The 131,946-nt window shown below is 33.3% G+C and overlaps 2 protein-coding genes across 3 annotated transcripts; one reads left to right on the forward strand and one right to left on the reverse strand.

Annotated features, from left to right (window-relative positions):
- Positions 1-9,479: 9,479 nt before the first annotated feature.
- Positions 9,480-69,560, forward strand: LOC145325799 (tubulin monoglutamylase TTLL4-like). Of its 2 annotated transcripts, none has more exons than XM_080168759.1 (22): positions 9,480-9,606; positions 11,092-11,134; positions 11,713-11,802; positions 13,921-14,061; positions 14,599-14,682; positions 19,628-19,698; positions 20,552-20,637; positions 23,674-23,711; positions 24,323-24,353; positions 29,867-29,921; positions 30,873-30,915; positions 31,473-31,575; positions 32,045-32,097; positions 32,354-32,398; positions 32,804-32,851; positions 60,537-60,632; positions 61,590-61,698; positions 63,696-63,798; positions 66,347-66,500; positions 67,112-67,203; positions 67,730-67,801; positions 69,268-69,560. In XM_080168759.1, exons 1-22 carry the CDS (start codon positions 9,527-9,529, stop codon positions 69,317-69,319), a joined length of 1,689 nt encoding a protein of 562 aa, XP_080024885.1. In that variant the 5' UTR covers positions 9,480-9,526; the 3' UTR covers positions 69,320-69,560. The 2 variants fall into 2 exon arrangements, with proteins under 2 accessions (XP_080024885.1, XP_080024886.1); XM_080168760.1 differs by having other exon boundaries at positions 13,954-14,061.
- Positions 69,561-81,854: 12,294 nt separating this feature from the next.
- Positions 81,855-120,912, reverse strand: LOC145325800 (uncharacterized). Its single transcript, XM_080168761.1, has 21 exons — positions 120,846-120,912; positions 119,645-119,720; positions 118,894-118,935; positions 117,880-117,952; positions 112,485-112,543; positions 111,983-112,076; positions 110,841-110,934; positions 110,461-110,515; positions 107,952-108,032; positions 106,836-106,949; positions 106,000-106,117; positions 103,068-103,167; positions 100,560-100,615; positions 93,845-93,939; positions 93,141-93,161; positions 92,292-92,343; positions 91,839-91,964; positions 86,755-86,819; positions 86,315-86,375; positions 82,786-82,848; positions 81,855-82,427 (listed from the first exon to the last, which is right to left on the reverse strand). Exons 3-21 carry the CDS (start codon positions 118,932-118,934, stop codon positions 82,395-82,397), a joined length of 1,401 nt encoding a protein of 466 aa, XP_080024887.1. The 5' UTR covers position 118,935; positions 119,645-119,720; positions 120,846-120,912; the 3' UTR covers positions 81,855-82,394.
- Between the last annotated feature and the right edge of the window lie 11,034 nt (positions 120,913-131,946).

Consider the following 131,946-nt stretch of genomic DNA (forward strand, 5'->3'; position numbering starts at 1 on the left):
CAAAAAATCAATCTTTTTGCTGCTGCTCTACTCACGGACAAACTTACTACGTAAACATGTACACTGGTACAGACACAAATAATTGTAGAGTAGCTACCTTCCATAGGAATGTAAGTGTTGATATATTATTACTTGGATGTTGCACCAGATATTCAGGTATTCTGATAAAGTGATGCTTGCAGCTGGCTAAAATATCGCTACCCCTCCTAATGGGTGACCGTAATGACCAATAAATGAGGTGAATTTTTGCAGTCTAAATTGACGGCAAATTCTTCCCTGTCAAAATATAGTGGGGAAAGAATTAAGGTAAGAAAATAAAGTTTGATAAAAAATCTTGATAAATGCTAAACGTGAAAGTTTCTAGTGCTGAGCTGTTTTTTGCGTTTTTTTAGTTTTATTCTATTTTTGGTTACTTATTCCTCCTCATAGCATCTCATAGCCATTTTTTATCAAAACTCTCCCCATTAAATATTACTTTGTGGTGTATTTATTTTGTGTAAAAGGCCTCTCGGGGGCATTTAAGGATGGAGGGGAGTTGAATTCGACAATACAATCTTTATTTCGATTTAAAAAAGAAAAAATGAATTTTTTTTTTTTTTTGGGGGGGGTTTTTCTCAGGAGGTTGGTGGTACCCTCCCTCAAAATATTGATAAACTTTTCTAGGACTTTTTTATAAGCTACATGTAAAAGAGGACCATTTCGGTTCAGCGGTTAGCAAGATCCTTCGGTAGAGATACTACACAGATATCATGTTACTTTATTATAGGTACTAGTGGCTTTGCCCCTAGCCTATAGAGGATTTGCCCCAAAAGGTAATTTTAAAAAAATTATGTACGTGCCTAAAATAAGGATGCGAGTATAGGAATCATTACATCTTCTATTACCTACACAGCTGAAGAAATTGCGTATGGGCCGCCAATTTTTGCGAATAAATGGCGAATTCGCAAAACATATGAAAAAAAATTCTAAAAAATTGGGGGTTATACTTTGTTTTTTGGGGGGCTGAGGGTGACCCACCCCCCAAGAACATATTCCCTAGCTTAAGAATATAATCCAATCGGTTCAGTGGTTACCGAGATCATAAGGGACGGACAGACATCATTCTACTTTGTAATATAGATAGGCGTATATATTTTTGGGCATACTTGTCCTCGTAAGAAAGAAATTACGTATGCCTAAAAGAGAAAGTAAACATATGAAAGTGGAGTTGCTTTTCTTAAAACAGTAAAATAAAAAAAGTAGTAACAGTTGTCTAAGTTTATGTTTCTTTAAAAGAGTGGTACTGCAATGGATGTAGAATATACGTGGATATCATGACAGTGGGAAAATTATCGTCAAATTTATTGGTCAATTCGTTCATCCAGTAGGAGGAAGGGAATGGGGGAATCGTTATTTTAGAACGCTGCGTGTTTCACTTTGTTAGAGAACATGAAAATCTGTTAAAAGATCCAAGAATTGATAAATTCATTTTTTCAGCTTTTAGCGACTTTTACCATTTTTAGGGAAGCTTTTCAATTGATTAACAATGGGTTTGGTTTATCTTTTTTATAAGCACGACCAGGAAAAAATTATGAACAATTATAAAAAATTACCCTTGTATGCTGAAACCTTAATTTGGTGTCAATTTGACTTAAGAATAGCATTTGACAATGTTTCAAAATATTTATTTAAGTTTTGAATAATTTAAAGAACATCTATAAGAAAGGGGGATACAAATTAGGTTCAAATATGCTGTGGAAATTTTCTCACCTTTATTTTATGAATTACTAACTCTTGATTTCATTAAGGAATACAGCTCTCGACCTAAATCTGTTGAACTTCTTTTGGAATTTATTTTATTTTATTTTAAAGAAAAGATTTATAGAAACCAGTACTTAAACAATTTAAGATACTACTTTTTCTTAACAAATATATTTAACTAACAAACCCCTTACTTATCTAATTTACCTAATATTTATTGCTTAAGTACTGGTTCATTAAAACATAAAAATACAGGGATGGAGGGTGGGGTTGAAAAACTTTTAAATAAAATTTAAAAATCTGAAAATATAATAAGATTAAAATTGATAAAAAGGTGAATTTTAGATAAAAACAAGGTAAAAATATAAAAATTATAAGTTACAAATAATCACGTTCATTGCAAAACATTAGAGAAAATTTCCATTCATTTCAATATACTTGAAATACCAAGGAAATTTTCTCACCTTTATTTTATGAATTACTAACTCTTGATTTCATTAAGGAATACAGCTCTCGACCTAAATCTGTTGAACTTCTTTTGGAATTTATTTTATTTTATTTTAAAGAAAAGATTTATAGAAACCAGTACTTAAACAATTTAAGATACTACTTTTTCTTAACAAATATATTTAACTAACAAACCCCTTACTTATCTAATTTACCTAATATTTATTGCTTAAGTACTGGTTCATTAAAACATAAAAATACCAAAAACAGTAAGAAAAATATCCAAAAGAAGTCAAACCCAAAGAGAAGCACGAAAATCAGCTAAAATTTTTGATCGCAGATCCCAATCTATAACAGGATTTAGTAACCATGATTTCAAAGCAGGTGGCCAATCAGTTTTAACAGGCTTGCCAATATTGTCAATAAGATATTTGCCTTTAGGATCTGTTCTTGATAATGTATCCGCTATTAAAGCTGGCAAAGTTGACACTCTTGGAAGATGTTCCACATATAATTTAAAAGGTGTTGAACCAGCGATATGATTTATTACTGACACTATGAGACTGGTAAAAGGATCCTGACGAGATCTGCCATTGATAAAGGCCCAAACAACAGCAACATTATCCACCATACATACGACATGTTTATTATGTATCAACTTGTAGTTATGATAAATTGAAATAAGGACACCAACTGCTTCTAAAAAAGTTGTCTTGTTTCCAAACTTTTTTCCATCTTCATCGAATAACTGTAAAATAAACTTCTCTGGCCACATACATTGTCCAATGTAGAAAAAATCAGACATTTCACTATGAGGCATAACATAACCAACTGCGCCTATGCCTAATTCATGGTTACTTGTTTGAGAAGCACAACCTGCGGCATCTGTTACAAACACAATGGATTTTGCTGGGGGGCACTTATTCATATCAGATATAGGGAAACCATCTTTCAACTCCTCTAGAATATACAACCATTGATGTAAAAGATCAATTGTATCAGCGTCCAAGAACAGAGGTTCCATTTCATAGGAATTTTTTAAATCATCTATTACAGGAGTTCTAAAAAACTTTAAAACTGGACACATTTGAACAATAAAATTTATCATACCCAAAAGTTTCTGAAGTTCATTTTGTGAAACTTTTCCACCAGTAAGAATATCTGATATATAATTACTATACTTGATTCTTTTCTCTTCAGGAAGTGACCATGACATATTTATAGTATTAAAATAAATGCCTAAAATCACTCCTTCTTGTTGGTATAAAAAAGCTTTGTCTGGTTTGTCTAACGGAGCTAATGGTAACTTGATTTTTTCAGCTAAATCCAAATAAACTTCAACAAACTTTTTATTCTCAGCTAATGTTTTGGTCATGACAATCTGATCATCTAATTGACGTTCTAAATACAATTCTATTGTTTCACTTTTAACTTTAACAATGTCAGAAAAACCTTTATGTAACCTGTCATAATTTGGTACAGCTGATCTTGCACCAAATACTTGTGAAGTTTCAAGAAAATATTTGTTTAACCAAAAAAAACCTTGCAAGAATAAATGATCAAAATGGGTTGGAACAAGTTTGTATGCACTCTGGTGATCAATTTTTGACAAATAAGCTCCTTTTCCAATAGAGTACAACTTTTTTGCCACCAAAGACGGACTAGACATCACTACTTTTGTCATTAAATTGTCTACTATTGCATCATTGAAACTTTTTCCTTCTGGTGCACTTAAATTTAAGATGGGTCTAAATTTGTCTGTTTGTTCAACAACAAACAAACTATTTATTCTAAGATTCACTATTGGTGGCTGATCAAAAGGTCCAGAAACATAACCTTTTTTTATCATGGTTACCAACTGATCAGTGAATTGACAACCAACTTTTTGTAAACCCATATTCTGTGCATTTGAATCAAAAAGAGGCTCTATACGGTCAAAATCAACTAGTGAATTTGCGCCATATCTTAAATCATTAATAGTTTGTAAAACTGATTCACGTTGAGGTAAAGACAATTTTTCTTTAATTTGTAAAAACTCACTTTCATAAGAATTAGCACAAATCGGAGTATTTGGACTATATCTGCCAGGTAACGGTCTAGAAGGAAATTTAACCCAAAAATCAGCATTTGGTTCATCATTATAATTTTCCAACAGAGGAATTTCAGTATTTTTTAAAGGCTTTGGTAATTTGATTAACTCTTTATTTACCGGAAAAAATCTCCTCTTCTTTAACCAAGATTCCAAAACATCTCCAGGTAAACCCAAATGACTGAATTCAACATTTCCTTAAACATTCACATTGTCATTTTAAAACCAGCCCCCCAATAAAATTAATATTCCAAATTTTTTTCTGAAAATAAACATAATTATTATTGACAATTTCAAAATAATGATAAATATTATAAAATAAATCTATGGATTTATAAATATATATATTATATATATATATATATTACTGGGATAAAAAACGACTATTAAAATCAATAAAACTCTTTAACTATAAAATAGTTAAATAAATAAAAACAGATTAAAATGGAATAATAAAATGCTTAATCTATAAAAAGATAAACATGTTTTAAAAATCTATCAAAAATAGATATCATAAAATACAAAAATAAAATCTGTATAAATGTATTAATTCTAAGCTCGATATAACATAAACAAATGAAAACTACCATAGCTAATAATAAAAGAAAAACTTAAACTCTTATTTATAAGTTAAAATAAACAAACAATAAATAAAATCAATTTTTTGGATGACTGCTGTTTTTATGTCCCTGGCCGCAAGGTCTACCATTTGGCATCTTAACATTACAAATGTGAAGGTATTTATTCCCTCCATTTGTGTCGTGGCACTTTCTAGACTTAGAATCAAAAGAGTTTTTGCAGTTTTTGTCAGAATTGAACACACGACAAATAGTTCTTACTGCAATGTAAGAAGCACCAGGTTCTGAAGGTGTCCAAGATTCTTTGATAACCTGTTTCATTTTCCCATCAACATTTTTATTAACCACGGGAACCAGCTGAACAAAAGAACATTTTTGATTGAAAGTACAAAAACTTCGGAAATGAGCATCTAGCTCTGAAAATGACATATGCGGTTGTTTCTGAGAAAATCTGATTGCATTTGTTTGCAGTACGCTATCAGTGAACGAAGTACAAAAACTCCCTTGGTCTTCATTTGTATTGTATCCAAAAGAGTTAGGAATATCTTTTAACCAATCATGTACTAGGAAAAATTTCCACAGAGGTTGAAGAGATTTGTCCCAAGGAACAACTCTGTCCTTCGCAACATATAAACCAAAAAATGCAGCCTTGAAATTTCTAATATTTTCAATGTCTTCTAAGTAAAGAGAAGTTAAAACAGTTTGATTTCCACTCTCATCTCGCACCACATTTAAACTTGATAGTCCACCATTTGTTTTCTTTACATTTTCAGGGGAAAACATTTTTACAGAGAGAATTGTGGAATCCGGTTTATGAAGCTCTTCAAAACCCTTCATTGATATCTTATTTGTCAAATCCAGCCTAGATAGATCATAGGTATTAATGGGAAGTAACTCTTTGTCCTCATAAAAATGAGCCGCTTTAACAAACATTTCTTCAGAGCTTATAGTTGGACAGCGATCAAATCTCAATGGATGAAGTTTATCTTTAAGATTATCCATAGTATTATTATCCCATGACTTGACAGTGTGTATTTTAATAGCATTATCCTTTAACTTGGTTTCTAGTGTAGAAGGTTTCTTAATCACTTTACTCTTCGCCTTACAGTTTTCAATAGCCAATTCACCTATTGTTAAGTAAAAATAGCACTCAGGGATTGGACCTTCACCTGGAGCTAAATCAGGAAAAATGGTTCGGAATTCTGATGCTGACATTGTTGTATCCATAAGAACATCAGATCTTTTATAGTTCATTCTGTTGTTATTAACAAAATTTGAAGTATTTTGAATAACAGAGTTTGACGGCAAATTTAAGAAATGACTATTGTTTGATTGTGATTGAAGATTGCTGCTTGAACAAGCATAACTTTGATAGGTTGGACCGGAAGGTAAATAAACAGGAGCTTTTTCAGTAGACTAGTCGAAAATTTATAATAATGTTATGAAAATGAAAATACTTAGTTACATAAAATATAAACTCCTTTCTTTTTGATTAAAACCTATTTAATTTATGTATGACTTATTTAAAGAAGATAAAAAAAAATAAAATAAAAATTATCTCATTTTTAAAAATTTAAAAATCTGAAAATATAATAAGATTAAAATTGATAAAAAGGTGAATTTTAGATAAAAACAAGGTAAAAATATAAAAATTATAAGTTACAAATAATCACGTTCATTGCAAAACATTAGAGAAAATTTCCATTCATTTCAATATACTTGAAATACCAATTATTTTATGCTTAACTTAAATATGTATACCTATTTTAAATGTTTCATATAAGTAAGCTGGTTAAATGCTTTTTAACTTTACCTCCGTGTAAATGGCTTATAATTATAGGAAATTAAATGATTACAAATTTATTTTTGGCTTGGACTAAAACTGCAATTCATAGTTATCAAATAGATTGATATAACTACAAAATTCTAGTCTTACTAGCCTAGTACATTGTTGTAAATTATTTTAATAGAAAGTCTTACTGACAAGCTCAAAAGAAAATGTTAGGAGGATTGGCTTAGTTACTCGCAGGGGGTAAAAAATACACGAACAAAGGTTCTAAAATATTGGGCAAAAATTGGTCTGAACTTTAAAAATTTACCCATTTTGTAGATTTACTTAATTGGTGGAAAAGTTAAGGCATCGCTTGTTAATATCTACCGAACACAAGACATAATAAACGTACCTAAACCTTTTAAGCCAGCAAACAAAAAAAAACTTAATAGTATAATTTTGCAGTCTAATGTCCCCTCCCTTACTGGTAGACATTAGCTTTAGTTATTTTAATAACTTTTCCTTTTATCCTAGACAGGATAGTGTCCGTTAGATTCGATTGTCTTGAGTAGCAAATCTACTCTTTAATTAACTTTAGTATCGATTAGTATGGTGGTGTGCACAGCGTTTTGTTAAACTTTGTGGGAGTGAAAATAGGCTAAGACAGGGCTTTTAATTTCCAATGGAGTGTTGACAACCCCCTTTCGCACGTCTATGTTTTGGTATATTATATTTAACAGTATCCTTATACTAAAGTAACAGGATGTCTGTGTGTTTGTACCGAAGGATCTCGCTAACCACTGAACCGATCGGGTTCTCCTTAACAGGGTAGCTTCTCATAGGTCCCGGGAAGGTTTATAACTATTTTGGGGGAGGGTACCACCACCCTCCCAAGAGAAATTCCCCCCCCCAAAAAAAAAAAATTTTATAACTAAAATAAAAAATGGCGGAGGGACACCCCCCCCCCCACAAAAAAAATTCCCCCCCAAAATTTTTTTAAAAATTTTTCTTTTAAAATCTAAAATAATAAAATTGGGTTATAAAATTCGACTCTCCTCAAGTGCCCCTATAGGCCTCTAGGGGCGTAGCCACTAGTGTCCAATAAAGACTTAACAAGTACTAAGCTATACAAATAAAAATTTTTTTTATTTAATAAAACTAATTATGGATGTTCTGTTTATTATTGTTTCATTCTTGTTCTAAGATATATTTATATTAGTTAGAAATTTAAATTAATTCCGATTTAATAAAGCTGTTATTCTATTAAACCCTTTTTAAATCTCAGTAGAGAAAAATAACTGTTTTTTTGCCCTTAACGAATGAATTACCATTAAAGGTAATTTCATGATTCTATTTAAATGTTCTAATGTATTCTCAATCTACTGAAACGTTTAGGGGAAAGTAATTTCTTAACTGTCATTTAAGATAGACAAGTTAAATTTTATGTGTAGATACCTTTCGCCACTGAGAAGTATATTTGGGTAGGTAGTCCCTTTCGTGGCAAAGCCCCTTAAGGTGCGATTCGTCGTATTTTGAAAATGGCTTTTTTTATAGGTTATTTTAGGTTAGGTTAGGTTGTATTGGGTTAGGTGATTGCCCGCAGGGTTAGAGCTCCCCCCATCCCCCAAGGGGCTAGAAATGGGAGAAAAGCTACTGTGAAAATTCGAAGAAACGCCCCATAAGGAGCGTTGCCACGAAAGGGACTATACTCGTATATTTAAATGATTTTTCAGTCCATTTGAGAAGATTTAAGCGCTTTCCCTCAAATTTCCTAGCGTGCACAGAAACCTTATTCTTATATTTGTAAAAATTGAAAATGAGAGATTATCTTTTCCTTTATACATAACCCCTGCGGGGTACTTGTCAGCGTTGATACATTGTATCCAATGAAACCTAACCTAACCCCATCTGAAGTAAAACACAAACTCACGAAAAATACCCACTTCCCCAATATTTTCAATTTATTCAAAAATAAATGGGGGTGTGGGGGAAAGCTCGACTAGACTTGTGTTTAAGCAAATTCATGAAACATATATAATTTTACAAAACTATGTTCTAAAAATATAAGAATATACGCGATCTAGCACACAATATACAATTTTAGCTCCTCACTTAATACACAGTAGTAAGAGTTAATTTCTAGTAGTAGTCATAAGCTTTTCAGCCTAGGCGTTAGGCAAAGTTCTTTTCAACAGTCTTATTTTCTAAGTTAGTTACAGTAAGATGTGAGCTTTCCATTGGCTTGAATTGTTGTGTGTTTAGTTATAAATATTGTCAATAGAACAGTCAATGTCATAGAAAGTAAAGTTTTTAAGGGAAATGTTTTCAAATTCCGGTATTTTACTTGTAATGTTAAATTTTCAAGCATATTTTTATAGATATAGTGTCAAAGTTAGGTATACTTACCAAATGAAATATATACAAATAGAACCTTATAGTTATTGATATTAAATAAATAATTGAAGAAAGTTTAAGTTAAATAAAGCATAATTGAATTAATTTTGACTTTTTTGTGATAGTTGAAAAGCTTTTGACACTTATTGAACTTCCTCGCCATAGATAATTAAACCTTCACTGGACTAATATGAAACTTTTATTTGGATTGGTTAGTTACTTGAGATATTTTAAAGAGCATTTATCCAACTGTTTTATGATAAGCTAACAGATAGGTTCCTAGCACTTATTGGCTTATTGGAAAAATAGCTTAAAACCACCCCAAGACTAAAAACTAATTATAGCCTAAAACCATGTTTGTACCTATGTGAAGCATACTTAAAATAAGGAATCCAATCGGTTTTGTATTTATTGAGATCTTAAGCTTCAAACAAAAATCCTTACTACAAAAAAGATTTTTGACGATTGTACTATAGTTTCTTGTATTTTTGTTTAAAAGTTTAGAAAATGGAAAATGATAAAGAAAAGGATAATGAGGCATTTCCGCTTAGATTCTCACTTTTCCATGGAGTACCACCATTTCTAAGGTTAGTTAAATAACAAGGATGACATCATACGCTTGTGGAAGCGATGTAGAAAAAATCATAAATTGACAAAAAAGTGAGGTACGGAGCACATACATAGTGGTAATGAAATAGAAAAGGGTATAATAAATGATAAAAAAAGTATGAAACCTTTAAATGTAAATATATCTGAATTTATTGACCGGCCGACAGATAAACCGACTAATTGTGTTATATACTAGATGTTTATGGACTTTTTGAATACTCATTATCGTTGTTCAACCAGTTAATATATAGAAAAAGACCATATTTTTCAGGGATAAGGGATAGGAAACCTGGCCATAAATTAGGTCTCGGCCTGGTTTTGAAAGGGATCATGCAACTTTTACCATTTGCCTAATTTAATGACCTTACTGGCGGACGGCTCATATTGGCTACCGCTCTAAACCAATAGTGTTCTGTGATTTGGGCTTGTTTTGTATCAACCAATCACCAATTGGCGGAAGTTTTAGAAGCAGACAATTCTAGAAAAAATAATGATTTCGTCTGCTACGAAAAAATAAATATAAATGGTGTTAGATCACATTAGTTTAATTATTAAATCTGCTTAGAGTTAAACATTAAAAAAGGGCCATATAGAAAAAACAAAAATAACGGGATTATTTTTTTGGAAAGAAGGTAGCTACGAATCTTCATTTGGTAGTTTATAAATTAGATGTTGTATTTTGAATTTTAAAAATTTAGTATGGAATTGATACAACACCTTCACCCTAATTTTTGTACAATACAACACAGTACAGATATATCATTACATTATAGTATCCAAAGAACTTGATAGAATGTTACCCAAGTGCATATTTATTTATTTATTTTGAATTTTAATTAGCAATGAAATTTTCAAATAAAATTTTTACTCATTAATAAAAATGCAAATAATACAAACTAAAATCTGTCTGAGGGAAACCCAACGATAGCTTTCTTACAGTTTAAATTACCAAAGTAAAAGATAAAAAAATTTTGGGAGAGAAAAAACTTCATTTTAACATAAGCCATTAATATATTGGTTTATAAAAAGTTATGTTTTTTACTTTAAACTAGCTACCTGAATTTGATTCTATACTTTATCTACACACACACACACAGCTTTTTCATTAGCGTTTAGGACGAACCACTGCGTCATCCCAAAACTGGTTTATTAGGCCTAGGCTTGAAATAGGCCTGAAATAATACTTTCCTACGTTTCCCATCCCTTATCCCTGATATTTTTACAAATGAAGTGCGTTCAAATATAGCGCGTAGCGCCATAAAATTTTGTAATTTTAGTTTCAAAGTTTTTTCAAAAGCAGTAGAAAATATTTTAAAAAGAGGGTTGAGTAAATTAAATACTTTTTAAAGATGAAACTTGTCTGGTTAGGTATCATACCCAATATACATTTTGAAGCCCTTCTGACCTATATTAACTTCTATCTTTTTTTGTTTTAATTAATATTCAAAAATATTTTGTTTTAGAATTATAGAACATGGAAAAGAATACAAACCATCAATGCCAGAGGTATAATGCATGTCTTTATCTACAAATTATTCTAAATCTGTCATCTAAATAGCGGAATTTCTTTCAACTGTAATTTACTATTAAAGATCCTTGAATAGCAGAAATTATTTCAAATAAGTTTGAACTAAAATCAATTAGGAATTTATTTAAATCTTTTTTGTATAATCTGACAATTCATTTCAATAGCCTAAAACCATCCCATTTTTTTCTTTCAACTGCCTCTTTTTGAAGGCAAAGATTATCATCATTACATATAATCTGGTTCGATTATCGAAAATGATTTAAAAAGAACACCAAGAACATTAATTTTTAGGACATATGTAGCACTTAATTTTTAATTTTGTTTTCAAAAATCCTTTTAAAATACTGCTAGAATCCGGAATCCGAATCCGGAATCCGCCAAAAATAAGAATCCGGAATCCGCAATGAATCTGCCATTTTTTACGGATTCTTTTAAGAATCCGGAATCCAAATCCGGTTAAAAAATTTGACGGATTGCCATCACTAATTTAAATATGATTTCTCTTTCAATACTCAGCCAACCTCTAGCGGTATCAATTCAAACCACATTCTCGTAGGAACTGACTTTGTTTACTATGCTGGCACCCAGTGGAATTTCTCCAATTATAGTCAAGACAATAAAAGCTGCTGGATTTAATGTTGTACAGGTAGATAAAAAGACTGAGAAAATAATGCTTAAGTCAATCTGTTCTTCTTTCTACTTAATTTTAGTTTTTCTTTCATTAGTTTATGAGTTTTAAGTTTGAAACTTAAATAGTAAATAGACATATTTGACTTATATATCAATACAAACTGTTGTAATAACTGTATTTAATGCATAAGGTATTAAAAAGATACAAAAAATAGAAAATTGACAAGCCTCTTAATGATAATTTTTAGATTTTCAGAATTTTGTTTTATTCCTTTTAAATTTAAAAAGTACATATTCCTTTTTTTGAATACTGTGTTAAATTCTGGCATTTATGTATCACAAAATGATCATACAAATACATATAAAATAATTAAAATAAAAAAGCTATATACATTTATCCATAAAATTATTGTTTATACAATTACAACTCAGATAACACACAAATAGGAATATTTAAAAAAAAATCACATTAAGAAAACTATATATAGCAAAAACTGTTTTCTATTATTAGTTTTATATTTTTATTGTAAAGAGCTACTTTTTTATACAGGGTGTAAAAAATTAATTATTCAAAAGGAGAGTTTTATTCACTTTACTTTCATCTAAAATGACTAATGGTCTGTAACACTACTCTGTTATCAAACTCTTTTGATGTTTGCTCATATTTTGAGGTAAAGATTAGCCTTTTATTTGTTGAAAATTGAATATAAAAAAGTAAACATTTTTTTAGGCAAACTAAATCAATTTACTTTAATTTAATCTTTTATTTTCTTGATGTATAATTTGAAACTTTATGGGTATAAAAAAAACTTATGAAGATTGGACAGCTGTCTTTTTTCAACAAATAACTTACTAAATTTAATTTTCACCCTGTAAATATTTTTTTATTTTAACCAAATTTAGGAACCATTGCTGTGTATAGTTTTCTATCAATTAAGAATATAAAATATTTTACATTTTTCAGATTAAAGGTAAAATAAGACTTAAAGACAATATTTGTGACTGTTAATACAAATCTTTCATTATATATTAGGCATTAGGCATGTTTTTTTTTATAAGCATCTGGCTTATGTACTGTTTTGGCTTTGGAAATATTCTACAGTCTAAAAATAGCTTTAAAAATTAAACCAATGCTTGAATTTGGAAACACAAATTAAAATCTGTCAATGTTTAAAGGAAGTCTGCAAGAAACACACTGCAATTGCTGAAAGACTGTCACGAGTAGACACAATACCCCCAAATTTGAATCCTTCAGCTTCAATAACAAAAAAGTTATAGGCATTTCAAAATGACACTTTACATATAGGAAAGTCTTCAAATTTGGGATCTAGGGTTCTACTTGTGGGAGTCTTTCAGCAGTTAAAGCGGTGTATTTCCTGCAGGCTTCCTTTAATTCTAAACTCAGCAATAGCATTGATGTTAAGGAAGAGGCAAAGCACTAAAATATTATGATCAAATGAATTAATAATCTATATTTTAAGCTTATTTGTAGCTCAGGTGTGAGTTTACACAGTTTATGAGGACAAAGAAATATTAGTTCTAGCATAAATTGGTATTGTAAACTTTTATTAATTTTTTACTTCTTAAATACCTATAGACATTTGAAAATGATTTACTGACAACAAAAATTTCTAAAAGACAATTAAATTTTAACATACTTGTCAGCAGCTCATTTTCACGTAACCAAATAAAAAAAATATTATTTAAAAACATCTTTCATGGTTCATAGTCATCTATTAATAATATATTGTTAATCTATCAGATTCTTAAAGATAAGGACTGTTTTGAATACTTTTAGATTTAAAAACATCAATATCTACTCATGCTTTTTAATAACTGCTAATTAGGAAAGGTAAAAAAGTCTCAACAAAATTAACCATAATTAAGTAATTAAATTCCTTTTGTATGTACTTTGACCAAATGTAGTTTTTTGATACCTATACCAGTACAATTAGCTAAAAAATTGCATGTTTTTTTGCTGTAGACAATGTAGGTAGTATACAGTTATTTATCTTAAAAGCAAATTATTTTTTAATAAAACAAATCCTTAAAATAATTAGCAGTTTTAATAAAAGCATGTGTAGAAAATTTTCTCATAATCATTGGTTTTCTTTTTTTTTCTCCAAATTTCTAGAAGAGTGCTAACTATGATGTCCGCCTTCTTCAGGGCCCATTAAGGAACAATGAGGAGAGCCAGGTGGGAGCTGTCTGGGACTGTCTTCCTGTCACGGAGAAGACCAAGGATGAAATTAATTTCCACAGGCTTAATTATCAGGTAATCTACAGCAGGGTTGAAGGGATAGCAATAGCAAAGTCAATCTTACTTTTGTTTCTAGTGTTTGAAAATTCTAAAATGAGAAGATAATAATCCTTATATAAAAGTAACAAAATGTCTGTCTGTCTGTACTGAAGGATCTCGCTCACCGCTGGACTGATATGGTTCTCCTATACAATGTAGCTCCTCATTGGTTCTGGAAAGGCTCATGACTATTTTGGGGAAGGGTACCAGCTACCTTCCAAACAATCACCCCTAAAAATGAATTTTAAAAAAATTTAAAAACGGATTAAGAGGCCTTTATAGGAGTAGCCGCCAGTAACTAAGAAAGTATTTAAATCAAATTAGCTCTTCAATTATTAAGAGATTAGGTTCTGTCTTTCCAGTATAGTTTTTTTTAGTTTTAAATTTATATTATGCAGCTGACAACCATTTCAATATTTAAAAAAGTATATGTATATTAAATTGGTGATATATACTCATGAAAATGTTTTTGAATTTTTAAAAAAGATTTAGGTAAGGTTTATTTATTTTTAGTCTAAAATCAACCAGTTTCCCGGGCTCTTTATCATTGGCAGAAAAGATCAACTCTGGATTTCCTACAGCAAAATGGTTCAGCAGGTAAATATTAAATCTGTAACATGTAATTCTGCCCCACATGGCGGGGACCCTGTCCAGATTTTATATTGGGTCAATGAAATAAACTAATATAAACACACCCAAGTCCCTAAAAAATAACAGAAAGCAATTTGCTAGCAGACGAAAAGGGCCTCCACCATCTATACAATATACATCTATACTTTAACCCTTTCCCTTATTATACTAGCGGCTACGCTCCTAGAGGCCCATAGGGACAAGTAAAATTGTTTCTTTTCAATCTTTTTTTAAATCAGCTTTTGTTAGTTTTTAGCTAATTGCAAAAATGTCCGCGGGGAGGCTTTTTTTTATCTTTGTCGATTTATCTGGGGAGTGTGGTGGTACCCTCCCCTCAAATAGTTATAAACCTTCCTAGGACCTATGAGAAGCTACTATGTTAAGGAGATGCAATTGGTTCAGCGGTTAGCGAGATCCTTTGGTAGAAACAGACAAACATCTTGTTGCTTTATTATAAGGATTTTTACATAAAACTTTTTGGCCAAGTGGGAAGCTAGTATACAATAGCCTATAAACGAAATTGATAAATTGGGGGAAACGTGAATTTCTCGGCTCCTAATAAAGATAGACAGCGGAAATCTTTAGGGAATATTCCTATGTCATATGCCCATCTAATCTATACATTGTTTAGTCCATCTGGCTGTTATTTGGGGTGCTAGATCGATTTCTAAATATTAAAGTTTTCGTAATTTTCTCAATTCCTTTTCAAGATAAAGGGCTGAAATTTTCAGGGATTAATTGATTTTACATTCTACATATTTCCATCAAATTTCATTATGATTTGTCCATTAACTACGGTGCTAGATCGATTCCTAGATTTTTTATTTTTCGTGATTTTAAAGGTTTCGATACTTCACTATTTTATCAAGTTTAATGTTTATTGTATGGCACTGCTCTCTAGTAAATTTTTTCCCGATTCATAATTTTTGAGCTTCGCTACTTATGGATGTTGTCATCCTTGTTTTAAATCCCTATTTTTATATCTGTTATGTTGCATGTTCATAGCAACCTGCTTTAATTCTGATTGTGTGTGCAGTCAATTTTCTTTGCCGTTCCTTTTTGACCTCAACTGTCCTTGTAAATTTCTAGACAAGAAAAAAAAACATAAGACTATTTTTGCCATCAGAAAATAAATCCAGAAAAAGCCTGTTTGAATAACTTGGATCAATAGTTAACTAGCCATGCTAAAATTTTCAATTTTGTGTCTACTATCAGGATCCTAAGGGATAAGACAATAAACTATAAATTGATTTACATCGCAAATGATGATAAACAAAAATTCCCCTTCTATAGATCAAATTACTGTTTTAAAAGTTTGGACACTTATAGTTTGAAACCAACCAATCAAAATTAGATAGAAGTACATACTAAAAGTTTTTATCAAAGAATAAGATAATTTAAACAAAAAATTATGTACCAATGTAATTTACAGTACAATGTCTCCTTCCTTCCTTATCTACTATAGGCAACACACAATTTTTTTTTTGTGCAACATAAGTCATAATATTGATTATATATCAGCCATTACCACTTTCAGCGAATGAAAGATATTTAACAATAAAAGGATTGTAATTTGTCACAACTTTTTATATGCTTCACTTTTTAAAAAAATAACTGAAAATGTATGGGAACTTAAGACTAAGACATAAAATCGATCGACTTTTTTGATAAAGTATATTTTAGCTGAAAATGCTGCGATGCTAATGTAAGCAAATGTCCTTGTCCTCTGTTTAAATAAACTATTTAACTCTTGGTCAAAACTAAATGCATTTTACACTGTTTATTTTTCTATTCTATGCTTTAAGTTGCTTTAAATATTACTCTAGCAGCTTCGCCCCTAGAGGCCTTCAGGGGCACGTGAGGTAATTGGCTTAAATTAGAAACCTTCACTTTATGTTAAGTTATTTTCAAAAAGAGAAAGTAAAAAATGATGGGAGAAACTAAATTTTTTTTTTTTTGGGGGGGGGGGTTGGGTTGTACCCCTTCCAAAAATATCTAAAAACCTTAAAATGACCTATGAGAAGCTACACTGTAAAGGAGAACCGTATCGGTTCAGTAAATAGCGAGATCTTTAGCTACAGACAAAACAACTTACTACTCTATATTATAGGATTAAACTTTTACTTAAACCTTGCTCTTTGATTATTGGGTTTAGATTAATTTCACATAATAATCCTTTGTTTATTAAATGGATTAAAATATCCTTTAGCTTTAAAAAAGAAGATGAGAGGAATTTCCATTATGGCTTCGAAATCGATCAATATCCGCTAAATTTAAACCGGTTCTCAACCATACTGAAAAATAATGTATATAAAATATAATATTAAAATAAAATCATACATTAAAACCATTTGTTATGCCCGGCCTTCTGGCCCTTCGGGACTAGCAAAACTGGTTTTAATCTTTTTAATATTTTTTTCATTTTGATATCTGCGGAAAGCTTTAATAATACGTTGCGATAAATAAATATTATTTATTTGAGTGGCTAATATCGAAGTAAGTAAAATTCTATACATTTTTCTGACTTTTTTCTCATGATTCTATATAAATGGACATTATTTGTTTTTACCATTAATATTGTGTCACTTTTCAGTAAGTGTACAAAGGGGGGCAGGATTTCAACAGCGATCTCGTAATTTAAGCATCTAATAAGAAAAATATCATACAAAGAATATGTTTCAAATTCTAGTTAAGAGTTATATCGAAAACATTAAAACTGTAGGGAAGATTTAAAGATTTTTATTTGAAATTTTTCGAGAAGTTTTTTTTTACTAATTTAAGCATTTAAACCGTATTTAAAAGTAACTGAATGTGTGTTTTTTTTTATCAAAATAATCTGCTTATTTTCTTTAGATCTTTGTATCAGTTATGAGTCCCGTAAAGATTTTGAACTATACCCCAACCACCTTAAAAATTAAATTATCCATTTTCCTAATTTTAAAAATCAAAATTGAAAACGGTAGGTCGGTTTACCTTGTCTCCTATCTAAAAGTCTTAAGATCGTATCTGCTATCATATCTTCGGAAGCAAGGACGTTTAAGAGGAGGGGAATAAAAAAAATTTGCACGCCATTTTACCCCCCCCCCCAAAAAAAAAAAAATCCCCCCACTCTTAAAAAAATGTGACCCCCCCCCCTAAAAATAAAAAGCTTGGACTCCCCTGAGCGGAAGAAACCATTTTTAACGTCCTTAGCTATTGCGCAAAACTCGAACCTCTCCGATGAAGAGCGAATGCGCTACGTGTCAATCTACGGTCGCAAATCAAAATGTATTAGGTACTTGGATTACGAAATACCTAAATAATTTCTCCCTATACATATTTATCTAAAGAATTACATAATTTTCTGCATCACGACTTTGTCGTGACCTTTTCTTAAAACAAAAAAACAAGGACAATAATGTTTATAATTGCATAGCTTTTCGGAAAATAAAAATTTAAATTGTCCTATTTGTAACCATGGCAAACTTAAACACTCAAAAAGAAATAAGTTTCGTTATTGAAAAGGTAGCACAAATAATCCTTATATGAATTAGAAATTTGATGTTTGTCTGTGTGTGTGTGTTTAGCTATTCGCTATTTGGAAGAGTATAACTGCCCTTCAAAGAAAAGTAGCTACTTTAAAAATTTCATATTTTCCTTTTACAACTTTGATTATGAGTAGAGGGTCGGCTCCCCCCCCCTCACTCAAGTGCCACTAGATGCTTCGTGTGGCCTAGCTGCTAGTTATATATACTCAATAAATATTAGATGCAAGGGGGGGGGGGGAGTTGAAAATGGTTGACTACTGTAAACATATGAGTGATATAAAAATTTTGGGAACAGCCTAATTATAGAGATGCTTCACTTGTAAAATCACATGACAACAATTTACTCTTGTTTCTACAAAAGTATTTTGACTTCCTACTTTACTATGATAATGGATGTAGAATATACGTGGATATTATGACAAGGGGAAAATTGTAGTCACTTTAGGTTGCTAACTCGTTCAACCAGTAGGGGGGGGGGGGGGGGGTAAAGGATATTGATGGGGGTATTCGTTGTTTTAGCCAGCTGGGAATATCACTTCATAAGAGTACATGAAAATCTGGTGCAACATCCAAGTAATAATATATCCATTTCCATGACGTATGTATCTATCTAGGTGTATGTGTGACAATCCATTTATCTGTTTCACTTTATAGCATACTAGCAGCTTCGCCCCTAGCCTCTAGGGGCTTTGCCCCAAGAGGTTTAATCAAACCAATTAGTCGTATTTTAGATTTAAAAGAAAAGTTGAAATTTTTTTTTGGGGGGGGGGGGATTTTTCATTTTTTTGGAGGTTGGGGGTGTCCCAACCCCCAAGAAAATAGATTAAAACCATACCAGGACCAGTAAGTATATTCTCTGAAGAGTAGAGCACAATCGGCTCAGTTTTTACTGAGATCTTAAGCTTCAGATAGACATCGTACTACTTTGTATTATAGATATGCTATTTCTCTTTTTCCATCAAATTATTTATCTATCTAACTTTTTCCTATATTTATCTATCTAGCTGAATATATATCTATCTATTTATCCAACTAACTATCTATCTGTTTATAGTTTGCTCTATTTGTCTTTTAATAGCTATAATTTGCATCGCCCTATGCCTCTAAGAGAGAGTTGCAAAACTATTATAGCCCACCCTAAGACATATATGAAGATTCTCTGAAAAGTACAATTAATTATGGGCAGTATTTTCATGTATCTTTTGCTTTATACAATAAACATACTACTTTTATTGGATATATATCTGCCTATTTATATATCCATTCATAAATTCAAATCTCCATCAATCTCTTTATCCATCTTTTCTTATGTATATCTATCTATCTATTTATTCGAATATTTTTATCTATCTATATGAAAATCTATTATCTATATATGTATTTAGTTTGGTAACGAGCACTTTAACTTCCTTCCCCTCACTTATCTTCTACCCAAGGATAGAGATCTATTAATCAGGTAGGTGTTGCATTACAGACCCTTTAATTGCAGTAGTAGTTGTAAAAACAAGGATGACAACATCCATAAAAGCGAAGCCCTGAAACGGTAGGACAAACGGACATTAACACTTGTATAGTGTCAGAACTGAATAATCAGAATATAAATGTATAAGAGTCGATGCAAAATTGTAAGTAAATTTGTTGAAAAACTGCTTGATACAGAATGATGTTTATGGACATACTTACATTTTTAGGACTTAATTATAGAGTTGCTTCGCTTATAATATTGTACTTTGTTGTCCCAGGAATCAGTATACAAAAAATCAGATCAATCGGATAATTAGATCATATAAAAGTTTGTTGTTAAAAAAGTAAAAAAAATCAACATGTTTAAAATGGACGTACGGACATTTTGGTAATGATTATAGAGTTGCTACGCTTTCTAAATCGTATCTAACTACTGCAGGAATCACCATGCAAAGTTTGAAATCGATAGGACAATTCTAACATGCCTAAATTAACGAAAAAAGCTATCCGTGACGGACGGACGTACGGAGTGACGGACGGACGGACCGACCCTAATTATAGAAAAGCTTCGCTTTTAAAAAGAAAGAAAAATCTGAATTTTTAAAACAGACACTCGGAGTCGGACTTTCTGAAAACGAATACAGAGTTGCTACGCTTCCTAAAACGTACCTAACCTTTACTGACGGACAGGTAGACTCTAATTATAGAAAAGCTTCGCTTTTAAAAACAGAAAACATTTTAATTGTATGTCAATGAAATATTTATGGGTTCAATATACTAGTTGTTGGTTGAAATACTAAAACTATGGTACTTTGCAATGTAGAGCTTATATTACCCCTTTTTAGTGATATGGAGAGAAAACCCCGCGTATGGATTATGAAACCCCCTAACTGGTTTTGCGGAATCGGAATCACCCTAATTTCTTCTAAAGGTAAGCTTGGAGCTGGAGAAGCGTAGTTTCTCAACAACTTTAGCCGGTTTAGTTGTCCGTTTCTTTTTAAAGCCTCCTCATATGCAGGAATAAGGTATAACCAACAAGGGAAATAAATATAAAATAATATTTGGGGGGCAAATGGAGAGGTCGTCAATTTTACGATGTGTTGCCCCCCAACAACAGCTGAAAAACACGTAGAGGTTTCGTGATTTCTTTCCGAAATAATTTCGTTATTGGTATAAGATGCCTCATATGCATACTTTTATAAAAAAAAAATTTCTTAAACTTCTACTTAGCAGCTTCGCTCCTACAGGTGAACGATTGTTTCCACTCTATTTGTTTAAATTTAAAATATAAATGCAATCATCCTTGAAAATACACCCCTTCCCCCCCCCCCCCCCAACCCCACCATTAGGTATATTTCCTGGGTAGCAAAACCATGTCGGTTCAGCGGTTACCGAAATCTTAATCTTAAAATAGACAGACATATACCCTCTTACTTTTGTATTATAATTGATTTAATGTTTGTTATTATAGCATGCTACTAGAAAATGATACTACAGCTGTTTTTTTTATTTTGTTTAAATTATGCAATACTATATTTAAATTCTCAAATACTGCATTTAAACTGTCCACTGTAAATATTCTAAATATTTTCAATTTTCTCCTTTTTTTGTGAATTGGGCCTCTCTCCAAGGGCATCCAAGCTTTTTCATTTTTTTTTTTGGGGGGGGGGGTTAATCTTTATATCGTATAGGCAAGGACGTCCAAGCCTTAATTTTTTTTTTTTTGGGGGGGGGGTTGAAATTCAAAATTTTTAATTTTGGGGGTGCCCCTAGTTCATTTGAGGGGTGGGGTGGGGGGTAATCACCTCTTTTCCTCCCATTAAACGTCCTTGCCCCTCTCCCTTCTTCCTCTCAATAAAGCCCATTACAGTATATTAATGTATTAATAGGACACTGGCTTTAATCATCAAATAGAGGGGACAATGGGCTGTTTATTACACTAGTCCCTAAGTTTTATAATAACCTTTGATTGTTGGCTTAACAACTATGGGGACTTTAGTGAATTTTGATTGGTTGATTCATTAAATTGAGTGTTCAAACGTTTCAACCACTAATTTTTATCTACAGAAGGGGTAATTTTGTGTTTCATTATTGAGGATATACATCAATTTATTTTATTGAATCTAGTTGAGTTGTATTCTTAATTTTTCATGGATGTTTTCATTCTCGTTTTTTTTCTCTCCTCTTTTTCGAATTCTCACTCCAACTTGCTAAAAATTTGGGAATCCTAAAACTATGATCGAAGATATTTTTTATCATGTTTATACAGCACAAAAGAGATATTTTTTCATATAATTTTATACTTAAGGTAAAAAAATAAAAATAAACAATTTAGATAGAAGAGTGGCTTCATCTTTAGTTTTATATCAATACCACGATTTTTTAAGCCTAAATTTACAATCAGAGCTATCCATTATGGATAGACTTACCAACTAAAAAAGTAAAATCAACACTTTTGTAATATCATTTTCAGTGTGCCTAGCAAACCGATTAATATCTGGTGGATTAAGACCGGTTTTCAGCCATACTGAAAAATCATAATTTCCATCGTATTACAGACAATATTCCACGAATATTAGAATTTAAATCATAATATTGATATCAGTTTTGTCGGCTTTCGGCCTCTCGAGGGTAACAAATTACAAAACTGGTTTTGATCTTATATTTTTTCATTTTAATATCTGCGAAAAGCTGTATATAATACGATGCAATAAATAACTATTACAATATCTAAATTATAAATTTTACTGTATTACATAATTAATTACTTGATTATTGAACTACAGTTTGATTGAAGTAATTAATTCAAAAATGTGTTCTTTAAGTACAGATGTTATACATGTTTCTTTTCGACCCAAGTTTATTTCAATGTGTAATGTGTATGTTAAGTACACATTTACTCTACAAATAACAGAGTTGCGTTTTTAATTCGAGTCAAATTCTCTTTCTATATAGTTGACTGTCGTAATCTGCGCTTTGTTGAAACATTTTTCCAGAGAAGTATTTTTATATTATTCAAATAAGATTCATACCTTTCATGTTCAAATGACGGGGTTTCAAATATTTCTCGTAAGATTCAATAGAAAAAGAAACAGAGTTAGAAGGATGGAAAAGTAGTTTTGAAAAATATTGGAAAAATGTACTTATTTAGATTTTTAGTTGACAACTTAATGAAAAAAACATTAAGCGGCACTCAACTTTATTATCGACATTTTAATTGATTGATTTAAATCAGATGATACTATTCTTTTAAACCCCAACTCAAGACCAGATATATTGCGAGTTTGATGTGTATGTGAATATAAAATTATGCTTGGTTGAGTAAAAAACTGCTATTAACAAAACATATAAAAAATATAACTTTTCTTGTTAATAACCAAGATATTCAAAGCATCTTTTAGTGAATTTTATATTAAATATTTTTTTCTTCAAAATGTCTTGAAAATTGTTTTTAATTTAATAGGCAATTTAAAGGTCTAAATGCTATTTTTCGGCTATAAATAAGTCTTAATTTATTTGTTTTTTTTTTCAAGGATATTTTTCCTTAGTTATACAAAAATGTTTAACGTTGCAAGAGAAGCTTTTCTAAAAAGTCGTTGTTTTAATTGATATGTCTAAAAAATATAATTCATCTATTAAGTAATTAGGGTATGTTTGTTAAAAAAAGCATCAAGATTTTTTTTTAATGCTTATTAAAAGCCAAATATTATCATTTTATGCATATAAAGTAGTAAGGTTTTTTTTCTAAAGCTTAATATTTTGAGTTATCCCTTTTGGAAAGGTTCACATAGGTCTTGGGATAGATTTTGGCATTTTTCTGCCCCCTTTTTACCCCTTTTAATTCAGAGTCCCTAGATGTTAGTTTTATTGCAACACCTAGCTTTAATAAAAACTTAGATTGAGGGAGTTTTTCAATCAACCTAATGTTGAATTTTGCTAAGGTATTTAACTCATTTATTTTTTTCAGAGGAGATTCCCGAGAAAAAGAATGTTATATGCGTTCAGGTGACAATTTGAAAATTTATTGGAGAGAAGCTACACTTCAATTGACCTTTTTTTGCGATTGTGAAACCGTTGTCTTATTTTTAAAATTTTTTCTGTTGAGCAACCTAAATTGGGAGGAGCAAGTCTATCCCAACTTTTAATATTAGTTTAAAAAGAATAAAAATATTATTTTTTGGCGCGGTGAAGGTAATTTTTTAATAAAAGAAGCCGAAAAGAATCTTCACTGTGAAGGAGAACCATATAGGTTAAGCGGTTAGCAAGAATCTTGGGTAGACAGACTCATCCTCTCGCCTTTATATAAAGAAAACAGGTGTTTAAAAATACAAATAAATATTAAACCATACTGATAGTATGTTAGGTGCGCGATATAAATAGTTAGAATAGGGGAATGTCTTGGCCCAGAAACAGGCGCAGCTCAATACCATGCACATTTAGGACTTCTCAGACAGAGGTAGTGCAATCAATGGTCTGGTTGTCTGTTGGATGCTACTTAATTTAATATCCAAAAGATTTTAGAAATAAAGTACAATGTTCTTTTTCTTAACCTTATAATGTTCTCTTGAACACAATTTATAAAAATTAGTATATTTTTAATATTTTATTTTCTTCAGGAGTACATTGATAGACCACTTCTAATCAAAGGTAAACATTTTTGATTATTTTTTAAGTTTAGCAACTGTAAAATGTCAATACCATATATTAATTGAATGTTCAGGTAGATAGGTCTATGTTGCTTGCGTCACCATAGGAATGCTAAAAATTTTCTTAATTATAAATAATCATTAATCATGTCCGACTGTTTTAGAGATTTTAATGGATACATAAAAATATACATCTAGGCTTAAGGGATTTTTGTTTAATTTCAAGATTCGTAAACATAATACTAGCGAAGCATTTTTTTTTATAATTTTTTGCAAGCAAAGCTTTCTTCTAGAAACTGCTCTTAAGTACCAAAAAGGGGGTGGATGAGGGGAATCGTTATTTCATTCAGCTACAAGTTTCACTTCTTTAGAGTACATTAAAATCTGATGTAAAATCCAAGTAATAACAGATCCACGAAAATCAAAGATGCAAAGAAAATCTATCAAATACTTTGCTAAGTTCAAACTGCAACAAATTTAAAAATTGAAATTGCAAAAAACACCTACAGAGTTGCATTTTCTACTTATGAAAATGATCAGGGTTAAGGGGATTGCTTTTCAACAAAATATTATATATTGTCGATTGGGGGGAGGGGGGTGATTAGTTAATGTTAATGAGTTGCGCCTGTCTAAGGGCCAAAACATTCTCCCCTACTCTAACTACCAATGTCATAGCAGCAGTAATTACCATTTATAACTTCTCTAGTATTACTTAATGTGGACCTATCTCAAACCCATCACATCTCTCAGATAGCAAGCGGTTAGGTTCAGTAATGTTAAGATGGGTCCCTTAGTGTTAGACATTAATGCAAGTCTTTAATCAATAAAATAAGCTGATATTGTAAACCCATTTAATTTTCTAAATTTTATTTACTGAAATGATAGATCACCAAATTAAAGGGTAAGCAAAAAATGAATACATTTTTAAAATTCAAATTGCGAGGCTTGTGTTAATAGTAGACAAATGTTACGCATACTGTTAGAACCGCTATGAAGTCTGTTTTTTTTTTAAATATAAGAACGATTCCTCTACTACATATAGTTAGGGAGCTACGTGTTAAAATGTCCCAACTGACTTAAAACTTGACTTGCAAGTAAAATATCGGACATTTTACCACCTAGCTCCTAGATTATTTGTTGCACAGGAACCGTTCTGATATTTCCAAAAATATGGTTCAAAGCGGTTCTAACGGTATGCGTAACATTTTTCTACTATTAACACAAGCCGCGCAATTTGAAATTTAAAAATGTACGCAGCTCTTTTTGCACATCCTATTCTCTAATATTTAGTAATATACTCGCAAGTCAAGTTTTACGTCAGTTGGGACATTTTAACGTATAGCTCCTTACCCGATGCGTAGTATACAAGTCCTTTTTATATTTCCAAAGAATACCTAGACTTTATAGCGGTTCTAACGGTATTTAAAAATGTACGCATTTTTTTGCTCACCCTTTAATTAAGAACAGGTTCAGACATCCATTTCTGTAATTTATTCCAATGGGTCCAATGAACCAGTCTGATATTCCTGGTTTTTATTTGTACATTCCACGATTAAACTATGACTATATTCCATAAAAATGATATTGCAAATTTGATCCAAATAAAAAATAAAATTGTAACGCAATACATTGTTAAAATATTTGATGCGTTAAATAATAGAAGAAATAACAGCAAGATGCACATTTTTGAAACTGAGTTTTAATAGATTTATATGTCAAAATAAACACAAGTTTTTTAGAGAGTAAAGCTTTTTTATAATAATAATCTGTTGTAGTATATGCATACAAATAGCCTGGAACCAGCCTAAGACTTTATTAAGAAAATAAAATAGCCCAAAACCACGACATACATGAAGCTTCCCTAAAAATGAAGAACTCAGTCAGTTTAGTAGTTATCGAAATCTTAAGCTACAGACAAAAAAAAACCTAACTACTTTATATTATAGGATAGTTTATTCTACTTGTACTTATCCTCAAACCCCCCCCCCTCCCCACCCCTCTAAAGATCATATCCCCATTCATATTTCCACCCTAACCCCCCCCCCCTCGTCAAAACTGATGAGTATGCTTTACACAACCCCCCCGACAAACAACCTGTGCTTTTTTAGCTTCACTTTTATGGATGCTTTCATACTTGAGTTTTCAAAATCAAAATAAACATAATTTGCAAAGTTTAAAATAGATATTTGTTTGATATTAATATGATTTTAAATATCTGTTACCAGCCTAATTCTATCTCAGGTCATATTACAGGTCAGCTGAATTTGAGTTTCCAATTGTAAACATAGTTTAATAATACTCACCCTATCTCAATATTTACTAATAGCGGAAAAAGCTTAAAACTTCTAAAAAAATCTAAATTTGAAAAATTACAATTTTTAATGTATAATGTATACATCGTTTACACATTATATCGCTTTTCCCTTCGACCAAAGTAGCTGAAAATAGGTTTTGCCATAATTGGGTTATCTGTTGTACAACTTCGGAAATTAGGGAAGAAATATGCAATCAATTTTCAATTGATCATATTACAAGTTTAAAGCGAAGCAATTCTATAATATAATAAAATATATGATTCTGGTGTCAGTATTTTTATATACGTACTGTTTCAGAAAAACAATACCATTTATTAAACTAGCGGCTGTGCCCCTATCATTAAGTTGAAGAAGGGCATAAAAATATCCCAAAACCGCCCAAAGAATCAGATTTAAAGATTAAAGCTTCTCTAAATTGATTCAATTGTTTAAGTAGTTTGTGAGATCTTAAGGGTCAATCAAAGAAACATTACTAATTCATATAATACTACTAGCGGCTTCGCTCATAAAAAAAATAAGGGAAGTGGTCGGTTAATCCTACACCTTACATTTTTATTTAAAAAAAGTTTTACGGAAATGTTGGGAAGTAGTTTTTTTTCAGGGGTGATTTATATTAGTAGAGTAGATGTAACCTCCCTAAAATCAGTCATAAACCTTTCTCGGACCTATAAAAAGCTTTAGTGAGATACTTTGTTACTCTTATATATAGAAAGATTATTGCATTTGCGGACTTTACGGACGGTCGGACCTACCCTAATTGTTAAAAAGCTTCGCTTTTAAAAAGTTGGAAAAAATTGACACTTGACGCACTAAGTGTTGATTAATGGTAAAATTCAGCTGCAAAGCAAACAATATTTACTACAAGAATAAGTAAGTTCGTAGCGCGTAGAACTCTCAAGCTGCTACATCCCTGGAGGCGTCTTTTGGTGACGAAGGGAAAAGGGGGGGGGGGTTAGCCCACCCATCTACATTTTATTTAAGTTTTAAAAATAAAAATAAAATGGAAAATTAAAGAGAGAGATTACTATTGGGAGGTTGCATTGTAGTCCCTTTACCGAAATAGTTATGAACCTTTCCAATACCTATGAGAGAAGCTACACTGTAAAGGAGAAACATATCAGTTCGGCACTTAGCGAGATCCTTCGGTACACACATACAGACACTCTGATACAGGTTCTGTTACATTTAAGTAAGGATGTATATTTGGGAATGGTATGCTTTTAATAATTTTAATAGAGTGACGGACACATGGACGGACAAACGGACATGAACTAAAATGTAGCTGCGCTACCAGTGTAGTTTCTCTCGCAAACGTATTGACAGAAACTATTTACAGCAGTAGCTACGCTATTTACAGCAACAATAAGAAGCGTCAAACTTATTTTTAGCGTAAAATTTTCCACAATTTTTTTATCTTAGCAACTAAGTGAAAAGGACAAAATATCATGAAAGATATTTCTAAATCTTTCTATAAAAATAATAGGATTAATTTCTGTGAGTACATAAACATATCTTTAACAGCTGGACCGATATGGTTCTCCTTCACCGTGAAGTGGACGGTCAACTCCCATATAAAAAAGTTTTTTTCAAAATAACCTTCTAAAAATTGTTTTTTAACCATAAATAATAATGTATAAACAACTTGACCTCTAAATACTAATTTTATTCTACAGTATCTATACAGCATAACCTTATAATCCTAAATACTTTATCTATAAAAGTAAGATTTAATTTTGAATGATAATTTAATAAAAAAGAAAAGAGTTTTTTTCACATAAAAATGTTAAATAATAAAATTTATGTATATTAATGTATTTTTTAAACACCCCCCCCCCCCTGCTGATTATTTTCTCCTGCTAAATAATCCCTTTTAGTTTACTTTTAACATCCAACTAAACTCAAGGCTGATCATATTATTTTCTTCTTTTTTTACCAACATTTTCTGCCTTTATAGTTCTACAAATTTCTTTATTTTTACCTATCTTTTAATATGTAAATTAAATTAATATGATTTATGTCATTTAGACTGAAGAGGGTGCAATGTCCACCGAAATATATTTCAATAAATAGCTGGGAAGTATCAAAGACTTTTTCACTCAGTGAATTTATCATATTTTTACATTACATCAAGGAGGCATCTAGGGGCCTAGCAGTTGGAATATTTTAAAGTAGCTGGCTGTGTTTTTTTTATTTAAAGTAATATATCAAGAACGACTGGTCATTTGTTAAGGGGGTTGTTTAGGGGGGAGTAACTATAATAGACTTATATTTTTATTAGTGAAGCTACTCTATAATTCACTTCGTCCATCAGTCAGTTCGTCCGTCAGTCCAACCGTCTGTCAGTCAGTCCGTAACGCTATGGGGGAAATGGGATTTACTCAGCTCCTATAAAAGCCAGAATGCTGAATTTTTTTTGCAACATTCCCATCATTAAGCAGGACAATTATAAAGTATTAAACATCAAGTATTTCACATTTTTCTCCATATCTTCAGTGTTTATGGTCCGATTTTCAAACTTTGTTGGGATATCAGTATAAAAATAATTTTTCCCATTGTTATGAGCATCTTTTATGTAATTTACTTTAACCGTCGTCATCATCTATAATACAAAGTAGCTTGATGTCTGTCCGTCTGTCCGTCTGTCCGTCTGTCCGTCTGTCTGTCCCTTAAGATCTCGGTAACCACTGAACCGATTGGATTCTACTCTTCAGGGTATATTTCTATTGGTCCTGTGGTGGTTTTAAGCTATTTTCTTGGGGGGTGGGACACCCCCAACCCCCCCAAAAACAAAAAATCCCCCCCCCATTTTTTTTTTTTTTTTTTTTTTTGCTGAAGATTTCCTAGGTTCTTTAGGTTTTGTAGAAGATTTTCTAGGTTCTTTAGGTTTTGCAGAAGATTTCCTAGGTTCTTTAGGTTTTATAGAAGATTTCCTAGGTTCTTTAGGTTTTGTAGAAGATTTCCTTGGTCCTTTAACGAATTTCGCCTTAATTTTTTTAATCACCTCTTGGGGCAAAGCCCCTAGAGGCTAGGGGCGAAGCCGCTAGTATAAAATGAAACAATGTTTCATGTTTATTTTCTCCAATAAATCTATTCTTGATTTTAATCAATACACTTTAAATCTACTTTTACGTAGTCCCATGCACGATTTTTGTGCTTCGCAACTTATGGATGTTGTCATCCTTGTTAAATTCTATTTTAGGGTTGAAATTTGACCTCCGGTTGTATGTTCTCCTCACAAGTTTAGATCCAGTCAGGTAAGTTCCTTTTTTTTTTGGGGGGGGGAGGTGTATTTTAGGTGTTTCCTCTAGCAAGCACAGAACCCCTTTACCCACCACTTATTTTCAAACTAAATTATGAAATATATGTATACTAGTGGCTTCGCCCCTAGCCTCTAGGGGCTTTGCCCCAAGAGGTATAATTACATCTTCTATTACTTACCCAGCAGAACGGATCACAAATTTTCGCACCTACCCAGCAGGAAAACATTTTGCGATTAAATTCGCAAAATTCGTAAAATTCTTAAATTTCGTAAAATTCGTAAAATTCGTAAAATTCGTAAAATTCATTCATAAAATTCATAAAATTCGTAAAAATTTGTAAAAAAAAAAAAATGGGGGGGGATTTTTTGTTTTTGGGGGGGTTGGGGGTGTCCCACCCCCCAAGAAAATAGCTTAAAACCACCGCAGGACCAATAGGTATATACCCTGAAGAGTAGAATCCAATCGGTTCAGTGGTTACCTAGATCTTAAGGGACAGACAGACGGACAGACATCAAGCTACTTTGTATTATAGATATATATATAAAGTTATTTTTTAACATTTTATTGATGGAAGACAATTGTTTCATTACTAAATAGATTATCAGTTCCAATTAAGATGTATAAAATCAGAGTTAAAAAAATATATGTCTTTGCATTTTGAATCCTTTGAAAGGCACTTATCCTATGGGGCCTTTACCTGCTGCGGTGCTCTAATCCTGCGGGCTACCATGTACCAAATAAAACCTAACTTAGCTTAAGGCAACGATTAACACAAAAAACTACTTTGAGGGAAACCGCCAAAGTTTTTACTTTGGTATTTCTGCAGACGAAAAGTGTTATTGCCATTAAGGGTAGGTAGTCTGGAACATACATCTATACTTATATATTTATTCCATAAAGTATCATCATAGAGCAGTTTTGCTTATTGATATTTTTTTTGTTTAGAGTATACATCTATGAAGAAGGTTTAGTCAGATTCGCTACCCAGGTTAATATAATATAATTATTCTTAGTATGATTTAAGCTACTTTACAAGTTTTTAATTATCAGTCATTCTTACTCAAATTAGCTTTTATGGATGTTGTCGTCCTTATTATTTTTATTAAAAGAATAACAAAAAAGGATGGCAACATCAAAAACAGCAAAGCTTATTATAATTACTTGAACATCATTCAATCAGACGTACTAACAATATAGGTGCTTTCCATCGAATCACCAAGCGAGCACAGTAAGTCCCCGTCACTTATTTTGAAAAAATTAGAAAATAATAATGGGTATTTTTCTTAATGACTATAACAGAGGTGGGCAACCAACGTTGCCCTAACCCTTCGGTGCTACCATGTAATTAAAATAACCTTTTTTCTCCTTAATTTCAATATACAAAAAAATGGGGTTATGTTTAGGCTAAATTTAAGCGCTGTATCACTTTTTCTTTGGGTTGAGTTATTTTGTGATTTAGGCTTGGTTACGAAAAGTTTCTCATCCGCCTTCCACTTTTAAACAAATTCGTCGTTACCGTTAAACATAATTTCGTCCTTGTTTCAGGAATATACTAATGATCCTAAAGATATGAAGAACACATTTATCCACTTGACAAACTACAGTGTCAATAAGAATAATGAGGAATTCATACACAATAAAAATCCAGGTAAATCCAGTTTTTTTTATGAAGCTCTCGGAAAATACTGATCACTATTAGTTGTATTAATGTCTTAGGGCGGCTTTAGGCTATTATTATTATTATTTTCCTCATAGGCTATATAGCGTCAAAACAACTAGTACTAATTTAAAACATTCACATAGTCTAGATTAACTTGGGCCTAATTCCCATTTCCCATTGCGTCTTAATCAATCCTTAATGTTTTATTTCTTTTTTTCATTATGTACAACAAAAATCATAATTCGATTAATACACGACACAGCATAACAGACAAACTTACAAATACATATTTCTTCATATATAAAAATTGCCTAGCAGTTAAAATATACCCAAAAATCAATTCTGTTAATTTTGAGTTTTTTTAATTTAATGGTTATTAGGATTATTGTATTTTATTACCTAAAATATTTTGGATAATTAAATTTGAATTGATTAAAACAAATTTAAAATCTTTTAGGACAATTTGAAGGACATAAATGGAATCTTAAAACCTTGTGGAGATATTTTGAGGTATAAACTTTTACTTTTGATAAAAGTTAAATTGTATTTTATATTTCGCTTTAAAAAATTTTAATTTTAAATATCCAATAATTGACGCTGAAATAGGTTCATTTGCGCATTTATAAATGTTATGAAATTTACTTCAGGCTTCGGCAGCCGCTGAATAGCTGCGACAAAGCCTCAAATTTAAGAGGGCGCAGCTGCCGAGCCCTGCTTTACTTTATAAAATATTTCAAGTAAAATTAGAAATCAATTTTGATGTTAGGAACAATTGGGAATTGATTGGAGACCACTTTGGGAGAAAACCAAGGTATTTAAATTTTTGTTACTGTTTTAAAAGTCAGTATGTTTTCCAACCTATTTAAAAAAAATACACTAAAAATTCAATTCATTTTGTCTAAAAAATATAGGCATGAGACTTTAGGAAACAACAAATATTATACAAAATTTGTCACAAATTATTTTTTTTTACACAAAATGACTTATTTACCATCGTAACCATTAAGGATTTGCTACGCTCCAGCATTCTATAATACAAAGTAGTAAGTTTTTATTGTCTGTAGCCTAAATTATTTTTCATTTTAGGGAAGCTTCACATAAGACCGGAATGGTTTTATTCGACATATATTTTTATATTTAAGTCTTGCTTTGGTTTAAGGCTATTTTTCTGCCCTTTGAATACAGATATTAAAATTATCAAAATTGTTTTTTTTAGGATATTTGTACAAAAACAGTTCTCTGTGGGCACGAGCACATGAGTAGAGTAAGTTTTTAGAAACGACGCTACTCTAGAATTCACTTTGTCATTACGTCATTCTATTAAATCGTAAAGAAAAAAATGTGGTACCTACCTAGCAGATGTGCGACATCAATAGTAGTATGCCCTAGTAGTTTTTACCCCTTTTCGGTCAGATTAGAAATCCACAGTCACTAGATTTCAGATTTAAATCTGTCTCAATATGACTCTTTGTTACCAAAGTTCAGATATGACAAAATTTGACCAAAGTTCAGATTTCAATCTGAAATTTAGTGACATTATGTCAGGTTATTTTCTCATTTTTGGCAATGCAAACAAATCTGACCCAATATCACCAAAAGTCATATATGACATTTAGTGACATAGAGTCAGAGTTGGGGAAATTACCTAATCTGACACATTATTGCCAAAAGTCATATATGACATTTAGTGAAATAGAGTCAGAGTTGAGAAAATTACCTAATCTGACACAATATCACTAAAAGTCATATATGACATTTAGTGACATAGAGTCAGAGTTGGGGAAATTACCTAATCTGACACAATATCACTAAAAGTCATATATGACATTTAGTGACATAGAGTCAGAGTTGAGGAAATTACCATATCTGACACATTGTTATCAGAATTCATATATGACATTTAGTGACATAGAGTCAGAGTTGGGGCAATTACCATATCTGACACATTGTTACCAAAAGTCGTATATGACATTTAGTGAGATAGAGTCAGAGTTGGGGAAATTACCTAATCTGACACATTGTTACCATAATTCATATATGACATTTAGTGACATAGAGTCAGAGTTGGGGCAATCACCATATCTGACACATTGTTACCAAAAGTCATATATGACATTTAGTGAAATAGAGTCAGAGTTGAGAAAATTACCTAATCTGACGCATTGTTGCCAAAAGTCAGATATGACATTTAGTGACATAGAGTCAGAGTTGAGAAAATTACCTAATCTGACACATTGTTACCAGAATTCATATATGTCATTTAGTGACATAGAGTCAGAGTTGGGGAAATTACCTAATCTGACACATTGTTGCCAAAAGTCAGATATGATATTTAGTGACAGAGAGTCAGAGTTGAGAAAATCGCCTAATCTGACACATTTTTACCAGAATTCATATATGACATTTAGTGACATAGAGTCAGAGTTGGGGCAATTACCATATCTGACACATTGTTACCAAAAGTCATATATGACATTTTGTAAGATAGAGTCAGAGTTGAGAAAATTACCTAATCTGACACATTGTTGCCAAAAGTCAGATATGACATTTAGTGACATAGAGTCAGAGTTGAGAAAATTACCTTATCTGACACATTGTTACCAGAATTCATATATGACATTTAGTGACATAGAGTCAGAGTTGGGGAAATTACCTAATCTGACACATTGTTGAAAAAAGTCAGATATGACATTTAGTGACAGAGAGTCAGAGTTGAGGAAATCGCCTAATCTGACACATTGTTACCAGAATTCATATATGACATTTAGTGACATAGAGTCAGAGTTGGGGCAATTACCATATCTGACACATTTTTACCAAAAGTCAGATATGACATTTAGTGAGATAGAGTCAGAGTTGGTGAAATTACCTAATCTGACACATTGTTATCAGAATTCATATATGACATTTAGTGACATAGAGTCAGAGTTGGGGCAATTACCATATCTGACACATCACTGTGGGCTAGAATTGAATCAAGACAAAAGTAAGTGCCGAGCCCTGGGACCTATGTATGGTGAAAATAGACATAAAACCATGATGATTCCAGGTAAAACCAAAATATTTTAGCGGGGGCTTTTTGAGAAAATTAGATTTGAAAATTTCAAATTCAATTTTCACCCCCTAGGAGTTGCCGCATAATCAAGACAAGAAAAACAAACATTATTTATTTTACATTTTGAACAACTTTGCTTTTATAAAATCTTTCATAAAACCTCTCTATATATGATTTATTTTGGGCTGAATTTTCGTGACCTTTGCAAAGCAAGTGATAAAAATGGCCATTAATTAACTCCCCCCAGGAGTGGTTTTATGAAGAACTTTATAAAAGCAAAGTTGTTCAAAATTTAAAATAAATAATATTTGCTTTTCTTGTAATGATTATGCGGCAACTCCTAGGGGGTGAAAATTGAATTTGAAATTTTCAAATCTAATTTTCTCAAAAAGCCCCCGCTGAAATATTTTTGTTTTACCTGGAATCATCATGGTTTTATGTCTATTTTCACCATACATAGGTCCCAGGGCTCGGCACTTACTTTTGTCTTGATACAATTCTAGCCCACAGTGACATTGTTACCAAAAGTCATATATGACATTTAGTGAGATAGAGTCAGAGTTGGGGAAATTACCTATTCTGACACATTGTTACCAGAATTCATACTAAAGATGTAAAATTAGTACCTACTGCTGCTCTTTCAGGCGTTAGAGATTGGAGTAAGAGTAGGGGGGAAGCCTTAGCCCTAAATCAGGTATGCATGGGTGGTCCTTGGCATGGTGCACTAGTGATTGAAAAACGCTGTAAGGTCATAGGTTGATTGAAAAGTCCTTCTGGACTAGCATTGTGTAGTAGCTCAATAGTGAATTAGTGGCGTTTGTTAGTTCAACGACTAGGAGTCATGTTAGATCCTAGGTTGCATTGAAAAGTCCCTAGGATTTGATGTGGCTTCAGTCATTGCTGATACAGCGTCATGTTCATGCTTTGGTTGCATTAATTGTTGCAATAACACCGTGACCAAACAATCACGAAACCTTAACTCTCCACCTTTAAGTTTGACGTGTAAATGACCCACAGGTTCTAATTAAAGTGTCAAGGAAACTGTTGGGAAGGATGCAACTCAAATCCACGTCATACCAAAAATGTTAATAATGGTACCTACCTGCATTGTTTGGCACAGGATATAAAAAAAAATGCAGAGTAGGGGGAATGCCTTGGCCCAAAACAGGCACAACTCATTGCCATGCACAGTTAGGATCTCCAGACAAAGATCGTGCAATCAAAGGGTTGGTTGTCTGTAATGTACTGTACTATGGGTATGAGGTGAAGGACCAAGAGTCTGGCCTTGAGTTGACAAGTTGACTGTTCAGTCCAGGTGCAACTCACCCACACGACATTAACCCTTACAGATCATATTGACCCCCCCCCCTCTAGTTTTTTCAATGTTATTTTTTTTGTAGGTAAGATAGAGAGTTGTGACTTCATGACTTTTTAAGTTTAGTAATTATATGTCGGCATGAGTTAATCTTTTAAGGATATCTGGTCTGTGTCGGTCGTGGCATCCTGTCAAAATCGGTTAGGTGGCACCAAATTTAGAAAAAAAATCTAAATAAATCTTAGTAACTACATTATGACTTTTGTGTATAAGGTAGAAAACTAAAATTTTTTTGGTGAATACTTAGATATCAATGATCTTCTGAGAAAAGTGGTGTTATGACCGTTTGACCGCTCCCTGACCAACTTTATGACCGAATTTTGTCAGGCTTTTACTACAGACATATATCATGAATATCATGGCTAATTACCTATAATTTTTTTTGGTACATCCTTGAGCAACAATAAACAGATAAAAATATTAATTGGCGCCGCCAACCGCCGTTTTACCGCCATAACCGCCAAAAATGGCGGTTTCCATTATTTGCTGTTTTTCGGAAAAAGTAATTTTTTGTTATGAGAAATAAAAGTTCATCCTAAAATTTGGTCATCCTAGCTGCAAAATTGGCCGCTCTACAGCTGTTTTAATATTTAGCGGCTTTAATATTTCTCTAAAAATACACATGAACCACCAGAAAAAATTTTTACGTCTTTATCTGTAACAGGAGCCGAGATAGGTGGGGGGGGGGGGGGTCAAAAAATTGCTTGTGGTGGTGGGAGGGGGGGGGGGTCTGAAATCTTTTGGGTGGGGTAAATAATGATTTGAACATATTTTTTCTTAATAATTTGAAAAAATTACTTCTTTGAATAGACATTGCTTACACACCCAGTGCATTGTTTCATTAAAAGGCTCAACATGAAATAAATTAATTAATTTGATAAACTTTAGCCCTTAAGTTTTTTCTATCTCATTTCTGTGTGTGAAAGATGGAGTGACTTTTCAAATTTGGGTATGACACATAACTGAGAGTTTGAATTTTTTGAATATCTCCATCCTGGCAGGCACAGGATGCCAGCAAACCGGGCAGGGTCATCCAGGTAAAGAGCAAAAATATTTTTTGACTTAATCAAAACATTTTATCTAATCAAAATACTAAATTATCCTCTAGTAGTAAATAATAGGTGATCAAGTCAATTTCAGGTTCCAGGTATGATCCTGTAGGTCCTGATCCCTTAGGTCTCCAGAAATCTTTTAAAGCCTCCCATGACCCCCAACTTTAGCAGGTAGTAGCTGCGGCCGCTTTGTTTTTTGTTTTTGTTTTGAGACTTCTAATATAAAATTTACATAAAGATACTTTTTTTTAATGTATTTCTAGCTTCAAAAATAAAAAAATTACAGCCATTAAAAATTTTTAAGTAAAAAAGAACCTATAAGCAAACGTTATTAAATAAAAGGTTGAAGGAAGCAAAATTTGACTTTGATTCACTTATAGTCAGAAACTTATTATCAAACAGGGGACATGGAAGCTAGTAATAGTGGCTGACTCAGATTATGACGTCAAAAAAAAAAATTAACCAATGAGTGGCCAATATAAATTTTACCATTGGTCAATTACAGTGTATACTGGCCTCTCATTGGTTAATTTTTTTTATGTCTTTATCTGAGTCAGCCACTTTTACTAGCTTTGGGACATGCACAAAAAAATTTTAGCTTCTATCTCTAATAAGAGCTGAGAAAATTGAGGGGGGGGGGGGCAAATTGATAAGGGTGCGGCTAGGGGCCCAACTGTTAAGGGATAACTGGCAAAAAGAGTTATTTTTGCATTTATAGACAGCTTGCTGTAGATAGTAGACTATAAAAGTTTTAAAGATTTTTAATCAATATAATAGATTTGAAATCTGCATAAAATTTTAAGGATTTTTTATAAAATTCGTTTTTTATATAATTCTTTATTTAAAGGCGCAAATACGATTTAAGTTAATAAATTTTGACCAATAGGATAGCTGGATTGGAAACTACCTACGCTCTAATTGGTTGAATGATGTACGTCACTTAAGCTTCTCCAATCAGAGTGCAGATAGTTTTCAATCCACCAATCACAGATCTCAAAATTATTTAACTTAATTTGTATTTGCGCCTTTAAATAAAGAATTATATAAAAAACTAATTTTATAAAAAATCCTTAAAATTTTATGCAGATTTCAAATCTATTATATTGATTAAAAATCTTTAAAACTTTTATAGTCTAGTAGATAGTCATACGATAATTTGTAAGAATTATTACAGTTTTTTTTATCTATGAGGCTCCAAAGGCACGGGCGAACAGTGCTGGTATCAATTGTATTAAGAATAATCAATTTACTATTTGCAGAAAATTTTCTATAAATACGATGTTATACATGATTTTCAGTATGGCTGTGAACAGTTTCTAATCCAGCGGATTTTAATTGGTTTTGAAGCTATACTGGAAAAGTAATTACACTTTTTAAAGCTATTTGACTTTCTCTGATGCTATAAAAGATAGACTGCTGAAATTAATAGATATCTATGACATATGCACATTTAGTCTATACATTGTTTTATCAGTCATTTTCTTTTAAAAATATTAAAACTTTTTTTATAAATCATGATTTTTAAAAACATATTTTCTCATTCAATCATTTGTGTATTATTAAAGTGCAAAGTTATTCTATGTTGACGTCCGTCCGTTCACGTTTGTAAATATAACAGATGAAAGTTTTGAGTGTATTTTACGAGCCTTGGTATGACCAGCGGGTATAGGATACTATGTTGGTCACGTCTACGCCGTGTATCTACCTTCAACAGCAGCAGCAGCAACACCATCAGCAGCCGCAGCAGCAGCAACAACACCAGCAGCACATGGAGCCAAGAACCAACGCACACAATCTCCCACGCTATCAACGGAGATCATCATCAACACCCGGAGGTTTTTCAATAACTCCGACAATGAGGCTAACCCCTCTGCTAGAATGGGTTTTTAACCCTTACAGATCGTGGGGGGGGGTCATATTGACCCCCCCCCTCTGTTTTTTCAATGTCATTTTTTTTGTAGGTAAGATAGAGAGTTGTGACTTCATGACTTTTTAAGTTTAGTAATTATACGTCGGCAAGAGTTGATCTTATAAGGATATCTGGTCTGTGTCGGTCGTGGCGTCCGGTCAAAGTCAGTTAGGTGGAACCAAATTTAGAAAAAATTCTAAATAAATCTTAATTTCTACATTATGACTTTTGTTTATAAGGTAGAAACCTAAAATTTTTTGGTGAATACTTAGATATCAATGACCTTCTGAGAAAAGTGGTGTTATGACCGTTTGACCGCTCCCTGACCGACTTTATGACCGATTTTTGTCCGGCTTTTACTACAGACATATATCATGAATATCGTGGCTTCTATTACAGCTAGAGGCCTAAAATTTTTTTTGGTAAATCCTTGAGCAACAGTAAACAGATAAAAATATTAATTGGCGCCGCCAACCGCCGTTTAACCGCCGTAACCGCCGTAACCGCCGTAACCGCCGTAACCGCCAAAAATGGCGGTTTCCGTTATTTGCCGTTTTTCGGCGATGATCTGAAAAAGTAATTTTTTTGTTATGAAAAATAAAAGTTCGTCCTAAAATTTGGTCATCATAGCTGCAAAATTGGCCGCTCTACAGCTGTTTTAATATTTAGCGGCTGGCCGCTAAAAAGCGGCTAAGGAGTGGTCTGACCGCTATGACTAGAAAAAGTAATTTTCTCTAAAAATACACATGAACCACCAGAAAAAAATTTTATGTCTCTAACTGTAACAGGACCCGAGATAGAGGGGGGGGTCAATATGACCCCCCCCCCGATCTATTAAGGTGGGAATAGGGGCCCGATCTGTAAGGGTTAATATGCTTGACAAGGAATAAGACATCTCCAGCTTGTCTTATTCGGCTCCTTCTTATTCGAGCTGGAATCGAACAAAACCCAGGTCCTATCTGGTATTGTTCACTGTGCGTCAAAAAACTATCACCAACAGCAATACAATGTTCAACTTGCTTCAAATGGCTCCATGTCAAATGCTCTGGACTAAAATCATCAAAAGAAAGGCAAAAACTCAAGACCTGGACTGGACCATGCTGCACCAACACCCCCTCCAAATCCCCCTCCCCATCAATCTCCCCCCCAAAATTTTCAAAATCAAAAATTTCAAAAAACCCCAAATCTTTCAACACTAAAACCCCCCTCCCTAAAAATTCACCCCTTTCAAAACATTCTCCCCTCTCACGTAACCCCCACCCCCCACGTAATCCCCCCCCAAACCCCCCTCCTCCCCCACCCAATCCCAACCTCCTCCCGAACCGAGGCTACAACTTAAAAATACTGCAGTGGAACCTAAACGGCATACAATCAAGTTTAGCAGAACTTCTTCATCACATGGAGAAAAGTAAAACCCTCATAGCTGCAGTACAAGAAACAAAACTTACATCGAAGTCTAAACAACCAACGACTCCCAACTACACATTTGTTAGACAAGACAGAGGTGTAAATAAAGGTGGAGGGCTTGGTTTCTTGGTCCACAAGGACGTAAGCTTCACACTGTTAAAAACACCTCCCACTCTTGAACAAGATCCACACTTGGAGACACTAACCATCAGTATTCCTGGCGAACAATCTCCACTCAACATCAGAAATGTGTATCTACCACCAGTGAGCAGCTGTAATACACCAAACTATGTGCCACCCCTAAACGAATTAACTACTGGACTTGGTGACAACTACTATGTATTAGGGGATGTGAATGCACACCATACACTCTGGCACTCTGGTGCCACCAACGACGCTAGGGGTGAAGCCTTAGCAGACGTCATATCTAATCAAGACTGCGCCATCATAAACCTTGATCAGCCAACCAGAGTAGCCAACAATTCAGCTACTGCTCCAGATGTAAGCATTGCCTCAATCAGCCTGCTACCAACAACGAACTGGAAGGTCGAGAATAAACTTAATTCTGACCATTTACCCATCACTATCAGTGTTTCAGCCACACTGAAAAAGTTCAACTCTAAACCACAAACTTTCATCAACTTCTCTAAAGCGGATTGGCCAAAGTTCCAATCTTTCACAGAAAAGGAATTTTCAAAAGCCAAGAAAGTTGACAACATCCATGAAGCTGAAAAATTTTTTCGTACCACCCTACAAAAAGCTTCAAAACGATTTATACCTGCAGGACGGATCCCTACCATCTTCAATGCCCTCCCAACAGAAGCAGCTAAACTTATCGACGAACGTGATGAGGTGAAGAAAAACAACCCTGCGGATGCCAGACTTCCTGACCTAAACAAAAACATCAACAACTTAATAAACGAACATAAGAAGAAGAAATGGCAGGAACATCTAGGAACATGTGATCCTGGTTCCAAGAAGCTCTGGAACACCATTAAGAGCCTTGGTAACCAGCCCCAACAACCCAATAATCAAGGCATTGAATTCAACAACAAGAAATACACACATGCCAAACACATTGCAGACCAGTTCAACAGGCAATACACTCCTGACCCGCACAAGAAACCTCAACAGCCTCTGCGCAGGATTCTACGCAACATGAAGAAGAAAACTAAACATCACAAAATTATCTTCACTCCTGCTCAGACGCTGGCAGCAATAAAGAAAGCAAAGAGCTCCAAAGCACTGGGACCAGACAACATCTCCCCATAATGTTGAAGAATCTTGGACCTACTGCCATCAACTTCCTCACCATGATCTTCAACAGGTGCATGGAGCTGTCCATCATCCCAAGCATATGGAAAACAGCTAAGATCATTCCCCTACTGAAACCTGGCAAACCTTCCAACCTTGGACCCAGCTATCGTCCTGTTTCACTCCTATCTCCAGCAATCAAGATCCTTGAAGCACTCCTACTTCCTTCCATCAACGATGCTGTCCAACTTGCCCCCCATCAACATGGTTTCAGAAAGGGAAGGTCCACCTGTACAGCACTCCAAGCCATCATAAATCATGTGCATACAGGCCTGAACAGGAAGAAGCCATCTCATAGAACTGTCTCTGTAGCCATAGACCTGTCCCGTGCCTTCGACACGGTCGACCACCAGATCCTCTTGGACGACATCAATAAACTTGATCTGAACAGTTACATAAAGAGATTTCTATGTGCATACCTACGAGGACGACAAACCTACGTAGTTTTCCGGAATTCTGTATGTAAATACAGAAAGGTGAAGCAGGGTGTACCACAAGGCGGCGTCTTGTCCCCCGTCCTGTTTAACCTATATATGTCTTCCATGCCAGATCCACCAGGTAACATTGTACTGGTTTCCTATGCTGATGATGGTAACATTCTGAATTCTGGACCTAGGATTAAACCAGTAGTGTCAGAAATTAACTCTTATCTGAACACACTGGACACCTGGTTCAAGAGCAGAAACCTCTTCATCTCGCCCTCCAAGTCCTCTGCCACTCTCTTCACAACTTTCTCCAATGAATGCAGTGAAGAATTAGGCGTTGAAATTGCTGGCGAGAAGGTACCCACAGTAAAGAAGCCTAAGATCCTAGGTATCACATTCGATAACATGTTGTCATTCAGAGAACACACCAGGAATCTTAAAACCAACATACAGTCCAGAAACAACATCCTCAAGGCCCTTACTGGAACCACCTGGGGAAAGGACAAAGAAACCATTGTGAATACCTACAAAGCCACTGGCCAATCTTTACTGAACTATTGCTGCCCCATCTGGACGCCGGCCCTCAGTGACACATCCTGGAAAGAACTGCAAACAGCTCAAAACACAGCCCTAAGATCTGCCACAGGCTGTCACATCATGACTGATCTAGACCATCTCCACACAGAAACAAAAGTCATGCAAGTGAGACCTCATTGCGAGATGTTAAGCAAGCAGTTCTTGCTGGCAACTCAAAAACCGGACCACCCTAACAGGATTGACCTGAATGCTTCAGCCCCAGGACGCCAGATGAACGAGACTTTACAGTCAAAATTCGGAAGGGAAATAAAGGATTTATCATATCCTAATCTCTCTGAGAATGATTATAAAGTAAATCTCAAGAAAATCCACACAAACACAGTTAAAACTGTGCTTCGCAACAACGAACCTAACAAGGTCCTTAGAACCCGCCCACCTGAAATTAATAAATCCGAGAAGGCCCTCCCTCGTTTCACAAGATCCACCTTATCTCAACTTCGATCAGGTTACAGTGTTTATCTCAACAGTTTCAAGGCCCGTGTAGATAAAACTGGAACAGTCGTAGATAAATGTCCTAACTGCGACAGCTCACGTTGAACGCCCTCCCCCCCTCCAGTATTTTCTATCTCATTTTCTGTGTGTGTGAAAGATAAAGAGCCCAAACTGCCCGACTTTTTAAGTATGGGTATGACACATAACTGAGAGTTGGATTTTTTTTTGAATATCTCCATCCTGGCGGGCACAGGATGCCAGCAAACCTGATAGGGACATCCAGGTAAAGAGCAAAAATAATTTTTTGACTTGAATAACAAAGCATTTTATCTTACCAAAATACTAAAATGTCCTCTAGAAGCCCATCCTCATATGGAATATAGGTGTTCAAGTTAATTTTAGGTTTCAGGTATGATCCTCCAGGTCTCCAGAAATCTTTAAAAGGCTTCTGTGGCCGCGATTTTTGACTTAGAAACTTCAAATTTTAAGCTTAAGCTTTTTTACATGTCTACATAACGTATTAAAATTTAATAAAGATCTACCGCCGTTTTCCCGGCTACCGCCGGCTGCAGCCGCTGAAATTTATATTTTGATATTTCTAATATGATATTAACATAAAGATAAACATTTTCTGCAAAAAAATGTTGTTCTAGCTTCAAAAATTAAAAAATTACAGCCGTTTGAAATTTTTAAGTTAAAAAGGACCTAAAAACAAAGGTTGTTAAATAAAAGGGCGAAGAAAGCGAAAATTGACTTTGACTTACTTAAGGTCGGAAATTCATTATCAAACAGGGGACTTACACAAAAATTTTTAGCCCTCTAGCTCTAATAGGAACTTAGATAATAGGGGGGGTGTTGAACCGATTAAGGTGCGGTAAGGGGCCCGACTGTTAAGGTTTAATAAACCAAGCATTCAAAATTCTATAAAAGTTTCCAAATTTGTTAAGCCAATGAATAAGGGACCTAGTGTAATAAACAGCCAAATGTCTTACTCCCTAACTAGTTAGAATAGTTATCTAGCGCATCGTATTATAGACAGCTTTCTGCAGATATCAAAATAAAAATTCAAAAATTTTTTAGTATGACTGAGACCCTATTCTAATCTAGCGGATGTTAATCAGTTTTAAAGCCATACTGGAAATAAATAGGGTAAAGGGGGCTATTTTCAGGGAGGGGTTAATCCAGTAATTTTCAACCTACCTTCATAAAATGACCTTTATCTCTATGTTGTATTCAAATGACAGAAAAAAAACATAAAAGCAAATTTGTTTGTTGTTAAATTACCTACAAAAAAGTATAAAATGAAATTTTTGTGAGATGAATTTTAAGGGTACTAAATAATTAAATCCCCTTTTTGGTTGATTTGCCCCAATGTGCAATGTAATGGCCGAAAAATAATGTACACCTCCAGGGTCGTCCAAGCTTTTTTATTTGGGGGAGGTAAAAAATTTTAGGGGGGGGTAAAATGGCGTGCGAAGCACGCCACAAACTTTCTTTACCCCCAAAATTTTTTTTTCCCCTGGGGGTAAAATTTGCCTGGGGGGGGGGGGTAATTACCCCCCGTGAAATCTGTTGGCAGGGGTAAATTTTGTTTACCCCCCCCAAAATTTACCCCCAGGGTAAAATTTTTTGGGGGGGTAATTTGATAATGTATTAATATTTCGTAGTAAAAATGCGCACGAAGCGCACCAAAATTTTTTTTTGTTAGAGATTTTTTATTTTGGGGGGGCTATTTCCCCCCTAAAATTGTTTGGGGGGGTAAATACCCCCTCCTCAATGGTTGGGGATGCCTACGGCACCCCAAAGGTAGGGGTAAATATTAAATGGGAGGGGTAAAATGAAAAATATTTTGGGGGGGGTAATCACCCCATTACCCCCCCCCCCCTTGGACGTCTATGTATACCCCCTATGTTGATACTCATAATTACTCCATCTTTAGCTTAAAATTAGTGATTGAAAAGTTTGAACACTCAACATAATAAAACAACCAATCATAATTTACTAAAGTCCCCAAAGTTGTGAAAGTATCATTGCTACTAAAACATTAAGAATATCACAGACAATATAATAAAAGTCCCCAAAGTTTTTAGGCCAATAAATAAGAGAACAATTTTATAATTTTGGGTACCAGTATAATTTACAGTTCAATGTACCCTCCCAACCTATTTATAGAGAAGTTGCGCTACTATTAACACCCTTGAAATGACTTTTGATCAGGAATCTATAGGGATAAGACAATGGCCGAAAAATCTATGTAAATCCCCCATAATGATACACAAAATTCTCCCTTCTGTAGAGTTAAATGAGTGGTTGAAACGTTGAAACACTCAACTTAATAATCCAACCAATCAAATTCACTAAAGTTTTCGCTTCTATGGATGTGGCCATCCTTTATATAATATCTTAATATATTAGTAAATCTTTACTTTAAGAATTAAAAAAAGTAATAATAAAAAACATTTTGGGGGGGGGGATTTTTTCTTATGACAATTTCTTTATTTCTCGTGGGATGTTTAGTTACCCCCACCAAAAATAATCATAACCCTTCCCTGAACATATAAAAAGATTTACTGTAAAGAAGAACTATATCGGTTCAGTGGTTAAAGAGATATTTTGCTACAGATAAAAAACTTACTACTTTTTATTAAGTACATATAATGCCTTTAAAAAAAACACTTTAGACCACTCTATGTTACTTAAATTTATTTCCAGTATGGCTTTAAAACTGATTAACATCCGCTAGATTAGAATAGGGTCTCAGTCATACTAAAAAATTTTTGAATTTTTATTTTGATATCTGCAGAAAGCTGTCTATAATACGATGCGCTAGATAACTATTCTAACTAGTTAGGGAGTAAGACATTTGGCTGTTTATTACACTAGGTCCCTTATTCATTGGCTTAACAAATTTGGAAACTTTTATAGAATTTTGAATGCTTGGTTTATTAAACCTTAACAGTCGGGCCCCTTACCGCACCTTAATCGGTTCAACGCCCCCCCTATTATCTAAGTTCCTATTAGAGCTAGAGGGCTAAAAAATTTTGTGTAAGTCCCCTGTTTGATAATGAATTTCCGACCTTAAGTAAGTCAAAGTCAATTTTCGCTTTCTTCGCCCTTTTATTTAACAACCTTTGTTTTTAGGTCCTTTTTAACTTAAAAATTTCAAACGGCTGTAATTTTTTAATTTTTGAAGCTAGAACAACATTTTTTTGCAGAAAATGTTTATCTTTATGTTAATATCATATTAGAAATATCAAAATATAAATTTCAGCGGCTGCAGCCGGCGGTAGCCGGGAAAACGGCGGTAGATCTTTATTAAATTTTAATACGTTATGTAGACATGTAAAAAAGCTTAAGCTTAAAATTTGAAGTTTCTAAGTCAAAAATCGCGGCCACAGAAGCCTTTTAAAGATTTCTGGAGACCTGGAGGATCATACCTGAAACCTAAAATTAACTTGAACACCTATATTCCATATGAGGATGGGCTTCTAGAGGACATTTTAGTATTTTGGTAAGATAAAATTCTTTGTTATTCAAGTCAAAAAAATATTTTTGCTCTTTACCTGGATGTACCTATCAGGTTTGCTGGCATCCTGTGCCCGCCAGGATGGAGATATTCAAAAAAAAATCCAACTCTCAGTTATGTGTCATACCCATACTTAAAAAGTCGGGCAGTTTGGGCTCTTTATCTTTCACACACACAGAAAATGAGATAGAAAATACTGGAGGGGGGGGGGGCGTTCAACGTCCCCCCTCCCCCGACCGTTAAGGGTTAAGTTCCGTGTTCAAACGTTTCAACCACTAATTGCAATCTATAGAAGGGATAATTTTGTGTATCCCCATTGGGTATGCACTTCAATTTATCGGCACTTGTCTTTTCCCTTTAGATCCCTGTACGGTTATTAGATTGGCATATCTACCAATTTAGGTTCAGATGTATATCTTTAAAGAACAGTGTATGCAGTATAAAGAATTAGATCTCGAAAATTGAAAGATTGGACTCAGCTTTTTGGGAATATACCCGCTGGTCTTCTTCTTTTAGCCCAGTGCTATCAACCATGATCATCATCTATTGCCAGGTTAAGGAATCTGGCGGCTGCTGGAGGATTTTTCCATAGGTCTCGGACTGTGAGGCTAGTAGGGTTGTTGTGACAGTTGAATAGGTGTTCTGTTGTATGTGAGCTGTCGCAGTTAGGACATTTATCTACGACTGTTCCAGTTTTATCTACACGGGCCTTGAAACTGTTGAGATAAACACTGTAACCTGATCGAAGTTGAGATAAGGTGGATCTTGTGAAACGAGGGAGGGCCTTCTCGGATTTATTAATTTCAGGCGGGCGAGTTCTAAGGACCTTGTTAGGTTCGTTGTTGCGAAGCACAGTTTTAACTGTGTTTGTGTGGATTTTCTTGAGATTTACTTTATAATCATTCTCAGAGAGATTAGGATATGATAAATCCTTTATTTCCCTTCCGAATTTTGACTGTAAAGTCTCGTTCATCTGGCGTCCTGGGGCTGAAGCATTCAGGTCAATCCTGTTAGGGTGGTCCGGTTTTTGAGTTGCCAGCAAGAACTGCTTGCTTAACATCTCGCAATGAGGTCTCACTTGCATGACTTTTGTTTCTGTGTGGAGATGGTCTAGATCAGTCATGATGTGACAGCCTGTGGCAGATCTTAGGGCTGTGTTTTGAGCTGTTTGCAGTTCTTTCCAGGATGTGTCACTGAGGGCCGGCGTCCAGATGGGGCAGCAATAGTTCAGTAAAGATTGTCCAGTGGCTTTGTAGGTATTCACAATGGTTTCTTTGTCCTTTCCCCAGGTGGTTCCAGTAAGGGCCTTGAGGATGTTGTTTCTGGACTGTATGTTGGTTTTAAGATTCCTGGTGTGTTCTCTGAAGGACAACATGTTATCGAATGTGATACATAGGATCTTAGGCTTCTTTACTGTGGGTACCTTCTCGCCAGCAATTTCAACGCCTAATTCTTCACTGCATTCATTGGAGAAAGTTGTGAAGAGAGTGGCAGAGGACTTGGAGGGCGAGATGAAGAGGTTTCTGCTCTTGAACCAGGTGTCCAGTGTGTTCAGATAAGAGTTAATTTCTGACACTACTGGTTTAATCCTAGGTCCAGAATTCAGAATGTTACCATCATCAGCATAGGAAACCAGTACAATGTTACCTGGTGGATCTGGCATGGAAGACATATATAGGTTAAACAGGACGGGGGACAAGACGCCGCCTTGTGGTACACCCTGCTTCACCTTTCTGTATTTACATACAGAATTCCGGAAAACTACGTAGGTTTGTCGTCCTCGTAGGTATGCACATAGAAATCTCTTTATGTAACTGTTCAGATCAAGTGTATTGATGTCGTCCAAGAGGATCTGGTGGTCGACCGTGTCGAAGGAATGGGACAGGTCTATGGCTACAGAGACTGTTCTATGAGATGGCTTCTTCCTGTTCAGGCCTGTATGCACATGATTTATGATGGCTTGGAGTGCTGTACAGGTGGACCTTCCCTTTCTGAAACCATGTTGATGGGGGGCAAGTTGGACAGCATCGTTGATGGAAGGAAGTAGGAGTGCTTCAAGGATCTTGATTGCTGGAGATAGGAGTGAAACAGGACGATAGCTGGGTCCAAGGTTGGAAGGTTTGCCAGGTTTCAGTAGGGGAATGATCTTAGCTGTTTTCCATATGCTTGGGATGATGGACAGCTCCATGCACCTGTTGAAGATCATGGTGAGGAAGTTGATGGCAGTAGGTCCAAGATTCTTCAACATTATGGGGGAGATGTTGTCTGGTCCCAGTGCTTTGGAGCTCTTTGCTTTCTTTATTGCTGCCAGCGTCTGAGCAGGAGTAAAGATAATTTTGTGATGTTTAGTTTTCTTCTTCATGTTGCGTAGAATCCTGCGCAGAGGCTGTTGAGGTTTCTTGTGAGGGTCAGGAGAGTATTGCCTGTTGAACTGGTCTGCAATGTGTTTGGCATGTGTGTATGTCTTGTTGTTGAATTCAATGCCTTGATTATTGGGTTGTTGGGGCTGGTTACCAAGGCTCTTAATGGTGTTCCAGAGCTTCTTGGAACCAGGATCACATGTTCCTGCCATTTCTTCTTCTTATGTTCGTTTATTAAGTTGTTGATGTTTTTGTTTAGGTCAGGAAGTCTGGCATCCGCAGGGTTGTTTTTCTTCACCTCATCACGTTCGTCGATAAGTTTAGCTGCTTCTGTTGGGAGGGCATTGAAGATGGTAGGGATCCGTCCCGCAGGTATAAATCGTTTTGAAGCTTTTTGTAGGGTGGTACGAAAAAATTTTTCAGCTTCATGGATGTTGTCAACTTTCTTGGCTTTTGAAAATTCCTTTTCTGTGAAAGATTGGAACTTTGGCCAATCCGCTTTAGAGAAGTTGATGAAAGTTTGCGGTTTAGAGTTGAACTTTTTCAGTGTGGCTGAAACACTGATAGTGATGGGTAAATGGTCAGAATTAAGTTTATTCTCGACCTTCCAGTTCGTTGTTGGTAGCAGGCTGATTGAGGCAATGCTTACATCTGGAGCAGTAGCTGAATTGTTGGCTACTCTGGTTGGCTGATCAAGGTTTATGATGGCGCAGTCTTGATTAGATATGACGTCTGCTAAGGCTTCACCCCTAGCGTCGTTGGTGGCACCAGAGTGCCAGAGTGTATGGTGTGCATTCACATCCCCTAATACATAGTAGTTGTCACCAAGTCCAGTAGTTAATTCGTTTAGGGGTGGCACATAGTTTGGTGTATTACAGCTGCTCACTGGTGGTAGATACACATTTCTGATGTTGAGTGGAGATTGTTCGCCAGGAATACTGATGGTTAGTGTCTCCAAGTGTGGATCTCGTTCAAGAGTGGGAGGTGTTTTTAACAGTGTGAAGCTTACGTCCTTGTGGACCAAGAAACCAAGCCCTCCACCTTTATTTACACCTCTGTCTTGTCTAACAAATGTGTAGTTGGGAGTCGTTGGTTGTTTAGACTTCGATGTAAGTTTTGTTTCTTGTACTGCAGCTATGAGGGTTTTACTTTTCTCCATGTGATGAAGAAGTTCTGCTAAACTTGATTGTATGCCGTTTAGGTTCCACTGTAGTATTTTTAAGTTGTAGCCTCGGTTCGGGAGGAGGTTGGGATTGGGTGGGGGAGGAGGGGGGTTTGGGGGGGGATTACGTGGGGGTTGGGGGTTACGTGAGGGGGGAGAATGTTTTGAAAGGGGTGAATTTTTAGGGAGGGGGGTTTTAGTGTTGAAAGATTTGGGGTTTTTTGAAATTTTTGATTTTGAAAATTTTGGGGGGGAGATTGATGGGGAGGGGGGTTTGGAGGGGGTGTTGGTGCAGCATGGTCCAGTCCAGGTCTTGAGTTTTTGCCTTTCTTTCGATGATTTTAGTCCAGAGCATTTGACATGGAGCCATTTGAAGCAAGTTGAACATTGTATTGCTGTTGGTGATAGTTTTTTGACGCACAGTGAACAATACCAGATAGGACCTGGGTTTTGTTCGATTCCAGCTCGAATAAGAAGGAGCCGAATAAGACAAGCTGGAGATGTCTTATTCCTTGTCAAGCATATTAACCCTTACAGATCGGGCCCCTATTCCCACCTTAATAGATCGGGGGGGGGGGTCATATTGACCCCCCCCTCTATCTCGGGTCCTGTTACAGTTAGAGACATAAAATTTTTTTCTGGTGGTTCATGTGTATTTTTAGAGAAAATTACTTTTTCTAGTCATAGCGGTCAGACCGCTCCTTAGCCGCTTTTTAGCGGCCAGCCGCTAAATATTAAAACAGCTGTAGAGCGGCCAATTTTGCAGCTATGATGACCAAATTTTAGGACGAACTTTTATTTTTCATAACAAAAAAATTACTTTTTCAGATCATCGCCGAAAAATGGCAAATAACGGAAACCACCATTTTTGGCGGTTACGGCGGTTACGGCGGTTAAACGGCGGTTGGCGGCGCCAATTAATATTTTTATCTGTTTACTGTTGCTCAAGGATTTACCAAAAAAAATTTTAGGCCTCTAGCTGTAATAGAAGCCACGATATTCATGATATATGTCTGTAGTAAAAGCCGGACAAAAATCGGTCATAAAGTCGGTCAGGGAGCGGTCAAACGGTCATAACACCACTTTTCTCAGAAGGTCATTGATATCTAAGTATTCACCAAAAAATTTTAGGTTTTTACCTTATAAACAAAAGTCATAATGTAGAAATTAAGATTTATTTAGAATTTTTTCTAAATTTGGTTCCACCTAACTGACTTTGACCGGACGCCACGACCGACACAGACCAGATATCCTTATAAGATCAACTCTTGCCGACGTATAATTACTAAACTTAAAAAGTCATGAAGTCACAACTCTCTATCTTACCTACAAAAAAAATGACATTGAAAAAACAGAGGGGGGGGGGGTCAATATGACCCCCCCCCTAGATATACCACACTTTTCTGGGATCTTGCTGAGTCAAGTATCAACTGTTGGGAATATCAAAGGATGACTCCATGCAAAATTTGAGCCGGATCCGGCCAAAACCGGCCGTGAATTTTATGAAAAACCGGTTTTTTCCGGTTTTTAGGGGGTATCTGTAAATCGATTCAGCTGGAGCAAAACCGGTTAGAGGTACAAAAAATTTTACTTCACATGAAATTTAGCCAATGCAATTGCCTACAAAAATGTACTTCATCATCAACTTGATTGGACAACTCTTTCCCCTCCTAAATGTCCATTAAAACCTCGGAAACGGCAAAAATTGCCAAAAATCATGCCTTCGGCGGCAAATAACGGCTAAACGGTCAGCCGGAGGCGAATGAAACATAAATAAAGAAATGTCTGCCTCAAAAAGTTGTTCAACATCAAAGAGATGCTTGAAGTCTCTAAAACGACTCCTTCCCCTCCTTTAAGGGGAAAAACTGAAAAAACGTGATTTTCAAAAGTATGCCCACTTCGTGGGTGTGGGGGGCACGGAACCCGTCACCCCAGGGTCACCAAATATAAAGGGTAGGCGGCCCACAATGCCGAATTTTCACCAAGTGAAAGTCTTGTGTCATTATCTCTTATGAGAAAAAAGTTATTAATTAATTCAAATTTCAAATTGTGATTTTTTGATGGATTTCTTTGATGAAATGACAGGCCGGTCAATTTTTAGGCCATTTTGTGCGGTTTTTGGGCCGTCACGCCCAAATGGTTTGAGATAATCTCACGGGACCTTTTGCCCAACCTAAGTCTGGTTATTTGTGAGGTCTAGGAAAAAAAAACAGACTTACGCAAAAGATTATGATTATAATCTTTACACAGAAAAATGGCACGAGGTGAGGGTTTGAGGGGGCAAAATGAGCCGACCAGCGATTTTTGACGGCACGCAGCGACATCGTGCTTCATCCAATCCGGGATTTTTTTTTCTTAGACCTCACAAATAACCAGACTTAGGTTGGGTAAAAGGTCCCGTGAGATTATCTCAAACCGTTTGGGCGTGACGGCCCAAAAACCGCACAAAATGGCCTAAAAATTGACCGGCCTGTCATTTCATCAAAGAAATCCATCAAAAAATCACAATTTGAAATTTGAATTAATTAATAACTTTTTTCTCATAAGAGATAATGACACAAGACTTTCACTTGGTGAAAATTCGGCATTGTGGGCCGCCTACCCTTTATATTTGGTGACCCTGGGGTGACGGGTTCCGTGCCCCCCACACCCACGAAGTGGGCATACTTTTGAAAATCACGTTTTTTCAGTTTTTCCCCTTAAAGGAGGGGAAGGAGTCGTTTTAGAGACTTCAAGCATCTCTTTGATGTTGAACAACTTTTTGAGGCAGACATTTCTTTATTTATGTTTCATTCGCCTCCGGCTGACCGTTTAGCCGTTATTTGCCGCCGAAGGCATGATTTTTGGCAATTTTTGCCGTTTCCGAGGTTTTAATGGACATTTAGGAGGGGAAAGAGTTGTCCAATCAAGTTGATGATGAAGTACATTTTTGTAGGCAATTGCATTGGCTAAATTTCATGTGAAGTAAAATTTTTTGTACCTCTAACCGGTTTTGCTCCAGCTGAATCGATTTACAGATACCCCTTAAAAACCGGAAAAAACCGGTTTTTCATAAAATTCACGGCCGGTTTTGGCCGGATCCGGCTCAAATTTTGCATGGAGTCATCCTTTGATATTCCCAACAGTTGATACTTGACTCAGCAAGATCCCAGAAAAGTGTGGTATATCTACGGGCCCCCCCCCCCCGATCTGTAAGGGTTAAAAACCCATTCTAGCAGAGGGGTTAGCCTCATTGTCGGAGTTATTGATAAACCTCCGGGTGTTGATGATGATCTCCGTTGATAGCGTGGGAGATTGTGTGCGTTGGTTCTTGGCTCCATGTGCTGCTGGTGTTGTTGCTGCTGCTGCGGCTGCTGATGGTGTTGCTGCTGCTGCTGTTAGAGGTAGATACACGGCGTAGACGTGACCAACATAGTATCCTATACCCGCTGGTCATACCAAGGCTCGTAAAATACACTCAAAACTTTCATCTGTTATATTTACAAACGTGAACGGACGGACGTCAACATAGAATAACTTTGCACTTTAATAATACACAAATGATTGAATGAGAAAATATGTTTTTAAAAATCATGATTTATAAAAAAAGTTTTAATATTTTTAAAAGAAAATGACTGATAAAACAATGTATAGACTAAATGTGCATATGTCAATATAGATATCTATTAATTTCAGCAGTCTATCTTTCATAGCATCAGAGAAAGTCAAATAGCTTTAAAAAGTGTAATTACTTTTCCAGTATAGCTTCAAAACCAATTAAAATCCGCTGGATTAGAAACTGTTCACAGCCATACTGATAATCATGTATAACATCGTATTTATAGAAAATTTTCTGCAAATAGTAAATTGATTATTCTTAATACAATTGATACCAGCACTGTTCGCCCGTGCCTTTGGAGCCTCATAGATAAAAAAAACTGTAATAATTCTTACAAATTATCGTATGACTATCTACTAGACTATAAAAGTTTTAAAGATTTTTAATCAATATAATAGATTTGAAATCTGCATAAAATTTTAAGGATTTTTTATAAAATTAGTTTTTTATATAATTCTTTATTTAAAGGCGCAAATACAAATTAAGTTAAATAATTTTGAGATCTGTGATTGGTGGATTGAAAACTATCTGCGCTCTGATTGGAGAAGCTTAAGTGACGTACATCATTCAACCAATTAGAGCGTAGGTAGTTTCCAATCCAGCTATCCTATTGGTCAAAATTTATTAACTTAAATCGTATTTGCGCCTTTAAATAAAGAATTATATAAAAAACGAATTTTATAAAAAATCCTTAAAATTTTATGCAGATTTCAAATCTATTATATTGATTAAAAATCTTTAAAACTTTTATAGTCTACTATCTACAGCAAGCTGTCTATAAATGCAAAAATAACTCTTTTTGCCAGTTATCCCTTAACAGTTGGGCCCCTAGCCGCACCCTTATCAATTTGCCCCCCCCCCCCTCAATTTTCTCAGCTCTTATTAGAGATAGAAGCTAAAATTTTTTTGTGCATGTCCCAAAGCTAGTAAAAGTGGCTGACTCAGATAAAGACATAAAAAAAATTAACCAATGAGAGGCCAGTATACACTGTAATTGACCAATGGTAAAATTTATATTGGCCACTCATTGGTTAATTTTTTTTTTTGACGTCATAATCTGAGTCAGCCACTATTACTAGCTTCCATGTCCCCTGTTTGATAATAAGTTTCTGACTATAAGTGAATCAAAGTCAAATTTTGCTTCCTTCAACCTTTTATTTAATAACGTTTGCTTATAGGTTCTTTTTTACTTAAAAATTTTTAATGGCTGTAATTTTTTTATTTTTGAAGCTAGAAATACATTAAAAAAAAGTATCTTTATGTAAATTTTATATTAGAAGTCTCAAAACAAAAACAAAAAACAAAGCGGCCGCAGCTACTACCCGCTAAAGTTGGGGGTCATGGGAGGCTTTAAAAGATTTCTGGAGACCTAAGGGATCAGGACCTACAGGATCATACCTGGAACCTGAAATTGACTTGATCACCTATTATTTACTACTAGAGGATAATTTAGTATTTTGATTAGATAAAATGTTTTGATTAAGTCAAAAAATATTTTTGCTCTTTACCTGGATGACCCTGCCCGGTTTGCTGGCATCCTGTGCCTGCCAGGATGGAGATATTCAAAAAATTCAAACTCTCAGTTATGTGTCATACCCAAATTTGAAAAGTCACTCCATCTTTCACACACAGAAATGAGATAGAAAAAACTTAAGGGCTAAAGTTTATCAAATTAATTAATTTATTTCATGTTGAGCCTTTTAATGAAACAATGCACTGGGTGTGTAAGCAATGTCTATTCAAAGAAGTAATTTTTTCAAATTATTAAGAAAAAATATGTTCAAATCATTATTTACCCCACCCAAAAGATTTCAGACCCCCCCCCCCCCTCCCACCACCACAAGCAATTTTTTGACCCCCCCCCCCCCCACCCATCTCGGCTCCTGTTACAGATAAAGACGTAAAAATTTTTTCTGGTGGTTCATGTGTATTTTTAGAGAAATATTAAAGCCGCTAAATATTAAAACAGCTGTAGAGCGGCCAATTTTGCAGCTAGGATGACCAAATTTTAGGATGAACTTTTATTTCTCATAACAAAAAATTACTTTTTCCGAAAAACAGCAAATAATGGAAACCGCCATTTTTGGCGGTTATGGCGGTAAAACGGCGGTTGGCGGCGCCAATTAATATTTTTATCTGTTTATTGTTGCTCAAGGATGTACCAAAAAAAATTATAGGTATCTAGCCATGATATTCATGATATATGTCTGTAGTAAAAGCCTGACAAAATTCGGTCATAAAGTTGGTCAGGGAGCGGTCAAACGGTCATAACACCACTTTTCTCAGAAGATCATTGATATCTAAGTATTCACCAAAAAAATTTTAGTTTTCTACCTTATACACAAAAGTCATAATGTAGTTACTAAGATTTATTTAGATTTTTTTTCTAAATTTGGTGCCACCTAACCGATTTTGACAGGATGCCACGACCGACACAGACCAGATATCCTTAAAAGATTAACTCATGCCGACATATAATTACTAAAATTAAAAAGTCATGAAGTCACAACTCTCTATCTTACCTACAAAAAAAATAACATTGAAAAAACTAGAGGGGGGGGGGGGTCAATATGATCTGTAAGGGTTAATGTCGTGTGGGTGAGTTGCACCTGGACTGAACAGTCAACTTGTCAACTCAAGGCCAGACTCTTGGTCCTTCACCTCATACCCATAGTACAGTACATTACAGACAACCAACCCTTTGATTGCACGATCTTTGTCTGGAGATCCTAACTGTGCATGGCAATGAGTTGTGCCTGTTTTGGGCCAAGGCATTCCCCCTACTCTGCATTTTTTTTTATATCCTGTGCCAAACAATGCAGGTAGGTACCATTATTAACATTTTTGGTATGACGTGGATTTGAGTTGCATCCTTCCCAACAGTTTCCTTGACACTTTAATTAGAACCTGTGGGTCATTTACACGTCAAACTTAAAGGTGGAGAGTTAAGGTTTCGTGATTTTTTGGTCACGGTGTTATTGCAACAATTAATGCAACCAAAGCATGAACATGACGCTGTATCAGCAATGACTGAAGCCACATCAAATCCTAGGGACTTTTCAATGCAACCTAGGATCTAACTAAAGTTCTTCATAAAACCACTCTGGGGGGAGTTAATTAATGGCCATTTTTATCACTTGCTTTGCAAAGGTCACGAAAATTCAGCCCAAAATAAATCATATATAGAGAGGTTTTATGAAAGATTTTATAAAAGCAAAGTTGTTCAAAATGTAAAATAAATAATGTTTGTTTTTCTTGTCATGATTATGCGGCAACTCCTAGGGGGTGAAAATTGAATTTGAAATTTTCAAATCTAATTTTCTCAAAAAGCCCCCGCTAAAATATTTTGGTTTTACCTGGAATCATCATGGTTTTATGTCTATTTTCACCATACATAGGTCCCAGGGCTCGGCACTTACTTTTGTCTTGATTCAATTCTAGCCCACAGTGATGTGTCAGATATGGTAATTGCCCCAACTCTGACTCTATGTCACTAAATGTCATATCTGACTTTTGGTAAAAATGTGTCAGATATGGTAATTGCCCCAACTCTGACTCTATGTCACTAAATGTCATATATGAATTCTGATAACAATGTGTCAGATTAGGTAATTTCACCAACTCTGACTCTATCTCACTAAATGTCATATCTGACTTTTGGTAAAAATGTGTCAGATATGGTAATTGCCCCAACTCTGACTCTATGTCACTAAATGTCATATATGAATTCTGGTAACAATGTGTCAGATTAGGCGATTTCCTCAACTCTGACTCTCTGTCACTAAATGTCATATCTGACTTTTTTCAACAATGTGTCAGATTAGGTAATTTCCCCAACTCTGACTCTATGTCACTAAATGTCATATATGAATTCTGGTAACAATGTGTCAGATAAGGTAATTTTCTCAACTCTGACTCTATGTCACTAAATGTCATATCTGACTTTTGGCAACAATGTGTCAGATTAGGTAATTTTCTCAACTCTGACTCTATCTCACAAAATGTCATATATGACTTTTGGTAACAATGTGTCAGATATGGTAATTGCCCCAACTCTGACTCTATGTCACTAAATGTCATATATGAATTCTGGTAACAATGTGTCAGATTAGGCGATTTTCTCAACTCTGACTCTCTGTCACTAAATATCATATCTGACTTTTGGCAACAATGTGTCAGATTAGGTAATTTCCCCAACTCTGACTCTATGTCACTAAATGACATATATGAATTCTGGTAACAATGTGTCAGATTAGGTAATTTTCTCAACTCTGACTCTATGTCACTAAATGTCATATCTGACTTTTGGCAACAATGCGTCAGATTAGGTAATTTTCTCAACTCTGACTCTATTTCACTAAATGTCATATATGACTTTTGGTAACAATGTGTCAGATATGGTGATTGCCCCAACTCTGACTCTATGTCACTAAATGTCATATATGAATTATGGTAACAATGTGTCAGATTAGGTAATTTCCCCAACTCTGACTCTATCTCACTAAATGTCATATATGACTTTTGGTAACAATGTGTCAGATATGGTAATTGCCCCAACTCTGACTCTATGTCACTAAATGTCATATATGAATTCTGATAACAATGTGTCAGATATGGTAATTTCCTCAACTCTGACTCTATGTCACTAAATGTCATATATGACTTTTAGTGATATTGTGTCAGATTAGGTAATTTCCCCAACTCTGACTCTATGTCACTAAATGTCATATATGACTTTTAGTGATATTGTGTCAGATTAGGTAATTTTCTCAACTCTGACTCTATTTCACTAAATGTCATATATGACTTTTGGCAATAATGTGTCAGATTAGGTAATTTCCCCAACTCTGACTCTATGTCACTAAATGTCATATATGACTTTTGGTGATATTGGGTCAGATTTGTTTGCATTGCCAAAAATGAGAAAATAACCTGACATAATGTCACTAAATTTCAGATTGAAATCTGAACTTTGGTCAAATTTTGTCATATCTGAACTTTGGTAACAAAGAGTCATATTGAGACAGATTTAAATCTGAAATCTAGTGACTGTGGATTTCTAATCTGACCGAAAAGGGGTAAAAACTACTAGGGTAGGGATGAGTAGGGAATAATATGTTGGTCTAAAACAGGTGCAACCCAAGGGTTGTCTGCAATGGGAGGGAGTGGACATTGGACACTAAACTACACTGGTACCCAAAGTGGATATTGGATACTAAACTACACTGGTACCCAAAGTGGACATTGGATACTAAACTACACTGGTACCCAAAGTGGATATTGGACACTAAACTACACTGGTACCCAAAGTGGATATTGGACACTAAACTACACTGGTACCCAAAGTGGACATTGGACACTAAACTTCACTGGTACCCATAGTGGACATTAGACACTAAACTTCACTGGTACCCAAAGTGGACATTGGACACTAAACTACACTGGTACCCAAAGTGGACATTGGACACTAAACTACACTGGTACCCAAAGTGGACATTGGATACTAAACTACACTGGTACCCAAAGTGGATATTGGACACTAAACTACACTGGTACCCAAAGTGGACATTGGACACTAAACTACACTGGTACCCAAAGTGGATATTGGACACTAAACTACACTGGTACCCAAAGTGGATATTGGACACTAAACTACACTGGTACCCAAAGTGGATATTGGACACTAAACTACACTGGTACCCAAAGTGGACATTGGACACTAAACTACACTGGTACCCAAAGTGGACATTAGACACTAAACTACACTGGTACCCAAAGTGGATATTGGACACTAAAATACACTGGTACCCAAAGTGGATATTGGACACTAAACTACACTGGTACCCAAAGTGGACATTGGACACTAAACTACACTGGTACCCAAAGTGGATATTGGACACTAAACTACACTGGTACCCAAAGTGGATATTGGACACTAAACTACACTGGTACCCAAAGTGGATATTGGACACTAAACTACACTGGTACCCAAAGTGGACATTGGACACTAAACTACACTGGTACCCAAAGTGGACATTAGACACTAAACTACACTGGTACCCAAAGTGGATATTGGACACTAAAATACACTGGTACCCAAAGTGGATATTGGACACTAAACTACACTGGTACCCAAAGTGGACATTGGACACTAAACTACACTGGTACCCAAAGTGGATATTGGACACTAAACTACACTGGTACCCAAAGTGGACATTGGACACTAAACTACACTGGTACCCAAAGTGGACATTAGACACTAAACTACACTGGTACCCAAAGTGGATATTGGACACTAAAATACACTGGTACCCAAAGTGGATATTGGACACTAAACTACACTGGTACCCAAAGTGGACATTGGACACTAAACTACACTGGTACCCAAAGTGGATATTGGACACTAAACTACACTGGTACCCAAAGATCTCTCATGTTCTCTCATTTGGTTCAAACATCTTCAATAAATCTTAATTGAATGGCTTAAACTAGCAGTTTCCAAACTTCTCCACCAATACTTTAATATGATTTCTCGTATTCATTCGAATCCGGTGGATAGGAACCGGTTCTCAACCATACGAAAAAACTATGTCTAGCATCGTATTATATCCAGTTTTCTACGAATATAGAAATGTACAATCATAAGATTAAAACAAGTTTTTTAGCCCCGAGGTGCCGCGGAAAGCTGTTTTTAATACGATGCGAGAAATAACTATGTAGTAATTTTCTTATTCTAGGAATACAACAAAAGTATAAAATCAGAGTATAATTGTTACAAGTTATTTGGATTTGATGTATTTTATGACAAAGATCTCAAACCATGGATTTTGGAGGTAAGTTGTTTAATATTTCTATTGTTTATTAAACATTTTAGTTCTTAACAAAGCTTCCATTAAATGAATATACCTAACAGTCCATTTAAGGAAGTCAATGCTTTTTTATTAGGGTGGAAGGGAAAAATCATGATCTCAACAGTAACAAGCCCTTTTCACTTTACTGGGGCAGCATAGGCCGCTGACAATTTGCCAGTGTGCTGTGTAAAGCGTCCATTTGCCTAACAGACAACCAACCCTTTGATTGCACGACCTTTGTCTAAGAAGTCCTAACTGTGCATGGTAGTGAGTTGCGCCTGCTTTGGGCGAAGGCATTTCCCCTACGCTAACTATTTATGTCGCGCACCTGACATAGCAGCAGTAGGACCCATTTTTAATGTCTTTAGTTATGACGTGGTGTCGGACCAAGATTCGAACCTATCACCTTCCCGACGACGAACGGATGTGCTACGTGTTGAGCCACACCGCGGGACTAATCTCTAATCCTATAAAATTCCCTGGTCTAGCATTTGAGATAGGGTTACTTTAGCCAACTTACATTATAATTGTAAGGCTTGAAAACTTTTAGGCCTCCAATATGCTCTTAAACTATCCTAAGAATTTTTTTTCCTTAAACCTAAAATTATAAATTCTAATGTTTTATTTTCTTAAAGGTCAAAAAAATTCCTTCTCAAATAGTTTAGCCTTACCTAGATATAAAGAAATTGATAAGGTTTTTGGAAAACCCTTATTCTTTGTATTTTACAAGATTTAGCCTTTAATGAGTTAGTACATCATTCGATACATTATTACTTGGATGTTGTGCCTGATTTTCATGTACTCTGGTAATTTGATGCTTGCAGCTTGCTAAAATAACGACAGCCCTCATCCACCCCCCTAACCCTCCCCACTGAATAGATAACAAACTTACCAATAAATAAGGTACATGCTTATATCTAATTGTTGATATTATTTAAGGTGAACAATATTCCTTCCCTTCATATCAATGACATAGATGCATTTGTAAACTTCCCCATGATTGCGGAAATGTTCAGCCTTGTAGGCTTCCACTATCCTAGAGATATAGGTAAGTATATTTTTTAAAGGGAAGCTTTCCTAAACCCAGAACCACTTCATTATGCAATCTACATTTTCCTGGATATTTTGTCTACGGTAGTCCATAAGTGTACAGCTTTACAGCACATTGTTTCTATTTGCTAAAGCAACACGTATGATAAAAGAAAAAAACTCTTTTTAAAGTAAAATGCTTATATTTCAATCAAAATCTTTATTTTTTTATTTTATACCGATCCACTTCATTATGCAAATCAAAAGAAAATCAATGGGAAAACGTTTGTTTTGCCCTTTTCTCCACTTTTATAAATTAATTCTGATAAAATAACAATTTTTTAAGGGATTTATGCATTAATTATAATGAAAAACAGTTTAAGGTAGATTTTAATGATTTTTCTAAAAAAGAAATAATTGAAAAAAAGAAATTCTATCCCTATCACTTTAGAGGACAGCTGCCGACCCCCAGTCTTCTGGTTGAAGCTAAATACATGTTAAAAATAAAAATTAGCCTGCAAAGTATACAAAAATGATTTTTGATGTGTTAAAAAACTCCATTTTAAAATCTTGATTTTGAGGATGATGGCCTTTAAGATGCTCTTACTGGTGGTGATGGTGAGCTAAATGTTATCAAAGTGCATGCCCATGATGAAAACTTATATATTGAACTATGGTCCAATTTTTGTAGTCATAGCAGCCTCCAGCCAAGTAATATTAAAAACGAAAAAAATTGCAATTTCAATTACTAAAATTCATAAAGTAAATAATGTAGTTTTTAGATAATGGTTATATTTCATGTCGAGAGGCTCCACTGGAGGCTGCTATGACTACAAAAAATGGTACATAGGTTAATAGACAAGTTGTTATAATGGTCATGTACTTAGATAACATTTAGCTCACCTTCACCACCAGTAAGAGCATCTTAAAGGCCATCAACCTCAAAATCAAGATTTTAAAATGGACTTTTTTTAACACATCAAAAAATATTTTTGTATACTTTTCAGGGTAATTTTTATCTTTAACATGTATTTAGCTTCATCCATAAGACTGGGGGTCAGCAGCTGTCATCTAAAGTGATAGAGATAGAATTTCTTTTTTTCAATTATTTCTTATTTAGAAAAATCATTAAAATCTACCTTAAACTGTTTTTCATTATAATTAATGCATAAATCCCTTAAAAAATTGTTATTTTATCAGAATCATTTTTTAAAAGTGGAGAAAAGTGCAAAACAAACGTTTTCCCATTGATTTTCTTTTGATTTGCATAATGAAGTAGATCGGTAAAAAATGCAAAAATGTAGATTTTGATTGAAATATAAGCATTTTACTTTAAAAGGAGTTTTTTTCTTTTATCATACGTGTTGCTTTAGCAAATAGAAACAATGTGCTGTAAAGCTGTACACTTATGGACTACCGTAGACAAAATTTCCAGGAAAATGTAGATTGCATAATGAAGTGGTTCTGGGTTTATAATTAGGTCCATACGTCCTTCCGTACGCAACCAATAGTGCCCAGTTCACAAACAACTTTTGGAGGTCGACCGATTTATTCTGTAGGTCAACCTAAACAAGTACAACTAACAAATGCTCTTATAAAATTGGTCAACCCAGAGCTTCTTTAGGTCGTCCTCAAATTTCCAGAGGTCGACCTATGTCTTTTGTTAACTAGACTTAGGTCTTGTTGTTGTTTTAGGCCCGTTAAAATTGTACTAAACTTTGTATGATGATTCTTGTAACAATTAGGTAAAATTTGGAAGGCGTAGCAACTCTACAATCCTCTTACGAAAGTCCAAACGTCCATTTTTAAAAATGTAGATTTTTTTACTTTTTTGAACAAATTTTTTCTATGACATAATTATCCTGTTAATTTGAACAATGGTTCGTAGGACAATAAGGGGCAAAATTTGAAGCAAAACATCTATATATTTAGGTCAATAAGTTTTTCTGAAATTGTAAAGATGCATTGTACTTTAATACTTTTATTGAATGTTTTATTTTTAGCCAATTTTTTTAGGATTGAAATATCAAAGAGTGATATCTGAGAAGCTAGGAATAAAGAAATCTTCCAATGGTCTAGGAATTACCAATGCTCATTATACTAGAGAAAGAACTAAGAGGTAAGTCAATCTTTATATTTATCTGTCTGTCTGTATTTCTGATTCTGTCATTCTCTATGTTTGTCTGTCTGTCTAATGTCCATCTATCTGTATGTCTCATCTGTCTATCTTTTAATGTATCTATCTAACTGTATGTTTCTTTTCTCAATTTATCTCTTTCTCTGTCCATTAACAAATTAATCCATCAATTTATCTATTAATCCAACCATCTATCTATCTATAACCCATCCATTTTTCTTTCCATTCATTCATCCATCAATTAATCAATCCATTCACTACTTCATCAATCAATTTATCTATCCATCTATCAATTAATACATGTATTACTCCATCAGTCTATCAATTCATCAATGAATCAATTAATCCATCTATCTACAGCATGACCCTCGAAAAAGTATTTTTAAGCTTCTGCAGCCCACATTTCTCAATGTGAATTTTTAAAAAAATGTATATGTCCTTGTTCTCTGTAGATTTCCACATAAGTAGATTAAAAATATTTTTTTTACATCAATTAACAGCTGAGTTTTTTAGAGCCAAAGTTTTGAAAAAGTGGCTGAGGAAAAAGTAACTTTTCAAGAAAAATGTTTTTTTAAAGTAAAATGACGTGTTTTCCTCATAATTTCAATACTTTTTATAAAACTTATATAAAGATGTTTCCAAGAAATTTATTTCATGCTGAAAGCACTTTTTTCACTTGCTCTAACAGGCATTTTTAGATTAGTGTAAATTGCAAAAACACCCTTACAGAAAGAAATCCTATAAAAAATAGTAGCAAATTGAAAGTTTACATTAACAGAAATCAAACACTTTTTATTTTATCAAAATAAGTTAAAAAACCAGAAAGTTACAGCTACAAACTTTTATTAAACATTTAACAATTTAAATGATTTTTATGTGTCTTAGATTAATTTTATGAGTGGGCGTGAATTTATTGGTAAAGGTGGCGCTAATTCTTCCGGTAATGAGCATAAATAAGGGAAGGGTTTATTTAAGGTCATATTAATAAGTGGGGGATATTATAAGATTTGAGGGAAAATGGTTATAAGAAAAATGTATTCAGTAAAATTTGAAAAGTATTTTTTTATATGTAAAAGTTTTTTAATGCAATAAAAAATGTATCAATTGTAAACTTGCTCTTCTTTCTTATTTGTTTTTTAACTGGTTGATAAAAAGTAATATATTAATAAAAAACTAAGAAATATTTAGCAATATCCAGTTTCTCAAGCACTTTTTCCAAACTTTGGCTTTAAAAATCTCGGCTGTTAATTGATGTAAAAAAAAACATTTTGATATCCTTTGATGTAGAAAATTATAGAGAACAAGTACATATGAATCTTTTAATATTTTATTGAGAAATATAGGCTGCAGATGCTTAAAAATACTTTTTCGAGGGTCATGCTGTATCTATCACCCATCCACTTTTCTTTCCATTCCTCCAACCTGTCAAGGTCGTGAGCTTTATGTTGGTCCTCACCTCAGCCATTATTCCCTTCTTTATTCCAATGCAAAGACGACATAATTTTGTTGTTATTTGTGTTGCTGTTTTGGATGCGCTTGAGTGTATACTTTTATGTGGCACTTTTTCTGCTTGTGAAAAAGTCGAACATGACACCTGCCCATGTAGTCATGACACAACCATATAACCATTCATTTTTCATCCATCCATCCATCTATCCATCCATCCATCCATCCATTTATCCATCCATCCATACATCCATCCAACCATCCATTTATCCATACATCTATCTAACCATCCATCCATCAATCTATCCGTCCATCCATCCATCCATCTATCCAACAATCAATCAATCCATCCATTCATCTATCTATCCTGCCATCCATGCATCCATCCATCCATCCATGCATCCATTCATCCATCCATCCATCCATCCATCCATCCATCCATCCATCCATTCATCCATCCATCCATCCATCCATCCATCCATCCATCCATCCATCCATCCATCCATCCATCCATCCATCCATCCATCCATCCATCCATCCATCCATCCATCCATCCATATATCCATCCATCCATCCATCCATCCATCCATCCATCCATCCATCCATCCATCTATCCATCCATCCATCCATCCATTCATCCATCCATCCATCCATCCATCCATCCATCCATCCATCCATCCATCCATCCATCTATCCATCCATCCATCCATCCATCCATTCATCCATCCATCCATCCATCCATCCATCCATCCATCCATCCATCCATCCATCCATCCATCCATCCATCCATCCATCCATCCATCCATCCCTACATCCATCCATCCATCCCTCCATCCATCCATCCATCCATCCATCCATCCATCTATCCATCCATCTATCCATCCATCTATCCATCCATTCATTCTTATATCCAATTTTTTGGTATCCATCCATTCATACATCCATTCATCTATCCATCTATCTATCTATGGAACAAGATAAGATAGACAGATACAAGGACACAGAAAAATGTCCGGATGAGACAGTACTGAATGATCTTACTCCGTGGGACATGTGGGTTCTAATTAAATATCTATTTATCTAGGGAACAAGATAAGATAGACAGATACAAGGACACAGGAAACTGTCCGGATGAGACAATGCTGGGTGATCTAACTCCGTGGGACCTGCGGGTTCTCATGCATTCAGAGGATGAATTTGCTGCCACAAAAGAGTGGACACGGATGATGCCATCAAAGGTTTGTACATTTTACTTTATATGGTGTAGGAAGTGCAATACCGGCGTGAGAAAAATTTGTTTTGACCTTTTTCACCCTTTTTTTAAAAAATGAAAACAACATACATAAAAGGAAAGCTCTGAAATTGTAGAACTTGTAAATTGTAGAACTGAAAAAGCATAATAAAAATGTAAGTAAATTTGTTGCAAAACTACATGATTACAGAATACTGTTTAAGGACATACTTACAATTTTAGGACTACATAAAATATTTTGGGTTTTAGAGTTGCTATGCTTTCTAAATTTCATTAACTATTGAAAGAATCGCCATGCCAAGTTTGAAATCGATAGGATAATTATGACATATCTAAATTAACGAATTGAGCTATAATTTACGGGTGTACGGATAGACGGAATGATCCTAATTTTAGAAAAGCTTCACTTTTAAAAGGCAAACAAAAAAACACACTATTTGTAAAAATATAAATGAAATGATTAAATTTACAAAGTTTCAAATGGATGGGGCTATTCTAACATGCCTAAATTAATGATGAGAGCTTTCTTTTAGAGCGTCAGGACCGCACTTTAGAAAAATTGTCAAACTAAAATAACTGTATAAGATTATCATTCAGGATAAGGACTATGTTCAGTTTCTGACAAATTACTCCTATTCTGATAAGTTACTCGGAACCTGGGAACTAAAATATGGAACCTCCAGAGAAAGGTTTGTACAATTGGAATTTCTTGCAGCGACGTCCAAGCTTTTTATTTTAAGGGTGGAAAAAATGAGTGGTTTAAGAGGTTTGAAGGGGTTATCTGATGTATTTTTAAAATTTTTTAAGGTGGTAAAATGAAGGGTTTTATCACCACCCTTGTTCCTCTATGACAAGGATGTCATTTATTAAAGCTTTAAAGTTTTTTTTTTGTAGTAGCGTATCGACAAATAATTCGGCTATTATAAAAAGTTTTTTTTCTTTCCCTTAAGATCTCACAATTCAACCTGAGTTCTAGAACCTTTATTTCCGTCTTGGTGTGGTTTTAAGTTATTCTTTATTTAGATTTGAGTGTGAAGTTGACTTTAGAACCTCAAATCTTCTAAGGATTAGGTGGTTATTCGTATAGCAGCTGTTTTTAAATTGTCGAATGGGGATTTTAATAAAATCTTATTCTGCTATATTATCAGTACTGATATGATTATGCTGCGTATTTGACAGGTAATGAAGGATTATTAATCATATTTTAATCTCCAGGAGAAAGGAAGGTGTAAAATTGTTACAAGAGATGGCATTGGAAAACAAGCACATTGAACCCGTTGTCAAGAAGTAAGAATAGTAATTTATAGCATCGTATTATGGACATTTGTTCCGCGGATATTGAAATTAAAACTAGTTTTGTTAAACTGGTATAAATAGAACACATTAAAAGTGTCTGACTGATTATGACGTAACAATAAAAATTAGCCAATGAGAGGCCACTATAAATTTTACCGTTGGTCAATAATGGCCTCTCATTGGCAAATTTTTTTGTTACGTCATAATCAGTCAGACACTTTTATTGTGTTCCTATAAATATTATACTTTTTCTTTTAGTATTCATGGAAAATTTCTGTAATACGATGATATGCATGATTTTTCTGTATGGCTGAAAACCGTTTCTAATCCTGCAGCTATAAATCGGTTTCATAGCCATACTGGAAAGTTCTTTACAAGGAGGGTGTCTCAAATATGCATGATGAAAAAATGCAAAAAGAATATAAAAATAAACAATATTTTTTACTTGGTAAAATTAAATTAAGAAAATAGGTTGATTTTTTTATTTCATTTTTATCATGCAGATATCAGACACTCTTCCCTCATTAGTTAGCTAAAAATTGACTTTTCCTAAATAACAATAATATGTTTCCCCTTATAGAAAGATATTTTAGTTTTCAATTGCTTAGAAAATGTATATATATCTTACCAAGTTCAAATTGAAATGAAATAAAAGTTTGAGGTGCTTTCCCTCAAAGTGTCTAAGGAGCATTGTAATCTTCCCTACTTAATCTTTGAAATAAATTGGAATTAGAAATAATAAGGACCCTAACCTAGCTAACCAAACGTGATTTTTAGTAATAAACTGGAGAACTATCCCCCTATATTTGCAATTTTAATTAAATAAAAAGGGTCTTGTGCTCGACTAGGCAATATGAGGGAAACTGCTAAATTTTTCTGTATAATTGGCAAATTTTCAGCTGCCTTCATGCATGTAGTTAGATAAATAAATTAATATCAAATTGTTAGAATAGATGTACAATAGTTATTTATCGCATCGTATTATAGACAACTTCCTGCAGATATTGAAATGATTAAAACCAGTTAGTTAGCCCCAAGGTGCTGGTATTGGTATTATAATTTTTATTTTAGTATTTGTGAAAAATTGACTGTAATATGATGTTACAAATAATTTTTCATTAGGACTGAGAACCGGTTCTAATCCTGTGGATATTAGTCGGTTTCGAAGCCATATTGGAATAGTTATTTCTCGCATCGTATTATAAACGGCTTTCCGCGGATACAGAAAGTACAATTATGAGATTAAAACTAGTTTTTTTTAGCCCCGAGGTGCCGAAGGCGCCGGCTAAAAAAACTGGTTTTAATCTTATGATTGTACATTTCTATATTCATAGAAAGCTGAATATAATACGATGCTAGACATAGTTTTTTCGTATGGATGAGAACCGGTTCCTATCCACCGGATTCGGATAAATACGAGAAAAAAGTTTAATTAATTTGTTTTGTTATATTTCTAGAAATCGTGGTTCCCTCTACATTTCTGATGCATTGTATCTTAGCTTAAAATAATTCATAAAAATGTATTTCAGATTTCAACAATTAACTTAATTAATATAAATGTTTTTTTTCAAAATCAAGAATTAATCAAAGCATAATAAGATAGTTATATCTAGTTAAAATTAGTTGATATTGAGAAGACAAATACCAAAAGTTCTCTTAAAATTTTAGTTTTTTATGGAACATATTTTTCCAAATATATGTATGCTTGTTAATAAATTAAATGTTATTAGTTTAAATTTCTGTAAAAAAAAAATATATTTGATATTATAAAAGTTTAATTTAAATCTTTTTTTTAGAATCTGATTTTGATATTTTGTTAGAAAATAATATTTGTGTCTCAAAGGTGCATCTTTTTAGGATAAATTTATTTTTAAATATGTAACTAAAATATTTCAAAACTAGCGGCTACGCTCCTAGAGGCCTTTGGGGGCACTTGAGAATGGAGGAAAGTCGACCTCCCTCTTTCAATTGTAGTGTGAAAAAAAATTTTAAAGTGATTCTTCATTTCTTCTTGGGAAAGTGGGCGTACCATCCCCAAAAAAATGGTTTTAACCCTAACCAGAGCTTGATCTTTAAATCGTTTTTATGGTGATTTAAACCGGGGCGATTCAGAGGTGAACTGTAGGTGCGTTGGTGTTAAGCCACAGCGCGCCTATAAAACATGGATTTTTAAAAGATTTTCGGCGCGGTGTTGTTAAATCGCCTGCGCACTCACTAAAATATCGATCCGCGCCAGTACAACTTTATTACTTAAGCAGTGTCAGTAAGGTATTTTATATAAAATGCCGTGTCCGTATGGTATTTTATAAAAACATTAATATATAATTTATTTTAAAAATAACTATAAAAATGTTTTCACGATAGTTTTGCAATAAAATATTAAAGTAATTAAAAAAAAATATTTATTTATTAAATAAATCACCCCGATTTGGTTCGGCAATGGCACTCGGTGAGTGCCATTGCCGCGCCGGGCCCGCACCACTGCCCGATTCAAATCGCCCATGCAAATTCGATTTAAAGATTGATATTAATAATTTGATGGTGCGCCAAATGAATCGCCCCGGTTTAAATCACCTATAAACGATTTAAAGATCGAGCTCAGGAACTATGATAAGCTATACTGTAAAGGAAAACCAAATCGGTTCAGTGTTTTGCGAGATCCTTTGGTACAGAGATGCAGGCACAGATCCTGTTACTTTAATATAAGGATACAATATCAAAATCTTTTTAGTTAGAGTTCAAATACCTAATAAATTTTGATCTATTTTAGTTAATTTCATTTGCTTTTAGTTTATTTCTAGTTTTAATTCTAAATAAATAAGCAGGTTTTCTAATACTGTTTAACTGCCTTGCATTGCAATTTGGAATAGTTTGATTTTTAAATACACTCTGTATTTTAATTCTTTGTTTAATTTGTAATGATCTTCTGTTGTTATTAATTATTAATAAAATATGAGTTTACATTTTTTAGTTTATCTTTAATAAGAAGAATTAGAAATCCATAAAAGCAAGGCCTAGATAAAGAATTAAAAAATCTTATCTCTTTTAAACATAAAGGTTCTTTAAAAAAGGATCTTGGACAAAGTAGCCTAAGACAAAGTAGCTTCGGTCAAAGTAGCTTCGGACAAAGTAGCTTCAGGACAAAGTAGCTTCAGTACAAAGTAGCTTCAGAACATTTACTTAAGAAAAGTAGCTTCCTAAGAAAAATAGTCTCCAATATGGCCGCAGCACTCGGCCTCCTGGCCTGCCTAGCCGCGGGCGCTCGGCTCCCTAGCCTATAACCTAACCTAACCTAACCTATGTTAGCCTCATAACATTTATTTAAGAAAAATATGATCAACTGATAATACATAGGTGGTTTAGAATTTCGTGGATTTTGCAAAAAGTGGTTAATAGATTTTTACAATTTTTAATATTGTTTTTACAAGTTTTCATAATATTTTTACAATTTTTTGGTTAGGTTAGGTTATAGGCTAGGGGGCTGAGCGCCCGCGGCTAGGCAGGCCAGGGGGCGGAGCGCTGCGGCCATGACCTTTATTAACAGTGGAGGCTACTTTCCTTAGGAGGCTACTTTGTCCGGAAGCTACTTTGTCCTGAAGCTACTTTGTCCTGAAGCTACTTTGTCCTGAAGCTACTTTGTCCGAAGCTACTTTGTCTGAAGCTACTTTGTCCGAAGCTACTTTGTCCAAGATCCTTAAAAAAAACTTTCCCTGTAAAAATTGTTGTCCTGGGAAGGTCTATAACTATTTGGGGGAATGTACCACCACCCTCCCAAGAGAAATAGCCCCTAGAGAAGACACTGCATGCTTTACTGGACTTCCCTTTGAAGGAGTCGAAATTTTTTTTTAAACTGCAATTTAAATTAAGTTATTGACTTATTTTATTTGTTGTTATTACTTAATTTTCACTTAAATAAGAAAATATTTAAATATAACATACAAAATATTCATATTTTTATCTCAACTAGAAAATACATATATATAAGACAAAAATTTAATACAAATTATAAAATTTGCAAATATGTTAATAAGGGTTCCAAAAATGAATATTTATTATTTCTTTTTCTTCAATAGAATTTATTTAATTTCCATATCGGAAAATATTTGGTTTCACAATTTAATAACAAAAGAGTAGGTAGTTATACATTTCCATAATCATTCATGATTCTATCAATATCTAACAAGAATATATTCAGGCAATTGCAATTTAAGGGCTATAACCCTGAAAAGTCGGGCCCGTTTCCGGACCTTAATAAGTCGGGGTGGGGGCGTTGTACCCTCCTTCAAATAGTTATAAATATTTCCAGGACCTACGAGTAGCTACACTTTAAAGGAGAATCATGTCAGTGCAGCGGTTAGCGAGATTCTTACTTACATACTCACAGACAGACAATATGTTACTTTATATAAAGAGTTATTCCTTCATCCAATCAAAAGGGTAAAAGAACCACATTTGGAATACATTTGTTTTGAAGATTCCTAATTCTTAATAGCATCAGGTATATTATGTATTTTGTCTGTCGGTCTCACTCTGACAGGTAAAGTCTTACTGTCTCTATGTCTGTCCTCCTGAAAATGTTTTTTTTATGTTATTGACACTATATTTAGATTTTTACAGTGCAGTTACATTTTAAAGCAAGCAAACATTCACAAATATTTGCTTTCGTTCATACAACAGTAAGTATTCTAATTTAGTCACTGTAATTTTAATCTTTTGTAATTTTCTATGTTAAATTTTACATTTTGTCCTGAAAGGTATTTTTCCATTTTAAAAATTTAATTTGGAATAATTTTTGTAATTATACACAAAATACATCTTTATTGTTATTGCTTTTTAAGCTTCTCTTTTTGTCTTTCATATTTCTGAATAACGTTTTCATAAAGTTTTAGAATAATAAAAATCATTTTAGATAACAAGAATCTTAATTGTTTTTAATCCTATTCGGATTAATTGATATAAAATGCATTTAATAAGTTAGAAAAAAATGCATTATTTCTTAACTTTTTGATATCTACGTTCAACTTAAATTAAAGAAGAAAGTATTTCTATTTTTAAAAGATTCATTGATATTGTTTAAACTGTATTTCTTAATTAAATTTTATAATGATATTCATATTATTAACAAGGATGACAACATCCGTAAAAGCGAAGCTCTGAAATGGTAGAACAAACGAACATTAAAACTTATAGAGTGTCAGAACTAAATGATCATAATATAATGTATAAAATCGAAACAAATACAGGATAATGTTTATGGACATACTTACATTTTTAGTACTTGATTACAGGGATGCTTCGCTTATAATATTGTACTTTGTTGTCCTAGGAAATAGTATACCAAAAATCAGATCAATCGGATAATTAGATCACATAAAAATTTGTTGTTAAAAAAGTGAAAAAATCAACATGTTCAAATGGACGTACGGACATTTTGGTTACGATTATAGAGTTGCTACGCTTTCTAAATTTTACCTAACTACTACAGGGATCACCATGCAAAGTTTGAAATCGATAGGACAATTCTAACATGCTTAAATTAAAGAAAGGAGCTACCTATCTCGGACGGACGGACCTACCCTAACTATAGAAAAGCTTCCCTTTTGAAAATTGATAACAAATCTTCCCCCCACCCCTTCTTCCACACTAAGTGTCCCTAAGTCCTCTTCCCTTGCACAAATAAAAGATTAATGGAGATAGTGAGAACCTTTAGAACACACAAACAAATATCCTGGTACTTCTGTAAAGATTTTATGTATGTAACACAATATGAGGAACAGAGCAACAGTTTTCATTTTTAGTATGCTTTTATTTCTTCTTTGTAACTTTAGAATGTTATCATCCTTGTTTGTCTATTTATTTATCTACCTATGGTTTTAAAGCATCGCGAGAGGATAAGATATTTAAACAAATCTACAACTCTTTCATCCCCTCCGCCTAGAAAAATTACCCCAGCTACCCAATGCACAATTTCACACGAGATTTTGGGGAGAATACGGTATGATGATAGATAAGACAATGGAAAATAATTGATTTACATCCCCATCATAATAAACAAAATTGCCCATTGTCCTATGCCTGTATCTCCAAGATTTTTTGCAAAGACTAAAATTAATGGTTTGTATGTTTAATGTTCATGACAAAATTATTACTTTCAACAATGCATATTAGATGCTTTCAAAACTAATGGAATTTTTGAAAATACTTCATAAATCGATGGTCGATTATTTTAAGTAGTTCTCCTTTACAGTGAAGCTTTTCATGTGTCTAGGGAACGTATTTAACTATTTTAGGGGAGGGCACCACCACCCTTCCAGGATAAATCGTCCCTTTTGAGAAAAAATGATTCCTCCTCAACAAATTTTCTCACTTTTTCTTTTTATAACTGAAATTTGAAGTTGAGGTTCGAATCCTTGTGTCTCCCTTTTTCTTCAAATGTCCCTAGAAAGGCATCTAGAAATGCATCTGCTAGAAATAAATATATATTCACTATTTGAAAGCCTCTAATGCATGTAATACATGTACTACAGTGCATTACAATGCAAAGTTTTAGGAAAATTGAAATTAACAATTGTAAGTATATTTTTCAGTAGCACATCTTTTCAATATTTGTGGTATGTCATTACTTCAAAATTGTGACCGTTCGTCCGTTTGTAAAAATATGCTAAAAACTGATTTACTCTTTAAAGGAAAAAAATAGCTGACTTGTAAAAATAACAAGTGTGTGGGGGAGGGGGGGGGTTAATTAAAAAAATTTCTCGGGATAAAACTTTTTTAAAAGTGAGGGGATAAAAACCAGTTACACCTTTTGTTAAAAGTTTAGTTTAACTTTCATTCTCCTTTGGTTTGTAGAGGTAAAGTTTTATCTTATCTTTGCCAGTCTGCCTAACTTTCTGTTTACTATTTTTAGTGGAATATCTATTCTATGATTAAAATTGTCTGTCCGTCTGCCCAAAATAATTCTTGGAAAACGGTATTTCTTTTCTCCTATTTGAGTTAGAAAACAGATTTTTAAAAAAATTTTCATTTGAATGTAAACGTAGTATATAATTCATACCGTCCTACTAAAAAGAGATTTAATAAAAAAGGTTCCGTGAATTAGTTGTCACAAAGTTATCTCCCATTCTTATAATGCCTATAAAACATCTTTATTTTTTCATCCATGATATTTTTGTGCTCTGCTACTTAAAGATGTTTTCATCGTTGTTTTCTAAAACAATATGATAATATATCAATTCATATGAAAGAAGTAGAATGAATTGCAAAGTTTAAAACAACGAAAAAAAACAGAAATAAAAAAATAAATAGCTCAATGAGAGACAAAAATAATTCTTTTTAAGCCTTTAATTTGATACTACAACTTTTATTTTATACTCTACAGTAAATCTAAGGGATAGCACAATGGCTGATAAATAAATCATCTGCTAAGATCATATAAAAAGAATGCTTTTCTAGTCTGTAAATAGTGTGTAGAAAACAATGTAAAGATTTATTAATCTGCTACTGACCTTTCCCTCCCTAAGTACTGAACAGTGAGGGAGGGGACATTAGACTGTATTTTATAATGGTACCCAAAAAAAAACGCACAACATACCCTAAACACATAAAAGCATTTTTAACCAGACATAAAAACTCTGTGATAAAAAAAAAAACAGCTCAATGAGAAACAAAAATAATTTTTTAAGCCTTTAATTTGATACTACAACTTTTATTTTATACTCTACAGTAAATCTAAGGGATAGCACAATGGCTGATAGATAAATCATCTGCTAAGATCATATAAAAAGAATGCTTTTCTAGTCTGTAAATAGTGTGTAGAAAACACTGTAAAGATTTATTATTCTGCTACTGACCTTTCCCTCCATAAGTACTAAACAGTGAGAGAGGGGACATTAGACTGTATTTTACAATGGTTCCCCAAAAAGACATACCCTAAACACATAAAAGCATTTTTAACCAGACATAAAATCTCTGTGATAAAAAATAAACAGCTCAATGAGAGACAAAAATAATTATTCTTAAGCCTTTAATTTGATACTACAACTTTTTATTTATACTCTACAGTAAATCTAAGGCATAGGACAATGGCCAAATATTTTCTTCACTCCCCCTCCCTGATTATAGCTTAGAGAGAGAAAGAGGAATTTGGTCTGGTTCCCAAAGTTTTACAAACAGGTATTTTCAAAAACTATGGGCGCTATTATCAAAACTCGATTGGTTGGTTCAGGCTTGCAGTGTTCAAACTTTTCAACTAATATTTTTTCCAAAGAACGGGTTATTGTGGTTACCCATTGTCTTATCCCTTAAGATCCCTGAGTTCTTGTACAGTTAATGTCCATAAGTACACATTCAATACAGGGATAAAGTAATCGGGAATAGTCCCTTTCGCGGCAACGCCTCTTAATGAGCGATTCTTCGTATTTTTAAAATGGCTTTTTATATAGGTTATTTTAGGTTAGGTTATATTGGGTTAGGTGATTGCCCCACAGGGTTAGGCAATTGGCTCCGCAGGGTTAGAGCCCCCCGCATGGGCTATAAATAGGAGAAAAGCTACTGTGAAAAATACGAAGAATCGGCCCTTAAGGTGCGTTACCACGAAAGGGACTATACCCAAGTAATCTATAGATAAGTTATAGTTAGATAATTTTGTCCTATATTTTACCTTTTAGTGTATGAATCAAGTTTGACTCTACAAAGATTTTTTACTCGATTGGCATCTCTTAATTTAAACTCTATAGGATTTTCAAAACTAACCAATAAAAAAGAAATAATTCTTCCAGAAATCAATGGCAAAATTCACTTTCAGCAAAACAGTTTACGGATCAAATCCAATATGGCGATTATCAAAGGTTACATAATTGAAAACCGAAATGTACCTAATTCTTAAATAACTTTGACCATAGGCTGAGTTTTCAAAATCCGTCCGAGCTTGTACAAAGTCTATTCTGGCTATCCAACAGAATGGTTTGGAAACACATACTACCTTGCTTAAAAAATATCGACACTTTATATTTAATTTGTGGTTTGTCTAATAGATAGTTTGTAGCACTAGTAGGTTTTTGTCCCCCTGGTACGTTTGTCGATGTATCCGTTTAGAGTTGAACCAGAAATCTTAAGGTGCAAGACAATGGATGTTGAATAAGACATTTATGATATCTCAGTGGACATACATACAAACATACATTCGGTTCTTCAAAAACATTTGGGTATAGTCGCTTTTGTGGCAACGCCTCTTAAGGGGCGTTTCGTCGTATTTTCACAGTAGCAATCACCTAACGTAATCTAAAAAAACTTATCTAAAGCTACTATGAAAATACGACGCAATCCCCATTAGGGGGCGTTGTCACGAAAAGGACTGTAACAAAAAATTTTATTTGGCTAATCTTTAGTCCCTGTGAAAGATATCCACTAGTGTAGAGGAGTAAGAGAAAAGTGAATTAAGAAAGAAGTCTGAATAGACAATAAAAGCCAATGTACCATGTTATTTCTTTTTACCATACTACCATAGAGTAGATACTTAAAGTGGAGAAACTTTTCTTATTTTTAAAGAGTAATATAATAAAGAATAGACATAAAAAGCCATTTTGTATTTTATTAAAGGACCATTGAGTAACATTATAAGAGAAGAGAGAAAAAAACCATATGCACTTTATTACCTTTTTTTACCATTGTACAATAGAGTAGATACTTAAAGTGGAGAAGATTTTCTTATTTTTATAGAGTAATATAATAAAGAATAGACCCAAAAAGCCATTTTGTATTTTAATAAAGGACCATTGAGTAACATTATAAAAGGAAAGAGAAAAAAAATACACTATGTTACCTTTTTATATCATTGTACCATAGAGTAGCCACTTAAAGTTAAGAACATTTTCTTATTTTTAAAGAGTAATATAATAAAGAATAGACATTAATAGCCATTTTGTATTTTAATAAAGGACCATTTAGTAACATTATAAGAGGAGAGAGAGAAAAAACATATACACTATGTTACCTTTTTTACCATAGTACCATAGAGTAGATACTTAAAGTGGAGAACTATTTCTTATTTTTAAAGAGCAATATGATAAAGAATAAACACTAAAAGCCATTTTGTATTCTAACTTATAAATGACCATTGAGTAACATTATAAGAAGAGAGAGAGAAAAAACATATGCACTATGTTACCTTTTTTACCATAGTACCATAGAGTAGATACTTAAAGTGGAGAAGATTTTCTTATTTTTATAGAGTAATATAATAAAGAATAGACATTTTGTATTTTAATAAAGGACCATTGAGTAACATTATAAGAGCAGAGAGAAAAAAACTTATGTACTATGTTACCTTTTTTATTATAGTACCATAGAGTAGCCACTTAAAGTGGAGAACATTATCTTATTTTAAAGAGTAATATAATAAAGAATAGACATTTTGTATTTTAATAAATGACCATTGAGTAACATTATAAGAGCAGAGAGAAAAAAAACATGTGTACTATGTTACCTTTTTTTACCATAGTACCATAGAGTAGTCACTTAAAGTGGAAAACAATTTCTTATCTTTAATAATGAATAATAAGTAATATAATAAAGAATAAACACTAATTGACATTTTGTATTTAAAATAAAGGAACATTGAGTAACATTATAAAAGGAAAGAGAAAAAAAACATATGCACATGTTATCTTTTTTACCATTGTACCATAGAGTAGATACTTAAAGTTGAGAATATTTTCTCATTTTTCAAGAGTAATATAATAAAGAATAGACCCAAAAAGACCATTGAGTAACAATATAAGAGGAGAGAGAAAAAAAACATATACACTATGTTACCTTTTTTACCATAGTACCATAGAGTAGCCACTTAATGTTGAGAACATTTTCTTATTTTTAAAGAGTAATATAATAAAGAATAGACACTAAAAGCCATTTTGTATTTTAATAAAGGACCATTGAGTAACATTATAAGAGGAGAGAGAAAAAACATATGTACTATGTTACCTTGTTTACCATACTAGCATAGAGTAGATACTTAAAGTGGAAAACATTTTCTTATTTTTAAAGAGTAATATAAGAATAGACACTAAAAGCCATTTTGTATTTTAATAAAGGACCATTGAGTAACATTATAAGAGGAGAGAAAAAAAAAACATAAGCACTATGTTACCTTTTTACCATAGTACCATAGAGTAGCCACTTAAAGTGGAGATTATTTTTAAAGAGTAATATAATAAAGAATAAACATTAAAAGCCATTTTGTATTTTAACAAAGAAACATTGAGTAACATTATAAGAGGAGAAAACACATATGCACTATGTTACCTTTTTTACCATAGTACCATAGAGTAGCCACTTAAAGTTAAGAACATTTTCTTATTTTTAAAGAGTAATATAAGAAAGAATAGACACTAATTGCCATTTTGTATTTTAATAAAGGACCATTATTGAGTAATATTACAAAAGGAGAGAACAATTTTTTTACCTTTTTTACCATAGAGTAGCCAATTAAAGTGGAGAACATTTTCTTATTTCAAAATCCAAAAGTATCAATGTAAAGAATTGATGATTAATCCCATGTTATTTCTTACATAGAGTGGTTAGATATAAGCAGTAATTAAAACATTTCTTATTTTAAAACCATAGAGTAACTTCATCACAATATCAATGAACCCCAAAGTATAACTATATAATTCAGTACCATACAGTAAGAATGAAAGTAAAGAACATTTTCTTATTTTTAATACAAAGAGTAACATGATAAAAATCTGCAATAAAAGCCATTTTATATTTAGATAATGGACCATAGAGTGGGTATTAAAGAATCAGAGTTTAAAACCATAGATTAACAAAAGAAGAGACAGAAAAAACTTATGCTCAGTATCACCGTTAATTCTTCTTACTGGATTATAGAATAGTTACTTAAAGTGAAGAATACAATTTCTTAATCTAAAACAAAACATAGATTGGCAGATATACTCTTTCAAAACTCTTTTATTTTTTTCTCTATGATTTTTCAACCACAAATAGAAATTGTTTCATATTCATACAAGTGAATACAACTTTCAAAATATATTTTTTTCATTTAGCTACCTATAAAACGGATAACTTCTTGAAGAGGGAATTCAACATTAGGTCTTCAGTGTATTTCTGAACCAAATCGTGCCAATGAAGTGCATGATTACACCACACAACATCATAGAGACAAGCAACCCTTTGATTGCACGTCTTTTGCATAGAATAGCCTTAAACCAACCCATGGCATTTATAAAGCCTTGAACTAATGACAACCAGCCATTTCTGAGATCTTTAGCTTAATACAGAAAAAAACCTTACTACTTTAAATTATTAGAATTCCAAAACTGATGATAGGTACAAAAAGAGAATACATTCTTTATAATTTGTGAAATTCTCAAAAAAAACCTATAAGAGCCAATATTGATATAAGCAGCAAAAATATTTTTTTTCTTCATTTTTTCCAAAACTGATTATTTTTGAAAAATTTAGTTTATTTCATAAATATTCAATAATTCACAGGCAGATTTTGGTCATAAATTCCAATCATTATTAGGGTTTTGTGAATTTCTATAATTTATTGCATGTCTGATATATATTTTTATAGCAACTAAAACTAAAAACCTACTTTGTTCATTTGGTTATCCATGATTTATTGTAATCGCTTCTTTTGGATGTTGTCATCCTTGTTTTTTTGCAAATAGCCGATTGACAGCTTGTAATGTAGGTCTCTCTTTGCTAAAGTTGACTATGGCAGGATCTCAAGGAATAAGACAATGGCCGATATAATGATGTACATTGTACATCCTCTATGATGGTACACAAAATTACACTTCTGTAGATAATAATTTCTTGTTAAAACGTTTGGACACACAACTTAATGAAGCAGCCAATCAAAATTCAATAAAAGCCCCCAAAGTTGTAAGAATACGTTATCATAAAAATTTGGATACTTGTGTAAAAAAACATTCCTATGTCCCCTCTTTCCATGAATACAATGCGTCTTTTTCTCTTAACTTTGTTAAATAAAAGCTGACAAATATTTTTTTTCTTCATATTTATATATTTCTTACGTACTTATACACTTTCTTTTACATTATACATATTTTTATAATACAAACATAACATTTAATATAAAGCTCTAAATTAAAAATACAATATTAATTACAATATATAAAACATTTGGTCTTTTAATTATTTAGAAGAATCTAATTTTACTAAATTTAATATTTAGAAATAGATATTATTTTAATGTCTTTAAATTTGATTAAGATTTGATACAATTACAAAGTAAATTTCACCCATCTATTTCATTCTAAAAATCTAAACTTAATCGGTCCAGCCGTTCATACCTAACAGACTAAGTTATTTGTAGACAATTTATATAAGTTATTGGCTAGTCAAATACCTATACTATACCTAATTTTAAGGCCTAACTCTCTTTAATTTACAACTTTAATAGCTTATTTAATACCTATATTTGTGACAACTTTCAATTCACAGATATTGCAAATTTTTCCATAACTACTTAATACCTATATTTGCGATAACTTTTACAATACAGAAACTGCCATTTTAAAACAACTACAAAAACAATGGGACAACTTTCATAAAATTTCTTAGTCTAGCCTAAAAGTTAAGTTTTCCTATGCTTTACATATTTATAGCCCTGAATAACTGCTATTTAATAAAATATTTTCAACAACTTAATTCAATTTTTAACACACTGCTTAAAAGGTTTAATAAGGGTGATTTTTTTGGGTGGTAAATTGACAAAATACATTTAAATCTTATCCAGTATGGCTTTGAACCCAATAGATATCCGCTGGATTCGAACCAGTTCTCAACCATACTTAAATATCATATATAGCATTGTATTACAGACAATTTTCCACAGGGCCAACAAAACTGATTTTAATCATATAATTTTGATGCTGTGAGTATTGGTGCAAAAATATGACGTAACAAAAAAAATTAGCCAATGAGAGGCTGTTATTGACCAATGGCGGCAATGGTAGTGGACTCTCATTGGCTAATTTTTTTTGTTACGTCATATTTTTTGCACCAATACTCACAGCATCTATAATTTTTCATGTAAATACCCCAGGAAAGGTGTCTATAAGTCAATGCAATAAATAACTATTATATACATGAATAAAAATATGGAATCGAGTTGGAAATACAAAAGAGTTAATAAACTGAACAGGGAAAACAAGCTGTTTTAAGCTGTTGCCTATCATTATACCAAAAATGGAAAGCAGTATAACTTGTTGCATTTTTCTTTCGGGTTGTGTGTGGGAACTATAAATTAACCATGAAATGATGCCAACATTGTTGAGAAAACATGTTTTCTTATTCATTGGTTACAAATTTAAGACTTCTTAAAAAAAACAGTATTATCGCATTGGCAGCCTCTTAGGTTCTTCAAATAAATTGATGTACATCGCAAAAACATATAAACCTATATTTATAATAGTTTGCTGAACAGTATAATTCAGAGTTTAATTTCCTTTCCCTCCCACTAGATGACCGACCAAACTGCTTTTGCATTTCCAACTTGATTTAAAATATAATATCACATAGAAGATAAAAACTATGTAGATCCGGGATAGTAGTACATCACAGCCTAAACAAATAAATTTTGATCTCATGGCTTTGAAAACTATCATGAACAATACAAAAAAAACTAAATTTTTGATCTACCAATTTTTGTAAGTATTCATGAGATTTTTTCTAACTATCTTAAATACGGTATGCCTGCTTGCTAAACGCTAAAAGTTAAACATGTTATCTACTGTTGCTATGTCTACCGCGTGACATTAATAGTAAGAATGCCTTGGACTGTAAACTCATTACTATTACACCAAACATAATAGCCTAGTTCACAAGGGACATAGGTCGACCTCTGGAAATTTTAGATAGACCTTAATAAGCTTTAGGTTGACCGATTTTATATAGGCATTTATCATTCTATGTATCTATACCTGTGCAGGTAGAGCCCAGCCAGCAGCCTCCAGCTCTATTAACTGGAGCAAAAGTTTGCTAACCTAAAAATACAAAAAATACATAAAATAAAAGAACATCTGTATTACTATAGATCTCAAAGAAGGTGAACGAGTCAATCTAACCTTTAAAAATCTGCTAAGTAGCTACATAAAACAACCTTTAAAAGGAAATAAAATAGTCAAGAGTTTTTTAAAATTGTAAAAGATTGGACTCCCTAAGGTTACAGGAGGCTGACGCGCGGCTGCCAAGCCCTGATTGGTGATAGACAGACATATATACAAATTTACATTCTACCTTTTCTATATTAGAAACAACAAGAAAAACATAGATCAATTAAGGGATAAGGCAATGAATGATAGATTGATGTAATCCCCAAATTATCATAGCAAAATTAATTGATAGTTTGACTTGCTAATAAACATCTAAGAAAAGTCCCCAAAGTTATTAAGTTAACAATACTTTGGGTACAGTTTGTTTTACAGCTAAATTTCCCCTCCCTCTCTGATAGCAACCTTTTAGGATTATAGATTTAAAATTCTATAAAACAGTATTTTAAATATTTAAAATCTATATTTTGTTAATCTTAAGATTATACTGCTAATTAACGGATTAAATTCAGTATTATTGAATGTGTATCATCTCTATAAGTGTCCTCTTTCCTCACCGTTTGACTCAATCTTTTACTAATTTGATAGATTTAAATGTTCATTGTTGTACATGCTTATGTTTTAATTTATTTGGTTCAGAATTACTTTAGTAATTTACCTCAAAGTGTCTGTAATGCACTTAAACTCCCCCTTAGGGATTGACCTTGTGGCGCTAATCAGTGCCCAATATTACATACCAATACCTATGTCCGTCGTCCGTCTGTATGTCCCTTAAGATCTCGGTAACCACTGGATTCTACTCTTCAAGGAATATAACTACTGGTCCTGTGGTGTTTTAGGCTATTTTCTTGGAGAGTGGGACACCCATGACCTCCCCCCCCCCCAAAAAAAAACCCGCCCCCCCCCCCCCATTTTTTATTTAAATGTGGTGGTTGCCGCACCAAAGGTACTTTTTTTAAAATCACCACTTGGGCAAAGCCCCTAGAGGCTTGGGGTAAAGCCGCTAGTAATTAATAAACAAATAAACGAAAAGCTGAGCCTTCCCACTTACTTTCAATTTATTTCAAATAATTTGGGGGGGGGGGGGAGTTCTGAACTCAACTAGTACTTTTGAGGGAAACCATCCTTTAAAGTACTGATATGCATGTTTCGTTTCTAAGACCACGTGCATTCTTGTTTCGAAAAATTCTTAAGAAATCATTATTTTTTGGTAGTCTTCATTTAACCAATATTTTATTATTTGGATGTTGCACCAGATTTTCAAGTACTCTAGCTAGTATACTGATAAAATCTATCTTATAATCAAACGCCTTCTTTTTAGCAGAGTTGCTTCTCTAAAATTAGGGTATGTATAGAAGTCCGCCATTTTGTTAGAATGTCACTTTTTAAATCTAAAAACCGCTGTCAATTTAAGAGATTTTGTTATACTTTTCTTTAGAAAAAGATAATAAGCAATATCAAGAATTAAATATTATAAATAAAATTTCAATAATCTATTATTCTCAAGATTTAAAAAATTTTAAAAAAGTTATTAATTATTTATGATAGGAGCGGATGCGCCATTAGAGGCCACTAGGGGCACTCTAAGGTAGTGCAGAGGGGGGTGTCAGCCCTCTGTTTTTATTTTTAATTCCAAACTTTTCAGTCACTAGTTTTAGTCTATGGAAGGCGTAATCTTGATTATCATTATTGGGGATGTGCATCAATTTATCGTTCATTGTCTTATCCCTTAAGATCAATGTAAAAAATTGTACTCTTGTATCTTAGGGATAAATAAAAGATGAATAACAATATAACATTTTATTAAGAATGTTAATAGCATGTCAATAATATTTGTGACAAGGGCTCGGCAGCTGCTTATTTCTGCTCGGCTGGTTTGTGGCTGTGGCTTCAGCTTTCAATTGGCCAATGCGACTGCGACTGATTATGCAGTTTTCTATCGCGGCGATTATCCGCTATTTTTTGTCTACCGTTAATAGAAAAAAAATTAAAAACTGTTTAGGCCAACAGTATTTGAATGAATTGTTAGTAGCCAATGCATTTCTGCAGCTGTCGACTTTTTAATAAAAAAGGAAATCTGCAGCTTGCCGACAAGTGCGCATGGATCTAAAGAGTTAAGACAATGACCGATAAATTGTTGCACATCCCCAATGATGATACACAAAATTATTCATTGTGTAAATTACTATTAATTGCTGAAACGTTTTAAAATGTATTAAAAGTCTCTAAATTTGTTAAGTCAACGAATAAGAAAACGTTATTATAAAACTTTGGGGACTATAGTGTAATAAACGGCCCATTGTCCTCTCCCTTTCCTTGCATATGCGCCTCTAATCTGCTGCAGCTGCCGTGCCTTGCTTCTAACAAACTAGACTGACGTACTCATATTTTGAGAACTATCATTTATTGTGTTTTAAGGTATTTACATATGATAATAGATTTTTTTACTGTAATGAAACGTTTTTTTATCAGTATTAAATGTTTTGCTGTAGCATCAATGGACTGACGGACCAAGTTGGTTGTAGGCTAGATGATCTTTAGTGAAAATTATCCTAATAGCAGCCTAGAAAATCATATTTTCATATTGGTATAAGACTGACGGTCTGACGAAATAATAGAATTATCCCATAAATATGTATATTTGTTTGCATATCTTATCTTATCTACCAATCAATCAATAAATCAATCAATTATTCAATTATCAATCAATCAATAAATTACATAGTCAATCATTCATATTTCTATATATCCATGTTTCTATCTATTCATATGTCTATCTATCCTTATGTCTATCTATACAAATGTCTATCTATTCATATGTATATCTATTCATATGTCTATCTATCCATATGTGTATCTATTCAGATGTCTATCTATTCATATGTCTATCTATCCATATGTCTATCTATCCATATGCCTATCTATCCATATGTCTATCTATTCATATGTCTATCTATCCATATGTGTATCTATTCATATGTCTATCTATCCAAATGTCTATCTAATCATATATCTCTTTATCCATATGTCTATATATCCATGTTTCTATCTATTCATATGTCTATCTATCCATATGTCTATCTAATCATATATCTATTTATCCATATGTCTATCTATTCATATGTCTATCTATCCTTATATCAATCTATCCATATGTCTATCTATCCATATGTCTATCTATCCATATGTCTATCTATTCATATGTTTATCTATTCATATGTCTATATATTCATATGTCTATCTATCCATATGTCTATCTATCCATATGTCTATCTATAATATGTCTATCTATCATTATGTCTATCTATCCATATGTCTATCTATTTATATGTCTATCTATCCATATGTCTATCTATTCATATGTCTATCTTTTTAGCTATCAATCTTTTTATCTATCTACCTGTGGGCTCAGCCTATAGTTAAGAAAAGCCTCTCTGAGACAGGTCACCAATAAAGTCATCCTGCAAAGATAAAATAATAATTTGACAATACCTATAAAACGTGCTTTGCCTAACTCGCACTGGGTGTTCTGTGTATAAAAATTCCCTGACAGTTGCACCAGTCTCTAATATATTTTCTCCCCCCCCCTCCGCAAAAAAAATAATTGGGTTTGGAAAACATGAGGGTGGAATTTCTTTTTTATATAGCCTTAAACCTTACTGGGACTATAATCAACCCTTGTACATCGATCTAGATAGAAATCCACCTTCTAATCCAATTTTCTTTATTTAGAAAATATGCATTCCTAGTGGAAGATTCCCTCTAAAAGAGAACCAATGAGTTTAGCGGTTAGCGAGATACTTTGCAGCAGACAGACATTTTTGTATAACATTAACTTACCTGCCCGGCATTTCTGCCTCGAGGTCGCGTCCTATGGTCGTCAAAACACCGAACATTGTCTCAACCTAAACATACATACGATCAATGTATATTCTTTTTGGGAATGGTCCCTTTCGTGGCAACACCCCTTAAGGGGCGATTCGTCGTATTTTTAAAATGGCTTTTTATAGGTTATATTAAATTAGGTTAGCTTATATTTGGTTAGGTAATTGCCCCCACAGGGTTAGGCAATTGGTCCCGCATGGTTTGAGCCCCCCGCAGGGGCTAGAAATAGGAGAAAAGCTACTGTGAAAAATACTCCCCTTGAGATGCGTTGCCACGAAAAGGACTATACCCATATTTTTTATTAACCCTTAAAGGCCTAGCGGCGGGGGATTTTGACACCCCCCCCCCCCTTATAGTTTTTGAAGCTCTTTAGACCAAAAAAAATTGATAAATTAAAAAAATTTGGTCGAAGTATCCCAAATGACGTCATATTAGAATACTCCATTATTCCAATATGACGTTATTCGGGATTTTTCGGCCAAAAGTTTTTTAATTTATCCCCTTTTCAAAGGCACTATAAATTTATAATTTTATAATTTTTGTCTGTTAATGCAGAAATGAAAAACATACTGGTGGGCACTGAGTGCAGGCAAACCTTCCGACAGGGCCTTCCGGTTAAAGGTTAAACCTATTATTTTAACTTTAAGAATCATTTACAATGACAGAAACACTAAAATAACAAATCCAAGTACGAAACGATATAAAATATTAATTATACAACTTTAAAGTATCCAAGTCGATTCAAGGTTCCAGGCATGATCCTGCAGGTTGTGATCTGTATTGTATAGCGCCAACCCCTGTTGCGTTATTTGACCATTCCTTTAAATTTATAGCCCTATAAACCAAGGATCTTGGTCGAAAAGACAATTGGTGATGAATTGGTTTACATCCTCAATCATTATTAACAAAATAACCCATACTGTAGATTTAGTCTTCAACAATATTTTAGTATGTTAATTTTAATTAATTGTACAAAATTCAAGAAAAACATAAAAAATGATTGATTGAATAAAGAATGAATAAGTAAATACAATAACTTTAAGTAACTAAATATTTTATATTCTTCAATCTTCATTTCAAACATTTCCACCCACATACAATATAAATTAGAATTTAAAACCCACACACAAAATGAGATTAGTGTTTTGGAAAACTTTTGCCTAAAAACCCATGTATAGCATCGTATTTTAGCCTTATTCACCTCGGGTCTAACAAAACTGTTTTAATCATATATCATTTTTCATTTTTCTCAGCTGCTATTTGAGTTAGACTTCTCATTTATTTGTTAAGATACCTTTGAGCTTCCATGGTACTTTGGTCTATCAGCCATTTTACAAAAATATAAACATAAAAAATGAGATATTATTTGTGAAAGATTCTTTTTATATGGATTGGATAAATAAATTTCCAATTAAGAGCTCTACACATCTGCTGTTAAACCGTTGTTTATGCTTTGTTACTTATGGATGTTGTCATCCTTGTATATTTCATTTTTACCGCAAAAAAAACAGAAATCAGATAAACATACAATTGATTACCCATTTTTCCCCTAATATCCGAAGTTGTACGACAGATAACCCAACTATTTTCAGCTACTCCGGTCCAAGGGAAAGGCGGAAAGGGAAAAAAAGCATTTATACACTATAATACATTCAAAATTTTAAATTTTGATTTTTTTGGAAGTTTGAAGCTTTTTAGCTAGTAGCATAAATATTGAGATAGGATGAGGGTGATACGTACAAAATTGGAAACTAGAATTCAGCTGGTCATAAATTATGATCCTTTCAGACCAATTTGAAACCCACACAAAAGTATCATAATTATTTTAATGAAAAAAAACCCTGTCCTCTCTTAAACAGACATATAGGATCTACTGCAGTTCACGGTAAAATATTGCTGTTAACGAATATTGCCAAAAATCTATGAATTTTAAAGGCTGCTAGCTGCCAAACGGCTGAACATACAGATTATACCCGCACACCATTTTAAGCGGTATAAGAAGGTCTACAAATAATCTGGAATAGCCAAGATCCAATGATGCACAGGGAAAGCTTCACTAAAGAAAAAAAAACGTATAATAGGCCTTTTTCGCGGATTTCTCTTCACTTCGAGATAATTCTGCATTATTGATTTATGGCTATTCCAGATTATTTGCAAGCCTTCTTATGCCGCCCAAAGCAGTGTGCGGGCATGATATGTACGTTCAGCCGTTTGGCAGCTAGCAGCCTTTTAAATTCATAATTTTTTGGCAATATTCGTTACCAGCAATATTTTACCGTGAACTGCAGTAGATCCGACATATAAACCCCAGATACAAACGATTATTTTAGCATATTAAAAGGCGTAACAAATTAAGAACGGATAAAAAAAATATCAACAAAATAGCTGTGACCAATTGGATCAGCGGTTTCTGAGATTTTAAACTTCAGAAAGAAAAAAAATCGTTCTGATCTTGTCCCTTAAAGCCAAAATCACATAGAAATCCAACCATTTGATTGCACGAACTTTTAAAGCTATTTGGGCCGAATCTCGAACCCATTACATTTCCCTTTATCTTTGTGTTTAATGTTTAAATTGAAAATAATTAATAATAAAATAACTTATTTTTAGGATAATTGATTTTCATGTAAAGAAATGCGCATACAATTTTCTATTGCTATACAGTTTCTCTCAAAGTACTTAGTCGAGCACTGAAACCCCCCCCCCCTCCCTTAGTTTTATAAATTTAAAATAATTAGGGGGTGGGTGGGGTAGTTTTCGTCTGTAAGTGTTTTTTCTCTAGGTTAGGTCATATTGGATACAGATTAGCCCAGCAGGGGTTAAGCATAACAAAAAACTTTTCTCCTACACCTTGTTAAATACAATAAAAAATATGGGGTAGTTGTTTCGGTGATCTATACTTAGAGGGAAAGCGACTCTATTAATAATATTAATTCATTTAAAATCATGACATTGCTTCTATATAAAATATTAGCGGACCCGGCCCCTAGGGGCATCTATAAGTCTTCAAGATAGTATACTGTAACGGAGAACCATATCGGTTCATCGGTTAGCGAGATCCTTTGGTACAAACAGACAGACAGAGATCCTGTTACTTTTACATAAGGATAATGACGACAGTTGATAATGTTGTAAATCTAGCAATGACCTAAAACATGCCACAATAAAGACATTGAAAATTTACCACTGCTGTATTGTCAAATACTTAAAATGATAAATTAGGGGTGACTTACTGACGTTCTATAACATTCAAATGTACTATTAAGACTTTCAGACAAAGGTGTTGCAATTAATTTTAGGTTGTCTGCAATACACAGGGATCTTAAGGGATAAGACAATAGTAGTTGGGAAGCGGTTTACCAAAATTACCCAAAGATTTATTTGACAAAGAAATAGGTTAAGGTAGTTATAAAACTTTGGGTACCAGAATAATTTACACCTTCTTGCAATTATTTTCCAAGATTTTGAACACTATCTAGATCTTAAGAATTTGGTATTCTTGTTTTTCTATGAAATTAAAAATATCTGCTTACGTTCGTAACTTTTCAAATAAACAATAATTTTAGCTACAGCGTATATTCGTCTTCCTATATTGGTTTTAGGAGCTAATCTGAATGTCTGTCTGTCTGTATGTCTGTCTGAATGTCTGTCTGTATATATGTCTGTCTGTCTGAGTGCATGTCTGACTGTCTCTTACTGTCCCACTAACTGTCTGTCTTTCTGTCTGTCTGACTGTATGTCTGACTGTCTCTCTGACTGTTTCTTACTGTCTCTTATTGTCCCACTAACTGTCTGTCTTTCCGTCTTTCCGTTTTCTGTATGTATATCTGTCTGTATGTCTGTCTGTATGTCTGTATGTCTGTCTGTATAACTGTCTGTATGTCTGTCTGTCTGTATTTCTGTCTGTATGTCTGTCTTTATGTCTGTCTGTCTGTATGTCTGTCTGTTTTCCGTCTTTTTTCCGTCTGTATGTCTGTCTGTATGTGTGTCTGTTTGTATGTTTGTACTGCAGGTTAGAAGTGAGAGTACAAGTATCTATTTATCTGGTGTACCTCAGATATGTACTGCAGGTTATAGGTGAGAGTACAAGTATCTAACCAGCTGGTGTACCTCAGATAAGTACTGCAGGTTATAAGTTAGAGTACAAGTATCTATCTATCTGGTATACCTCAGATAAGTACTGCAGGTTAGAAGTGAGAGTACAAATATCTTATCACCTGGTGTACCTCAGATATGTACTGCAGGTTATAGGTGAGAGTACAAGTATCTATGTATCTGGTATACCTCAGATAAGTACTGCAAGTTAGAAGTGAGAGTACAAGTATCTATCTATCTGATGTACCTCAGATAAGTACTGCAGGTTATAGGTGAGAGTACAAGTATCTATCTATCTGATGTACCTCAGATATGTACTGAAGGTTATAGGTGAGAGTACAAGTATCTGGTGTACCTCAGATAAGTACTGTAGGTTGAAAGTGAGAGTACAAGTATCTATGTATATATCTGGTATACCTCAGATAAGTACTGCAGGTTATAAGTGAGAGAACAAGTATCTATCTAGCTGGTGTACCTCAGATAAGTACTGCAGGTTATAAGTTAGAGTGCAAGTATCTATCTATCTGGTGTACCTCAGATGTGTACTGCAGGTTGGAAGTAAAGGTACAAGTATCTATCTATCTGGTATACCTCAGATATGTACTGCATGTTGGAAGTAAGAGTACAAGTATCTATTTATCTGGTGTACCTCAGATTTGCACTACAGGGTGGAAGTGAGAGTAGAAGTATATATCTATCTGGTGTACCTCAGATATGTACTACAGGTTGAATATGAGAGTACAAGTATCTATGTATATATCTAGTATACCTCAGATAAGTACTGCAGGTTGAAAGTGAGAGTACAAGTATCTATATATCTGGTGTACCTCAGATAAGTACTGCAAGGTTATAAGTGAGAGAACAAGTATCTATCTAGCTGGTGTACCTCAGATATGCACTACAGGTTGGAAGTGAGAGTACAAGTATCTATCTAGCTGGGGTACCTCAGATAAGTACTGTAGGTTGGAAGTGAGAGTACAAGTACAGCACTCTGCCAGAAGAGACAGCAGTACAAATCTCGGAGCTATACCCTCGCCTCTTTCCACATACAGTAGCTGACGTCTTTTTAACTGAAATTGATAATTCATATTTAATCTTTTAAGAAAATTCGCTCATCTACACTGCGCAGTAGAATATTCGTCTGAATGAAGCAAAAAAATTCCCTACCACGCATTTTGTCTTAGCAAAGCTACTCTATAATTCCACCCGTCCGTAAGTTCGTAATAGTGTAGGCCGGGAAAAGTGATTTTCTCAGCTGCTACTTAGTATAGACAGATCATTGTATATAACTTTATAACTCACTTGACCGTCGGTATGTCTGTACGTATGGATCTAAATCTGTTCTAATCAGTTTCGATGTCATATAGGAAAATTATTCTTTAAGAATAAAATATTACCTTTCCATACATATGATTAAGAAATGAGATATAGGAGTTCCATCTTGTCATGTCCTGTGTTCATGTTTTTAAACTATTAATTCAAGTACCCAGAGTTGGCTTTAAAACTTTGGGTACTAAATTTCACAATAAGTTGTGTCCAACCAATTAACTAATGTAGAGGAGGGATAATCTATAATACAAAGTAGCTTGATATCTGTCCGCCTGTCCGTCCGTTCGTCTGCCTGTCCCTTAAGATCTCAGTAACCACTGAACCGATTGGATTCTACTCTTCAGGGTAAACATATATATACTGGTCCTGTGGTGGTTTTAAGCTATTTTCTTTGGGAGGTGGGACACCCCCAACCCCCCAAAAAAACAAAAAATCCCCCTAATCCAATTTTTGAAGGGATTTCTATCAAATAATCGTCCCTTAATTTCACTGATTTGTTCCCTTATTTTCATCTACTCTTTAATTCACTTTGCCTTCCTCTTACTCACTTTGAATGTAAATCTGTAAAATTGCGTTGAATATGGTAACGTGGTTATAAAACATTGTATGGGTATAGTCAATTTAGTGGCAACGCTCCTTAAAGGGCGATTCTTCATTTTTTTCATAGTAGCTTTTCTCCTATTGCTAGCCCCTGCGGGAGGCTCTAACCATGCGGGGCCAATTGCCTAACCCTGTTAGGCAATCACCTAACCCAAAATAACCTAACCTAACCTAAAATAACCTATCAACAGCCATTTTAAAAATACGACGAATCTTTAGGAATATTTGACTAAATTTTAAATTTTTTACAAGAATTGCTTCATTAATAATTGAAATTCTTAAATTAAAATTAACATTCATTAAATATTTGAAAATATTCCTGTCGTAAAATTCTTTCTCTGAAACAAAAAAAATATTCATAAATATTTTTATGAGTAATAAATTAAATGTTTAAAGATGTTTAATGTTTAAGAGAAATAAATAATCAAGGATGATAACATACATAAAAGCGAAATCAACCAACACAGACAGATAAACTGACATTGATAGATAAATAGAAGCAACGTATTCAATATTCAGCAATATATAGAATTTAAAAGAAAGTCAAAAAGAGGCATAGCTGATTATATAAAGTAGTAATTTTTTTTGTATATAGCTTAAGATTTCGATAACTACTGAACCGATTAAATTCTCTATTTTATTAAAGCTAATTATGCCATAGATTGTTTTAATGTATTTCAATTTTAGATTGTGGTCTTGCGATGGTTTTAGGCTAAATTTACATGTTTTCCTCACCCCTTAGAATACAGAGCACCTAGATGCTAAAAGCGCCGTCGCTAGTTATTTGTATAGTAGCCCTGCTTTTTAGTAGCGAAGCTCTTCTATAATTCACGATGTCTGTCCGTCTGTCAGTCCTTCAGTTAGTCCGTACCTCTATTTTCTCGGCTGTTTCCAGAATGTATTTTAGTTTGACCACCAGCCTGTCAGTCATCATACAAAATATAAGTATTTAAAACTATAATATAAATACTTGAGAGAGGTTTTGTGATATTTTTCCCCATAAATCTAACATTGATTTCACCTTTCATGATAAATTTCTTGACAGGTATTAATTAGAGATTCTTGGAAGGTTTTTCTTTCTTCATGCTGAATTATTCCAGTACATAACATAGCAGCCTTAAAATAAATAGATAGATTAGTAAAAAATCAACCATAAAATAATAAATAGATAGAGATGGAAAGGTTTATTCTTTCTTCATGCTGAATAATTCCAGTACATAACATAGCAGCCTTAAAATAAATAGATAGATTAGTAAAAAATCAACCATAAAAATTATAAATAGATAGATAGATGGATGGATAGGTCTTTGGTTGGAATATACCAATGCCTAACAAAGCAATAAAAACATGTATGACTTCACCAATAAATAGCAAACAACAAAAAAAGTCATGGAATGAATAAACGGACAAAAATAAGTTATAGAGCAGATATTATTACTATAGTATAGAAAAGAAAGAGACAATAATACGCAAAACTCAATAAAAATCACGAAACCTTTAAATAATGAGGTTTTTGTCTTTTGAAGCATGTCCAACAGACAGCTGTCTATTGCCGAGAAAATCACATTTCCCAAATAGTGTTACGGACTGACTGACTTACGGACAGACAAAGTGAATTTTAGAGTGACTTCGCTACTAAATTAATATAATAATGTCATAGCAATTAAAATTATAAAAGCCTACATTGCAATAAATCATTTTTTTAATAAAATTACATTAAAATTAAAGTTTTTGTTTGATTTTCAAAAAAAGTCAAATCATCTTTATTATTTGTTATTCTTACTTTTAATAATTCCATTATTGAAAAATATCTTAATAATCGATATTGAAATGTTTCAGAAATCACGTGTAATTTAATAATATTAAAAATCTAGACTTCTTCATAAGGTACAAAAGGTAATGTTGGGAATTTAAATTGTAAATTACTATCGGCTTTGCCCCCAGCCGCTTTGCCCCATGAGGTAATTTTTAAAAAATAAAAATAAATTCTGGTGCTGCTGCCAATAATTTATGTGAAGTAGTTTCTCCAGATTTTTTTTTTTTTGGGGGGGGGGAATTTTTATTTTTTTTTTTGGGGGGGGTTGTGTTCCATCCCCCAAGAAAATAGCTTAGAACCACCACAGGAACAATAGGTATATACCATGAAGAGTAGAATCCAATCAGTTCAGTGGTTACCGATATCTTAAGGGACATACGGACAGACAGACGGACGGACAGACATCATTCTACTTTGTATTATAGATATACTGGCCCCCTATCGGTTTTGAACACGATCTTTCATTCGTTGGTTAAAAATTCAGGGAATTTTGTTAAACCCTGATTTTACAAATCACCAGTGTCCAAACTTTCCGTGCAATAATTATATCTACAGAAACGGGATATGTACATCAATTGTTTTCCCCTTAAGATCCTTGGGTGTTCCTAACTTAAAAGTTTGGTTAACCTTACTAATAAATTTATATTTTTGTGATTCAAGCTATCAAGACAATCATCACAAAATTGAACAGTCCGAAATCCTAAAAAATAAGAACTTTTTTCGGTTCAGAGGTTAGCGAGATCTCAAAGGACAAAGAAAACCCTTACAGCTGATTAATATCTCTGATAACAACATAAGGTCAGATCTTTTAGTAGATCCCGTGGTACTAACATCCCAACTGATGCAGATAACCAACCCTTTGATTGCATGACCTGTGTCTGAAAGTCGTTACTGTACATGGTAAAGAGATACAGCCGTTTCGGGCCGAGCCATTCCCCTATTACTCTCAGTAATAAATTCGCGCATCTTACATAATAACAGTGAGTACATATTTTTAAAAGCGAAGCTTTTCTATAATTAGGGTCGGTCCGTCTGTACGTCCGTCCGTCACGGATAGCTTTTAAAATTAATTTAGGCATGTTAGAATTGTTCTATCGATTTCAAATTTTGCATGGTGATTCCTTAAGTAGATAGGTACGATTTAGAAAGCGTAGCAACTCTATAATCATTACCAAAATGTCCGTACGTTCATTTTAAACATGTTGATTTTTTTACTTTTTTAACAACAAATTTTTATGTGAACTAATCATCTGGTTGATCTGATTTTTGGTATATTGATTCCTTGGACAACAAAGTATAATGTAACAAGCGAAGCAACTCTATAATCGGCGTTATCCTGTTACAAAATTTTTTTATCAATTTGAAAATTTGAGTACCCCCCCCCCCCCCCCCCCGACAGTCTGGATAGTCTGCGGGAGGAGGAAAAGATTTGGACAAGAGAAAAAGGCAAGCTTCAATTTAATTCAATAACGTGTCCGTGCTGTGTGGGGAAGCCGAGCGAAGCGAGGCTTCTCCACAGCACGGACACGTTATTGAATTAAATTGAAGCTTGCCTTTTTCTCTTGTCCACAACTTGATGTCGGGGTACTCTAATTTTCTAAATTTCAAAAACTATTTTAGGTTAGGTTAGGTTAGGTTAGGTTAGGTTATAGGCTAGGGAGCCGAGCGCTGCGGCCACGGATGTTTGTTGTCTGGGGTACTTTAATTTTCTAAATTTCAAAAAACTATTTTAGGTTAGGTTAGGTTAGGTTATAGGCTAGGGAGCCGAGCGCTGCGGCCACGGATGTTCGTTGTCTGGGGTACTTTAATTTTCTAAATTTCAAAAAACTATTTTAGGTTAGGTTAGGTTAGGTTATAGGCTAGGGAGCCGAGCGCTGCGGCCACAGATGTTCGTTGTCGGGGGTACTTTAATTTTCTAAATTTCAAAAAACTATTCTAGGTTAGGCTATTTCTTTTAAATATTGCTACGCAACCCACAAACAAAATTGTTCTTGCTAAAAATATGCGGACGAGAGGGAGAACATAAAGGGGACTGGGAAAAGGGGGTTGTTGGTCAGATGGGAGAGGAAAGGGGTAAACAATACAGTAAAAATACGCGGACATGGAGTGCTCGCATGATGTGAGGGAGAACATTAAGGGGGTGGGGAAAAGGGGGTTGTTGGTCAGATGGGAGGGGAAAGGGGTAAACAATACAGTAAGAATTCTGCATATAAATAGACTGAAAGCTTGAAGCTGTTTGTTAGTCGACTACAATCTGCCTTGTAGTGAGGGACTGAGATCCTAAACTGGTTGGCATGGTTGACTAAGGAGCCTGAGGCAAGGCAAGGCAAGGCTCGTGTCTCGCCTTATATACCCTCCCTCCCTTCCTCCTGTCCAACCTAATAATAGTTTACTTAAATTATTATTTTGTTGTCGGGGGGGGGGGGGGGGGGGGGTACTCAAATTTTCGAAATCGCTAAAAATAATACTAAGAGGAATCTACCCTATAATCAAGTCCTAAAAATGTAAGTATGTCCATAAATATTATCCTGAATCAAACAGTTTTTTCAACAAATTTACTTACAATTTTGCTTTGACTCTTATACATTCGCATTCTGATTATTCAGTTCTGACACTATACAAGTGTTAATGTCCATTTGTCCTACCGTTTCAGTGCTTCGCTTTTATGGATGTTGTCATCCTTGTTTATTCTTTAATTATGACAACGTTTAGGTCGAAATTCGATCCCATCCCTTACCAAACAACGAACAAATGCGCTAGGGGTTACGCTACAGTCCTGGGTCAGCAACAAAAACCTTACTACTTTATGTAATAGGATAGATAGAAAATAATTGGTGTAAATAATTGTTGCTATGCGATCAGACTTTAAATAAGAAATAAATTATCTCCCAGCAAAAAGGATCAACAAATTGACAAAAGTTAAGGTTTCTGTGAAATTTTTTTTGATATTTTTTTTATGTTAGATTTTACTTATCCAATCCTAATCCCTCAATTTTATTTCCATATTTTAGCCATTGACTTTTGTCAAAGATCGATTGGACATTGAAGGAGTAATTTTGTTTTTCATCATTGAGGATGTATTGTATATCAATTCATCGTCTATTGTCTTATCCCTGCTGATTTTCCTTTACCCGTAAATTACTTTTTTGACCTTGCACTTGCACAATTGTAATTAATAATTAATACCAGTGGATCTATTGACAGGGGAAAATTTATCGTCAATTTAGCTTGCTGACATGGATCTCATTTGTTAGTCTGTTCGTTAATCCAGTAGGAGAGGAGGGTATAGGAGATGGATTGCCAGCTAAAAGTATCACTTTATTAGAGTACACTAGCGGATACGCCCCATAAACCTTTACATCAGACAAAAAACTTACTTTTTTTATATAATAGGATAAAAATGTGGTGCAACATCCAAATATTGATTTATCCATTTTAATACTATTGATTCTCGTGGGCAGACCCATTTAATAAAAATCTTAGGTATAGTCCCTTTCGTGGCAACGCTCCTTAAGGGGCGATTCTTCCTTTTTTTTCACAGTAGCTTTTCTCCTATTTCTAGACCCTGTGGGGGGCTCTAAACCTGCGGTGCCAATTGCCTATCCCTGTGGGGCAATCACCTAACCCAATATAACTTAACCTAACCTATCAAAAGCCATTTTAAAAATGCGACGAATCGCCCCTTAAGGGGCGTTGCCACGAAAGGGACTATTCCAAAAATCTTTTATTCTTAATAAAGGGGTGTTAGAATTGTCGTATTTATTTAAAGCTTGACAAGATAACTCCTGTAACAGAATACAATTTGAAAAGTGTAGCAACTTAATAATCAATGCTAGAAAGTTCCTATGTCCATTTATAATATGTAAGACTTTTTAAGCTTAAAACAAATTTTTATATGACATCATCATTATATCCTTGATTTTTAGGACTATTGATTCCTAGTGCGATTAGGTAAAATGTTATAGGCAAAGAATCTCCGGATGTCTGTCTGTTTTTAATGGAGCAATTTAGGTCCAGGGAAGGTGTGTATAACCATTTTAGAAAAGGGTACCTCCAACCTCCTGTGAGAAATCGCCCCTGGAAAAAAATTCTCTAAATAAAATTCTTTCTAAAACTAAAATTGAAATTAAAGGGTAAACATTAAGCTATATAAGTTGTAAAGAATTTTAATGTATATAATAGATTTGAAATCTGCATAAAATTTTAAGAATTTTTTTTATAAATTTCGTTTTTTATATAATTCTTTATTTAAAAGCGCAAATACAATTTAAGTTAATTAATTAATCAATAGGATGTGTGGATTGGAAACTAGCTGAGCTCTAATTGGTTGAATGATGTACGCAACTTGAGCTTCTCCAATCAGAGCGCAGATTGTTTTCAATCCACCAATCACAGATGTCAAAATTAATTAACTTAAATTGTATTTTCTTTTAGATAAATTATTATACAAAAAACGAATTTTATAAAAAATCCTTAAAATTTTATTCAGATTTCAAATCTATTATTACATTACCATTCTTTCCAACTTATATAGCTTAGTAAACATACACCTCTCCTCCCCTCCCCATGTGGTTATAGAAACAATTAAGACAAAAAAATTCTGAATATTTGTCTGTGTCTATTAGAAATAAATTTACAGCACCCAAGGGTGTATTTTTGTCTTAAGTAACACTCAACTACCAAACTGTATAGTTTTTATTATAATTACATCAAGTATTTGTTTGACTGTCTGTGTATATTTGATTCCTTATATGCAATGTAGACTGGGGACATTGGACTGTAAATTACACAGGTACCCAAATTAACCCCCCCCCCCCATCTATTTGTTTTATTTCTAAAAGAAAAAGTCCGTGAGTCTGTTCATAACGTTATATGCAGTGTTGCGGAGCCGGAGCCGGGAGCCGTAGAGCCGCCATATTTTGCTTGTGCCGGAGCCGTAATCTTCGTTAAAAAACGGCTCCGGCTCCGGACTAGATAAATAAAGAGATTTTTTATAAATTATAATTTGGTAACTCTGTTTTGTCATGTGCAAATGCCCCTAATAAGTTTTTCAAGTTCATTTTTATCAAAATTTGAACTTTTAAAACCTTCAAAAGTCAAAAATAGACGTGGGAAAAATATATGTCGAGTTTTTTCTTGATTTTAGGTCGGAGCCGGAGCTGGAGCCGGAGCCGCACAAAAATCAAACGGCTCCGCAACGCTGGTTATATGTATACCTCTAAACAAGGCACTAACAGCCCAATTATTGCAGACCACAAACCCCAGTAAAGCAGAGCCGTTGTCTTATTTGTGTTTATCGAACAAAGCATTCCCTTGCTATTATTGTTAACTAGCGGCTACGCCCCTAGAGGCCTCTAGGGGCACTTAAGGAGGGGGGAATCGAATTCGATGACCCAATTTCTTATTTTAGATTTTAAAAGAAAAAGTAAAAAAAAATATTTTGGGGGGTGGAAATTTTTTTTTGGGGGGGGGGGGATGCCCCTCCCCCATCATTTTTAATTTTAGTTAAAAAATGTAAATAAAGAAATTTTTTTTTGGGGGGGGGGTGTTTTTCATTTTTTTGGGGGGTTGGGGGTCTCCAACCCCCCAAGAAAATAGTTATAAGCCTTCCCGGGACTTATGAAAATCTACCCTGTTAAGGAGAACCCGATCGGTTCAGCGGTTAGCGAGATCCTTCGAGACACACAGATACACAGACAAACAGACAAACATCCTGTTACTTTAGTATAAGGATAATGTGACATAGCAGCTGATTATTAGGGGTTTGGGCCGAGAATAGAACCCTTCATTTTCCCTTATACGAGCCGATAACGCTTCAGTCGCAGGTTTTCCTAAAATTAAGGGTAGAATGCTATTTGTATTGCTATATATGTTAGACAGGTGTCCGTTTTCTTGTGGAAATTCCCCAAATGTTAGTTACCTGTTCAGGAAGGGAAGGGGCATCTTTCTGTCCACCTGGAGGGTTTCTTCCTGTACCTAAAACAAGAATCTCAAATAAAATAATTAAAATACAAGAAAAAAAATATTACAGTCCCTAACGCTTTGGGGGAAATGTGATTTTCTAGACTTGATCTGTTAGTGTCTCTGTCATGCTACCAAAACTATAAACATGAAACCATATATGAAATGTATTTGAAAGGTTTCCTAATTATTTACATATATATATATATTTGATTTATGACAAATGAACATGTGATCAGTGATTTGTTGAGTGCTTTGATACTTATAAATGTTGTCATACTTGTGTAATTTATGATTTTTTGTTTGATGCTAGTTCTGAAACCTTTAATGTCAATTAATTCAATTTTATAGCGGCTTGGCTGCTATTGTTGATAATAGTTGCAAAGACGTCCAAGGGGGGGGGGTAAAGTGGAAATTACCCCCTCCCCCCCCCCCATTTAAAAATTTATATCTACCCTGGGGGTGCCGTAGGCACTCCAAACTATTTAGGAGGGGGTATTTAGCCCCCCCCCCCAACAATTTTGGGAGGGTAAATACCCCCCCAAAATAAAAAATCTCGAACAAAAAAAAACGAATTACCCCCCCCCTTAAAAAAATTGTACCCCCCTAAAAAATAGCTTGGACGCCCCTGAGTAGTTGGCGACTGAGACTAGAGACTAAACTTTCCTTCCTCTTCAAATAAAAACAAAATCATGGTTGGGGTTAGATTTTCGTTTTTTTTATTTCTTTCCGTCAGGATGTGTTAGTTTAAGCTTTTTTTCTATAAATGCCCTTAAGTTTAGATTTGCAATGTTCAAATGCAATGGTAAGCAATTTGTCTTGTAATAGTTCTTAATTTGATATTTTAATGATTTCAACAAATAGCTTCGCTATGTTTGAAAATAGTTCTTCCTTCTACATACGTAAAAAGAACGTAGACAGCAGGATGGTATAATCCTATTTATAGATGCAATAGCGTCACCACTCTGTAATTTTTCAGTCATAACCATAAGAAAAAAATTGCATTTTAATAGGTGTTCTTTTAAAAGTACCATTTTTACGAATTTGCGAATATTAAAAAAAAAATAAATTTTAATTTTAATCCAAAGTCACAGCTGCAAATCTGGCCTGGAATACTGGGGGTTGATTGGCAAAAATATCTAAAGGTTATCTGGCTGCCAACTTTTTTTTATGTTTTGATAGGATGGCAGGCTTCGAGAGCTTGCTACCCCCTCCCAAATAATATTTTTTTTCCAAAGACAACATCCCCAAAAAAACTATTAAAATGTTTCCCCGCCACCCCAAGAACAATAAAAAGCTGTTGAAAGATTTTTTTCTATGTCCACTAAAAATATTTTGACAAATTCCATTCTTGTAAAAAATAAAATTTGTTAAAAATCTAAAACTGTCTATTCTTCATACTACTGTGACGAAAATACTTTTATTTTGCTGATAACACTTATTTTTCGCGTCGTCTTATAGACATCTTTTCGCGGATAGAAGAAAATTCTGGACCAATAAAACGTTAATTAATTTTTAATTTATTATTTGTTAAACAATTTTTAAATAGAATACGATACATGGTTTTTCAGTATGGCTTAGAACAGGTTCTAATCCAGTGATAATTAACCGGATTAGATGCAATACTGGAAAAGCTAAGGTTATTTTTGTAATATCATGTATCACACATCATTTTAAATTGAAATATCCATTCTAATCGATATATTGGGAAAATTTGTCGTTTAATTTAAGTTGCTAATATAGACCTCAATCAGTTCGTTTATCCAGTAGGACGAGAGGGGTTAGGGTGGATATATTTTAGCCAGCTCTGATTTTCACTTTATTAGAGCACATAAAATATGGATATTTGATTATAAAATCAGTGGTGTGCACAGGGTTATGTCAGAAAAAGGGTGAGGTGGGAGGGGGGGTCCGCGAAGCACCTCCTGAATAAATTTACTCCGAACCATCTTAATTTTGGTAGGGGGATGGATATACTCCACTACATCTCCCTTCTGTACGCTTATGATTCTGTTTATAGTCAAATTAGTCACCTACGCTAATTTGCTTTGATTGATCTAATAAATCTTTATGTAAAATGCTAAAAGTTAAAATTAGATATGAAACATTGATGTGGGATTAGAGTAAGACACTAGAGGGAGAAAAGGTTCAATAACTGTATCTCCCCATCGCAACCACCTTGTGCAACCTTTCTATTGGGTCATTGAAAATCAACCAATTGTGTCGCTTATATTAATGCACCCAAGTAGCATAAAATAATTTAGAAGCAGACAAAAGAGGTCATTGAAAAAGAAAGGGAGGTAGTTGTATGTATATACATCTATACTATAGATCTGTTGATGTAGGGACAAAATATAATTTCAGGCACCAGACATAGCAGCAGTATATACTATTTTAAACGTCTCTAGCCAGCTGCTTAACAAAGGTTCTAAGCTTCTATACGAAATAGAACAGCTAAGCTGTTTACCTGTTATAACTTTATTTATGATCTGTTTGACCAGTTCCATTAAAGACCTTCCTGGGACTCGGTTAGGGTCATCCATAGCTTTGCTTATAGTGCTGATTATCTAAATATTATATAAAGGGTGAGCAAAAAAAATGCGTACCTTTTTAAAATTGAAATTGCGCGGCTTGTGTTAATAGTAGAAAAATATTATGCATATCGTTAGAACCGCTATAAAGTCTATTTTTAGGAAATATAAAAACGATTCCTGTGCCACGCATAGTTTAGGAGCTATGTGTTAAAATGTCCCAACTGACTTAAAACTTGACTTGCGAGTAAATTTTGGGACATTTTACCATCTGGCTTCCAAACTATGCGTAGCACAGGAACCGTTCTTATATCCCCTAAAAATAGACTTCATAGCGGTTCCAACGATATGCGTAACATTTTTCTACTATTAACACAAGCTGCGCAATTTGAAATTTAAAATGTAGGCATCTCTTTTTGGAAAAAATCTTCTCAAATTTTTAGTAATATTTTAAAATTTACTCGCAAGTCAAGTTTTACATCAGTTGAGACATTTTAACACGTAGCTCCCTAACTATACGTAGCAGAGGAATCTGTCTTATATTTCCAAAAAATAGAGTTCATAGCGGTTCTAACGATATGCATAACATTTTTCTACTATTAACACAAGCCGCGCAATTTCAATTTTAAAAAGGTACGCATTTTTTTGCTCACCCTTTAATTAGGTTATTCCAATTCTATTGATTTATTCATAATTCTATACAGGGTCCTAAGTGATTAGACAAAAGACTTAAGTGTCTCAAAAATCAGTCATGTGACGTCATCAAAAAAATGAGGGAGATGACAGGAAAAGTAAGAAAGAAAACCCCTAAAAAGAGATGGATTTTGAGACACTTTGTCCAGTTAAGAAGATTATAATTATTGTTTGAAAAGTTTTGAAACTTTTGGCTTTTAAGCCTAAGAATCATAATTCAATAAAATTACAAAAAATATTTGCTTCATCGAGTAAGAAAACGAGTCAGTCCGACAGTCTGTTTTATCAAGATTCGCTTTTGTGGATCACAGTGAGCCCAGGAATCCAATTTTGTGGAAAAATTAATAACTTCCTTATTTTTTAACCAAATCGAACAATTTTTTTTTGATTGGAAGGTTTTTATAATATCTTTTACAGAATAAACAAAATTCCCCCCTTCCCCCCTCCCAAGATGATTGGGGGGCCAAGATATCCCCCCCCCCCCAATTTGTATAATATTTATAATTCTTATCCTAACTTCCTCATTTTTCCATCAAATTCAATTATTTTTTTTTAATTGAAAGGAATTTAGAGTACTCTGTATTAAAAATACAAAATTTACCCTAAACCCCCACTGGGGCTACTGGAAAAGGGTTAAAACTCACCCCCCAAAAGTGAAAAAATAAGATATTTTTCTTCTAATTCGCTTATTTTAAAAATTATTTCTACAAAATGTATTTTGATATATATATAAGAAAAATTCCTATAACCTAAAAGTTCCCCCCCCCCCTCATCCCAAGGGGCGACAAGGGGGGCAAAACACCCCCCCCCCCCTCAAAAAAATGTTACATTTTGATACTTTGACAAATTTTTCCCTAAATTAGAATTAAATGATTTAACTAGCTTAAAATAGATGAACTACTTTATTTATTTTTTTGTGAAAATTTAGGCTGGTCTGGGCTGCCCTCCCTCCCCCACAAATTATCCGCCCCCCCCCCCCCCCCATAATTCTTTGTCTCCGGCCCGGCTGGCTGTCTCCGGCCCGGCTGGCTGTCTCATTTTCCACAAAAAAGTTAAGATCTTTCTACTAAATCTAAAGTTGATCAATTCGATTGCTGGCGGATTTTGTTTAAAATTGACCAATAGGATGACAAGAGCTGAATCTTGCCCATGGAGTATAACCAAAGGGTGCAGGAAAAAGGGAATAGCAGGCTAGCTGCTGGCAAAATTATTTTTAAAAAGAAAAAAAAACTTATTTTTTTTGTTGGGAGGGGGGAATATTTACATATCCTATATTTTTTTTTTTTTGGGGGGGGGTTAAGTCAACAAACATCCAGTCTTAATTTTAGTTATAAAAAGAAAAATTTAAGAAAATATTTTTTTTTTTTTGGGGGGGGCGATTTCTCTCTAGAGGGTGGTAGTACCCTCCTATAAAATAGGTATTAACCTTTCCAGGACTTATGTGAACCTATTTAAAGGAGAACCATATCAGTTCAGTGATTAGCAAGATCCTTTAGCACACACACATATTCGGTTTCTTTTATACAAAGATTATACCTACACTAAATTTAGCTTAATAAGGTTGCGTATGACCTTTACAAAAATATCTATAGAGGTTAAGCAACTAAGTGAAAGTTAATAAGACCAACGGGATCCTCTTATATATTGCCTAAATAATGCTAGAAATCAATCCTAAAAGTTTTCACCTCGTTGCTAAAAAGATCAAGGTATTTGAATCAGAGCTTTAAAAAATATTCAACGTGCTCTTTTTTGCATTATCACCAACTTTCTTTAATATGGATTTAAGAGGTTATTTTTATACAAAACTATTTGGTTTCTTGTTATCCAGCGTTAGAAAATTGCACGACGTTTCTGAAATGGTATTACATTACGTCCTAAGTTAATATTTGATTAAATGGCAAGTAAAATAAAAAAAAATTTAAAATAATTTTTTTGGGAGATTTTTGTATCTAAATTTTGTGAATTCCAGGGTAACAACTTCAGAAGGCCATAAAAACTTAAAATTTTTATATTTTTCATTAATTTAAAATGGCAAACCTCCTCTAATATGATGAATATTAACATGGACTTTTCAAATAATTGATTTTCTACAGTTCAATTTTTGGGCAAAATAATTTTTTCCACAAAGTTGGATTCCTGGGCTCACTGTGGATGTTGTTATTCTTGTTTTATTACCTCTTGAGGGAAAGCAAAGATGGAAACATTGATTTGGGTCCTCCAGTCATTCAGGGCCATCAGATCTGGTGGACCACCACAGGATGCAGATACAGGTGTTCCAGGTATACCTCCACTGTTATATAATAATGTTATATCTATCTATCTATCTATCTATCTATCTATCTATCTATCTATCTATCTATCTATCTATCTATCTATCTATCTATCTATCTATCTATCTATCTATCTATCTATCTATCTATTTATCTATCTATCTATCTATCTATCTATCTATCTATCTATATATCTATCTATATATCTATCTATATATCTATCTATCTATCTATCTATCTATCTATCTATCTATCTATCTATCTATCTATCTATCTATCTATCTATCTATCTATCTATCTATCTATCTGTCTATCTATCTATCTATCTATATATCTATCTATCTATCTATCTATCTATCTATCTATCTATCTATCTATCTATCTATCTATCTATCTATCTATCTATATATCTATCTATATATCTATCTATATATCTATCTATCTATCTATCTATCTATCTATCTATCTATCTATCTATCTATCTATCTATCTATCTATCTATCTATCTATCTATCTATCTATCTATCTATCTATCGATCTATCTATCTATCTATCTATCTATATATCTATCTATCTATCTATCTATCTATCTATCTATCTATCTATCTATCTATCTATAATACACAGTATAATAATATCTATATATCTTTAAGAAAACTTCTATATAGGATACTTTCCATTACATCTGAAGGCAAAGCCCCTAGAGGCCTGGGGCAAAGCAGCTAGTAGTTAATATATTACCTAATATAAAGAGATTGTCTTGACTCCCTATGGTTATTGATATGATGGTTAGTGTGATTGCGGTGAATTACCGATCCTGACTGACTGCCCATCTCTGCCGCCGGTCCAGCAAAACTAAATTAAACAAGACAAGTTTGTTAATATCCATACAAAAAATTTAAATCTCAGGAAAATATGAATAGCTATTAAGAAAGAAATTTCAAGTGAAACGCCACAATCGAGAAATTGAAATCTGAAATAAAAATAAGCGAAACAAATCAAACAGCTCTTAAGATGATTTAAAAGTAAACAAGGATGACAAACTCTATAAAAGCGAAGCACAGGAATGGTAGGAAAAACGGACATGAACACTTATATAGTGTCAGAACTGAGTAATCAGAATATAAATGTATAAGAGTCAAAGCAAAATTTAAGTAAATTTGCTAAAAGTCTGCTTGATACAATACAATGTTTATGGACATACCTACATTTTTAGGATTATATAGTTGATTCGCTTATACTATCGTACTTTGTTGTTCCAGGAATCATTATACCAAAAATCAGATCAATCAGATTGTTTGATCACATAACGTACAGACATTCTGGTAATGATTATATAGTTGCTACGCTTTCTAGGACAATTCTAACATTCCTAAATAAACTAAAAAAGCTATCCGTTCCGGACCGACCCTATTTATAGAAAATCTTCGCTTTAAAAATTATCTTGCAAATTAAGATAATACAAATCTTGCACTCAACAGACAACAATCGCTTTTCCCCTTTGATTGCAGGACATTTTTTGGAAGTCCTAACTTTGTATTTGACTGATTTGTGCCAAGGTATTCCTCCTACTTTTGATATCATTAACTCATTTAACTAAGGGATAAGAGAATAGCCGATAAATCTATGTACATCCACAATGATGATACATAAAAGTACATCTTCTGTAGATTACAATTAGTGATTGAAACGTTTATTGTTCAACTTTATGAGCCAGCCAATCAAAATCCAATAAAAGTTCCCAAATATGTTAAACCAACGAATAAGAAAACGTTATTATAAAACTTTGGGGACTAGTGTAATAAACAGCCCAATGTCCCCTCTTTCCCTGAGCAATAGGTACTATTTTACTCTTACCTGAAATGTCTGTTATTATCCCCGCTAGCATGATGTTGCTTGTAGCTGCGGCCATCACTAAAGTCAGTAGGAGATAGGACACTAAAATATAAATATTATCCCCGCTAGCATGATGTTGCTTGTAGCTGCGGCCATCACTAAAGTCAGTAGGAGATAGGACACTAAAATATAAATATTATCCCCGCTAGCATGATGTTGCTTGTAGCTGCGGCCATCACTAAAGTCAGTAGGAGATAGGGCACTGAAATATAAATATTATCTATAATTTTTTAAAGAAAGATTATAATAGATAGCTAGATAGATTGATAAATAGATCGAGACGTTAGAAAAGAAAAAGAGAGAAAGAGAAGAAAACGAAAGAGACATAGAGTGAGAAAAAAAAGAAAAGGGAGAAAGTGAAATAGATAAATAATCATAGTGAGAGAAAGAAAAGAATACAAAAAAAGAAAGGGGAGAGATAGATAGATTGATAGAAATAAATACAGATACAGATAGATAGATACGTGGATATACAGAGTTATAGAGAAAAAAAGCAAAGATAGAGTAGAAAATAAAAAAAACATTTTATAAAAAAGATTTAAACATATACTCAGCAATTTCAAATTTTACCAACAAGAAAAATATTATTTAAAGAGCAAAAATCAAATAACAAAATTCACCAATAAGAATTTTTAAAGTCAAAGTTAAAAGCTCAATGAAACAATCTTAGTTTTGCGTTTAATAAAGGTGGTTATTGTTGACAATTTGATATATATTGTAATATTTCCGGGAAAGAAAGGGTTGAGGATTAATAAGGAAGGGAGGGGAAATTGAACCGTAAATTACACAGGATTCCAAAGTTTTTTAGGGACGCCACCTTATTCGTTGGCTTAAAAACTTTGGGAACTCTAATTGACCTGTGATTGGTTGCTTCTTACTAGCAGTGTCCAAACTTTTCCCCCAATAACTTTGAAATGCAGATGGATATATTATTGGGTAGGTATATACATTTATTGTCCGTTGTATTCTGCTTTAAAATCCCTGGATCATTATTGATCATTATGAAATTCTGAAAATCTGTAGAGAATCTTCGCTCCTGGGGATAAAAATGAAAAAAGGACAACACAACCCAAAAACAAAATTCTTTCCACTTTTTACTGCAAATTGAATTGAGATTGTTCACTTTGCTACACAGAAAAAGGAATTGGTATGAAGGTTTTCCTGAATATTCAAAGATCCTAATGGAACAGACGACTGACAATAAAGAAGGAAATTTTTTAGTGTTATTTTTTTAAGTTTGGTAATAGGTTGTAATCAAACTGTTCTTACTTATTGACCATTTTATATCAATGCGTTTGGTTATAATTAAGAAAATGTTGACTTAATAAGAGCATTTGACTGCAAATCCAACACTCATCTTCTCAGAATGGCGCGAAAAAGATGACATACATATATTCAATATGTTGATACGCACAATTAGAATATTAGGCTATAGTCCCTTTCGTGGCAACGCCCCTAAAGAAGCGTTTCTTCGCAATTTTACAGTATCTGCTCTCCCATTTCTAGCCCATGCGGGGGGCTCTAACCCTGCGGGGCCAATTGCCTATCCGTGCGGGGCAATCGCCTAACCCAATATAACCTAACCTAACCTATACCCGAATATTAAGCAGAATAAACTGTTGAAAAGATTAGAATCTTCTAGTTTGGAATCGACCAAACAATTCTCATATAAACTGACCAAAACAATTTTTAACCAACGAATAAAATAAAGTGGTTATAAAACTTTCGGACGGACGAACAGACATCGCTCTAATTAAAATATTTAAAAACATCATAGATTTTAAATTATTGAGGTAAATGTGCTACATATTTCAGTATTAACCATCTTAACCTTATTTAACTATTCCTTGATTTCAGAAGCTTTGTAGACTAAATTTAATTTCACTAAATAATGAAGGGAGTGAGGTAGAAAGCAGGGAGGGAGGAGACATTGGATTGTTTATACCACCAAATTTTTAATAATGTTTTCTTATTTGTTGTCTTTTATTGCATTTTGATTGGTTGGTTCATTAAATTGAGTGTTAAAATGTGTCACCCAGTAATTTTGATCTATAGAAGATGTAATTTTGAGTATCACAATCGGGGATATAAATTGGTCATTGTCTTATCCTTTTAGATCCTTGGGTAGAAAGAGTAAGTTAATAAAGACAAAGATAGAAAGAGACATCTAGTTTATTTATACAAAGACAAACTTTATTATATTATATATCGCATCGTATCATAGACACTTTCCTGCGGATAATAAAATGAAACATTATAGGATTAATTAAATTTTTGTTATATATTATATACTGCAAATAAATAACCTTACTACAGTTAACACAACAACTTAAGGAGGGAGGGGACAGTGGACTTTAAATCATACTGCTCGTTGGATTTAAAAACTTTTGGAACTTTTATTAGATCTCGATTGAGTTTAAATCAATTCAATGTCCATTGTCTTATCACTGTCTACATCTAAATTACTTACTTGGGACTGAGGGTCATTTGTGATGAAATAGATCTGGATTTTGTTAGCCCATGTCCTAGAAACAATAAAAAATAAAAATGCGACCTTTGACCTTGAAGAAACTATAATATACGGCAAAGACTCCAGCTTTCAATATTGTCTCCTTTTTGGAATTATTTGAAAATTAATTGGATAAATTTTCATTACCATTAAACCAAAACTTTTAGGTTTAGATCAGGAATAGGTTTAGATTGAAAAATATGAAGTGATTGTTTTTTTAAAGATTTTGCTAACCTCTGATCCGAGTTTTTATTAGATAATAAGTGAAAGCTTAGGTTCTGGGGTGGTTTTAGGCTATATGTCTGCAACTATACTTCAAATAGTTCTAGTTTATATTATACCTTGTTGTTTATTGCTGCCCCCGAAAGTTATTGTCAGTCCTGTTCTATTCAGCACAATATTGTCCTGCTGGGCACTTGTAACTGGGTATCTTTCCTAGATAGATAGATATATAGATAGATTATCAGTACTGTTCTATTCAGCACAATATTGTCCTGCTGGGCACTTGTTACTGGGTATCTTTCCTAAATAGATAGATAGATAGATAGATTATCAGTACTGTTCTATTCAGCACAATATTGTCCTGCTGGGCACTTGTTACTGGGTATCTTTCCTAAATAGATAGATAAATAGATAGATTGATTATCAGTACTGTTCTATTCAGAACAATATTATCCTGCTAGGCACTTGTTACTGGGTATCTTTCCTAGATAGATAGATAGATTGATTGTCAGTACTGTTCTATTCAGCACAATATTGTCCTGCTGGGCACTTGTTACTGGGTATCTTTCCTAGATAGATAGATAGATAGATAGATAGATAGATAGATTATCAGTACTGTTCTATTCAGCACAATATTGTCCTGCTGGGCACTTGTTACTGGGTATCTTTCCTAGATAGATATATAGATAGATTAACAGTACTGTTCTATTCAGCACAATATTGTCTTGCTGGGCACTTGTTACTGGATATCTTTCCTAGATAGATAGATAGATAGATATATAGATAGATTATCAGTACTGTTCTATTCAGCACAATATTGTCCTGCTGGGCACTTGTTACTGGGTATCTTTCCTAGATAGATAAATATATAGATATATTATCAGTACTGTTCAATTCAAACCAATATTGTCCTGCTGGGCACTTGTAACTGGGTATCTTTCCTAGATAGATAGATAGATACATAACAAGATAGATCTGTGGTCCACCAGATCTGATGGATAGGTAGATATAATATCAGTGCTAAACTATTGAAAAGAAAGTTGTCTTGCAAGATAGAGAGATACATTGCAAGATAGATTGATTTATTGATTAATTGATGAATTGATCAAAAGATTTATTGATAGAGTGCAGTGTGCAATATAATACAAAAAAATTATGTGACAAAGCATTTTACCCTTAATTCATACAAAGACACACCAGCAGTAGGAAGGATTTTTACCGTCTTATGTGGCATTCAACTTTGCATTAACAACTTAATTACCTTGTTAGCAAAATCAAAAGATTTCGACATCTGAAGGGGAGCAAACTCTTTAGCGGAAGGATTCAGCTGGTTGTTTACACTGTTTGCTGGAGGCCTTAAAATACAATTTGAATAATTATTAAGGTTTAAATCTAAGAGACAATTATAACATGGCATATTTAATACGGTTAAGGATTGTATAAAAAATTACCAAATTTTATATGCAACAAGTAATAGAGGTAAACCAGAGCGGGTTAGGGGACATTGGCCTGTTTATTACACTAGTCCCCAGAGTTTTACAACGACGTTTTCTTATTCATTGGCTCAACAACTTTGGGCACTTTTACTGAATATTGATTGGTTTGTTCAATAATTTGAGTGTCCAAATGTATCAACCACTAAAAGTAATCTACATAATGAGTAATCTTAAGGACGTACATCATATTTTCAACCATTGTCTTATCCCTTTAGATTCCTGGTTAAAGCAGAAAACTGTAGAGTGTAAAAAATATAAAAACTAAACCTGTAAAGTTCTCTGGATGGTTTCATCCTTGCTCCGCTACTCTTTGAACTGTCTCTATGCTAAAATAATATATTTATGTACGGGTAAATTCAGGGTAATACTGGTTTTGGGGATGTTATTAACGGAAAATGGATATTAAAAGGAACAATAAAGGAAGGAGTCGTATAGATATTATAAAGATTATCACCAGTTTTGTTAGAACATCCCCCCCCCCCCCCGAGGGGCTGAATAACTGGGTTTTAATCTTACATTTTTTTTATTTTAATAACCGAGGGAAACTGTCTATAATACTATGAGATAAATAACATTATTGTAGTTTTCTAGGATGAAGGGGACATTGGACTGTTAACAAAAACCGGTACTCAAAGTTTTATTCCCACATTATATCATTCATTGACTCAAAGACTTTGGGTACCATTATAGAATTACGATTAGTAAATTCCAAACTTAAAGTGTCAAATTTTAATCTACAGAAAAGGTAATATTGTTCATTATTAATTTATCGTTAATTGTCGTATCCCTTAGGTTTTTTTTATTATAAATGTCTTTTGGTGATTTTATGCACTATTCTGATCTCCTTCCTCCCTTCTAGAGGCTAGTGGCGAAGCAAAAAAAATACAGTACAAATACAAAATTAAATGTATTTAAATGCTTCTAGACTTAAAAGAAAAATATCAGATGAGTAGAAATAAGCTTCCAACTTCAAATTGTACAATAACATACTTTAATTGGTACCAATTTTGAATATAATCTACTAGAGGCTACGCCCCTAGAGGCCTCTAGTGGCACTTTAAATGTTATTTTCTTTATTTCATGTATTTTTTTTGTCTAAGTTGCGTTCAAGTCTCTAGGTAAATTTTTGTTATATTTACCTTTTTGTTATTTCTCTAAGGAGGGTGGTGTTACCCGCCCCCAAAATAGTTATAAACCTTCCCGGGACCTATTAGAAGCTACCCTGCTAAGAAGAACCCGATCGGTTCAGCGGTTAGCGAGATCCTTCGGTACAAGCATACAAACACACAAACAGACATCCTGTTACTTTATTATAAGGATACAAACATTTTTTTTATCCAAACCCAAATATCCCTTTTAAATAAATAATTTATCTATGAAATTTCAGGGGAGGCCAGGCACAATCTATCTCCCAATGCCCTATCTTTGAATTCCTGATAAAATTGCAAAAGATAAGCAATGCAAATTGTGTCTATAAATGCGGAAGTCGCAATTACCAGGAATCTAAATGAATAAGACAATGACCGATAAACTGATGTACAACCCAATGATGCTACACAAAATTTCTATTTCTGTAGATTGCAATTAGTGGTTTAACTTTATGAACCAATTAATCAAAATTTAATAAAAGTCCCCGATGTTGTTAAGCCAACGCATAAGCAAACGTTATTATTTAGCCCAATGTCCGGGGTGCTGCCACTTTTACCACTAGCAAAAGTACAGCCACTGTGTTTTTGACAAATATTGGGTGTTTTTTTGTCAATTTCGTTTTTAGCTGTATTTTTTGCAATATTTTTTATCCACTGTCAAAATTACACCTTTCCGCTGTCATAAACACAGTTTTACTGTCAAGTTCACACCCATGAAATTAAAGTATGCTGTCAAATTCACAGTTTTGATGACAAAAATACACCTATTTTTAAATTGATATTAATTATAAATAAACTTAGTTTAGGTTTTAGTTTATTGAGAGTAGAAAAAAATATTTGAGGGGTGATTCTTTTAAAGACAAATTTTCATTGACTGGAACCCCAAGGTAGTCATTAAAATCATTTTTTCAAAATGGAATTACATCTGCTATACTGGGGCCAACATTAATAAAAAAATTGTTAAAACCTTCACAAATATCTTGAGAGTTTTCATAAGATCTGTTATCATATGTAAAAAGATTTGGGATAGAATATATTTTTTTATTCTTGATTAATTGTAGACCAAGTTTTTTCATGTTAGACAAAAATTCATTGAATTTAGAAAAATATTACTCTTTTTTGGCTTTCCTAACTGCAGATTTATAAATATTAATTGCAATGACAAATTTTCTATTGCTATCAACGGTTTTATCCTTAAATTTTTGTCTTAATAACATTTCTTTTTTCTTTCTTAGGTTTAGTAAAGCTGGTGACATCCAGGGATTTTGGGGGATAACTCTTTTGTTGGGTTTTAAAGTTTTAAAAGGGAAAATTTTTCAAAGTTTTCATTGATAACATTAGAAAAGTTTTCAAATGCACTCTCTGGATTACTTGAAATTAATTCTATATCATTATCAAAGCCCTATAATAACAGATAAGTTAAAAAGTGCCAATTTGGAAAAAAATTTTATAAGTTATACTATTTAACCCCAAATAGTAAACTTGTTTAGCATATAGTAAAAGATTATTGACATACAATAGAGATAAAGTGTAGAGTATTATACATATATTAGATTTGATATCAGAGAATGATCTTTAAATTTAGATTCTATTTAATTCTTTTTCACATATTTTGGCTTTGTATCAGATTAAACACCAACATGTTAAGGCAGTTAGCTGTCGATATCACTTATGGTGTAAGTAAACATTTATTTTTACTTTTCGTATAATAAGTTAACCACACAAGTTTTTTACCTTCCTTGACGGTCATGTTAATGTCACCATTTTTCTATATGTAATAGATGTATTAAATATTATGGATAAATAAGTAGGTATGAATTTATTAGATGTATATTTGTCAATATGTAGGTGTATAATTGACAAATAATAAATTTAATAGATGTATTTTTGTCAATATGTAGGTGTATAATTGACAGCAAAACTGTGAATATGCCAGTGCAATAACTGTATTTTTGTCATACCCCCTAAAAACAAAGGTGTGAATTTGACAGTAAAACTGTGTTTATGACAGCAAATCACTGTGTTTATGACAGTAATAGCACTGTATTTTTGCTAGTGGTAAATCTGCCATGTACCCCAATGTCCGATCTCCCCCCAGAGCAATTACAAGATTCTTTACTTAATTCTATTCTCAAAGAAAACCAAGGACAAATAAAACCGTAATTTTTAAAAATAAATTGCAAGTATTTTAAACAGTTTTGATAAGCAAAATTACTCCTTTTGCGTTTAGAATTACAGATGGAAAAGTTTGAATACTGCTTGTTTATACATAGTATTATAAACAGCTTTCCGCGGATATAGAATGTACAATTATAAAATTAAAACCAGTTTTTTTGGCCCCGAGGTGCCGAGGTACATTTTATGTTCGTAGAAAGCTGGATATAATACGATGCTAGACATAGTTTAGTTTTTTCGTATGGATGGGAACAGGTTTCTATCCACCGGATTCGAATGAATACGAGAAAAAGTTTTTAAGACATTAAATGAGATAATGTGTTTTTGAAACCAGTATAATTTAAACCATTTCGTGTACTCTCATGGAATTTATGGTTACTTTTTTTCTATTCTTTTACTGTATAACAGTTTAATGTTTGATTTTAAATTATATTTCATTTACTTCTCTTTTTTGTATTTCGCTGTTTAATTCAAAAATTTTAAGATGCTAATTTTAAAAAAATCCTGTGATCTAAAATTTTAAATATATCAATGATGTACACAGAAAATGAATGCAGATATTTGAGAAAAAAAATATATTTAATTCTAATTAAGGAATAAGAGGAAAAGTATATTTGTCTACTTTCTCATTGTTAACTTTAGGTCATGTTAGGTTAGATCGTATTGGTTACAGGGTTTGTCTGCAGGGTTAGACATTCTATTTATTTTCAGTCAGCACCTGATTCTAATAATAAAAAGGGGAGAAAAATAAGCTTAAACAGTTAGGGATTTGAAACCAACTTGAAGTAGCAGAAATCAATTCATATCTGTTTGTTGCTTTTTAAGGTTATAAATTCATCAAAATAAGTAGAAATTTTTAGACTCTTTGCTTATAACTTTATCTTTTCCATCTAATCACTCTCTCTAAATTTAATCTTAAAAAAGAAAAATTACAGTTTTTCCCTTTTAAACGCTTGAAATTCTAAAATTCTTAACATTGTAAATATGTCTAATTAAATTGTTCATCTTCAAATCTTTAAAATAAAAGAGAGAGGAATTAGAGACAGTAATTTTCTGGGATCAGGAAGAAAAAAATCTTTTACACATCAATTAATTAATGCATTTTAATTTGTGTTTAAAAGGTTCAAAAGTAACTTAAATTGGAGAATTCTGAAATTGGTAGGAAATAACAACAATAGTATTTCTGAGTATGTATGATGTAACTTTTATATAAATGTGCTTTTTTGTAACGACACAGGATATAAATGACTAATGTGTGATATACTGATCTTACTGAACAAATAAGAGTAGTGGGGCAGTGAATTAGCAACTTGTTTTAACCGTGTATCAAATTTTTTTTGCGTATTTCAGGCTAAACTTAGGTTAAAACTGGTTTTTGAAATGTAAATAAAGAGATTTTGGGATTTAAATAAAGAGATTTTTTACAGGGTGGTGTTTGCCAGAATCTTTTAAACTTGTCTCTGGTGCTAGAATCATTGTAACTTTCCTCTGGTAAAGTAAAATTAAATTCAGGACATTTTCAAATCATTTTCTTTCATGCTATAAATTCTCATATTTAAGTTCTCCATATGGTAGCTGGTATAAATATTAGACGAAAACAAGGTTGAAAATTCATTGTCTAGATATGAGCCTTGTCAATGGGAACAATCTCTATATCTATCTTTCTTTTTATCTATCTACCTGACTAGGATTGATGGAACTAGATGTGCTGTGATGGTGGGAACCATATATCTACCTGGCTATGAGAGATGTAACTAGAATAGCTATGATAGTGTGTACTATCTATCAATCTTCCTGGCTAGGAGAGATGGAACTAGATGAGCTATGATGGTGGGAACTCTCTATCTATCTACCTGGCTAGGAGAGATGGAACTAAAATAGCTATGATAGTGTGAAATATCTATCTATCTACCTGACTAGGATTGACGGAACTAGATGAGCTATGATAATGGGAACTATCTATCTACCTGGCTATGAGAGATGTAACTAGAATAGCTATGATAGTGTGAACTATCTATCAATCTACCTGGCTAGGAGAGATGGAACTAGATGAGCTATGATGGTGGGAACTATCTATCTATCTACCTGGCTAGGAGAGATGGAACTAGTTGAGTTATGATGGTGGGAACTATCCATCTATTTATCTATCTACCTGGCTAGGAGCGATAGAGATAGATGAGCTATGATGGTGGGAACTATTAATCTATCTATCTATCTATCAATATATGGATCTATCTATCTATCAATGTATGTATCTATCTATCTAACTGGCTAGGAGAGATGGAACCAGATGATGGAACTATCTATCTATCTATATATGTATCTATCTATCTATCTACCTGGCTAGGAGAGATGGAACTAGATGAGCTATGATGGTGGGAACGTTGTTTTACTCCTTCTTCGTACGCCCCACTGTTTAAGTTAAATATTCATATTCTTGTTCAAATTAAAAGAATTTTTTTAAAAATCAGAGATCTCAAGGAAAACTATAAGGGACGATGTACCTTCCCAATGATGATAAACATAATTACTGAAGAATACTTTTATTAGTTAAAACCAACAAACTAAAATTCAATTTATATATTTAAGATAATATGATTTTAAAACTTTGGGTGGCATACTTTACCGATCAATTTCTCCCCTCTACTCTGATTGAATTTTAATTGGTTGGTTCTAAACAAGTAATGTCCAATCTTCTCAAACAATAAGCTTAAAGAAGGCTTAATTATGTTCGTCAATTTATCACAAATTGTCTTATCCCTTAAGATCCCTGCATCTTTCCTAAACAAGGATGACAACATAAAAGCGAAGCTCTGAAACGATATAACAGACGAACATTAAATGTTTGAAATGTACGTACGGACATTCTAGTAACGATTATAGAGTTGTTACGCTTTCTAAATCGTACCTAATTTCTGCAGAAACCATCAAGCAGAGTTTGAAATCGATAGAACAATTCTAACTTGCCTAAATTAACGAAAAAGGCTAACCGTTACGTACGGACGGCCGTACGGACCGACTCTAATTATAGAAAAGCTTCTCTTTTAAAACTTTGTATCTATTTCAGATGAACTGAATTTAGTTTCCGAAAGTGTGCGTAGCTTCCGCGTCATATCTCAATAATTGCTACTAGCTAAAAAAGCTTCAAACTTAAAAGAAAATCAAAATTTGAAAAATTAAAATTTTGAATGTATAATGTATAAATCGTTAATACATTAAATCGCATTTCCATTTGACCGAAGTCGCTGAAAATAGGGTCTGCAATAATTGGGTTATCTGCTGTACACTTTAGGAAACTAAGGCTTGAATAGGAAATCCATTTCAGCTGATCCTATTTCAAATAAATATTTTTCCTGGTATTGTTATTATCATAACCACTTACGTCAGTAGACATTCTAAATACAATGGATTTATTAATACTTGGATCTTACACTAGATTTTCACGTTCTTTAACAAATTGAAACTTGTAGCTGACTTAATAATTCTCCCATCCACCCTTTTTAACCCTCTTCTCCCCTTCCTACTGGATGAACGTGACCAATATGTGATGTCTATGTTGGCATCATAAATTGACAACACTTTTCCCTAATCATAATATCCATATACATATCCTGTATTCATTCTAAAATACATAAAAATATTATCATATTTTTAAAATGGAGTTGCTTATACACGTGCTTAGTTTCATTATATCATAAACTTAACCCTTAACGGTCGGGGGGGGGGGGGGGGTCCAGTTTTTGCTATCTCAATTTCTGTGTGTGAAAGATAGAGGGCTATAAATCAGTGACTTTTTAGTATGGGTAATACTATGATACATAACTAAGAGTTGGAAATTTTTTAATAACTCCATCCTAGCAGGCACTGATAATCCCCCCAAATGATAAATGTGGGGCACGGAGCCCGACTGTTAAGGGTTAAAAATATTTTTGTTCTTTAGAATTTCATAATATCAGAATTGGTAAAACCGCCGTCAGTTGAGAATAAAAAATTCCCGCTTTTTCTAATAGTCATTAAATTTATGGTCTTTAACAACCAAAAACGAGACAGAAAAGAACACGATCTTTTTGAGTTAACTAATAACTATCTAATTATCTAACTTACTTTCGTTTTCGGTGTTTCTCGTCTTTTCGTTCGTAATTCTCGTATCGCCCCTTGTTTTCTGGATCTAACTCCTCATCTAATATGTAATAAAATATTAATATTAATAATTGTTTTATTTGTAAACGATTAATTTAGATTAAACAAGAATTACACAATCCATTAAAGCTTAGCTCTGAAACGGTAGGACAAATACACTTGTAGAGTGTATTCTTGTACTTGATTAGGTATAGAGATGCTTCGTTAATAATATTTTATACGAATGAATTGAGATCCGTATTCCAAAAATCAGATTAAAAACGATAATTTTATCATGCAAAAATTTGTTGTCAAAAGAGTAAAATAATTCAGGAGGTAAAATTAAACGAGTTAACCGTTCCGAACGAACCGATTTTAATCATAAAAAAGCTTCGCTTTTAAAAATAAATTTGCCCATGGAATAAAGGTTAGGTTAAATTATATATTGAATACTGGTATAGTTATATTCAAAACTAAAATATCAGACGTCTATCTTGATAATCAGCCGAGAAAATCACATTAACTTCATAAAGTTAGGTAACGACTGACGAACAAACAAAGTTAATTATAGAGTATTTTCGCTACTAACAAACAATTTTTAGAACTCACAGCTTCAAACGTTTACGAGATCTTACCGGACAAACAAAATTCGGGTATAGTGCCTTTAGTGGCAACGCCTCTTAAGGGGCGTTTTGTCGTATTTTTACAATGGCTTTTGATAGGTTATTCCAGGTTAGGTTAGGTGATTGCCCCGTAGGGTTAGGCAATTTTCTCCACAGGGTTAGAGCCCCCCCCCCCGCAGGGACTAGAAATGGGAGAAAAGCTATTGGGCAAATACGAAGAAACGCCCATTAACAGGCGTTGCCAGCCACGAAAGGGACTTTACCCCGAAATTTGTATTACTTAATACTATATGATGCACAAGCAAATATCCAAAATTAACTAGACACTAAAGTCAGAACTTTTACTTAAAAAGATGGATATAGTAGATTTTTTAAAGAAGCGTAGCAACTCTATACGTTTTTATGTCTCTCTGTCTTTCTATATTGCTATGGTGGCTTTATGTTTATTTGATGATTTTAAGTCATTTAACAACTAAACTCGAAATAAATGAATAAATAAAATTTAAACTACACTTGTATCATACTACTATTTCACTACAAATATAACTTTTAAAAATTCTCACCTAACGCTGAAAGAGGGTGAGGGGATGTTTGTTTTTGGAGGGGGGTTAGTGTAGTTTTAGATAATCTACACTAAGATGTTACAGTGAGTCACTTGGGAGTCACTTTACTGCACTGATTTAGGTGATAATTACATAGTTCTAAGGACCTTATCAATCATGTAAATCACATTAAATTGTTGTAAGTGAGGATGATATGCTAGTGTGATTTGTTAAAAGTTTTCTACTCTAGAAATCCTCTAATCTCACATGCAGTCTCTCTCTTTCTCTCTCTCTCTCTCTCTCTCTCTCTTTCTTTCTTACTTTCTCACAGGGAATTAAGGGATAAGACAATGGACGATAATTTGATGTACATCCCATTCTTAAAAGATGATTTAATAAGTATTCTTAATTATTGGTTTCAAAATTTATATAACTTTACAATCAAAAATTAATAAAGGGTTAACCCAAAGTTTTTAAGCCAACGAATAAGAAAACAACTTTATAAAACTTTGGGTACCAGTGAAATTCACAGTCCAATGTTCCATCCCTCCCTGCTTTCTCAAGACTTCCTCTTTCCATGGACAAAGGAAGTTTTAAGTTGTAATATTAGAAGCGTAGCATAAACAAAGATATAAAGTCTTTACAGGTGAGAACGTCCATACATGGTATTTTTGAAAATTATTAAAAATTTTAAAGACATTTTAATTGTTGTCTAACAGATTTTTATTTTTCAGGCATCGTTTTCATAAATTTTTTCATCCTAAATGATTAAAAATTTGTTGGTCCCTATCGTTGCAACGCCTCTTAAAGGGCGTTTCTTCGTATTTTCAAAATAGCTCTTCTGCTATTTCTAGCCACTGAGGGGGGCTCTAACACTGCGGGGCCAATTGCCAAACCTTGTGGGGCAACCACCTAACCCAATATAAGCTAACCTAAACTAAAATAACATATTAAAATCCATTTTGAAAATATGACGAATCGCCCCTTAAGAGGCGTTGCCACGAAAGGGACTATACCCAAATTTGTTTATGTAATACACAAAAATATCATATTATATTAGTTATTGTTGAAAAGGAGAACAATTTTGTACCTCCTGGACTTTTTTCTATCGGCCTGCCTTTTATCCCCTGATATTTGCATAAAAGACAAGATAAAGTTCGGTTTTTATAAAAAAAAACTACAAAAATATAAATACGGTATGTTAATTACTTTTTAAGAAATTACATGTAAGTAACATGAAAACAGTTTTAATATCCCTCTTATGATTGGATTAATAATTCTAATTAGCACCAATTTAAAGCTTAGAAAGATAAAAAAAAAAGCTTTAAAACCGTCCCCAAAAAAGGAAAGCTATCAATATTACTTATTTGACCGCCAGAGGTAGCGAGGGTACACGTAGGGGGGAGGGGAGAAGGAGAGAGAGAAAAGGGGAAATAAAAAGGGAAAGGAAGATGTTAAAGGGGAAAATTAAGCTTATTAAAAATGATGGGTAAAAGGGAGAGAGAGAGAGAGAGAGAGAGAGAGAGAGAGAGAGAGAGAGAGAGAGCGCGAGAGAGAGAAAGAGCGAGAGCGAGAAGAGAGAGAGAGAGGGAAATGAAAAAAGTAAAAAATGAGAGGAGAAAAAGAGATGCAGACAAATAAAATAAATAGATAAATAGAAGTGACAGGAGTCAGATAAAAAGAGAGAATGCTTAGAGAAATCGAATGGACGTCTAGAGCTATCCGTTACAGGCTTACGAACGAACAGACAAATGTACAGACCGACCCTAATTATAGGCAATCTATGCCTTTTAAAATGAAATGAACCTAAAAACAAATAAAGTATACACAATACACTAAAATAGTTTAAATATTTTATTGTAAATAATTGAAACAGTTATATAAAAAAACAAGATCACAGAATTACTTAATATAATATTTATTTGTATATATATATTTAAAAGTATATAACACATTTTTAAATGCTCGAAGATATTGTAAAATGCTTATAATTGATGATTTGTAATTTTAAAAGTTGAGTCATGTTACATTCCTATGAAGTTGAAGTCCCTCAACAGATTATGACGTCATACGATAAAATATCCAATGAAAGGCCAGCATAAATTTTACCATTGGTTAATTATAGTGTATATTGTCCTCTCATTGGATATTTTTAGGTATGACGTCATAATCTGTTTTAATAGACAGATAAATAGATGGACAGACGGACAGATAGACATAAGATAGATAGTGTATACTGGCCTCTCTTTGGCTATTCTATCGTATGACGTCATAACCTGTTCAGGGACTTTAATCATCTTCCATTTCTATTCCTCTTTAAGAAGATATTTTGACAATTAACGCCTTTCTTATTCCTTACGCTTCGCTCCGAGGTGTCGTGTTGTCTCTCCTACGCCCAATGTTAGTTTTTGTTTACCAAAACAATTTGGGAAGGAGGGGTTCTTTTTTGTGTGGTGGGGGGGGGGGGGGAGGGGTGGTTGAGTGTCTCATTCTCCAAGAAATTAGCTTTATCACTGCTCTCGCTATATTTTCTGAAGACAAGAGCCCAATCAGTTCAGTGGTTACCAAGATATTAAGTTTCTGACGAACAGACATCGTTCTACTTTGCAATATAAATTAAAAGTAGATTATGAATATATTCTATAGTTAAATGTAAAACTAACAAGATAAAAGCAAATAATGGAGCTATAAAACTAAATCAGCTAGATACTTCATTGGATTGCTGTGTCTTAGTATCTAAAACATAATATGGAATATGTTTTTCACTAATATGGAAAAGTTTTGAGTTTAGAGTTTGACCATGCAAAGTTTGAAATCGATAGGACAATTCTAACATGCCTAAAATAACGAAAAAAGCTATCCGTTACGGACGTACGGACGTACCGACCCTAATTATAGAAAAGCTTCGCTTTAAACATGAGGAGGGAGGGTTACCAGTGCTTCACAGACACTTAGTGTTAAAGAACCAGATTCTAATTGAAATAATGAATATAAACAACAGCAAAGTAGCTCTTCAATTTTCTAAATCAAAATATTGCTCTACCAAAACATAGTTGTACAATCATGTATCTAACTGTAAATATTATAGACCATTCATTCTTCCCTTTGGCTACACTAAATCAAAACTTCATCAGTTTTATAACATTTTATTTGGGTGTCTTTACAATTCAACAAATTTGGTAAAAAGTTAAATTTAAGGCTAGGTTAAAAAAGTTGAAGTTTAGTTTAGGTTAAATATGGCTCACAAGATCTCAGTATGGCTTAATTTGAACAGGGCATGCTGTGTAAGAAAAAAGCTATTGGTCTCTAATATGTAAAAAAAAGTCTACAACAATGTATTATAAATTATTTAAACCAATAAGTGGTATTGGGAATGTATATGTAAGAAGGTTTTAATGAAGCCATAAGCCTATGGAGAGCTAAAACCAATACTTGTCCTTTATTGCTTTTAGACTTATGAATTTATTTCCTTTCAGAGTATTTATTAAAAAAATGTTAAAATATAATAAAAATAACTTACTTTTTTTGTTGGTTAGTAAAGACACTCTTCATGCAAAATTTAAGCTCCATTTAGACTAGAATATGATTATAACAGCACATTTAGAAAATTTAATTCATTGTGACTTTTTGGGTAAATGTTGTTGTGTTTTGTTTAAAGAAAATGTTTTTAAATTAAATAAATTTCCTTTGAAATTGCAAATGTAAAAGGTTACAAAAAATAACAACTTGTTTATTGCCATTGAATTTGAATATTATGAATATACCAAAATAAAATATTTAGATAATTATTTATGTCAACTCTAAACTCAAATGAAAATGATTTTGAAACTAAATTGTCAAATATAAGGTGTTGCATTGAATAGCTTTAAAATTTAAAAAATAAACTTCTATAATTGAAAAAGAATTTAGACTTAACAAAAATATTTACTAGAATATTACAATTTACTTGCTTTAAGTTCAAAGGCTTATATTTAGATAATCTCATAATTTGTTGATAAAATTAAAACATAAGCATATTAAATTATAAAATAAAAAATTAAATCACTTTTAAATTCACCAGGGAAAAAAATAAGAGCACAAAAATAGTTTATTGGAATATAAAATACTAATATTTACTTAAATAAAAACTATATCAAATTTTTATTTTATATTGGAAATATTTTGAAGCTAGTAAAAGTGGCTGACTCAGATTATGACGTCCAAAAAATTAACCAATGAGAGGCCAGAATACACTGTAATTGACCAATGGTAAAATTTATAGTGGCCTCTCATTGGTTAATTTTTTTGACGTCATAATCTGAATCAGCAACTTTTACTAGCTTCAATATTTTCAAATCTAGAATATCAAATTTAAATTTACTTCATGAAACCATCAAAAATAACACTTTACTTGTCATTACAATTTTTACATTTACAATTATCAATCAATCAATCACTGCAAAATCCAGGTACATTTATCTTATAGTTTTTCATGTCTTCCTCATTTAAAATCAGACATATGTCTACTAGAAATTTATTCAATAGATCTTAGACGATGGAAATTTGAAACTGTCGGGTCAATATTTCTTTAATATTCCCCCTAGTTTCTAACTGTCCAAAGACGTTTATAACAATTAGGGAAAGGGTTGAATTTGGACAGGAAACCTAAATATTAAAATCTTTTCTAAATTTATACGATCCTGAAAGTTAATATTTACTGATATTTTCCAATAAATTTTTTCGTTTCGTCAAAATTTGGAAAAATAGCCAATATGGCTGTCTAGAAAAAACACGAAACCTCTACACCTAATATTTTCTCAGTGTTTTTTTTACTTTTTATACAATTTTTTTTAAAAATTAAATATTGATGAGTTTTTTATTTTTATAGAATGAATTATAAAAAAAATAATATTGGTTGATTGGTTTTTGCGATATCAGAACTCAGAACCATATCAGTTTTACTTTTAAACAATTCAATAAATATGAAAACTTTAAAAATTAAATATTGATGAGTTTTTTTTATTTTTTTAGAATGAATTATAAAAAAATAATATTGGTTGATTGGTTTTTGCGATATCAGAACCATATCAGTTTTACTTGTAAACAATTCAATAAATATGAAAACTTAGATATAAAATTTGTATAATAGATAAGACTTTTAAATAATTTATTCTCCCCTTTCTTTATTCCAAAAATCTCGATTTTTCTTTCATTGTCATATCCTAGTATTTATTATGTGTATTTGTATTGTCGTGTGAGTATGTGAGAGGGTTGTAAAGGATAGATAAATTACCACCCCCCCCCCTCACATAGCTGTTAAGACTTAAGATTTTTTGTTTCAGGCTTTCAGCGTATCTACTCTATAATAATCCACCTTCCAAAGATCCAACACCCTACATTATCCAACCCTCCACCCTGCTTACTGTCTTCTACATTTCAACTCAACCATATATCAAACTTGCTAATATCATAAAGTGAAAGAAAAGTTAAAAAATAAACCACCAATAACCATTAAATAATGTATTAATCATTCTAACTCAAGTAATATGTACTAATTTATTATTTAACCTAACATACTAACAAAACAATAATCATAACTTTTTTTACTTTAATGAAATAAATAATCTAAATAAATAAATAAACTATGTTGACTTAAATAAAATGAAAATAAATATTTTTATTTTATTTGGATTGGAGTTAGTTTTGTAAATTGTAACGATTTGTCCTTGTTCTCTAAGGTCTCATATTTCCTGTATCATGAGTTGACCCTTAGCTTTATGCGGTCATAAATGTTCCCCCCCCCCCCAAAAAAAAACGCTTTTATCAATATACCTTGTATATTGGGGAATATTAACAAGGATTAAAACATCCATAAAAACTAGTACTGAAACTTTATGACAAACGGATACAGGAAGCAAATGCCTACATTACCAGAAATGAAAAAAGCTATCCGCTTTCTTACGGAGATTGACCAGCCCTAATTATAAAAAAGCTATTGTTCTGTAAGATTAAAACGATTTCTGAAACTGTATAACAAACGGATAATAACACAAACACTTAAATAGTTCAGAATAGTCGACAAATAGTCGACGGACAAACTGACCCTAATTATAGAAAATTATTGTTCTGTATGAACTTGAAGATCTCATATTTCTCATGTGAGTTCAGTTAAGTTGACCCTTCCAGTTTCCCTTCCTTAATCAGGTGACATAAATTTTTCCTCCCCGCCCCCCCCCCCCAAAAATAAATATTGTACAGCGATTAAGGCGCGAAGATATGTTAATTTTATTTACCATAAAAACGAGTACTTTTATTATCAAACTGACATTATTCTTTTATTTTAGTAATTATGGGAAAATTGAAACAAATTTAAAATGCACGGAAAAATGTCTATAAAAATTTTAAAAAACTTAATTATGAAATAGCTTCGCTCCAAAAAAAATAAAATACTGAAGGGAAACAAACTAATCTCAAATCTTAAATATATATGAACATAGCTTTGTAAGTATGTCTGTCCAGGCGATAAATTTAATTCAAAAAATAGATATTTATCAAATTATCACATCGTATTATAAGCGTATGACCGGAAAGTAAAAACGATTTCTTTCAACTGAAGTCCAAAAAAACCGTATATAGTTATTCCGAATTTTACGATTTGTATTTAATAAAAGATAGACAGACAAAAAGAAAGAACTAAAATTATTAAAGTGATTATCTAAATTTGGTTACTATCATCATATCTTTGTATAATTGGTCAAAAAGCCTTCATAAAACTCCTAGGAAAGTACAGACGATATTTTTATTTACCATAAAAACGAGTACTTAAGTCAAGTTTTTATTTCTTTGTATGTAGATTTCTAGAATGATATCTATTTTTTTTAATAAAAAATTAAATCGACTTATATCGACAAATTACGGCTTTGTGAAAAAAAAAACTAAAGATATATTTTAAAAATTAAAATCCACGGAAAATGTCTATAATATGTTAAAAGTAAAAAAAGTACTATAGAACCTATTTTTTGAAGCGAAGCTATTTCTGATTTATTTACATAAATAAAAACGAAAATGTCTATAATATGTTAAAAGTAAAACTATAGAAACTAACTTTTGAAGCGAAGCTATTTCTGATTTATTTACATAAATAAAAACGAAAATGTCTATAATATGTTAAAAGTAAACCTATAGAAACTAACTTTTGAAGCGAAGCTATTTCTGATTTATTTACATAAATAAAAACGAAAATGTCTATAATATGTTAAAAGTAAAACTATAGAAACTAACTTTTGAAGCGAAGCTATTTCTGATTTATTTACATAAATAGAAACGAAAATGTCTATAATATGTCTATGTCTATAATACGATGCGATAAATATCTATTTTCTGAAGCAACATAAAAGATAGACAGACAAAAATCAAAATGTATTTCCGTGAGAAATTAAATCTTGTTGTTTATCTCCCTCCCCCACCCCTCCTTCTAACTAACCATTACTACCAATCTAATGAAATTCTCCCCTCTTTTTATAAGGTTTTAATTTAACACCTGCATTTATAATATGTGTATGACCGGAAAGTAAAAACGATTTCTTACAGATTTTTCTTTCTCATAAATTTAAATGATTTCTATTTCAAATATTATTTTTTCAAGATTATATTAAAATAGTATTAAACACAATTTTACGGATATAGGATGTATGTACAATTATAATTTCTACTAAGAGTAAGAGTTATCAAAAATATAGTAAAGACTTATTTAAGCTTTAAGTGTATGACCGGAAAGTACTTAAAATCTTAAAACCACGTTAAAACCATCGCAAATACGTCGTATGATGACCGGAAGAAAAAATTAACTGTATTAACGTATTAACGTAAAACGATTATATATATAGTTATACTTAATAAATTTATATTTTATATCATAAAAATTCAAATCTTAAAACCACGTTAAAACCATCGTAACTCTCGTAACTTAGAAACCAACTCACACAACGTAACTCAACTAACCTGAAAAGGGGGCGGAGATTTATATAAATATCCCAGTTCCGGTCAAGTAAAGTTTAGTTTATTCTAATCTTTATTCCAGTCAGCATCAAATTCATTCAACAGTCTACTCTACGCCAGTAATTTTATTCATTCTTCATTTTATAAATTTATATTCATATTTATATTCATCAACATATTTATATTCATCAACATGCCTGTAACCAGGAGGCAAGCTCTTGCGGCGGCTAATCGTCAAGCAAGAGCAAACGCTGCCGCAAATATAGCGGGGAACCTGCATATCCTGGGCGACCACATAGTACATCATGGTGGTCAGCCAGCAGTTCCAGTTCCTCCAGCGGCAGCAGTTCCAGATCCTCCAGCGGGACCAGTTCCTCCACCGCCAGCGGGACCAGTTCCTCCACCGCCAGCGGGACCAGTTCCTCCACCGCCAGCGGCAGCAGTTCCAGGACCACGGGGACCGAGGGGTGATGTTGGTCCGCAAGGACCCCCTGGAGGTCCAGTTGGTCCAATGGGACCTAGGGGTCAAAGAGGCCTTCGTGGGGCAAGGGGGCAACCCGGAGCACCTGGACCAGAAGGCCAACCTGGACCACAAGGACCACAAGGACCAGCGGGCGGACCTCCAGGCCCTCCAGGACCTCCAGGACCGCGAGGTGTGGGGAATGTTGTTGAAAATAATATAACGATCAACAACAACAATTATTTTATTGTAATAAATGGACAGCATATCCCCATGCCTCAGCAGCAAAATAATACCATTTATATTGTACAGCAATTTAATTAATATGTATATACTGTAACTATATTAAGTAACTATATTGTAATTATTAATAACTTAATTAACATTAGTCATTAACTATATATATAACTATTTGTAATTGTATTGTAAATAGAAACTTAAATAACTATATTGAAATTAAATTGTAAATATTATAAAAATAACTTTTGCGTGATATTGTAAAAAATAAATGTGATAGAAACTCAAAATAGCTTTTTATATTCATTTTTGGTGGATAGTCTTTAGATTCAATTTTATTAGACACTTTCAAAACGATTCTGGTAATGATTTATTTAATTATAGAGTTGCATGTCAAAAAAATCAGTTAATAATACTTGTGTTTGGATTAGGAACTTCGGATATATTAATTATATCGCATTTATATCGATTCTGGTAAAAAAGAGAAATGATTTTTAAAAAACTTAATTATGAAATAGCTTCGCTTCAAAAAATAGCTATTTATCGCATCGTATTATAGAATTTTCTTATTGGTGGATAGAAATGAATATAAATAGATTCAGATTTCAATTTGAGATCCTTTGGTAGAGAGAGATTAACAGACATCCTATTAAACTTAATTATGAAATAGCTTCGCTTCAAAAATAGAGATTTATCGCATCGTATTATAGACAGCTTTCCGCTTTATTTAAATAAATCAGTTTTTATGTAAATAAATCAGAAATAGCTTCGCTTCAAAAAATAGTTTCTAATAGTTTTAATTTTAACTTAATTATTAAAACCAGTTTTTTTAGCCCCGAGGAGCCGTTTAACTATGAAAGAAATAGCTATCTGTCTTAAAGAACGAACGAATTAAAAAGTAAAAACTTTGTATATTTGTTTTATTCAAAAAGAGTAGGTTTTATTGCAATTAGAGTCTTCCAACTAATTCACTTACAATTTTGCTTCATATCCGTGTCATGTTATTTAGTTGACCCTTTTTAAAAAAATTTAAATTTCCCTTCCTTGCGAAAGAATGTTTTTAAAACTTAAAACATATGAAATGATATTATCACAGATATTATCATCAATCTATAATATAATTGGCCAAAAAGCCTTCATAAAGTGTTATAAAGCATATAGAGAAGTTATCTATATTCCAACTTTCAATATGTAACTTTGAAGCAATTTTGTTTGTTTTCTACATTACCGAATACTTTGTGAAATCAATTCGTCTTAAATGTAACTTTTCTTAAAAATAGGTTTCTAAAACTTGAAATATAATTTTTAACTTTTCTCACCAATGAATGATGAAAGTATAAATTTAAGAACAATTTGAAATATTTACCCTCTAACGGCTAATTTATTTACTATAATTTCATCGTATTAAATCCAAATTTAATCTTGTTTCTCCCCCCCCCCCCCCACCCCAATTATTACCATACCATTACCAGGTTGGTTACGATATTATATATTTGTTTTTTATCCGTGGACCGTGTGACATGAAAGATTAAGCATCAAATCCTCCCCCCCTCCTCAAAGGGGAAATTAGCATAATTCTTACATGTCTACCTAATAATTATAAAACATACATAAGTAGCGAAGCTCTAAAATTATGAATAATAAATAGACCATTTGGAACAATGTATGGTTGTCTTTTGAAGCATTAAGCTAATAGAAAAACGTTAAAACTTAAACAATTGAATTTACAATTACATAATCCTAAATTTGCCTAAACTTAAAATTGTTTATTAATTATTTCTTATCAGTTCAGCATTTTGATTTTTGATTATTATTTATTATTGTCAACTGTCCTATCCCCTCCTAATATTTATGTTTTTCCCCCTTTTTTTTTGGGGGGGGGGGGGAGCTAAACAGATATCCTATTACCTCCTAATATTTATTACATACAACACCAACCCCAATTTTAGGGGGTTACATGGGGGGGGGGGGGGGCGCGCATTACCACTCCGCCCATATTCATAATGAGCGGTGAAAATGGACAAAAAAATTGTAAAATACGTGATAAAAAACACATTTATAACAATCTTTTTCTATATATAACAATATAGTGTATTTCCGTAAAAAGACTCGGACGGAGGGACGTATGGACATACCTTAATTATAGAGTAACAAGGATTCTTATAATTTCATTTTCACTATGTTTATATATATGAGAGGGGGGGGGGGGGGGTCACGATTAATTTTTAACTTGGGGAGTGGGTAAGATTATAATTTATTATACTAGTGTAGTCTCACCCCTCCCCTATTTGAAGGTTGACCGTTACATTACAACTTACGATACAAATATTGACCCCTCCCCCCCCCCCCTCCCCAAGAAATAAGTTAACAATTCAAAACATATGGAAAATAGGAATTAGCGAAGCTTTTCTATAATTTGTGTTGGTTATAAACGTCAGTTAGTATTAC

This window comes from Acartia tonsa, chromosome 8 (assembly GCF_053477335.1).
Source record: "Acartia tonsa isolate MP-2025a chromosome 8, ASM5347733v1, whole genome shotgun sequence".
In the NCBI taxonomy this organism is placed as follows: domain Eukaryota; kingdom Metazoa; phylum Arthropoda; class Copepoda; order Calanoida; family Acartiidae; genus Acartia; species Acartia tonsa.

Coding starts and splice junctions, on each gene's coding strand:
- LOC145325799 (XM_080168759.1), top strand. CDS start 9,527: ATGGAAAATGATAAAGAAAAGGATAATGAGGCATTTCCGCTTAGATTC. Junction 32,399..32,803: donor CACTTTGGGAGAAAACCAAG/GTATTTAAATTT, acceptor TGTTTTTTTTAG/GATATTTGTACAAAAACAGT. Junction 60,633..61,589: donor TCAAACCATGGATTTTGGAG/GTAAGTTGTTTA, acceptor ATATTATTTAAG/GTGAACAATATTCCTTCCCT.
- LOC145325800 (XM_080168761.1), bottom strand. CDS start 118,934: ATGTCTACTGACGTAAGTGGTTATGATAATAACAATACCAG. Junction 112,544..117,879: donor GTTCCATCTCTCCTAGCCAG/GTAGATAGATAG, acceptor ATATTATTTTAG/CATAGAGACAGTTCAAAGAG. Junction 93,940..100,559: donor CCCCTTCCCTTCCTGAACAG/GTAACTAACATT, acceptor ATTTATTTTAAG/GCTGCTATGTTATGTACTGG.